General features: G+C 40.4%; 4 protein-coding genes and 1 long non-coding RNA gene across 10 annotated transcripts; 3 read left to right on the top strand and 2 right to left on the bottom strand.

Moving 5' to 3' along the window:
- Nucleotides 1–25,717: 25,717 nt before the first annotated feature.
- LOC133206521 (uncharacterized) lies at nt 25,718–59,055 on the top strand. Its single transcript, XR_009723802.1, has 3 exons — nt 25,718–25,793; nt 58,310–58,405; nt 58,890–59,055. It is a non-coding gene; the product is annotated as an uncharacterized LOC133206521 (long non-coding RNA).
- On the bottom strand, nt 28,569–62,127 carry PROS1 (protein S). The gene is made up of 15 exons (XM_061342579.1): nt 61,858–62,127; nt 56,793–56,950; nt 55,657–55,681; nt 55,249–55,335; nt 51,800–51,922; nt 51,525–51,647; nt 49,068–49,193; nt 44,210–44,331; nt 41,485–41,603; nt 39,217–39,406; nt 38,079–38,246; nt 36,927–37,095; nt 34,623–34,771; nt 33,623–33,836; nt 28,569–31,013 (listed from the first exon to the last, which is right to left on the bottom strand). The coding sequence occupies exons 1-15, from the start codon at nt 61,934–61,936 to the stop codon at nt 30,868–30,870; spliced, it is 1,998 nt and encodes a 665-aa protein (XP_061198563.1). The 5' UTR covers nt 61,937–62,127; the 3' UTR covers nt 28,569–30,867.
- Nucleotides 62,128–62,594: 467 nt separating this feature from the next.
- ARL13B (ADP ribosylation factor like GTPase 13B) lies at nt 62,595–104,726 on the top strand. Of its 6 annotated transcripts, XM_061342569.1 has the most exons (12): nt 62,595–62,744; nt 67,939–68,102; nt 69,701–69,767; nt 71,342–71,591; nt 93,502–93,607; nt 96,148–96,350; nt 97,116–97,212; nt 98,445–98,676; nt 99,153–99,269; nt 99,730–99,798; nt 101,460–101,503; nt 103,645–104,726. In XM_061342569.1, exons 2-11 carry the CDS (start codon nt 68,034–68,036, stop codon nt 101,465–101,467), a joined length of 1,218 nt encoding a protein of 405 aa, XP_061198553.1. In that variant the 5' UTR covers nt 62,595–62,744; nt 67,939–68,033; the 3' UTR covers nt 101,468–101,503; nt 103,645–104,726. The 6 variants fall into 6 exon arrangements, with proteins under 6 accessions (XP_061198553.1, XP_061198555.1, XP_061198551.1 ...); XM_061342571.1 differs by lacking the exon at nt 99,730–99,798; XM_061342567.1 differs by lacking the exon at nt 101,460–101,503.
- STX19 (syntaxin 19) lies at nt 79,277–80,231 on the bottom strand. Its single transcript, XM_061342560.1, has one exon. The coding sequence runs from the start codon at nt 80,182–80,184 to the stop codon at nt 79,306–79,308; it is 879 nt and encodes a 292-aa protein (XP_061198544.1). The 5' UTR covers nt 80,185–80,231; the 3' UTR covers nt 79,277–79,305.
- Nucleotides 104,727–110,277: 5,551 nt separating the features above from the next.
- On the top strand, nt 110,278–128,362 carry NSUN3 (NOP2/Sun RNA methyltransferase 3). Its single transcript, XM_061342562.1, has 6 exons — nt 110,278–110,421; nt 111,596–111,705; nt 113,376–113,719; nt 115,267–115,421; nt 115,951–116,072; nt 128,095–128,362. The coding sequence occupies exons 1-6, from the start codon at nt 110,323–110,325 to the stop codon at nt 128,354–128,356; spliced, it is 1,092 nt and encodes a 363-aa protein (XP_061198546.1). The 5' UTR covers nt 110,278–110,322; the 3' UTR covers nt 128,357–128,362.
- Nucleotides 128,363–144,179: the final 15,817 nt, after the last annotated feature.

Here is a 144,179-nt window from a genome sequence, read left to right as displayed (position 1 = left end):
GTGTTGAAAAACAAAACAAAAATCTCCTTAAATCATTCTCCTGTTATCACAGAATCATAGAATCAAAAATTTGTTTTAATACAAACACATGTTTGATACATGTGTGTGTCTGATACCTGATTAACGCAAGTCCTCCATCGTTCCTATAGCTTGTTCAGGAGTCAGAGGATTAAAAAATTACACTGAACAAGGTTCTTAAATTAGCTGAATGACTGCAATCACGGGCAGAATTTGGTCTGGTAACTTGACTATTTTACTGTTACCTGCTTCATGTGCCTCTAATACATTGGTAATACTAGAGGTAGCAGCTTCAGTCCCTTTGAGCATCTTAGGAGTGAGACCAGAACCTCACCAGGAGAATGGGAGCTACAGTATTTCAAAGTTATTTTCATGTAGACTTTCTAACTGTGATGTTTTTCTCCTCTCCTCAGTTTATTCTTTTCCTGTGTGTTAAAAATCACTTTCCCTCCTCTGGAGAGATTTTCCCTATCCCATGCCCTCTCTCCTCCCAGCTTCGCTGACCCTCTTTTTGCCTTTCTTTTCACACAGTACACATTTTGGGTTGTTTTCAAACAAATGTGAACTTTTACTTTGTTCTGATTTTATTTGTGGCCTGAAAAACAAAGCACATTAACTTGAAACAGACACTGAATTGCCTATGGGGGAACTTGCAAAGTACTGATGCTTGGAAAGTTCCCAAAAGAAAACAAAGCCCAGCAGTCTTGCCTTGTTTGTAGAGCTGATGGAGATCATTGACTCCTAAACCTTTGCCATCTCATTCTAACCAGTCTCCTAAAACAACAAATACATGGGCTATGTCAAACAGTTATGGTCTTCTGAATCATGAGCCAGACATAAGAGTGACATTTAGACTGTTCCTGTACATAAACATTAGTAGCTCAGTTTTGGGGCAGCTCTGTCACGCATAGCAATGTCATGCTGATTTACTTCCACTGAGAATCCAGCCTGATATCCCGTAGCGAACAATTGAAATGATGGATCTAGAAAACAAAGCTCACTCCGTGTGGCATGAGGTACCTCCTTAGGGGTTTTGTTTATTTCTTCCTGATGATATGCTAGGTGTTCTACAAGCAAGGAACTCATTTTCATATATGCCAGAAGTCTAATTTAGAAAGGAAAGCTAACAGGGCATGTTACAGGCAATGGACCCAAGACCAGGCTAAGGAGAAGAGTAGGACTTCATAGCTGTGATATGCCCAGGTCTCAGTGGCTCAGTACATGTGTGATTTGAATCAATTTCTGGAGCAAATGCAGGCCAGTGATGGCACTTCAGCATTGATTCAGCTGAGAGAATGAAATAAAATCTGCAAGGTTAAGTATTTTTCTGTGTTTTTTGTAAGAAGAAGGGCATTATCACAAGCAGATCCTATAGTCCAAGTGGTTTTAATGATAGCCTAGAACAAGGCAGTTGCTCATTCAAAAATGAAAGTTTTATAGTAAATTTCATTTCTTTGCTAAGGAAGTTGAACATTTTTACCCATATCACAGGAAAATGTCACTCTTTATTGATGCCATGTTGTATACACGCTTTCAAAGTTTAAACAGGGAAAACTTTGCAGCCCTAAGGGGAGTCCCAGCTAGAACTTGCACACAGAGACAGAAGAGGAAGAGGGCACCTCTAGATATAACATTGTCCAAAGGCACAGAGGTGGTGGTTGGTTTTTTTCCCTGCTGAAATGGGAACATAAATAGGGCTACTATTACAAATGCTATTTGTTTCTACTTCTGTTTCAGAAACAGCAGTAGTGTTTCCAACGATGATGCAGGTAAAACATGGAGATGCATCCCATGCCTTCATAGTGCCTCCCATAGGAAAAAAAAAAAGGTGGCAATGCGGATTCTTTCCACTCTCAGCAGGATTTGCCACAGGCTAAATATGTGGTTTTGTTTGCCAGGCTTGGTTGTCTTACCTTGATCCCCCAGAATGGTTCATGCTTATCACAGAGCACTGTGCAGCACAGTGCAACCAGTGTCCACTGTTCTAAGAGTGCCAAGCCTTCCGGTGACAAGGGTATCTTCTGCAATGATTAGCTTGCATTTGAAGGGCTGCATGCTAACGTACGGTGCATATAAATTTGACTTGGAGCCTGTCATTCACACAGATTAATGGGTATCTTGATGACAGGACACTTCTTTTGTTGATTTCTCCTTCATGCTTACCTAAGATATGCTTGTTCTCTTTGTTTGGCCTTTCTTACCCTTCCTTCCTCCCCTCTCTCTTTTACTTTTCTATGCTTTTGACATAATAAGTTCACCTATGTAGACGCAAATACTCATCTAAAGCAAATAGCATGTAATAGGCATACTGAAGGAAATGGTTTATTATCTCCCACTTGTTATATACAATAGATTACTTCAGTAAGAGATGGAAGACTGAAGACCTCATTTCTCTCTTGCAGCAGCATGGCTCTCTGGAGTGACTACTCCAAAGCAGGCAATGGAGTTACACTCTTGTAAACACTGATGGGTAAGCAGAGATGCCAGCCCTGTGAATTCCCTCTCACAGTACCCTTTCTTCCACTGCATTATGCAAATGTATTACGTGCGTTTACTGCTCTCAGCATTTCTTTTTCAGGCCCCATCTATATAGAATTACTGAAGTCATCTAGGTAATAACTTGAAAGAAAATAGACTCATTCAGTGCAAGATGTTGAAATTGCAATCAGCCCTTGAAAGAGGGAGTGTGGTATCAGGGACAAGGAACAGATGGTGGTGGTGCCTAATCTTTCAGCCTATTATTTTACCACATGGGGGTCTATGCCACAGAATTTCATGCTGAAAATAAAAAAGAAATTAATCATTGTGTGACAATACATTACTTAAATAGCTCTGTTGCAGTGACATTTTCCTCCATCTAGAAACCATATGCAAGAGTATAGGCTCCAAAACAAGATTCAGCTGCATGTGGGCTGGCATTGTGATGACAGACATCACATGACTTCAGAGGAAAAAGGGCTACCCCATTTAGTTTACATGGAGAAAATGAATTTTCTGGCTGTGGGAAGGAGTCTGTGAAAGGAAACCCACATACAAATACCCAATGGACTATAATAGGAAATGATACTTTCTTGTGGAATTGAATAGAGAATTACATCACATGCATAGGACTCTATAGGATGATTAAAAAGAGAAATTATTCCATTCTGTGTTATGCCAACAGTCTTTTAGCTAGCCTTTCTCTACTGGAGGCAGGAGTGCTTTAATAGCTGCAGGCCTTTATAAGTAATCTGTATTCAAGTATAGTAAACATCTATAAATTTATGTATTAAATTCCTATCAAACTTCATAATTTTTTCTACAGGATAAATGCCCTAAGAGCAGCTGTAGCTATCCTATTTCTCCTCTAAATGTTTCCTTAAAATGCAGTCAAGGTAAGGTCATTTCTCTATTGATAAACCAGAACTAAAGGTACTAAACTAAGGTACTAAACTTCTAGTTAACTTCCTTGCTAGCTATCTTCTCTAGAGTTAAATGTGGTAAGAAGAAGGAAGAGGTCCAAAGCACTCCTGGCTCTATTTGGCTACCAGAGTGTGTTTCAGAACTCACTCAGGCTTTACATGGTTGTATTAGGCATGATGAAATTGATTTTAAATATAAATATTGGACAATGCAGGCTCATGTATGGTCATGATGAGAGAGAAGAACAGGATATATGGCTCCTCTTGAGCTTGCTCCAAGCCCCACAGCCATACCATACCCATCCATCAGCATGCAGAGAAAATCTCTGAGCAGAGATCAGGAATTGGTGTATCCATCCTCTAAATGATCTGACCATTTAGTTGACTCAAGTAGAGAAAACCATTCTCAGAACAGAAGATGACTAAGTGGGCCAGTTACGTTACTAATTTATAGCAGCTTGATGTGAACTGTGGCCAGGAAGACTTCAAATTATTCCTTGCTCCAGACATGCTTGCTCCCTTAACCAGCTGCTCACCCCTTACCTAGGAAAACATCGATAAATCCCTGCAGTGCTTCATCATTGATGTTGCTGTCCCAATGTGCCATGAACAGAAGGACACACATGATTAAGGAAAAGGTACTCCTACTCTCTAGACCCTACTGCTATGATTGCTGAGAAGCATAATCTCTTTAATGTTTTATTCTTATTGTAGCTGCATGGATTTTGCATATGAAAAGGAAGTAGATTTTGTACTGTATTCTTAAAGCACAACTCAGGTCCGTAACAAGAGCCAAAACCCCTGTTACTATACGGTGTAGGATCTTGAGCTCTCGTTTTGCACATTTTGGACTCAGCCTGACCATGGCTAACACTCTGAAAATGCCACAGTCTGTGAGATTCTGCCAAGGCCAGGCTCACAACTGCACTATAAATACAACTGTCATTAATGGTTTGGAGGCGCATGCCTACGCAATGGAGTTGGAGCAATGAGAAAGCTAGAGGTCAGAAGTTAGCCATGAAATTTCGAGAGGCTAAAGAAAAGCAGAGGTGAAGTTTGCGTCTCTGAGAAATTGTTTCCCTTTGTATCCTTGATTCCGTCTCTGCAGAAAGAGCCTTTTCCTGTGCGTGCATAGTAGGAAAGAAATATGCACAATTTGCCAATGTATTTCACGCCTGAAGTGCTGACAGAATTAATGTAGGGATCTATCACAATTTATGGTGCTACAACTGGCCTCAGTGAATGAGTCCCCCTAGAACTTCTCCTGTGCCTCTGCCTTCCCTTTCTCTGAAGCCAGACAGAGGACACTTTTTAACCTCAAGTCTTCTGAGTAGAAAGAAATTTGGGACAAAGCCCAAAGAATAAAAACCATCACATAAATAATAATCAATGCTTAAAAAATTGTTCAAATTAGCCTAATGTTGTGGTTAAACCAGACATGACTATATCCTCTTTTCATTTCGCTTTCTCTTAACACTGCTCCCTGTGTAACCCAGTGTGCTTGATCAGATTTTATGTTATTAATGGAGGTATAGACCAGGCACTGTCTTTCAGATCAAGGAGTTCAAGTGTGTTGAAGCACAAAATGGTTCCCATTAAAATATCTGGGGACAGAAACTGTAAGATGATTCTGAAGAGTTTTTAGTGTTGCTTTTTTGTCTTGCATTCCCCAGATTAATGCACTCTTCTTTTGGTGTTTCATAGAATAGAATACTTAGGGTGGGAAAGCACATTAAGATCATTCAGTTTCAACCCCCCTGCCATGGGGAGGGACACCTCACACTAAACCATATCACCCAAGGCTTTGTCCAACCTGGCCTTGAACACTGCCAGGGATGGAGCATTCACATCTTCTCTGGCAACCCATCCAAGTGCCTCACCACTTATAGCCAATCTAAACTTTCCCTGTTTAAGTTTTAACCCATTACCCCTTGTCCTATCACTACAGTCCCTAATGAAAAGTCCCTCCCCAGCATCCTTATAGGGCCCCTTCAGATACTGGAAGGCTGCTATGAGGTCTCCATGCAGCCTGCTCTTGAATTTCTCTTATCTCTATTCTGCTCATCAACATCAGTAACCATTTTACTCTGAATTCAGGTAGACATGTAAGCATTTATTATAATAATAATTAAAAACCCCCAAACAACAACTTGACAAACAAACACTTTTAATTAAGGGAGACAATTTTAGCTAGAAGACATCATCTGTTTAGTACTCATCAACTTTTTAGACACAGTGACATTGAATACTCAAAAGCATGATATCGCACAGAAAGTCTGATCTGCTGATCATACTGGTAATCTCTTTCCTTGCCCAATGGGACACTCAAACAGCATTGTGAATCTTTTCCTCATATTTTTTGAAGGGTTTGATCATGCAAGCAGAACCCCAGAAAGTGTCTGCAGTGGTTGTCCCGGCTTCAGCAGTAGCAGTCATTTTTTCTCCTTCTTAATAGCTGGTGCAGTGCTGTGTTTCTGACTTTCAGCCACGAAACAGTGCTGATAATACCAATGGTTTTAGTTGCTGCTCAGTAATGTTTACTCTGACCAAGGACTTTGTGAGTCTCATGCTCTGCCAGGGGGAAGAGGAAGCCGGGAGGAAGCAGAGACAGGACACCTGACCCAAACTGACCAAAGAGGTATTCCATACCACAGCACGTCATGCCCAGAATGTAGAACTGGGGGAGTTACATGGAAGGGCGAGATCACTGCGCAGTCAGGCTGGGTATCGGTTGGCGGGTGGTGAGCAGTCATATTCTCTTCCCTTGTTATTTCCCTTATCATTATTATCATTGGTAGCAGCAGCAGTGGTTTGTGTTATACCTTAGTGACTGTTCTTATCTCAACCCATGGGAGTTACATTCTTTTGATTCTCCTCCCCATCCCTCTAGGAGCTGGTGGGCAGGAAAGGGAGTGAGTGAGCGAGGGCTGCGTGAGTCTGAGTTTAAACCACTGAATGTGATGCACTGAACCTTCCTGCTGGTTCCTAGAAAGCAGTTAGGAAGGAAAAAGAAATGTGTGAGCGGTTTGCTCACATTTCAGTATAAGCCTGCCGATTGTGTTTGTGGAGTGTACTGAATAGGCGGAAGCTGAAATTACAATCTTATCATCAAAATAGACTGATTATGGTTTATATGCAGCTAATTGCTTACTACTTAACCCACTTTTAGCTGCATCCCCATATGCAGCCTATTTCAGTCTTTAAATCCTTTCAAGTCAGTTGAGGAATATTAATTTGTTCCTCAACCCAGAAGGGTGCCCAATTGTTGGGTCAGCTGTCAAGAAAGGGAAAATAGTCATTTGCACCAGGCTGCTTGTTTTCTTCCATTTGATCAGATCACAAATGATTAATCAAAACTAAAGACTTCTTACAAGCAGGCCGTTCTCTGTATTTGGGAGTCCACATTATTTAATTCAACTCATGCCTTTTGTGAAGTTTTATTTGCCATTATTATGTATCATTTATCCAGTAGCAGCTCCAGAATGAATTAACTGAAACTCTGCCTTAACTTGTATGATCAGACTTTGAAATTCAAACAGGAACATTCAGGCCCTGAATTATTTAGGTAAGGGAAGTTTATTAGACACATTTATAGAGCCTTGATTCTCCTGTGCCCTACGATTGCAGAGGTCTTTTACCAGCATGACCAGGAAGTTAACTTGCATCCATTTCAAAAAGAATCCAGACTCTTGCAGCTTGAATATGAGATTAGATTATAGCTTCCGTTGCTGTATAAGAATATCCTGTGACTTTCACCTTAATAATACAGTGTGTTTGAAAGCCATCATGGACCGATGGACAGCTGCTAGAAATCAGTGAATCACTCTCAAAGCCAAATGAGTTTCACTTTACTGTGAGGGTGCTGAGGCACTGTCACAGGGTGCCCAGAGTACCTTTGGCTGCCCCATCCCTGTCAGTGCACAAGGCCAGGTTGGACTGGGCTTTGAGCAACCTGGTCTAGTGGAAGGTATCCCCGCCCATGGCAGGGGGGTTGGAACTGGATGAACTTTAAGGTCCTTCCCAACCTAAGCCACTCTATGATTCTGTGATTCACTTGTTAGCAGAGTTTGCTGAGGACTTGGCCTCTTCTGATTCTTGCAAAGCAAGACGTTCGGTGTGTTCTGTGATTCTGGAGCATGTCCTGATGATGGTTTCAAACAGGTGTCCCTGACTTGCTCGGTCCATTTGAAACTCTCAACTGCTCAATCAAGAATGAATAAAGAAAACTAATGTGTACTTCCTTATTCAGCACTGCCAACCTAGAGTGTCTGAAGTTTGTCTGGGTGGATGGTAGTGACATTTAGGTAAGAGGCCCATTACAGGTGACCTGGTTGCTCTCTGAAGGACCTTTGTGCTTGTGAAATCAAACAGGCTGTCCTTCTCCTTGAGGGGAATGACACTTCCATGTTTCCTATCAGTAAGGTACTTCTGTCTTGATAAGTGCCTTTGATTACAACTCTCTGAAAATTTGCTTAGTTAAAGGTTCAAATATCTCTTAGGAATTTGATCTGGGCAGCCAATACGTAGCTTGGCTCTACATAGATGCAAGCCATGGGGCAAAGGCTCAAGAAGTCTTTGCCTGCCTTCAACCTCCTCAACGTTTTTGCATGTGCACAATCAGCATTTGTTCTTAATGAGGTTATAGCTGCCCTGGAGCGAGGAAGCATGCTGGGTGGAAAGCCCAGCATCGGCACTCACACTGAGCGCTGGGGCTGGCTTTATACACCGTGACCCTTCGAAGAGTAGGCGCATTGCATTTCGAAAGTGCACGGTCCCTCAGAGATTCTGACCCATGCGGTGCGAAAATGAAAGATGGATTTTCTAAGCAGAGGCTTGCTCTCAAAGGAGCACGAAGGTCAGTTTCACAGTACTGTACGCAGCTACTGCAGTAAATCAGAATGGTTTCCAAGGGCCTCCGGCTGCGTTACAGCTCTTCTGGTGCTACTCCTGGAATATTACTGGAGGGAAAGGCAGTCTCTTACACAAGGGCTATGATCCTATAAATGTTGCTGCTCAGAATCCACCTCCATGGGAGCACTTTTGGGATAGAGAACTTTGGTTTCTACATCAGTAACCAAAATCTTTAGCTCTCTCTGGGTTGGCTTGACTGACTGCTGCAGATAAGAACAATGAGGGAAAGATCTCATTGGCTTAAAGGCAGGGTTTTTGTTGCTCCCTGTCTGAAATAATAAATGAACAGTTGCGCGATAATTTACAGCTCTAATTCAATGTGATGTTGCTTTTCATTTACCCCACTGAGTCCTGTTAATAGCACCTCAGACCTAAAACTTTAGTGCTTTGGCAGTCAAAAGTGCAAAAAAAGCAACATAAGGAAGAAAAAAGGGCAATTAATCTTTCAAGAGGAATCACAGTAGCAATAGCTTCTATCTATGTGCCTCTTGTGTTAATGTACAATCTGATTTTCTAATTTTAAATTCATTTTGAATCCTGCCTCTTTCAGCTCTGTGAAATTTGTGGTCGTGACCTCTACTTCTTGCGTAATTACTGCTAATGAAGAGCTTAAAATGCCTCATTGAGTTGGAAAGCTATTTAAATACTTGTTATCCAGCCCAAAGTCTGAATTCCCTATTGTCTTTGGATTGAAGGACATGTTATGAGTGCTAACAGACTGGCTGCACTTGAGAATTGGTCCAGCTATCAACTACAGGTGGAAGCTGAACTTCATCCTAAAAACAACCCATGCTCCCTTCATTTGCTGAAGTAATATGCTAGCAAAGGCAAGATTTTGCAGAATGTGGGGAGGGGGAAATGGCATTGATCCTCTAACCTCTCTTTCCCTTTTTCGCCACCAGTGTTGCCTGATTTCTGCTTTACGTGACTCAGTTTCATATCCAAGGAATGAGAAATAAACAAGATACACAGGCAAGTTTTTGGTGAAGCTGTCTTGGTTTCCTGATTTTGTGCAAGGTTGAATGAGTGGGATTGTGGCCCAAAACGTTTTCTTTAGCTGTCCATGACCAAAACTGGAGCAAACTGGGCTTCTGTGGAGAGTTAAGTCTTGAGTCTTAGATCTATATATCTGACTTGCAAGATTTGAAAGCTTTACCTGGATTTGGTTTTGTTAAAAGGGTGTTCAGACATAATCTCTTGGTTCCAAACTTGACTGAAGGAGTGTTTGAGTGGCTCAGGTGCTTAAGAGTGGCCTTTGAGCACCTGAACTGCTACCCTACAGCTGTCATGTGTGCCCTTTGGTGTGCTGCTCCGCCTCTCTGCACCTAGTTTCCCATTTATTCCAAAGGCATGCTTCCCTGCTTCTGGGAGAACTGTGAGTATAACTACATAAGAGATTTCTGTGTTGTCTGAGCCTTTCTGAATGGGGGTATTATAGAGAGGTGAGAGCTGTTTGGTGAACAAGGCTGCAGTGACATGTCAGAAAAGCCCATTTTCTCAAGCTTAGTCCAATTGGGAAGCTTTTGAAGTCTATGATATAGTTAGGTTTTCAGCATGGCTTCAGCATGCTAGTCTTTGTTCTGATCTTTTCCCAGATGAGAAGCTGGGGATAATGCTGTACCAGTGAGCCCTACTCATCCCATGTTTAGTTAGAAACTGAGGTAGAGGACAAGCGATCAGCTGAAGCTATGAGAACTGATTCCTGCAGCTTCTCCAAGAGGTGGACAGGTAGAGATTGTATCCATCTTCCCCCACAGATAATAAGAATGAAAAATCAGGAGTGGCTGGAGGAGCAAAGCCTCCTGGTTTTGAAGGAAAAGGTACCTCAGGGAGGAGGAGCTAAGGAACTTCTAGAATCATAGAATAGTTAGTGTTAGAAAGGACCTTAAGATCATCCAGTTCCAACCCCCCTGCCATGGGCAGGGACACCTCACATTAAACCATATCACCCAAGGCTTTGTCCAACTTGGCCTTGAACACTGCCAGGGATGGAGCATTCACAACCTCCCTGGGCAACCCATTCCAGTGCCTCACCACCCTAACAGGAAAGAATTTCTTCCTTATATCCAAACTAAACTTCCCCTGTTTAAGTTTTAATCCTTTACCCCTTGTCCTGTCACTACATTCCCTAATGAAGAGTCCCTCCCCAGCATCCCTATAGCCCCCCTTCAGATACTGGAAGGCTGCTATTCTTCCCTTCTCCAGGCTGAACAGCCCCAACTTTCTCAGCCTGTCTTCCTACGATGAACTTGTTTTCATTTAAGTGCATGTTCAGACAAGATCAAAGATAATTGACTGGGACAGAGGAGAGACTGACAGGCTGGTTGTCTCTAGTGATTCAATGAAAAAATGATAAGCTTTAAGAGAAAGATGGAGCACATCTTTAGGACTTTGCTCTGAGCCCAAGGATACTCCACTTTGGTGAGGAAACAGAAAGAAATGTGCCTATTACATTGATCCACAGCCTTATACCTCACATGTACCTGTCTTTTATTGAAGACCCCTTCACAGAAGCAGTTTGTGTCCCTCAACTCTCATTCTGGCCTGGACAGTTGTTTGTAAATTGACAGGCTTGAGCTTTGGCATAGGGGGTGTGTAAGCCCCAGCTTGTGGAGGAGGGGAGAGGGTCATCACAAGGGCTTTGGGGCTTCACGCAGTGACTGCGCTCCCATTTCCGTAGAAAGAGACCCCGCGCTTTCAGGGAGCTGGGCAGGCCTTGGGAGGACTATGGACATGAAGGGAAGAGTGCATTGATCACCATCACCCTGGCAAGAGCCAGGATGAGGGGAAATACATGTGTTGGGGTAGGTGAGGGGGATGGCAAGATGCAGGAGCACCAGGTATGAATATGATCTCGAGTAATGCTTACTGTGCAACAAACCCCCTGGCTCCAACTCAGTTTTGTCTGGCTGTAAAGAATCAGCCCCTACTAACTCAGGCTGGCCACCCACCTCTTGCTCTCATCTGATTGAGTCCTCCAGCTCCATGAATTTCATAATATGAGCCACAGTCTGGTTTTCACTTGAGAATCTCAGAATTTAGTGGAAAAGAAACACATTTTTGGCCCTTACATAGATGTATCTGAAGTACATGAACTTTCCATACTGTGAAAGGCGGTGGGTAACTTAAAAGAGCCAGGTGGTTATTATTTTTAAGTCTACTTTTTAGCAATCTCAGGAATTTTGAGGCTTAGTTGGGTTTTTTTAACATTTTGAGGTGATGGTGACACATCTTTCAAACTCTTGTTGCATCACTGTGGAAAAAGCAAAACATGAAGAGGCCAGATCCTGCCCTTTGCATAGAATCATAGAACAGTTAGGGTTGGAAAGGACCTTAAGATCATCAAGTTCCAACCCCCCTGCCATGGGCAGGGACACCTCACACTAAACCATGGCACCCAAGACTTCATCCAACCTGGCCTTGAACACCGCCAGGGGTGGAGCATTCACAACTTCCCTGGGCAACTCATTCCAGTGCCTCACCACCCTTACAAGAAAGGATTTCCTCCTTATACCCAACCTAAACTTCCCCTGTTTAAGTTTTAACCTGTTACCCCTTGTCCTGTCACTACAGCACAGGTTAGGTGTATTTGCAGCCACATCATGGAAGTGAAAGGGATTACTTCTGGTAAACAGGAGGGATACTTCTGGCCTCTGGATCTGGCAGATCACTTCTAATCTCACGTTTTCTTTATGTCAGCTCATGTAGCCACAACTACCAGGCACTGGTGGCTGTTATCCCAGTCCTGTATATGACATCTGCGCAGAAGCCTGAAATCCCAAATATGTTGGTGTGAATCTGTGCGAGTCCTCTGGTTGTGGGAAACCCAGTTTTTGTTTTATTTGGGGGATTTATTTCCCTCTTTTTTTTCAGATCAGGTGCACAGCACAGGCCTGGTTCCCACAACGGAGAGGAAGCAGTTTCTTGGTGTTCCCTCTCCTGGGCAGTAATTACAATTTGTCAGGAATGCAGTTGATTTTGTAACTCAACATTTCCCCATAGCACAGTTGTGCGACACCTATGCAAATATTTGTTCCTGTTAAATGCTTGTAAAACAGTAAAAAACAGTGGAGATTGGAATAGGCCGAAAGTGCTCACAAAACCAAAACCGTTTCTTTCCCATCCTTGAACCTGGTCCATTAAAGTCATCAGTAAGAATTCCTTTGACTTCTATAGAAATCATTCCAGATCCTAAATATTTGTTGTTCCTGGAAGATGCTACATCAACAGCTCTAATCTTTATGTGTTGGCACAGTAGAGGTAAACCAAGGCTGTCATCATTGCATCATTGCCCAAGTATAAATCTTCAGGGATAGCAGCTGGGCATCAGCACAGACCTAGGTTCCTGTGCTCCCACAGACACTGGAATGAAAGGAATAATAAAGGAATGAAAGTATTTTTTTCCTGATTAAGTTTGTACTGAAGCTTCTTTTCATGGTGCCATGCTACCACAATTTACATCATCCTTTGTACTCTGTCAAACAGCCACAAAGGAGAGATTAACATGACGGATACAGCAGTGGTGGTGACTACTTTCGGGGCCTCTTTTAAGTCTTTAAGAGTGAGCATTTGGAGCAGAACAAAACGTGAAATCTGGTAGCTGCAACCCAGGATTTCTTGTGTACAGGAAATATGCATTGTTCTGCATATTTCTCATGCAAAACAGTGGCAACAGAGTTAGAAAATGGGAATTAGAGTGAGCAGCTGTGAGGCTTTTTTCCTCATTTTCTTTTAAGTTTCATTTGGAAGGAAAAAAGGCCAGGATAAGAAATCATTCAGGAAATATTTTTATTGAATATTCATAGCCTGGTGGTGAAAAATGACGTGGTTATTAAAATATCCACTGCTGTCATATGGAAATGAGGCCATCAGACGTCTATCCCCATCAGGAAGCAGTGCAATTGAAATGTCTGTCAAATTACACATTGATGGCTCTTACTTAAGCTGCCACCTCTCCCAAAATCCCTGCAGTATTACACCTGTCTGTCTGCCTGCCTCGTGGTCCCCCAAGAAAACAGGCACAAGTGTAGACTTGAAAAGAAAATGGTCATGAAGATTGGGGGATTTTCGTCCATGTTTTGGATGGACTGCGTGAACTACTTGAGAAGTTGTGTTTTGGTGAGTGACACTTCAGTATAATACATTTAAGGGTAAAAAAAATACATATAGTCTTTTGTTTAGAGCCATCTACTGATTTACATGAAGCTTTATTTATCTGAAGAGTGTCTCCTGTATGTTTTCCCTATGTGGAATGGGAAGTCACATTAGCTTTCCAGATTAAGTGATAGAAGTGTTTTATCTCTGTGCCCCACACAGTCCATAGTCTTCTAAGTCCCCATAGCAGTCTAACTCGCAGAGTCTTCACACTTTACACCAGGGCACAGAGAAAACATAGTCTTAGTGTATTTTGTACCTTTTTTTCTTTTTTGTTTCCTTCTTAAGGAACTAATGCTTTTAGTGGATATAGCACCTTTTCGGGTCAAGCAAGATCCCTACTGATACATGCTTTTTACTTGGTTCAGGGTCAAAACCAAATGGAAAACCCACCCAGTAGAGTAGCAAACATCTTGTTTTGATGTTTAGGAATATGATGAAGAGATTTTGAAGGAACTGAGAGTCAGAAAGCCAAACCTGGGAAGAGCACTCCAGGAAAGCTTTGTCACATGGGAGCTACCAGCAGCACTCTGATGAAGCCCACCTTCTTCAGGTGGTATGAACCAATGATCCAAGTAAAAGCTTCCCAATATGTTGTTCGTCATCTCACTTGGTGTGTGGATTACCATAGGACTGGCACTACCAAGATGCTGTTGCAGTTACATGACCTTGCCTGCATGCTTGAGCCACACCTGAATTGTTGGGGAACCACAAGAGACATGAATTTGTGACTCTTCATCTAGTTAATTTCTGTACCAAAAATTGCTCATTGGGTTCCAAGCAAAATAAAATTGAGATTAACGTTAGCTTTGTAATTTTACAATGCAGCTGGAACTTTATGATTTTGCATCAAAAGAGTCCTAAAGGTAATGATGTTTGAAATTGTTCCTCTGGATCACTTCAGGTCCATAGGAGCCAGCTGAAGCTATGATCCTCTATATGTATGTGCACGCATGGAGCTAACAGCAATGAGATGAAATTAGATATACAAAGCTAGGTTTTGGCTACCTTTCACTGGCAAGAGGATAAAAATAACAGCATTCTTAAGAGTTCACAACTCAAAAGCAGTCACTAAAGGCTAGGAAATCAAACCCAAATCAGAAGTTTTAAATTAAGTAAAAAGAGATGCTATCTATTTGGAATCCAGCGTTAAGCTCTTAAGCAGCACATTTCCAATCTTTTTCAACAGCTTTGAGGTCATAAATCTCTTTTATCGTGTTTTTTTATTGTGTTTTAATAACAACTGTGTTTCTGCAAAAGGTATTTCTTCTAGGTTATCTGATGAACCAGGTCCTTGGTGGCAAAACCTTTGCCTTTTTTTCCACACTGTACTTCTGCATGGTCAACCAGCTTGTTTCTATATAAAAAGGTGACTGGAATTTGCAGGTATGTTAGTTATTAGTGATTTCACACTTGCTGTGAAGCCAGACCTTTGACAATTATAAACAGATGCCTCTGCAACACGTTTAGTTCTGCTCAAAGTGGAAAAGTTGTTTTATCCTCTATTAGAATAATAAAAACTATAGCTTTACTGTAACTAGCAAAACTTGCACAGTTTTTACAGGAAACAAATCTTTGTGATAAAACTATTCATATTTCCATTCAACAGCAGTATTTTCTACTCAGTTATTTAACTACACTTTATCCAGTGTGAATGTTGAGCAAAAGCGAAACTGGACTGAGGATGTTAAATCTATGATTACCCATCAAGCATGACATTCACCTGGAGGTACCGGGCCAATCATTGAGTCTGCAGAGAAAGATTGTACCATCTGAGACATACTGTTTGTCCATCCTTTGAGGGGGAATAGTCATATATTCCATATGATAATCCCTGATCTATCAAATCCTAACTTCTGAAAACTGTTGCTCTGTAGCACTCTAGAGGATAGACACATAGGAGCATCCAAATTGGAACAGTGACCCAGGCATGGCTTGTCCTGTGATGCCTCTGTTGACTGCAGTCTTCGTTAAAGCTTGGCTGTGTGCAGAACAACTAAACCAGAAAAGTCTTTAAAAGCTAAAATTACTACTACCATCTAATGTTTAAATGCTGTTATAGTGGCTCCTAGTGCTTTGCAATAATGTGTGTGCCTCTCTACATTTTCAATAATAAACAGATTGCATAAATGATTGACATAGATACTCCCATAACCTGATGAGTTCATTATAGGATTATATCTTTAACTCACATGCTAAACTAATCATAGGAAGAATGTTCATGCTGCAGCTGGTTGAAAAGAACAATAGTAACCTGAAAAGCTTTTTGTTTTGTATGTTTTTTAATCCGCTGATGCTTTACTGTATATGAACTCATCGCTAGAGGACATCAAAGATCTTTAAAAATCAAGTTACACAGGTAACAGGACCAGGATGTGCACAGAAATCTGAGTTTTGATTTTTAATTAGCAAGTGCTTTGTGTAGTGCAGTGAAACAAATCAGGTTTGCCAGTGTTTCTCCATTTAATGTACTTTATGAGAAAAGCCCAGGTTCTGAAGCATTTAAACCAATCTAATTGCCTTTGATATTTCTGCTGCATTTTATATTTCTTTCTTTTTTCCTCCAGGACCTATTCTCTGTTTGGTCCCTGGTTCTTCCTCTATCTCTGTTCTCTTTCTTATTGTTTTCAGCTTCCTTTTCTTTCCATCAATGAAGCTTCAGTGGACGACATCCTTTGAATCAAAGATTTAACACCACTGCACAATGAAGAACCAGATGTCATAAGGTATGTGGCACAAGACAGTTGTATGACGATAATGTAGGTACCCATGTTACCCTTAAACCACCTTGCTTGGTTAACACAGGTCTAGGCACCATATGGATCAGCATGGGCTGAATAGGTGTGCATCGAATCCTGCAAAACCTTCTTCGATGGGAATTCACACTGTGCAGTAGTTTTGAGGATCCCTGTTTAGGTCAGGATCCCCGGACTTGGAAGATCACTGCTAGGATAAAAAGCAAAGTCTGGTGCACGATTATTTGTAAGCCTTTAGGTGTGAGCTGTCTTTCTGCCATGTCTGCATCCCAAAGCAGCTTTCCTTCTCCTCCAGTCAGCTGAGGCCATCTGTGCTAGAAGCGCTTTGGTTACAATCTGGATTCACACTTCACGTAAGTGTGGAGATTAATTAAGTGAGGAACGGATACCCAAGACATTTATAATTAATGCCTTAAGTAAGTTACAAACCGGGACTCCGAAGATGAAAGCTCACTGCTTGACTGATTTACTAAATCACACGTTCCCTCTCGACCACTGTTTTAAGGGCACAGTCGTTGCGAGCTCCATGCACATGCTTTGAGAATTACTCACTTCAGAGCCTCTTGCATTATCAACATCACAGTACTTTTGCCAAGCACTGCAGTACACGCTCATGTTCAGTTCTTTGAACTCGCATCACTTCGTAAGATCTGATTAAACCTTTTTCAGACCTGCAAGGAGATGCTTTGCATATTGAAGAACTTAATCTCATACCTAAAATCTTTCTGCCTCCTGGGGTTCCCCACATGAAAGGTATTCCCCATCAGCTTTTCAGATGCTTCTATTTTCATCCTGGAAAACTATGATGACTTTAGGGGGGGATCTAACAGTGAGCAAGTTACTTTGAACCTCAGTTTGCTGCTACAGGGTGGGCATGCTTTAAAGTTTCAGATTTTATTTAAAATAGGAGGAAAAAAAAAAGATTTTGGCAGCTTTTGAGAACTTTGGTACTTTCTTCGGGCATTTGCAGAGAGAGTGTTTGGAGCCTGGTCCAATACTCCTGAAATCTAAGAGAACTGGGGACAAGAAGGGTAGCCAGCATGGCTAAAAGCAAAGTTAAGGAGGTGATTAGAAGCAAAAAATACAACCTTCAGTAAGTGGAAGTCCAAATAAAGAACATAGAAAAGATAATAAACCTTCTGGCAAGCTAAATGGAAGCTGTAATAAAGCGGGCCAAAAAGGATTCTGTGGAGCAAGGGTGCAAAATCTAACAATAAAAGCTTTTCTTTTAAGTACATCATAAGCAGGAAGTTTGCCAGCAAGTTGATGGGGCCAATACATTACTGAGATGTAAAAAGAACACTATAGAAGGACAAGGCTATAGCATAAAAGCATCAAAGTATTACATTTGTGAATGCTCATTATGGAGGGGCTCAAGGAACTTTCCCTTTTGGGGGGCAGTTGTGGGGGACTCTCTCAAGGGACTGCTGATGCTGAAGTGGTTTGATAGTAAAGGGGATGAGAATAACAACACAACAACAGGGACAACGTGCAGCTCGATTGCTGTAAGTGTGCAATCGTGCAAAAGCTCTAAAGAAATTCAAAGAGCAGGCAGCTCTTCCTGCATCTTAGCACTGAAGTCAGCCTTAGAGGTCTATGACAGTCTGTATCTAATATTGCTATTCTAAAAGGCTTCAGGACAACCAGGATAATTGTTTCAAAATCAGGTTTTTTCCCATTGACTTTTGACAGTAGACTACCTTCTGTTCTTGCTTGAAGCCTTAACAGGTCCTTCAGTCCAAATCAGATTCATGTACTGCACTGTTGTCACAGGGAGTGGAGAGGAAGAAGTAACACTACCTAAAAGTCAAACAGGGACTGTGAGGCATTTGGTGGTTCATACGTCTGGAGAAAAGCTGGTGTTTCCACTTCCCTGTCGCATTAGTGTGGCTGGTTTGAAAGGCTGGCCTCAGCCCTGTTCCCTATCCCTAGTACTCAGGGGAAAAATAAGGATTAAGGTTATTGTAAGTGATATTTTTGGTAAAGACATAGAAGGGCCACCTGGTCCCTGCCTGCTCACCAGCATTAAGTCAGAACAGCCACTTTATATCCCATTTCCCGGCGTCCCTTTGGAGCTCTGGAAAGCAATGAAAAAGCCCAGATCTGTGCACTTCATCTCCTCTTTTCCTCAATGTTCCTTTTTCCGTTCCTTGGTGCACAATCTGCCATCTTCATGTAGGGGACTGGCGCACATTTGAGGATAAAAACCCATTCTGCACATCTCATATGTTCTAAGAAGATTCTACATAGAGAGTTACTTCATCTGGCCTGTTTTGCCCTCTATTTTTACAGTCACTGGAGTAAGCAGACTACACATAAACATTCCCACAACCTGTGGATAAGTCAGACCTATGTTGGTACGGCTGTGTTCAATAACAGCACAGTCAAAACTCTGACTACTGTGCAGCAAAACTCTCACCGTCTGTGTGGCATAGGGCTACGGCTTCAGAGAGGGTTTTGCATGTGAAGATGCTGCCCCAAATGCCTGCTGATACAAAGCAGATGTGCTCATTTCATCCCAGTGCATTCTGACTACAGAGAATGTTGTTGAGGATAACATGTGGACTTGCTGCTTTCATTCCGAGTTAGGGTTTACTTTTGCTTTTCACACCAGGGTCTTGGCGTAGCTTACAGAAAGGGGTTAGTTGTTTCTAGCTAGAAACCTTTGGTAGACCTATCTGATCATATAGGAGACTCTTAGCAGAAATGGTGGGTGGGAATAGAGCTGTCCATAGGAGGATCTTAAGCACTGATGTCTGATCTCTTAATACATCTCTTTGCCTCTCTCTTTTTCTGTTTTTGCTTTTGTCTTGAATAGTGTATGGAGCCATGTAATTGCATCATGTCTCATTGTACATTAGCCATGTAATTGTGTCAATAGCATCCATAATAGTGTATGGATACTCATGTAAATGAGCACCTCCAAGTGGTCATTGCCTTTGTTATATCTTGAGCAACTGCTTTCAGCCCCCTTTACAGTCAGATAAAAAAAACCTTAGTTTGGCTGCTGTGAGTGCTAGGGTTGCCTTCAGGAATGACCAAATCATTTAGAGACACTTTAAAATATGATTGGATAGGATCCACCACTTACCTGAGATCACCATCCATGTACATTGCTGATTCTTTTTATGTCTCATTTTGGGTTAGCTAAAAGAGAACAGTAAGTAGTTTCTGCCCAGTATACTTACAGTTACAGAAGGGTTTGGTTTAGAAGGGACCTTTAAGATTGTTTAGTTCCAACCCCTCTGCCACGGGAAGGGACACCTTCTACTAGAGCAGGTTGCTCCAAGCCCTGTCCAACCTGGCCTTAAACATTGCCAGGGATGGGGCAACTTGATTTATGAAGATCATAATGAATCCTTTGCTTTTACCCTTATTTGCAAGTTATAGGGGGGGTTTCCCCTTATTTTATGACTTGTAATTATTAAACCCCTGAGGTAGAACCTTCCTCATTCCCTTTAATTCAAAGACAACACAACCAGTGGAAGGGCGGATGACTTTCCCCGGATCACTCCAGATGTGCTGCAACCACTCCACACAACCTTCAAACGCCGTTCCAGATGTTCACCCAAACTACATGCCTACGCTTTACAAGGGTGGGAGAAGGATTCCCGTTGGCCACAAACCAACCAACCAAACCCCATCGGTTCGCTGTGTGCCTACAGGGCTGCCCGAGTCTGACAGTGCCTGTGATGTGCTCTGGAAGACGAAACGCAGCCCGTTTATCCCGGCAGCGTTTCCGTACGGAGCAGCGGCCGCCGTTATCGGAAAGGGAACAAGAGAAGGAGGCGGCGGCGGGGGACCGGGCTCTCCCGATGCCGCAGCGCCACCCCGCGGCTCCCGGTGCCTACTGCAGGCGCTGCCCGAGCCGCAACGCGGGCTGTGCGTGTCGAGCGGAGGATCTCCATGAGCCTTGGTGCTCCTGAGCCGAGGGAACGGGGCAAATCGAAACCTTCAAACGGCGTAATGAGCCTTTGCAGCGTGGTCGGGACGGGTTCAATGAGACCCGACCTCGTTACGCCAAAGCTCTGCCCCATTTCACTCCTCCTGATCCCACCAGCGTCCTGACCTCTTTCAGCTGGGGTTGACTGGGAATTCCCAGGTAGAGGACCTGAACACCTCATCTAGTGATATATTAGGCTGCCCTTGGAGCTCCTTAACACGCAGGTGCCCTCGGGCCGTCCACGACCTGAGGAAGAGGGACTAGTGCCCAGGAAACCCAAAGCCCAGCTCTCCACCTATAGAACCATCTTTAAACACAGCACTATGTTTCCCCCAGAGCTGAATTCCATGATATTCCCATTTCTCTGTGTTTCCTTGGCTTTCCCCGTTTCATTTTGCAGGAAAATCAGGGTGGGTTTTCACAGGTAGCAATGCATGCATGTGCTTTTTCTCTATAGCAGACTGTGCATAGCCTGTAGAAAAGTGACTTTATTTCTGGAAAGCTGATTTATGGAGCAGCAAACGGATAGACCAGCTGATCCCCAGGGAAAAAGTGCAAGTTGCCACCAAGAAGCATGTGAAGAGACTACCAAAATCGATGTTGGTGTTGCCTGGCTGATAACTGTATTAGCAAATATCTTATACTAGCCTAGCCTGTGTGTCTTCCTTGGTAACCATGCTGTTTTTAACAGCTTACATGCACATAATCGATACAAGCATTTCTTTGAGGTCTGGTGTATCACATTATAGCAGAGCATTGAGTGAGAAACTGGCAATAGGTCAACCAAACTAAAGCAGTTTGACATGACTTTTGTCAGATAAGGTAGGAATTGTCCAGGGGGACTTGAAGGGGGGGGGGGGGGGATTTGTCCTTAAAATAGCTGATGGTCCACATGTACACGCTCCACTGGCAGCACATCAGCAGTTAGCCATGTGAGAAACATCCATTCCTAATTGGGTTTAGCATCTTAATTAAACATATTCGACCAACGAGGCCAAGGCAGAGGGGCTGAGTGGCCACATTGCTGCAGCTGATCTATGCAGACAGAAGTGCTACATGGCAGATGTATCTTAATATATCTTAATATATTAATAGATCTTAATATATCTTAATATAGATTCATAGAATCACAGAATAGTTAGGGTTGGAAAGGACCTTAAGATCATCCAGTTCCAACCCCCCTGCCATGGGCAGGGACACCTCACACTAAACCATGGCACCCAAGGCTCTGTCCGACCTGGTCTTGGACACTGCCAGGGATGGAGCATTCACAACCTCCCTGGGCAACCCATTCCAGTGCCTCACCACCCTTACAGGAAAGAATTTCCTCCTTATATCCAATCTAAACTTCCCCTGTTTAAGTTTGAACCCATTACCCCTTGTCCTGTCACTACAGTCCCTAACATATATCTTAATATATCTTACTGTATCTTAATAGGGCCCCCACCTTTTGTCGTGCTGTAAGCAGCAGCTCCCCCACCCCACAGCGCAGAGAGCTTTGTAGAAGAAACCTTATTTGTGCTGTCTCAAACAGGCATGTGTTTGCGTTCCCTTTCAGATGAACTTCAATTCTGACCCTGCTGAGGGTGTATTGCTTGCTTTGGAAATACTTGCAATAGCCCCTAGAATGTTTATTTTCCACCCCAATATGCTGCTACATTCTTGCAAGCTCTCTCCGGTTGTAATGCAATGTTTGGCCAGGAAACAAGAGAATACAAATGAAAACCAGTGCCCTGGTCTTAGGGAAGCGTAGCGAACCTGTGACAGAAAGTGTTTTATTGGAAAGAAGACAAAGGTTTCCAGAGGAATAACAAACAAAGAGCTGCTCAGCATCCCGGTAAGAGCATCGGCTTCGGATGTGTGTTTCCTGGAAGAATCAGAGCATTTCACTTAATTCTCTTTCTCTGCCCTCAGCAGGTAGGAGAAGCCGAGGGCAGGGCTGGTGGTAATGTTCCAAAGCAGATAATGAGATGTTTTACAAGTGCAATAACAATACGATTTGTGTGACCAGCAAACTGTAACAAAAAGAGATGGAAACATCTACAGATTGTTTCCAGCAATGCATCCAAACCACAGGCTTTTCCCAGGTATTTGCTGGGGAACAGCACTTAAACCAACAACAGGCTCCAAAGGGTCAGCAGCAGGAGAGCACTTCTCCCCTGCAGTGCTGTGTGGGAGTCTGTCTGACGCCAGTGTTGACACTGGGGTCCCTTTTTGCTAGGGGAATAGAGCAGGGTCAAGACAAGACCTCTGTTTTCTGATGCAAGGGCTCAACCCATCAAGTGAAGGAACAGAAGTTCCCCAAAACAGCACTGGAGAACCTGAAAGCAGACCCTGGTGTCCATGAAGTCCCAGCACCATCAGCTCCTTGCACACAGACCAGATGGAAGTGCCACTATCAAGGTGAGTCCGGAGCCAGACCTGAATTCAACAACAGCTGGCCAAATCACCTCAGAGGGCCAGGCAGGAGCCTTGCTGCACTGTCACTGTCCTGTGTGTGCTCAAAGTTCAAGTTCTCCATGGTAGCTAATGCCTCTTCCTTCAAAACTGCATCACACAGGGATATAACATCTGGGAGCAACCCCAGAACCAGGACATCCCCTTCTGATGGACCACTGATCTGGGGGAACAGCAGGTGATCGTGCTCTCCCATAAGTGCAAGCACAGCTCACAGAGCTATATAACCTAAGTGTTAGGACTAACATGTTGTTGGATGGCACCAAGTGCTTTGAATCCCACTTTATGACCAACAACAGAGGCAGGGAAATGTCAAGAATCAGAAAAGGAGGCTCAGGTAGGCATCAAGCAGCATGAGGAGACTTGAAGAGCTGGGAGATGAGAATAATTGAATGAAAGGGCTAGAAATGAGGTTTTACAAATGCACAGGTATAGCTAGGATCGTATAGGACCAACCCAGTCATAAGAAAGCGATGCAGATTCTTTTCTGGTTAATGGAAACAGCAATGGAATTGGTAACTGAAAACCACAGAGCAGGTGGAAGCTGAGCCTGGAAGAGCCCATGGTGCCCTGTACACTGCAAGTGAGGCTGCCATAGCCATTATCTTATTGCTAAGCTAAGCAGGCCAGCCACGTGCATTGGCTGGAATCTCAAAATGCTTCATTTGTACTCAGATGAACTGTGTGAATCCTCAGTGAGGAGCAGCACATCCATGGATCTGCCTCTACTGGTGTGGATGATGGATGATGGATGGGAAACCTAATACATGGGAGGAGGGGACTGACAGAGAATAGGGAATTTGCTTTCAGGACAGTGGAAAAGACTTTTCTTGCTATAAAGGGAAAATAAAAGGGTCGGGAGTAGGATTAGCTTTTGCCCCATAAAGCAAGGTAACAAAACTGGCATTATGCTCTAGTGGAAAGCCAACCTTGTGACTAGCAGCACAAAGCCAAAGTCATTGAGCAGACAAAGCCTTGTAGCTAATATACAAAGATGCAGAATTGCTGTAAGACTATTTGCCAATCAACACATTATGCTACACACTTACATATAGTACAATGTACAACAGACATGGGAAGTCATCAGGTGCCTGGATTGTCTGCAAAGTTGCTTTCTCTCTCTTGGAGTACATCATACCTAGCAGAGACAGGTTAAAATTGATTTCCCAACGCAGTACTGTCACAAGAGGTTTTATTTTTGTTTGAAGTCAATCTTTAAACCTATTGCTTTTCTCCTCTGACTGCAAACATAAACCTCTCCGCTGGTACCCTGGTAGATCTTTATCCTGGTAAAACATAGCACATAGTTTAAGTCTTGGCTTTGAGATACTGTGTGTAGATCAGGTTCTTCTGGCTGTGTCACAAGATAGATTTAAAGAGGCATGAGAGGCAGTGGTGTGGTTGACTTCCAACAGCAGGTGGATGCCTAATGTCCCTTTGCAGCTTTAGAGGTCATTCCTTCATGTATTGTTTTGCCACCTGCCCATATAAACACTATCCACAATTTAGGAGTTAAACCCAACATTAGCAGCAGAAAAATCCATGCACATAATGAATGAAAAACATTTGGTTCTGGGCAAAGGCACAAAGTGCTTTGGGGTCTGTTGAATATTCATTGCGCATATTCCTGAGGAACTGATGTCCATATTTAAAGTTTCACTGGTTGGGGTTTTTGGGGGGAGTGGAGGGTGTTTTTCAGATCAAGCCCTACAATGGGGTATAAGGTGAGACTGATCAAACTGGTTTCATCCTTGGTTAGCATCAGTTTCTTCAGGCTTCTGGCAGTAGCTAGACGTTTGAACTGTGTTTGTCCTTACTTTGTTGTAGATGGGCTGAACTATATTTTCAGCTCTTGAGATCATTGGTCATAGCTCTGCTTCACCAGCTTCAGCTGAGGACATCAGGACACCCAAAAGAGAGCAAGGAACTGCTGAATGGATCAACTGCTGGTATCATTAGTGGTAGGGAACCTGGGTTTCCTGGTATCTTCACCATTGGTAAAAGTCCAAAGGCAGCACCAAAGAAAGATTGCTACAGAGCATGAACATTAAAGTTACCTGCTTTACACCAACAATATGATAATTAAAATCATAATAATATAATAGTATTATATTATAATATATACATATTATAAAAAATGAATAACTTAAATCAATGATTGGGTTTTTCAGGGACATGTAAATAGCTTACCAACCCATCTTGCCCCAAATGATTGGGATCAAATCCTGTCTTTTGGTTTGATAAAAATTCAGCCTGTGTTTCTAATTTTCATTGGGTTGTTTCTTTAAAGTCTTCCCCATGTAAATAAAGTTTGGCGAATGCTAATGCAAGGCTCATTTTGCTTTAAAAAGACCTATAGAAAGTGTGCTTATCTTAAAATGTTTATTCCTATCTGTTGTATATTTAAAGAGACAATCCTTTTTCATATGGAGCATGCTTGGAAATACTGTTCATTTATCTTTGTCTAAGAAGCTAAGTGGCTACAAAAGCAGCCTTCACTTGTGAAGACAGGACAGCAGTCCCTCTCTTGACTGTTTGACCCAGACTAATCTCATTTCCCATATGGAGTGGAGCACCCCAGGGACTGGGGTTTTTGGCCCACGCCAGTGGATGGGAAGACAGCTTGGGGCCGATCCTGATGTCATCCTGGTTCACATCTGTGGAAAACAGCAAATGCAGAGTAATGACCTCACTGTGAGGAGCTTGTGAAGTTGCCAATGAACTACTTAGGGATGCTCTGAAACACTTGTGAGAGCATGTGTAAACCTTCACTGCGACACAAACTTCATCTGCGCAGCTTGCTTAATGCCTCTTGCCCAGTGTAGTAACATAAAGTCATGAATTACAAGGTGATGGGGTTTGCCTGTTTCAGGCAAACAGGTTTGTCAAACCTACACAACCTTCTGCTCCGGAAGAAACCCTTAAAGCAAAAGGCTGGCTTCCACCCAGATTTAAAAGAGGAGATTGCTTTTCAATGGGCTGCATTAGCAGGAGTCTGTGGCCAGCTGGTGGGAATCATCAATCCACTCTGTGATAGGCTATATAAGAGTAAGGTTGCTCTAGTAATAGCTTTTTTCTTTTTTGTTTTAACAGAGTTTGGGTTGATAGGAATCATTCCAGAACTTGAAGAAGGGAAAAGTCTCTCCTGGAAAGGTAAGGTACTGTTGAATGGTAATCACAAGTATTGGTTGTTTTATACATGAACAGTTCTTTCTCAGGGTTTGTTTTAAGCAAAGACATTTTTTTTTCTGTATCTTCTGTGTGACCCAAAGCTTGCAATAATTCACGTATAACTTAGCATGTGTCTTACAGTGGTCATTTTATGTCCTAATTAAGGTCTTACCTTTAATATTTATGCTATCATAGAGCCATTAGTAAGCTCTAGAACCATTAATCTCCAGTCTCATGGCCCTCACCACTTCTTCAGTTTACTTATACTGGGTGTCAGTATTGCTGTTAGCATGTGCTTCCCACACTAGTCCATGGTGGGCCTTACAGAGAGGAAGTTTGACCCAATTGGAGAAGAGTGAGGTTGATTCTGGTCCTGTCTCCAGAAAAGCAAGTTATATGGCTTTTTGTAACTGTGGAGTTGTGTATTGTTGTGTTGGGTCTTGTTTACCTGTTAACTGGGGATGGGAGTGAAGGGAAACACTGTTTATTCGTGAGCATGAAGAACCAAAGCACTACTTTGGAACTGTTAAAGCTTGTGGAAGCGAAGCAAGACTCTTCAGTGCTTCAAGGACCTGTTTTGCTTACAAAGACACATGAGCAAGAGATTTGGTCTATAGCAGGTCTAGCATCACAGACTAGAGCCTTGTACTTCAGTTACTCCTTTAATGACAGCCTGAAGTCCTTGTTTAAGCTCCAGTTTATGTCTGCAAAGCTGGCCTTGGGTGTGCATGGGGAAACACAGCCCTGGTTTTGAGCAAGCAGTTGCCATATTGGATGATGTAAGAGTGCCAAGTGAGGTTAAAAAGTGAGGTGCATTTTTAAAGAGAGTTGTCTATGTGTCTGCAGGGGCATGGAGAGTAAGAGAGGGGAAAGGAGGGGAAAACTGGACCAAATTCACTTGTGGGTTTTGGTGTGTGTTGTTTTGTGGGTAGGGGTTCTGGTTGGTGTAATTTCTAATGGGATGGGGGTTTTGTGTGTGGGTCCTTCCACACATGCTCAGCTAGACTGGATAGAAGCCAGTGCACCAAGGTGGACTGGCCTTATGCCTTTTTGGTACTCCAAACTCAAAGAGACTGAAACAAAGCATCATGGTGCTTCAAAACCCTTCTGGCACACATCGCTGCATAGGATGCATTTATGTGAATGTATGATAATGCTCATTATGCCAACAATACTTCTTAAAGTGTTTTTGAATGCCTGATTTTTCCCAAAATGATATATAAGTGCTTATGTGAGGGATGTGGTGGTTGTGGCTTTTGCTTTACATGTTGTAGTTCCCATGGTCCTTATCTTCAGCAACAATGGGGGTGGATTCTGTGGCTCTGCAAACATAGGATGTGTGATACTAGTTTCTTATCACTTGTGGTTTTAACATGTTCCTAATTTGCTGAAATCCTGCAAATTCCTTAAAAAAACAACCCAAAAAAAGATGAACTTTTTTTTTTTTTTTAAAGCCACATAATTGTGGATTACAAACAGCTGAGTTGATTTGCAATCACCCTATAAGCAACATCCTAGATCCCTTACTTGGAACCAAGGTGTGATTTAGCTGCTTATTCATGTCTTCTTATTGAAATGTAATTACCCTTAAAGCAGGATACACCTAGTGTAACAATGAGGGTATGGCTGTTTTGTGGATGGGAAGCATTTTGTCAAAGAAACAGTAAACCCTGTTATTGTGAAGGTCTCAACTGTGGATGGAGTTTTTGGTAGAAGCTCCTTTTGATTTCCAATGATAACACAACAGTATTTCTTGTGTGTCTTGTCGGCACTTTTGCATCAATGTGTCAGGCAATGAGCTGTCTAAAACAACAGGAACTAAGGTGACTTAGCTCTGAAGTGCTGCTGCAGGACTGTGGTCAGGTAAAGTAGGTGGGACAAAATCAGAGTCTGGGTATCTCAGTTCTTTGCTTATTCATAAAGCAGTGCCTTGCTTACCCCTTTGGTGTTAGCTATTTTCCTTGTATCTAATCTTTTTGGAATGTAACTGCTCTTTTTGGCAAATGAAACATGAAATTGTTCCCAAATCAGGTTGTTATTTTGATGTAACAAGGTTGCTGAGGCAACAAAACATTAAGCAGGTGCATATGACTAATGACATCAAAGGACCAGCATCAGTATATTGTTCAGTGATAAGCAGGACTAGAATGACTTGCAATGAGTTTGGCATCTCTTTCTTTGAAGACAACAGCTCTATAGCTAATCTGGAGTGAAGGTGTTTGAACTCAATGTACCAGGAGACATGCAGGCATTAAAGTATGTAAAGTCAAGGCAGATCAGGCACTTAAGCAGGAAGCTGCTCTAGCATAAATAGTAACCAATTCCATTGCTAGATTTCATTTTCAAGGAAATCAGGACATGCTGATTTGTAGCACATAGTGCACAGGAGATGGAAAAGTACAGAGCAGGCCCAGCTGTTCTGTATGAACACTGAACAGCCCTTGCTAAAATTATTATGTCTAAAAATACAAAGAAATACATCCAATGAAGGAGAAAAGATGAGAATCGGTAGCTTTCACTGATCGTCTTTCTTCCCCATGTAGTTTTAAGCAAAGCTTAATTTCCTTAGGCAATATTAACAATTACTAAATGTACAAATTTATCTAGAGAATATGGATCCCTATTTGGATAGCATATTAATTTGAGCCAATTCATTTCTTTGCTGGATTATCACAATCTCTTGAGTAAGCCATTTTCCACTAGGACAAGTCTTGCACAGTAAAAATGAACAGAGATATGCAAATACAACCTAAAATAAAAAGAAACTTGCAAATGTGGCTTTATTTAATTCTTACAAGAGGGAGGCACTTTTACATAAAAAATGCAGAGGTTTCATTATAACTACAAAACCCTAAAATATTATTCTGTGACAACGGAAAGAAATGGTGTATGTGTGAGAAAATGCAGTGATTATTTTGGTCTTGATTTCGTCTCTATACCATTTCTTACACTTAAAATCCAAAACATAAAAACCAAACAAACAACAAGAGACAACCCCACCAAAACCTCCTTTTTCTTCTATTATCACAGGCCAACATAAGCACCGAGTACTGCTGACACTTTATTTTGTGTCCCTCATCTCTCATCATTTGTATTTGTTGTACAAGGCAGAGACTGACCCAAGGGCTTTCAAGAATTCAGTGGGTGCTGTTGAGATACTATAAACAATCACGTGTATTTGCCCTGATTCAACTCTGCCCTGTGTGCAAAACCTGCTTATTTCAGTCAAGTTATTCATCTGCTTGGGCCCAAATGAAGAATGTGTGTGTTGGGATGGGAGGAGAGCAGGGAGGGATGCTTTCCTGCAATTATTTCCCCTCCATGGACTCAGGAAAAATCAAATCTCTTTTTACATGCCATACTGGAAAGCTGAACTAACAGGTCACTGGTTATTAGGCCCTAGGTGTCAAATATATGGCATTGCTGGTGATAAGCAGCTATATATGAAGCAGTGCTGGGCAGACTCAGAGACTCTGCTGAGGCTGGTTGGCTTGCAAGTGAGAGCAAATCCTGTATTACACCATGCAAGTGGGAAGTAAAGTTAACAATAACCTTAGATGAAGCAATAATGTTGAAAGATGGGCTCAGATTCTACAATACCAGTGTGCTAAGGTTATAACTTGACAATGAAAGAAACGTCGCTAATGTCACTGGGAATATCTCTGGAGAAAGGCAATCCTCAAAATGAATGCTGCCACAATCCATCCTTCTGCACATACATTTCCACTTCAGTGTCTTGAGTGGAGAAAGCAAACCTCAGGTCAAGAATCTTAGCAGATAAAATGTCTCTCCAGTTGATGGATGAGAATATGTATTCATCGCTTACAGCAATCCTCTTGCTATTTATTTGGTTTGGGGTTAAAAAAAAACACTAGGTGAGATCAAGGTGGTTTCTGGTTGTGTGAAAATGAGGTTGGAAGTGGAAGGAATGCTCAAAGGATGCTAAAGTTATATTAAAATTGCTTGAAATAAGTACACCTGAGAAAAAACAGTATTTTTCTAATTACCTTTGCCATTAAAGTGGCTGAGCAGAACATGGCTTTACATTCTCATGTTACTAGCAAAATTTAGGCTTTCAAGTATGTCAGAAACACAACTGCAACAGGGCTTACAAATAAATTTCTTCTGGGGCTCTGTGAATGCAAAATTGACCTAGATAAAGGGAAAATGATGGACCATTAGAGGGTGCTCGGATTGAGCAGTGCTAGATTTGTCACAAATAGGAGAAATGCCTGCCACAATTTCTCAGCTTTACTTAGCAAATCCCAGTTTGACATCCTGTGATGAAGACCAGAGCACATTGTTTCCAGCCATCTCCTGTTTTCCAGAATTGCCTGGGGTGTGTTTTAACTGACTTTGCAAGTAAATTACCTGACCTAATCCAGAAGTCTTTTAAAAGTCCAAAGCTGGGTCCCTATGATAGAGGAATTAAAGCTGGTACGGTAAAACAAGAGCTACCTGCAAAAACTGAACTACTTATAAAAACATTTCATTTTTGAAGTTGCTTTACTAATACTGATACAACTTGTAAACATGTTCACAGAGAGCTTGGGTTCTGGATTCTGTTGGGGCTTTTTCCTTTTCCCCAAGCACAGATTAGAAGATCTGTAGAGGTTTTCCTTTGTGTGGAATGCCTGGAGAAGTTTAATGACACTGGTTTGGTTCAGATTCAAATACAGGACCAAAACTTGCAACTTGTGGCTTGGTGCTAATATAGGAAAACTAAGTAAAATTGGTTCTAAACAGAACTTCCTGAACTCTCTCTCCAAACTAAGTATCAAGAGCATAGAATGAAGATGGAAGATAAATCTAGCTTTAAGATTTATCACTCATATGAATAAAAGAACATCTTATAGAATTTTATCTTGATTGTCTCTTTACAGCTGAAAAGAGAGGATTTCCCTCACCACCCCCTTTCTATATAAAGAGAGGGAAAACATGCTGTTGATTATTTTCCTGGCACATGTTGAATAACATAATACAGGCTTCATTATGGCATGAGACTAATTACACAAATTCTATCTGAGAGAAAAAAGTTAAATTAAGAATGGAACGGTTACTGCATAATCAGTGGGCACGAGTGAGATCTAATGTCATTGTGTTTAGAAATGGCTTCATCCAGATCCAGCTGTCTGTTGTTGACCTCCACCTCCATGCAGCCGTTATAAAAAGCGGTTACTAACGTAGCACCCAGAGGAACATCTGCACAGAAACACATTCAATTTATTAGGCCAAGGCATGCAAATTCTTATGTATTTTTCAGATTAGCAAAACCATGGGGAATACTGTATCCCTGTCCATTAGTCAGCCACAGGAGACGAGCAATTTGGCAGGAAACACTTGGGTTCTCCTTTTTTTTGAGGTTGAGATAAAGTCAGCAAAGCTGAAAAAGGTCAGTAAAATTTGAAAGGTGCCTTTGAAGTCTATTTCCACCCTGAAACTGAACTGCATGAATGTTTTTGGTGGTAGCGTTTCCTCTATTAACAAGCGATCCAACAGTTTGTTTCTTGGAGTCCACTGCTCTTGTCCTGCCTTACACACAGATGTTTATGGATCTAGAGGTCACAGAAAGAACCATCTTGCTGTTGCCAGAAAGCTACTCTGGATTCAAACCTGCAAGTTCTCAGAGAGGGGACTCCTGGGAACTCTACACATTTTACTGCTTCCTTACTGCTTCTTCAAAGTGGATTCTCTGTAAAAGACTCGCTTTATCTGTTGCTCATTTAGGTATTGTTTGGATCTGCTTCAGGAAACAATATGTTAAGCATAGAAATCCAGCAGGCATTGTTCTCAGGTCTTAGGGTACAACTGGATTCTTACAAGCTAAACTTAAGGTGACCCAAGTACATTCAGCAGCTAGGATGAGGATGCCTAAAAGCTGATCTCCAGAGCATCATCTTTGGTTTCATATGTTAACCACCCTATCCCTTCTAGAAGATAGCCTTGATTGTCTGGGGAACAAGAAATGTTGCTTCCTTGTCATTCTTCTTTTGCTGTAAGATAAAGTACTGCACAGTCCTGTAGAACAGTGCTCTATTGCTGTGTTCACTCCAGTGATAACTCTGCTGCCATAGAACCGTGCAAGACTCATTTAGCTTGCACTGGTTGTGCCGAATTAATTAATAAAAAGGTATGCTCCCAATGCTGGTACTAGTTTGGAGAAATGGGTATAAAAAAATGGGGATTTCTGGTCTTACAAAATGCGTATTTTTGTTAGGTGCCTTTTGATCATACAGTTAAAAGCACTGTAGCCCAATGTGGGGATCCTTGCCTACTTTTTTATACTTCAGTAATCCCAGAGGCTTTTCAGGGGTAAGTTGGAGTGAGTAAATAAACTGGTGTAGCCAAACTGGCCGTAACTGGGAACCTGAAGTAGCTTTCCTATATTACTTTTAATTTCTTTGGTAGCAGAGGCTGTTGTGGGAGAGGCTTCATTGGATAATGGGGATGGTGGTGTAGCTTTTTTTGAGACCTTTAAGTGGAAAGTCTTTATGCATACAGAGGTTTTCTGTTAATTTGCATGTTGAAGATACATTTACTTTAGAGGAGCAGCAAGTAACTAACTTCCTTTCCCAGCTGCTTCCCATCTATTTGCGATGACTGACTGAAGCTCTCAAATGCCAGTTTCTCTGTGGCTGGCAATGTACTAGCATCATTTAAATACCACAAAGATGAAGATGTCTAAAAAAGTACTGGAATACGTGTTAAGTTACTATGGCTCAGTTAAGCTACTGGCTCTCTTCTACTACGTAAATACTGACTTCATCTCTCTTTTAAAACTGAACAGGTATTACAAAACCATTATGGCTATTGCAGTATCTGACAGTACTGCACCTCTAGACAAGCAAGTCTAGAGGGTAGAACCATAATTCCACCTTCTTCTGCACATGCTACCTTGGCAGAAATGCCTTAAGTGATCATCTCCAACGGTATTTAGCTCCTCCCCTCTTTCTATGCACCCTTGCCTCCTGCAAAAGAAACATATTGCAGATAAAGACCAGCTGTATCTGAGGCAGTGCTATGACACTGCAGCATACATGTAAAATGGAAGTCGATTCAAGACTATGTAGGTCAAACTCTTAGAATTTCCTTAGGAATTGTGACTTATCCTCCCTAAAATAAATGGAGGAAACAGAAAAGCTCTGCAGTACTAATGCTGTAACCTTGGTGTCTTTATCAGTGTTCAAGACTGAGGATCTTGGGCTGTGAAAATTCCTCATCTCTGGCAATGCTCTTCTTGAGGATTCAACCTGAAGTCAAACTGGTTTATAGATAAACACATGTACACTCTCTGTACAGATTAATGCTTGCACATGTCTGAAGACTGCATACACTTGCAGCTTGCTTTAAACAAAATATTTGCTGTTTCAACACATTTTCTGTCTCATCAAGAGTGCTGGTCATCTATTGCCCTGAGTTTCATTGCTGAAACAGTATTCCTGACTCCTGCACTTCTGACAACTTACAAATGCCCAGCATTCTTACATTGTCCATGTAGCTCCTAAATAGTACCAGCTGCTGGCATTTCATAAATATGCAATGCTCGATGCTCTCCAGCTCAAAAATCAAGACATTTCCTACATCCAGATCTCTAGAGAGAGAGACTCATACCTTTTCATGGGCCTAGAAATGCTACTGTTGAAAAGCAGGCTCCCTCAAAAGCAGAATAGATTGAATGAAACAAGCACTTGGGGGGGAGGGAGGGGGGAAAGCCTGTTTCTTTCAGTACAGTTATAGGCTTTCTCTAGCTTGGGTCAAGCTGAATATAACCAGGCTTGTACAAATAACCAATTAAAAGAAATAGAATTTACCTGGCAGGCCGCCCAAGTAGGTAACAACATTTGACATCATTGCTTGGTGCAGGATAGACAGTTCCTCTGGATTGCTTCTGTCTATGTGAGAATCAACAGACAGTTCAAGTTGCTGTTTGGTCACTAGAAGGCCAACTAGCACTTTCCTGGGCGTACATAACTTCTTTGATTCCAGATGTGCAACAGTGATGTTTCCAATGGTCACAATGATTTTCTAATTGGAAGAATGATAGTTTAGAAAAGGTGTCACACATAACTTTAACAAACAACTATACTTGGTTCTGATACGTTTTATATTTGGAAGTAGAAGAAAATGTTGGAGCCACATTTTAAAACCTGTTAACCTTAAGTTGGAAAAGTTACTGACCTGGATGTAAAGTTGCTACCTTTACTAATGAATGCCATTCATTTATATTCTTACATTTATAAGTGAGGATGTTCACTGTAAAAACATCTTTGGCATGGTTATGAGGTGAAGTCCTGTTCCTCTGGCAGTTTAGAAGGTAAACCAAGTGCTCACTACAGGTTCTTATTTCAGGCAAAAGCATGGATTAGCCATGGTGTATAAACTGTCTATTTTGGGATGCCTGATGTGAACAGGCTAAACAGATGTAAATGGAAATGTAATGAAAATATAAGGATGAAAAGAACAGTTTATAAATCAAAATTAACATGATGCCATTACTACAGTATCATCATTTGGCTTCTGTCATATTTTCCTGTCTGTTTTGTGCATTTGAAGGAAAGGTTGAAGATGTGATGTAGTGGCTAGTACCTGATATAAGAGTGCTTAATGCTTAGTCACTGATCTAGCAGTTATTAATAGTACTATATTTTCTGCACAACACTATACAATCTAAGTGCTCTTCAAAATATCTGTGTATTAATGTGAGTAGCTCTTTTTAGTTTGATTTTACATAAACGGAGTAGTAAGTTCTATGAGACAAAAACAAAAGATGTGACTTAGGCAGATCGGCTGCCACAATAACTGTAAGTTCACCTGTGAGTCAGAGGAGTTAGAGTCCACTATGGACAAAGCAAGAGGTACTGTTGCACCAGAAACCAAGGCAAACATAACGCCAGTATCTGTGGATGGCCGAATAGTCATAGTCACATTTATTAGCCAGTCTTCAGCATTGTCAAGATCATCTGTTTTAGAAAGAATAATTGAAACAAGTAAATCCTTCTGCTAATGAAAAATTAATGTAGGGTCAGAAATTAGTATTTAATCTGCTCCCACTGCAGAAAAATTTGTACTTATCTCCAGAAACAAAAAAAGCAAACCCAAACTTGGAACTCTTAGAAAGAAGTGTAAGTCTTTAAAAAAACCCAAAACCCAAAACAACAACAAACTCCAAATAAACCCCACACCACAAAAAAAAAAAACCCAACCTTCTCCATTCTAGCATGGAAGAGTTGCCACATTCACTAAATGTCAGTTCAAAAAGAAACACAAAAACGTACTTTACTCATGAATTGCTGCCACTGAGTAGAAGATGGCAGTTTTCGTACACTTTAACATTCCAAAGCAGCTCCACTAATAAATGTGAATATTTTCTGGTGTCCTCAATGTAAAAAGGACATGGAGCTGTTGGAACAAGTCCAGAGGAGGCCAAGAGGATGATCAGGGAACTGGAAACCCCTCCCATATGAAGACAGGCTGAGAAAGTTGGGGCTGTTCAGCCTGGAGAAGAGAAGGCTGCATGGAGACCTCGTAGCAGCCTCCCAGTACCTGAAGGGGGTCTATAGGGATGCTGGGGAGGGACTCTTCATTAGGGACTGTAGTGACAGGACAAGGGGTAATGGATTAAAACTTAAACAGGGGAAGTTTAAATTGGATATAAGGAGGAAATTCTTTCCTGTTAGGGTGGTGAGGCACTGGAATGGGTTGCCCAGGGAAGTTGTGAATGCTCCATCTCCAGCAGTGTTCAAGGCCAGGTTGGACAGAGCCTTGGGTGACATGGCTTAGATGAGGTGTCCCTGCCCATGGCAGGTGGGTTGGAACTGGATGATCCTAAGGTCCTTTCCAACACTAACTGTTCTATGATTCTGTGATTCTATGCAGGTGCATAAAGTAAAGATGCAGATGGTGCAAGTATTATTTCATACGGTACATTCATAGGGAAATTAATAGAAAAAATACTTTTTAAAGAGGTATTTGTCATCTTCTGTACCTTTTCTTCCAGTGTCTCTCCTCTCCCTGCCCCTCCCTGTCAAATCTAGTAGCTTCTTGATTTCTAGTAGGAAGCTTTGCAACCATACATTAAAGAAAATTCTTCTTTAAAGAAAATTCTTCCTCTTCTTGAGGAAGCAGAAGTCCTAAAAATATGAGGTAAGGGTACATTCCTACACAAAGCCAAATGAGTAGGGAGACAGCGGGCTGTAACAGCTCATGGAAGGGCAGCAGTTAAATGTGGAAAGCCTCTTGAGAGGGGAAGAGGGGGTGAAATCTTGGCACCAGCCCCAAACACGAAGGTCAGGAGGATTCATGGCAGAATGGCATTAGTGAATGAAAGGGAGGATAGCTGAGGAAACTTGAGTGGCATGGGAAACTGATATAAGTCATTTTTGAAGCATAGAGTATAAGAAGCTGGAGAAATCTTTTGAAGTGGGCTACAGAATTTAAAGAAACAAAATAGAAAAGCAAGAAGAGAATAGGAAGAATAACAGAATATAAAATAGAATGGGACAGACTAGCAAGTCCTGGGATGAAAGCATTGGGGATCAGCTGAAGGATAGCATAGCGTTTCAGATGGGGAAGAGTATCATGACAACAGGATTTGGGATGATGCTCAAGAGATTATTTTCATTTTGGAGATTCTGGTTTGGAAATTTCGAAGTCAGGGCAGGTCAGACGGGAAAGTTCTGCATTCAGGAAGGAGCAAGAGATGCACCTAAAACCTCTAGACAGGATATTCATTTAGAATCTGATCTTTTTGCTTCATACCCCATCTTCTTTCTCAGTCAGTAATATGATAGCTTTCCCCATTGATGAAGAGGAGACAGAATTAGATCATTGGAGAGTCAATGTGCTCAACACTGCCTGTTCTTTGCAAGTAAAGAATCACTTTCTAACCTGAAGTATTTCAGAAATTAAGTGGATTACATCAATGGGATCAGATTTCTCATTCAGGCAAATTTCCAACAGGATTTACAGGAATCATGGCTGGATGCAGTGGTGTACAGCTTGGTTTGGGTGGGTCTCTTTCTTTCTATCTTTTTTTTACCCTCCTTTTGTTTAACAATTCATCAGTTCCATCATCAGTCCAGCAAAAAATATAGGAACAGACAGCAGAATACTTACTATAGTTTATCTGAAACTTGGCCATTCCAGTGCCAGGGTAGAAGGATCCTCTCCCCACTGCTACTAAACAGTGTTTGCTTTGTTTTTCTTGAATAACTTCTTTTACACCCGAGTGTCCCTGATTCATCAGGTTCCAGGCACGAATGCAGCCATCTAGCCGAGGGTTAATCTGTAGAAGAATTACAACAACGAGGTGTTTGCATTCAAAGTTGTTTTACAAATGCTAATAATATGGCATTACTTTACATGTCAGCTTATTTCTGGGCAGCCAAAACCAGCCTTATTGATGTGATAGGTTACAGCAATGACGGTGGGAGAAAACAAACAGCACACATTTAGTACCTCAGCCTTCAAAAGGTATTTCTGATTTAAAAACATTTTCTATTTTGATGCCAGCCATCTGTACAAAACGATTGTTTCAATTTTTAAAGGCCACGCTGTCCTTTTGTTCAGGTCACAACAGCTTTTCTGTTGCTGGAAGACAACGATCACTAGCGCTGTTCCTTGTTTGAGGTTTCGTTTGCTCCTTGTACCAAAGTACAAAGGCATTTCTGAAACTACCTTCTATTGGGATGTTGTTGAATTGCTTCCTATTTCTTCTCTCTGATTCACTTTTGACAAAAATGGGTTTGGTGGGTTGGGGAAAGCTGCAGTCTCTACCGTTACTTCTTGCACCTCTGTTTAGACTGACAATTACTTTGGCAATGACTTGGCTGTACCCATCCCCAGCATAAGACAGCTGTTAAGGATGGAAGACTGAGAGAATCATGGGCCTTGTCTAGCCTGTACTATTATAAAACCTAGTAGAAATGAATGCTCATTGTGCTGCCTGCACAGTAAATTCCATACCTATTCAGAGCCTAGCCAATGCCAGCACCAGAAACATGAATCACTGTGAAATACTCCTGCAGCAGACATGATTTAGGGAATCTTAAAGCTATATTAGGGAATGGACTACAGAATCCTGAGAGATTAAGGCTGTGGGGACCATGGCAGGTTGGAATCAGGTGCTCTTTAAGGTCCCTTCCAACCCAAACCATTCTATGGTTAGAATGCAACTCTTCCTCCTTGTGTGACTAGTAAGTAAAGAAAATAAACCCAAATAAATAACAGACCAGTATTAATCACCATTACTCTTGGCATTTTAGTTACCTGTTTAACAAGAGTGTTGTCCGCTTTGCGAGGTAATCCTGCAATGTACACCTTAGTTTCCAGGAAGCCCTGTGACTGTTTAAAAAGAGTTCCTGGACTGTTAATACTCATCACGGCTTCTTTAGCTATTTTTACACTGATGCTGTGTTCCAGTTCTTCAACTGATATCTAAAATGAAATATAAATAATTACATATACACACACAAACATGCAGACCATTTAAAATACTAATTACATACACCCATAGGAAGCATTACTAATGCTTCTCTAAGTGGCTGACTTGTAAATTAGTTTTCATGCAGTCAATATTTGCAGCAAATTCAAATCTGAATCAGAACGCTGTCCATCTGCATGGACATCCACAGGAGGATGATCACCCATTCCACCCCCATCCTGCCCTTGGGAAAACCCATGCAGCTGACTACACAGCTTTATGTGCTATAGTGTTTGCCAGAAGCTGATTTCTACAGTTGCTCTATATCAAGTCCACATTTGGCACACAGTTCACTATGTCACTACAACCCGCTACAGAGGATTGAATCTTCAGATGAAACACAGACAAAATAGGCTCAGTGCTTGCTCCCACTATTATTAAGCATCAAAGTAGATTTTTAGTCTCAAGGAAGTTGCACTGAACTGGAAAAGGAGGTCTGAGCAGGATCCTAGCTTCTCTCACCCCCCTTTAAAAATAAACCCCAACTGATGTTAATTTAGTATGATTTATAGAGAGTGTAAGTGACCAAGGCCTTTCACCTTAGGTATGCAAGCTTGAAGAATAAGATGGATTTCTGGTCTAGCCAACGTAAAACTTGCATTATACTTTATCTAATAATATCTATCTAATCTAATAATGACACTTGCTCTAATAACTGTACTTGACCATGCAATCACACTTTTTAATACTCTGCTGCTTTCTTTTTCATGATTACAAAGAATAATTCCTATGTTGCCAGCTAGTGGTAATTTCCTGTTTCTTTATTGTGAATAGATGTCACGATCTTGGTTGATTTTTAAATTTGAGATTTGAGGGCATCACTTTAAGCCTTTTTATTAGCTGCTCCCTGATTTACTTATCAAGACAGTGCTCCCATAATGGGTTAAAGGCAGGAAGGAAAGGGGAGAAGGAAACTCAGCTTACTATATGCCATAGCCCATCATTAATGGCTTTGCCGCCACTGGTGACTTTTGTTACAAATTCATTCTTGAACTGAACTTCAATCTTTCCATCACGAAGAGCAAGCAAGATCCATGCTGTGTTGTCAAGGGATTCTGCGTACAGGATAACTCCCTCTGCATCGTATGTCCGGAAATCAAATTCTGCTGTAAATCTGAGTTATGAACAAGGAATCTTAGTAAGAAGACAGGAAACATGAAATACTGTATAGCCTAAGATACCTCATTAATAGGGTAAGAAAAAAAATCACAGATATTAAGCTTTTGGTAACTCTGTATTACAGCACCTGTGATATTTGCACACAATTAGTAAAAAAACCAGAATCTAATGTAAGCCTTGGTCATACAAATCCACTGCAGAGTTTTGAGATGAACACCCTGAGCTGGGATTTGAAAGAGCCTTGGTTCAGTTCCCAAATCTGCTATGAGCTTTCCATATAGAGGATATCACACTCCCTTGAGTAAGAAGAGAGATGCAATATTGCTATTGCAATTTGTGGAGCTGTGCTGTGGAAAAAAATACACGATCTATGATGTGCTTCAGTAAACGGGATCGCCAAGTCTCATCCTACAACAATTATAACCTAGCAGGTTGTTTTGGTTACTGCTGCCTTTTATATGTCATTCTCTAACTCCAGGATTTGCTGTTTGGATCTTGGCAGTTGGCTGAACTTGTGTATGTAGCAAAAATGATGGTTTACATTATAGAACCTGCAGAGGGGAAGAGAGCGTAAGTAGAGTAAAAACCAGTCCTTGTCTCCTGCAACATTTGGACTAGATAAAATGGAGAAAGGATGAAAGGAGAAAATAAAACATTTGGAAATTAGGATGTGATGAGATGACAAGTAAGGGAGCTGTAATTAAGAACTCGGGTCACTTTCACTTTCAGTCTTGTTCTTTGCCCACTAGATGTCATTGCCTCTCATGCAGACCCACAGAAAAACCATTCTGTATTTACAGAGATGCTATTAAGGTAGTGTCAAACGTATATCATCTCAGAAAGGTCTTCTAGGAGAGCATTAATGCCTGGTCAACTTGGAATGGTGGCAGGGGAAAAAGTTCTCAATATTTATGTCCTTCTGTAAGGTTCTGAGGCTCTGGGGATCACCAGCTCAACAGCTGCTGCTGCTGATGCTGTTACCCTCAAATTGTTTGGTCAGTAAATCACAGAACACTACAATTTCAGCTGCTGCAGTGAAGAGGCCCACAAGTAATAACAGGGTCACTACCATTAGCAATCGTTCTGGCAGCAGTGAAGGAAAACATATAGACAGCTCTCAACAAGGTACAGTGTTCTACCGGTGTCCTTGGAACACTCTGTGAAAGGAAGCACTGGGGAGGAGGAGGCAGGAGCACTGGCCTGGTTTTGTTTCTCAGCTGTATGTGTGTAGCATGTCACAGTTTCTACCCAGAACAGAGGTAAAGTAGCAGCAACATCCAGATGAAAGCCTTTCCCATATGTAACTGGAAGGTATAGAGTTATTATTGTCCTGTAATATCTGAATTTCATGTTAAGAGTTCTGAATGCCTTCCTGTATCTGTATCACTGGCTCTCACCTTCCCCAACCCCTGCTCTTTCCTTCAGAGGAACAGTAAGCTTCTGTGATGGGGAAGCACCAATCTTTTTGCTCTCTTGTCCACAAACTAACGAAAACTTATTGCCTCCAATCTTCTTCCTTTTTTTCTCATTGAAGTCTGGATCTCTGAACTTCCTCCCAGTCCATACACTGCTCCCTACAACAGCACTTGTAACCAGGACTATAATGGCTGAAAGATTCCAACTCTATTATCCATAGAGGCAATCACATCTGAATGCCAATGGTACATGTTTTACCCTATCTTTTTCCTGGCTGGGACATAGCTGCTACCACCCCCTACCTGCTTCAGAGGTCTCTGGAGGAAACTTGATGACCTATTAGTTTTTTCATGTAAGAGCTGCTGCCTGTACTGATGAGGTGGCTCAAGGACATGGTACAACCAGTAAGAGATGCTGCAAAAATGACTCCAGACACATGACTCATCTGTCCACTTTCAAATGACTCCATCTTCCTCTAAGTGCTAGTACACACAGGAACCCAAGTTAATTCATTCTCCTTATAAAAGGTATCTTAACCTGTGGGAAGATGGTGATAGCATTTACTCATGCAATGCACTCTTTCCAAACCCTGAGAAAATGAATGGAAACAAATGTCCATAATTTCAGGGTGTACTTCCATCAACAGCAAATGCTTACCTTGTGACATTTGGCAATTTAAACTTTAAGTACAGAACGGGAATTCCTATAAACTGCTCTGCCAGGTAAAGCAGTTCATAATTCTTTTCAAGGTTCAGTGGGATACACGCAGTAACAGACTGAAAATGGTAGAGAATAAAAAAATGCTGTTAATGCACTGTGATAGGTCATGAAGCAACTCCTGTTCCTATCGCTGGCTGCAAGCCGGTCCCTTTATTGAAGCAATGGCTTACCTCTGTTTTCTCTTCCTTTTGTTTTTTAAACTTGAATACTTATTTACAAATGAAGGGGTATGGTTTTGGTTTTGCTTGAAATGTCCCATTATTTATCCTGTTAGAGGATAATCCAGGTTGAAACAGAGTTCTGGTGGATTGCAACTAATAATTTAATTAGCATTTGAATCAAGAATCCAAATCCTGCAGTAAGTACTTTCCTTTCATCAAGGACCTGTGACGCCCACCTACTAGGGTCCTGTCAGGCTCCATTACTAAAGTTGTCTGGAACCTAAACCTGATCAGGTGTCAGAAGGGAATGGGGCAAGAACTGTGTCTTGAAAGGATTTAATTAACAAAATCAAAATCACCTTTTGTTTTCACTATGGGTATTGATGTACAACTATTCATAGCTGAATAATCTCGAGCATTACTAGAACAATTTACCTGCAATAAAAAGCAACAATCTACAAGTGGATTAAGTAACAGGTCAACAGAAGGTGCTTCTATCTGGCTGTCCCTTAAATGTACTTGTCCTGTTCAAGCTCTGGAAAGGAATGTGACAAATTCAACACTACAATTCCTGTTGGAGTAGCACTGTTAGTGGGGATACGAAGCTCTTAAGACCTACGTTCTCAGAAAAACTGTAAATGAAATTCTAAGTATTTTTGGCAACTGAAAAGCCTATAACAGTATGTAAAATGTATTAGACTAATAGAATCATAGAATAGTTAGAGTTGGAAAGGACCTTAAGATCATCTAGTCCCAGCCCCCCTGCCATGGGCAGGGATACCTCACATTAAACCATCTCTGTCCAACCTGGCCTTGAACATTGCAAGGGCTTAATCCTCATGCCCTAGCCAAAGTTAGTGTGAGAAAGCACAGGCTGCCAACTGCAGTTGCACTAAGAGGGGAAAAAAATGGTGCTTATTCTTTTAGGTCCTCACCTACCTGAAGCTTTAAGCAAAGATATTTATATCCAGGAATAATATCTATTTTATATGTGGTGCAGTTTTAAACTTGTCAAACTTGCAGTAAAGAAATGTCAGGTATCCGTTATAGGACATCGTTGTCTTGTCTTCTGAAACTGTGATGTTATAATTAAAGAAATATCTACAGTTTTGTTTTAAAACACTCAAATTTCCTTTAGGTACAGGGACCTGGGCTTTGCATGTGGAGAGAGGTGAGACATTATTCCAGAATGTGTTTTACAGCACCTATGTCATTGACTAGTAGGAACCTTAAAGTCTCTTTGATCTAAAGTTATTCCTCAAAACACCCCTTGAATATCATCTATATAATGGCAGTATAGTTATCCCATAAAAGGGAACGATCAAGACTAGGTGTGAAGGGCTTTTCTGTTCTCAAAACAGGCTGTACTTTGGTAAAAGTTAATGCAGGTCCCAAACTATAACTTCTCTACTCGTGATGCAGCAGTTTCACTAAATGTGGAATGTTCATCTTGAGTTTTCTGGCTTCTTCATTTTATGCCTGCTACTGCCACTTGTCTTCCAACTGCATGTATTTTCTGCTGATTAAACTTTGGTTTCATTATTCTTAAAAGGCCTGCAACTAACTGCCAGGTAGAAAGTTAATCTCTTTTGAACACAATGTTAAAAATGACGTGAAGCTATAAGATGCTCTTCCTATTTCATGAATACACAAAATGAACCATAAGAACTGCAAGTGCTGTTCAGATATTAAGTTTCAGAAAGCACAAACAAGATCTAATACATACATGCTAGGACTTGTGTCAGACCTTGTTCCTACAGTTCAAGGCCAATTTTGTTATACGATGTTAGAGGTGGTTCTTTATTGGCAGTTATCTGAGCTCCCTTAGCGTAACAAGTCTCAGCCTGCCTGCACCTTTCAATGTACACAGTGAATCACTCACAAGAAAATCCCTGAACTAGGATTCTTGGGAGTTACAAACTTTCTGCTACTAAGAAGTATAAATTCTCAGACTGAGCAAGAACAGCTGGTCTTGGCTCAAAGATGTTCTTCCATTGGCAACTATTCCTAAATGCTTTTTCTTAAGCTGTGGCAGATGAGAACTGTGGAAAACAATCCAGGTTTTTTGACCCAAACAGGCAAAGCATAGAGGAATTTTGAAAGAGTGAGCGAAAACTTCTGAGCAGTCCAAAGAAAACCTGGGAACATGTGGACAAATGGAGTATTCTGGCTCTGAGTAATGTGAACAGGAATTATGTGTTTGATAGGAGAAAGCTGGGGCTTCGTTTTGGAAGCAGCAGGGAATAAGGATGACTGACTAAGGAAAGCTTCTTTTGACAGGATTCCTGTAAATGAGCATACCTGAACCGAGCATCTATCCAAATCCCTACCAGGTCTATTTTGTGAGCCAAACCACAGCCTGGAGTTCCCAGCACTTTCTCGGCAATTTTGAATCAGTTCTCAAATAGCTGCCTATTTTTCTTAATGTAACTTAGAGCTGTCATGAAGAAATATCTAACTTTGTGATTTTCCACATGAAATTTTATATAGCGCAATTTTACCTCGCAATTCTTCAGGTCCTTAGAGAGCTTGTACCCTTTTTTGCCATCACAATAGCAGCTATAACTTCCTGGGGAGTTTACACAGAGTTGAGCACAGACATTTTCAGCACATTCATCAATATCTAGGAGAAATGAAACCACACAGAAAGATTTATTCAGATTATCCATGGCCCAGACTGAAAACTAACACAATAAATGAATGGAATAATGGACATGGTGGGTTCTCTGGCATAACATGAATCCAGTAGGTGACTGCTGCAAAGCTAAACTGATGCTAATTGATGTCTCATATGTAAAACTTACAAACTAGAATTACCTGTTGGGTATATAAGACCTAGTAACCTGATAGAGGCCTTGTGTGCAGAGCTGGGGAGAAATGGGTCTCATTTGTGAGGCAGTGAGAAGCTGAGCTTATAAGGTGGCTGAATTAGTTAAAGAGACCCCCTAAATCACTACCATTTATTGCAGAAACAACACTTGGGCCAGACCTCTTCCTTTCCCTACCAGATGTCACAAGAACATAGATTATTAAGAGTATACATGGCAAGTATCTGGACAAAGGACATGCAAAAAATACAGGGTAAAAATACCTTTTAAAATAGCATACAATACTCTCATAAATACTTAATTTTTAGACAGCATCTATTTGTGGCGACCAATCTGATCTGAGCTGCAAATAAGCTAACCTAACTGAAGGAACTTCATTTTCCATTTAGTAGGCCATATACAATAAATAATTTATAAATGAAAGGCTGTGTAAAAGGCCAATGTAGTTGTTCCATTTCTAATAGAGAAACAAAATGTTTCCTGGGTAGAGACTCTAATGAGAGTAATTTGGGGCCTGTCATAGCTGGAGCCCAGCTGGCAACTAAGTACCATGCAGCTGCTTGCTCACACACACCCCCTCAGCGGGATGGGGAGGAGAATCAGAAAAAAGGTAAAACCCTGTGGATTGAGATAAGAAGAATTTAATTATTGAAATAAAAGTAAAATATAATAATAATACAATATTAATAAAAGGAAATGGAGAGAGGAAGTAATAACACACACAAAGTGATCCCAAAACCAAGTGATGCACAATACAATTACTCACCAACCACTAACAGATATCCAGCCCATCCACAGGCAGCACCTGGCCCCTGATGGCTAGCTCCCCCAGTTTCTATACTGAGCATGATATCCTATGGTATGGTATATCCCTTTGGCTGGTTTGGTTCAGGTGTCCTAACTGCTCCCCCACCCACTTCTTGTGCTCATCCTCACTGGCAGAGCATGAGACTGGAAAGTCCTCCATCAGGGTAAGTGCTACCGAGCAACAACTAAACCATCAGTGTGTTATCAGCGTTGTTCTCAGACTAAAGCTGAGACACAGCACTGCACCAGCTACTGGGAGGAAAATTAACTCCATCCCAGCTGAAACCAGGAGAGGGCCTCAGATTAAAGAAACTGTGCTACCTGTTTTGAAACAAAAAGCCAGTAAAATCATTCAGATCATTCGGTGATCTGAAAAGGCCAATAAATCCCCCTAGGTATAAGCACACAGAGAGAAGGAAAAAAAAAAAAGACCAAAACCCCAACCCACAAAACCCTCTACTGAAAAGATGTAAAACAAAATCATAATTTAACACCTTCCAATAAGCATTAGAGATACTCCAACAAACACCTCTCTTCCTATGCCCTTCCCAAAGGGGCATGACCATGAGTAGGTAATTTAGGAGGCATTGTTCTGTGTGTACAGATCCTATAACCTTTCCAGTACTTGAACACCTAGCAGTACAGAAGTAAAACTACAAACACTGGTTAAGCAGTAGCACTAGAGTAAATCTGGGTGCTGAATTCTCTGAAGGCAGCAGTTAATTCTGCTCACCCAGTGCCTGCAGACGAACAGAGACTTACGAGGTTATTATGAAAGCTTATCATACAGTGTGAGAGATGCATTTCTATCATTAAATCAATTACTTGGAGGCTTGCACCCATCTTGCAGGGGTGTAAATTTCCCTTATTAAAATGAACCTGCTGCTCAGGGGTAAGGGTCCCCCTCCAGACTGTACTATAGCGGCAGAGGGACAGCCAAACTTCTTGCATAGGTATGCAGTCTCCTTCTTCAACAGATGTTCTGGAATCCTAGAACATTCCAAATGGCAGGATCTCCCTGTGAAGAGGTAATTGTCCCCCTACAGAAATGCTGACATGCACTGGAAAGGGCCAGGGGTTTCTGAGGTTTTACTCAGTTATGCTGTAACTATCCTGGGTTTTGGTTGGTTGGTTGGTTTTGTTTCTTTTTTTCTTCCAAGTTGTAGTCAGCACCTTTGCATGTTTGAGCTTTCAAAGGCTTCCCACAGATCTGTCCACATGTCAGTCCCACCTCATAGAAGGGTCAGCAGAAGCTATTCGTGGAAACCCATGAATCCACACAGCATCCTGGGTTTATCCAGCTGCTTTCAGTGGAAGGCTAAAATAGCTTGCATTGGGTAAGTTGCTAATATATGATAGAATCAGCCACAAAGGAGCTGCATACCATGTCCTAGAAGGGAGCTATATAATGCTAGTGAAATACACTGATTTCCCCAGAGCGTGGATGTGGGAAGGCAGGGTTTTGTCTGTGTTAAACAATTAATGCAGGAAGGGGAAACCCTGATTCTTTGTCTCAAATTTTCAGCCTGTGTGCTAGGGAGAGACTAATGCATAAAATACAGACATACTGTGTGCTGTTTGATTAACTGGTTCAGTCAGCTCTTTAAGAGAAGTTCCCTCTTCAGAGAACAGAAGAAAATGGGCAAAGATAGACCAAAATTGAGGCTGATATTTTCTATTGATAGGGTTTCCCAAAAGGAGGGGATGAAGAACTGTAGCTACATCCTCTGAAGAATGGATGAGGAAAAAATCCCAAACCCTCTTCTGTTCCACTCATATCTGTCATCATACAGTCATGCATAAATGCATGTAAATTTGATTTTTCTAATAAGCATAATGGAATTTGGCTACCTACATGCAACATGACAATGCAAATCTATTGTCATTTAGTATTTCTCTGAGGCCACATTCCTGTCAGTTTGCACAATCGTGTCCTTAGGCTGGATTTGGTGGCTCAATGTGATTACAACAAGGGCTGAAAATTTAGCAGCATAATCCCTCTTCTAGGAGGTCAGACTTTGCTCATTTTAATGTCCTCATCTTGCAACCTTCCAGAAACTATGTTTCGAAAGAAAAACAATGCTTGAATTCAATTTGACGCAACCCATGTGTCTGCAGAAAGTACTAAAAGGAGCAAGAATTAGATTAATTATCGTGAAGTTTTTCTCACTTCAGTGCATGCAGGAGCACAAAACTGTCAGTAATGTTTTAATCCTGTAGTAACTGGACAAAGAGCTGATGCCTGAATATGTCACCATTACCACTGTGCAAAGCTCTATCACAAGAAAGCTGCATGAAAAGCCATGCAGCGGAAGATTCATGGGCAGCAAGAAGCTACTTCTGCATCCTTCTGAGCAATAACATAAAGGCAGCATTTAAAGTAAGACGGATATGTATTTTGCTTAAACTGGCAATGCAGAAAATTCCTCTTTCTAGTAAAACTCTCAGAGCTTAGATATCTCTTCTACAACTGAAATTTAACTTCTGATGTGTGTACTAAACAAACTTTAACAAGTAGAGAGAAATAAAGTATGTTCTCCTGTGCAAATACTACCATACATGAAAGAGTTATTTTATGATAGCCTCTGTATGAATGGTTTCTTCCTGCTTTCCTGCTAGCTGTCAATACTTTCCAACTTTACTATAATTGTTATAGGACTTTGGTTTGAAATTCTTTCTTCCAGATTTTCATTTCAGAAAAGAATACTCCTGAGGAAAGATTCTTTCACTGCAGCTCTGGTTTTTCATGCGGATATTTAAGAACAATTTTATTGTATGTTTTTTTAAGTATTTAAGAACAATTTCTAAATATTTAAGAACAATTTTATTTTAAATGTGGGGTCTTTATAAAAACTATTTTATCCAACTGCCATGCTAGCAATTCCAGCCTAGGATGGAGATCAGCTCACTCTAATGCTGTTATTTTATATCATAACTAGATACCCCAAGGAAGGAATAGATGGATTTTATTTTAAATGGAATTCAGTGACCCCTGTGTTAAGCTCTTTCCACTATCTGACATCTAAGGACATAGAAAGGACAGAGATGAGGACATGCTCCTGGCCATGAGGGCTAAATAAGCACCTACACAGCCTATCAGATGGATAAAGACAAGCTTTTTAGGTTTTTGAGACCACTAACATGGTTTTAATTTCTGGCAGTTAACTCTTTATAAATCTTCCTAACTGTCTTGACAGTTTGGAATTGCCAAATAAGGACTTTTAGTTGTGTTTGCTATAGCTCGTCTTGAGTTAGAGATACATATTTAACTGACTGATCTCAAATATTCCATCCTTATAACCGTAAAGATGCTTAAAAAGTAGGTACAAGTCACTAGATCCTCAAGATGCCCAGATCCTCAACACACTGCTTCAAGTTATCTGAAAGAAACATGCCAGCCGGTTTAAGAGCTCGGATAGGATGGCCTCTCTAGACTGAGGCAGGAGTGTTCCGATCAACTGAGAAAGTTATGTGGTATACAGCAGGACATGGTAGTAAACCATAAAACCTTTCAACATTTGGTATGAAGTCATTCCACTACATTACACTACATATAACATAGACTGACTGAACCTCTGAAAGAACAAATAATCATGTCATATTACAGTAAACAATATGAAGGTACATCACTAGTTGAGATGCTGGAGTTTGGTTTTTAAAGGGGATGTATGAGGGATGGGGAGAAAAGAAAGAGAAAAGGGGTGATAGAGGGAGAAAGACCTACCTTCACAGTTCTTGGATGTTGCATTGTAAGTGTAGCCTTCTGGACATTCACATTCATATTTGCCCAGGGTGTTTTTACAGGCGGCGGTCCCACAGATGTTTGGATGTAACAAACATTCATTTATATCTAGAAATACAAATAACTTATAAGTATATTGGTGTCCTCAACATAAAAAGACATGGAACTGTTGGAACAAGTCCAGAGGAAAGCCGGGAGGATGATCACGGGACTGGAGCACCTCTCATGAAGACAGGCTGAGAAAGTTGGGGCTGTTCAGCCTGGAGAAGAGAAGGCTGCGTGGAGACCTCATAGCAGCTTCCAGTATCTGAAGGGGGGCTTATAAGGATGCTGGGGAGGGACTCTTCATTAGGGACTGTAGTGATAGGACAAGGGGTAACGGGTTCAAACTTAAACAGGGGAAGTTTAGATTGGCTATAAGGAAGAAGTTCTTAACTGTAACGGTGGTGAGGCACTGGAATGGGTTGCCCAGGGAAGCTGTGAACGCTCCATCCCTGAAGGAGCCAGGTTGGACAGAGCCTTGGGTGAGATGGTTTAGTGTGAGGAGTCCCTGCCCATGGCAGGAGAGTTGGAACTTGATGATCTTAAGGTCCTTTCCAACCGTAACTATTCTATGAAAACAAGTCACTCTCTAGCATATAATTTTTTTCTAACCCTATCCAAAACTGCAACTCATTGAGGTGAGCAAACTGGCTCTTTCTTGCTATAGGTCTACCAAGCTTTCATAGCAGACTGTAGTTGCAGCCGCAAAGATCTACAGAGGTCCCTAAAAGGCACTTCCGCATGCCCAGGAAAACAAATTCCCTGCCTGCCTTTCACATTCTTTTGTCTGTTCTGTAACAGGAAAAGGGATGCATGTCCAGGAAGGCAGAGAGAAACAGCCTGCAGTTTTCCTATAAACTAAACCAGACTGAATAATAAAACCTTACCTTATAAAAAGACATCTAGAAAGCCAAGGGATAATCCTATCAGATTTTCTTATGTGCTACAATCAATTCATGTCACAATTGCCTGTTAACTGGCTATGCTGACAAGTATTCAAGTCCCTCACTGTCTGTACACCCCTCAGACCATTTTAGTGTCTATCTTATGTGGCGTTACCCATTTTTCAATGTCAATGTCACAACTGGATGCAGAATATAGTATCAATCTTGCCAGAAGTCCTGCAGACAGAAAAACAGCAGATCCCTGTTAGTACTTCAATTCCCACTTGTTTGTGCAGGGATCATTCTAGTTATCTCTGTGGCCTGTGGGACTTGCGGAAATGGTTCTGCACAGGAAGAACAGATTCTGCCACCGGCTTGCTAGGACTCCCAAAGTTGTCCTGAATTTGATCTACTTTTCTATAGTTACTCTGTGTAGTCCAAATTCCTAGGTGTAGAATTTTGTAGTTGGATGTAATGGAACACATAAATCTGGTTTATCAAATGACCAAACTAGTACTCCATGTGCTAAGATGCGTTAGTGTATTTTTGTCTTTGAATAAGTTTTTTACCAACCTTTCCAGTACCTTTCTAAGAATTACAGAGATTCTTAAAAATTCTTCTCTGCTTGTGCTTTTTGATGAAACAGCAATCTTCCTTTCTGGAATTTCTTTAGGAATTATTCATTCACAAAAATACATAGGCTAAAGGAAGGGACAGCAGGAAAGGACCCTCAAGTCTGGCTTCTTGAATTGATAGTATCCAAAACTGTTGTTATAGTCAGGGAATAAAATTTGACATGAAAATGGAATGAGGTTGTACTCTTTTTCTAACTATGAAGTAAGAAGTACTAGTTATGTCAGTACATAGTCTTTGTCTGGAAAGGAACAAAGCATGTATGTCACAACCAATAGTGACTGACACAAGCATGAACAGAAGAAATATTCTGAGTGATAAAAAACAAATCTTTCTCTCCATTAAAAGCACTTTCAGATTCATTAATAGCTTCTTCTCCAATGAACTTCAAACTCCCAAAACAGTAGCATCACTAATTAGGAGTGGTTCAGCCTAACCCAGTGTTTACCAGACAGGATTTCCATGGAAACAGTATTAGCTGGTCACACCACTCTAGATTCTTGTTTCAGCATGCTTAACAGGTATGTGAAACTAATTAGTGACCAAAGCAAGCTTTACAGAGTTCTAGTAATGAAGCAGAGTCTAACCTATAGCCTTTCTCTTTTTTCTGTTTGTTTTGTTTTCCCTTTATAAACTGGTTTCAACCCACCTCAATTCCTTGATCTGGTTCACTATATGGTTGCCCAAATGCCTGCACTGGTGTAAGGCTGCAGGTGGAATGAGGAGCCAAGTTGAAGCAGAACTGCATCTTTCAGAGGTAATGCAAGCTTCTGTTGACTTAGACAGTTCATGAAACTAGTGGACTAAATTCCTTCCTCTCTCTTGTCAACAGACAACGTACTGTCATGTCATGATGGTCTCCTTAAGCCTTATTTCTTACCTCCACAATCCCGTTTATTTGAATGCATGAAGTAGCCATCTTCACATAAACAACGGTAGCTTCCAGGTAAATTAGAACAACGTTGGCTACAACCTCCATTTAAGTCATCACATTCATTTATATCTAGAAGGAAAACAAAATAAGAATGTTTGAGAGGAAGGCATTATTTGACCAACTGTGTGTGGGTATACTTAAAGATCTGATACTATTAAATAATAGTAGAACTATAATTGTGGTTTTGAGAACTAAAATCATCATTAGATTAGAGACTTTACCTTCTTCACACTTCTCTCCTTGCCATCCTGGTTTACAGACACACGTATACTGGGCTTGTCCATCTATGCAATCCTTATATCCATCTTTATGGCATGGCAGAGGGCTGCACTGGTTTGAAATGTCTGTGGGATAGAAAATATTGGAAATACTTGTTATTTGGGATTATTTTTTCCTCAAGGATCAGTTTAGCCTGTCTTCTTGCCCCACAGGTACACTTAATGAAACAGGAAAGCGGTTGACATATAGTATCAAGTACCCATACAACCATCTCGCTACTAGTTCTATTAGCAACAATTTGTAATGACTGAGAAAAAGAAAAAGCCACCAGTACTTTGTCAGACAGAAAACAACTAGAAAATGACTTGCTAAACTATGTTAACCCCTGCAAGATGTGACCAAACACAGACTTCATACTATTTTCATTGCATTTTAAGGAAGTATTTCACTAGAAAGACCAGATTTTCAAGAATATCAAGAATTCAAGATTACAGAGATCAGTTTCTCTGTTCAAGGAGGGTCACATGTTCAGAGAAACTAATGCCTCAGCTTGCCTTTGCTTCCCAGGTCCTGTGGATGGACTGGATACATCAGTGTCTAATACTGTCACCTTTTACAAGTATTAACTTCAATGTCAAACAGATTTCATCTAAAACAGCAAGTGAAGTCTATATATGCTAGCAAGATCTCAGAAAGCAAGGCTCAAAAGACAGAGACTGGGACAGAGAGCACTGAATTCACTGCCTTTTTTTCTCTACTCAAAATACATACAGTTCTTTTCATTTTCCCCACCACTTTCATAGTTTTACATCAGCATAGCACATAAGGCATCGTTCTGTTTGTGTCTCCTGAATATGCCGGTAGCTTAATAAAATATGTATATTTGTCAAATAAATCTACTTCTAATCAAATTCTGCTTCAAGTAAATCCAAAAGCCCAAAGGCCAGCTATGCTCCAAAACTGTAGAGCACCTCTAGAATAGGTGCTGCGCGTCATGTAATATTCATAGTGTACACCAAAAGACTCCAATTGCAGATGAAGACTGACAGAAGAAATTGTGCAGAAGAAATAAAAAGTATGGTGTTTATGTGTGGATCCAATTTCCAAAGGCAAGTTCTAGAACTCCCTATGGTTTTTAATCCTTTTTGATTATTTACTGCTTTCGTAGGTTCAGGTACAAGTGTGTGACCTAAGCTTGGTACAAGCAAAGCATTTCATAAGTGATAGATGTGGAAGGCATCCTCAGGAACAAGCCTGACTGTAAACATTTCTGAGCAAAAAGCAGTGATGGCTTGTGAGAGTCTGATCTGACAGAAGATTGATTGGGTTGGCAGCATGAAACATGAGTGGATAGAATGAGGTGAATTAAAGATCTAAAGGGAAAGAAAATTAGTAAATCAATGAATGGAAAAAGGAGAACTGGTGAAATACACTAGAGGAAGAAGACAAGACAGAATGGATAGGACTAGATGGACAAAGAGGTTACGTCCGCAGATGAATGATTAAGATGCCACCGCAAGAACAGTAATGTAGCATCCATTTGTTCTGAAAGCATGCCTTGGTGCTCCTCTTTTCCCCTTTCGGGTTACCTTCTGACCTCCTAGACAGCAACGTGACAACTAAATGTCAGAAGATATACTCAGCCTGCAACAGAAGGGGTGAGGGGCAAGAGATGTATTGTGGCTCCTCTGCCACTCAGGAGGATTCAGTATCCAAAAGATGTGTCATAGTGAGACAAGTAGATGTAAATGCAGAGATTTTTAAGTATTTATTTTTAAAGGCAATCAAGTATGCAGATTTGCAGGGTATAGTTGTTTAGGGTCTTAAAAATGCAACTTAAGATACATGCTTGGATTAGAAAAGTATGAAAAAGGATCTCCTATTCCTGTGAAAATTTTCCTTTTCCTTCCTAGATGGTATTTAAAAGGTGAATATATTCACAGGTTTTTGTACTTGTTTATCCAAAAATGTATGCCTTTAAAATGTGTGTTTATTTGTGCAGGTAATATGGACAAATATGAAAACAACTGCATTTCTGTCAATTCTGTTTGCATTGTTATTTTTATTCTCTGATTTGTTTCAGCTTGAGATTTTAATTCTGCTAATTCTTATGATGATTTCCTTCCCGTTAGGAAAATCGAATTTTTGATTTTGACAGTATCAAACCAATTTGGATCAGCAAGTTCAGAAAGACAAAACTTGTTTTAGAGAAGTTGATAGCAGTATGACAAAGCCTTTGTCTTAATGAAAACGCATTTGAAACAATGTCATATAGTTTTAATGGGAATTTTCAATTCCACATTCTCAGCAGTAGCTTCCTTCTATGAACGTGCGTAAGCTTCATTGAACGTTTAAGCCTTAGAAACACTTGTAAATGTTATGCATACACACTTCTTCTTTATCCTGGTGACTGACTAATTGTAACAGTTTACTTAACTTGATTTGTATCATGTAAACCCAAATGGAGATATACAGTGACTATCCAGTAAGCTAGCTGTTTACAGAAACACTGCACATTGACACAACCCTGCTAAATCCTTTCCTCCCAGGACCTCTAATGAGAGTGAGAAAGAGTGATACGAATGCAAGTGCGTTTTAGTTTCTGACAGCAGTAGTGTTGGTCAAGTGATATGGAAAATACTTTCATCCATGACCATGAGCAGTGCCATTATTAAGGAATTTTTTTCCCGTCATTGTTTTCAATGATAAAAACACTGTCAGATGATTAAGTATCCCTATTCAAACTAACCATAAGCTACTTTGGTGTAACTAGGCTGTAAAGGTTTAAGAAGTTTAGAGAGATGTTTCAACTGTGACAAATAGGGAATAAGTAAGGTACAGATTACTTCCTGTGAATTTAAGAGGGAAAAATCCCCACAATCCCCACCAGACTCATAACTGCATAGGTGTAAAAAATCAACTGTTTGAGCAACATTACGAGTTTCCTAGTATTTTAATTTTTCAGCTGGCAATGTTACCTGCTCCATGCAGGGATACAGGCAGGGATACTATGGGTCAAGGAGAGCTAGAAAATAAAATCAACCACATGGCCTCTTCCCTTAACTGACAGAACAGGACTTGCCAGATACAAAGAGTCAGGCATAACTATTAAAGATGTGGTAGAGAGGACGTAGTAGGGAACACTGGTGGGTTGGCACATATCAAATCTATGATTCCAGAAGAATTCTACCTTCTATTTTTGCAGTTACTCATGTTTCTTTTCCAATATTCCTTATAAAATTAAAACCAGTAATTTGCACTGCTTGCTCTGAAAATGCTCCATCTCACCCATTTATTTTTTTGTCAGTTTATGGTTTATGTTACGGAGCTTGCATGAGTTAAATGGAGATTTGTTTCTTTTTTCTGCCTATGTGAACTGCTTTCAAGCCGTGTGCATGTGTGTTCTTAGATGTGACTGCATTAGGTAAAGTATTAGGTAAGCAGCACTTACCAACGACACAAGCCCTCAGGTCAGCTGGAGAATCTGGAGTAACTGCAATAACCCTGAAAATCCCTGCTCGATGGGAGGCAAGGCAACCTGCAAATGCAAACCCACACAATCTGCTTATGATACAAACACTCATGTAGACTGAAGTTACAACAGCTTATGCATGGCATCTTCAAAGAGTCTGTTCTCACAGCTTGAATTAGAAAAACTTGTCTGGGCATATTAGACAGCTGACCACAGACTTCTGAGTGACTCTGCTAGGACCTAAGCACACAGAACTGCCTAGGAGCTACTATGCATTATAATCAGCAAGGAAATCATTCAAGCACTATGACCAGAATAACTAAAGTAGCATTATCCAAATACGAAGACCAGTGAATGATTATACTTGCTCAGGGCTCTCGTACTTACTTAAATATTTGGGATAAAAATATTCCTGCAAAAAGAAAAATAAAGAGTAAGAAAAATTGAAGGCAGATAAAATTACAGCAAAATATATCACTGAATGAATACTAAAATGTATTGGTATTATTACTGCAAAAGAAGTAAAAAAGACAAAGTCATTTTGAGTCATAGGCCAAGTTTTCTATATCACCATTGTTTAGGCTAAGACAGTGGATTATTCAATAAATGCAAGACTCTGTAGAGAGATTAAGATACTGCACTGAGTTGGACACTTCTAAAGTGAAAGTAATGAAAATTAATTGGGTGTCAAAATGACTCTGAAAGTTATCTCTTTAAATGGGAAGATCTTGACCGATGTTGTTATTGGACGCATAGCAGCATCCTTTAATTCCCTTTTCACCCAAGAATAAAAACCCCTGGAATAGATTGAACATCTTACATGCAATTCATTCCAAATGAAGTGAAAAGTGTTACTAAACCAGAAATTGTTAGAAGCAACTGATAATTGATTACTGAAACTATTTAAACTTAACAATCAATATATCTAAATGCATGCAATGGTATGAAAGAATACAGAACTGACATGGTTTGCAAAACAAGAATTCATTTTAACCACATATATTGTGTAATAAACCTTTTGCAGTACGAAGTTGAATGAAATATTGATATATTTTAACATATATGAATATTACTATCTATTCAATAAATACGAATATTATATTGAATGAAATCATAAATACCAAAGAATATGAAGTGAGAATGAACTGAGGAACGGACTTCTCCCCACTAGGAAGAAAGCTTGCAGTAATATGTTCAATCCCTTCATGAAAAGGGCTGCACTGCCATGCATCCTTAGTGTAAACTTTTAATTGAAGGCAACAGAGTTTCCCTAGATGGCATGCTTGCAGACAACTGTGGTCTAAAACTGGTCATCTGTACTGGAAATTAAATACCTGGTTAGCCATTCTCTTTGCTTTATGGCCTTTATTACTAATTCTGCTGGTTCCATACACAATGGAATTTCAAACTAGTTCTTGGTCTGAGTGGTGCAATCCTTTTAGCTTTGCAGTGTGAATTCTATGTGCTTCCATCTTTCCTCTGCAAGGAATGACTATCTACGTTGTGGGTATTCAGGTACTTACAGTTTCAGGATTGTTTTCAAAGATTTCCCTGGCTTCTTCCTTATTGCATAATTCTTCAATGCACTCTCTTTCTAGATTTCCTTTCTTACTTTCTTCCATAAAAGAATTTGCTCGACGTTTCCTCACCAGGAACTGAGAGGCATACTGCTGTGATAAAACTTAGCAGAAACAAAAAGAGCTCTGTTACTGTTTGTTTGTTAGTTAAACAGCTGAAAATCGGTGAGCACTGAACAAATATGAGAATCTAGCACAAAAATCTGAATTAAATCCTTAATCAGGATTCTATATATTCTCTCTCTATATATTATATAATATATATTATAGATATTCTAGCTGTTCTCTATCATTTTGGAAAATGTGGGCAAGAAAACCTAGGATTCTGTTTTCTTTATGTGGGGTAGCTGGTTCTAACCAAAAGAAAGGTTTGTAAAATGCTGTGCCTAAAGTGTAATTGAAATACCATATTCAGGACAAGATTTTTTTAGTAGGGTTTTTTTTTAAGCTATGGGTATTACAAAGTGAGATATGTGACCAACAAGGGGAAAAAAAGATGTGAAGCCTTTTATATTACCTGTTTCGTTGATCTAGGAATAAATGCTCTGATCCTATTTAACTTAAGTGAGACCAAAAATGTCCCTTATAATTGCAAAACAGGTGAGAAGATATCTTGAGAAATACCAAGACAACCTACAAATACCTTCACATTTTACCAAGATAAAATACAATCTTAGCTAACTTTTATATTTCAGACCCATCACAAGTCATTACTTACTTTTACTGTATCTTATTATTGTTATTTTATTGACTTTTACACAAATGGTAAAACAAGTGAGTTGAGAAATTATACTACAAATGAAATTTGTCTGCTTCAATGTTCTTTGTAGAGCACACAGCTCTACAGGGAAAACAACTAAATCAGACTGCCTGTTAGCTTAATTTTTGGGCATACCTTGTGATTAGGAGAAAAATGGATGAGCACAATTGGAAGAAGACCAGCTGACAGGGTTAAAGAGCATGGCTGGCATATGTTAACTAGAGAGCACTACATTTCTATTCCTGCTCTTCATCAGCCTTTGCACAACTAAACCTCTCAGACTAGCACACTGTGTGAGGGTCAGGACATCTGCAGTTCAAGCCAGGTATGGTATGCATACATACTCATCACTAAGATACAAAGATCAACTCAAGCAGACATAGTCAATTCAGTACTGTTTATAAGCATGTAATACCTCAAACCCACAGCACTTTTATGAGATGTGCCACCAGCCAAGTGTCAGAGAACAGCTTCCCACTGTCTGTACACTAACAGGAAAGAAAGAACTTCAAAGGCTTATTAGAAAGAACAGCTAATGAGAACCAGAACCTGCAGCAAGATAGCTTTCAGGTGACAGATGCAATGAAAATCATACCATCCTAAACACATTTCTCAAAGGTCTCTATCAAGTGACAGGGAACACAACTGAAGCACTCTGGTGTGTAACATTGGATAATGACCTGAAGAAACCTTTCTGCTACAGCATCCTAAATGTATTTAATGTGGGATAAGCTTGTGACTCCACACTGATCTATCTGCTTTCGCTCCGGGAAGAATAATCTTCCTGGTAAGGCAACAGGTAAGATGTCCTGAGTATAAGGTGGATGCACTACAGCATACCTCCAAACTTTTGAAGCACACCTATGTCTCAACAAGCAACCAGCAACTTGCTTAGAAACGCAAGAAGTCAGCTTGTGCCCTTCCCCAGTAATACACAGTAAGTATATGAGCAGGAAGCAGTTAGGTAGTTGAAGATTCATTTTTTCTTATATATATATATGTTGATCTACATGGTGATCTTACTGGAGAATGTGAACAATTCTTTAAGGTTACAACTGATCCTCAAGGGAACTGCTCAGAGAAAGAAAAGTCTTGTCTTACTTTCTGGGCTCCCACTTCCAGAAGTTATTGGCACAAAAGAAATGATTCAAGCCTGCTTTCCTCTTCTACTCTTTGCCACTTCCACAAACCTTAACATACACCCCTAAGTACATCTCAAGTGCTGTTAATGTCTTTCAGGCGCTGGATTTGGATTCTTGGGTTGTTAAGTATCCTTCATACAGCAGTTAGGAGGAGCAACGAATTGGAAACTGCTGAAACTGTGGATCTCCTAGCCCTTTTTTCTCAATCCATCAGCCCATCACTAACATATCATAGAACAGCCCAGGCTGGAAGGAACTTCGAAAGATCATGATTCAGCCTTTCATGGGAAATGGAGCCTAGATGAGATTATCTGACACCAAGTCACATCTTAACAACCTCCAGTGACGAGGATTCTACTATGTCCCTGGGGAAGTTATTCCAGTGAGTGATTTGTCTCATTGTAAGAAAATACTTTCTTATACCAAGATGAAACCTCTCCCAGTACATCTTGTGCACATTGCCCCTTGCCTTTTCATGTGGCTCCTTGCAAAGACAGAGCCTCTGCCCTCTTTGAAGCAGACCTTTAATACTGGAATATGGCGATGAGGTCCCCTCAGTCTTGTCTTCTCCAGGGAGAACAGGACCAACCCCTTCAGTCCCTCCTCACAGGGCAGGTTCTCCAGCCCTTGGATCATCTTGGTGGCTCTCCTTTTCACTCTCTCCAGTCTGTCTTTGTCTTTCTTGAATTGCAGAGACCAGAAATGGACACAGTACTCCAGGTGTGGCCTGACAAGCGCTGAGTGACTGGGATGAACATGTCTCCATCTCTGCTGGTATTGGAGACTGGCAAAAAGCATGGCAAGATGATGGGACACGAAAGACCTCATGAAAGATCTTCTGAGCCCCATCCACACTGGAAAGCATACTCAGAAGAAGATTCTGATAATGAATTTATCACCAATTATTGCTAGAAATATCATTTTAATTAACTTGGGTAAGTGGCTGCATTTGTCATTACATAAAAGCAGACTAATAACAAGGATCTATCTGTTCCGAGGCAAAAGGAGTGACAACAAAATGATACAATCGTGCATTGCAACTGCTGATTTTGTTTACGCTGCAAATTTCTACCAGTGTGAGCAAGCTGACATAGCTTTAGGGCAGAGGCTCTGTGGGGTAGATGAGGCCTAATCCACAACTGACTGTAAACAATCTTGTTTTGACCTTTAGTGACAAGAGTTTTGTAGGGAGTAAATCACAAGAAAATTCTAAGTACATGCAGTGTTCCTGAGGACATTACACTGGATATAACACTGAGGACATTACACTAGATGTAACACTGCTGACTTCATGTCTTCAGTGCAGTGTGGTAATGGAAACGGGTCTTTCTCCTTCCATCCCAGCAGTTCAGCCTTCTCTTAAACTCACTTCCTATGACATCTGAGTTTGAATAAAATATATAACTCTATATGAATTCCATATTTTTGCTACAAATATTTCAGTTCTTATGTACAGAATTAGCAGTGTATTTATTTAACTGTTCTTTCCTTACGAAGATTATGATAAGACCTTTGTTTTAAAAAGTAATCCTGACTGCTGTTGCTGCCAGTTTGATTACCGGAAACTCCAGCCCACTCCTGACCCTGCCAAACCAATAGTTAACCCTTAATGAGCTGTGTGCTTCATTTGGTACTCACTCAAGTGTTATGGACTTCAATAACCTTACGATTTCAATAGCTGTAGTAGAGACGCTGTATAGTGATTACTTATCAAGTACCTGTTTAGAAGTTATGCTACTAAAAAAGAAAGAAAACTGGGGGAAAGGGTGAGATTCCATGGTTCCTTACAGCTGTTTTGTAGTGCAGAAGCAACTACAAACCTACCATAACTGGGCTATTTAAACATAACTTAAGAGTGCTTACCTCGTATCCCAGTTACGGAAAGCAGTCCTAGCCTACTAGTGCTCTCTCCCAGAAGCTCCTTATAAACTGAATAGGGAGTACATGCCCTACCACTGTAGAAAGTGGCATCGTCTTGTTTATACAGCTGCTATACTGCAATCAGCTCCATAACTCCAGCAACTACAGTCTCCCCAAATGCTCATCAGTGACATAAGCTTTATGCAGCCAACAAAACAAAGCAAACCAACTGCTGATGTGTGCTTGTTCCCTCTCCAACTCATCCAAAAGATGTCCTTCGCTGGATGCTGGACCAAACGCAGCTGAACTATCAGAGAAGCAACTTTCCCTTATGATTGAATGGTAAATGCTGCATTAATAAGATCTTTATGGTTTTTGTTTGTTTCTTTGGGCTTTTTTCCCCGTGGTACAGAAATCCCTGGCAATGTTCAGAGACAATGATTGGAAACTGGACTACATGGGCCATAGAAATTCTGTGTGAGTAGGACAACTTCTAATTTCTCTCTGTTCATATTAAACTGACAAGGTATGCTGTAAGCAAGATAAACGGCACAGAAAATGTGATAAAACAGGAGAAAACATTACGAAACATTTATCAGATGATTTATTTTTAGGACTTGCTCAAAAACGAATTAGAAAATGAACTTTCATCTTCCCATGCTGCTCCCTTCACACTCACAATCCCTAGCATTCAAACACACATCTGAACAGTAAACATGAGGTTTTGCTTCTGCCTGTTTAATCATTAGTAAACCATGTCAGAAGCAGCCTTACTTTGAGCTGCAGCTCTTCTTTCATTACTAAGCTCAAACATCTACGTGCAAGTAGTTCTTACCTAGCCTGGTAGGTCTGAACTTACCAACAGGCTGGGCTGCTTGCCTAGACTCCACAATAATGTCACTCTCCTGAGACCGTGATCTACTGAGTTTTTATCTCCTAGGCGACTCAAGCTCTATCTGAAGGCACACTTTCCCCTTAGCTGCAGACCTGCACTTCGGCCACAAACAGCTTCAGACCAGCCCCAAGTTACAGCTCGGCTGCCCTATCAGTCAGTAACCGCTGCGTTTCAGTGAGCAACCAAACCCGACGGGATCACGGCGCTCTAGTGGCACCTACCCGGGGAACGAGGGCCGCCCCACGACCGCCTGCGGCACCCCGTCCCAGGGCCACAGGGACCGGCGCCAGCCCCCGCCTCGGCCCCGTCGCTCCCGGCCCTGCTCGCCTTCCCCCCCCGCCATGCCTCACTCACAGGTCGCGGCCTCCGCGAGGGCGATAGCCACCGCCAGGCCCGCCAGCAGCGGGAGGCACCGCCTGCCCCGCGGGCTCATCGCTACCGGGGGGCGGCCGGGACCGGGCACGGCGCCGGGACTGCGCGGCGGCTCCTCTACGCGACGAGCAGAGGAAGCTCTGGGGGCGGGAGGGAGGGGCAGCGGGGCGGGTGGGAGGCTGGGCCGTGTCCGGGCGGCGTTGCCCTGCGGGAGCGTCAACAAGGCGCCGGGGGCAGCGCCGCGGGGGCGCGGGCGGTTCGCTCCTTATCCGCATCCGGGCGGCGCCGAGGGCCGGCTCTAGGCGGGGAGCGGCGGCAGAGGGGGACGCCGGGGGTCCGCGGGCATCCTCCGCGGCAGCGGCTCCCGGATCTTCGCACCCGTGGGTACCAAGGGGAGGACTCTGCCCTCGCCCCCTTATAGCTGATTGGCTGATGGTCCGCCGGCACCGAGGCAGCCGCCCGATTCGATTGGCTAACGGCGGGCCGGCCCTTTCTCGCCTCTCCGCCCGAGCACTGGCGTTGCGTGCCTTCGCGCTCCGCTGTTCCGATAAGTTTGTCCTTCCCCGGCTCCCGTTGCGGTAACCAGGGGTTACCGGCCTGGTTACGCGACCCCACCGCCTCGGAGATCTCGGTTTCGACCAATGAACGCCTTCGCGTGAGCAGGGCTTGTTGGGGGGAAACCGGGCACGTGACCCGGGAGCGGCCGCGTCGGTCCCGGTGCGGCGGAGCCGAGCGGAGGGGTGCGGCCTCCGCCCCGCGTTCCGCTGCCGCCGTCGCCCGGGGCAACGCCAGTCCCGCGGTGGCGGCCGAGCTGCGCGGAGCAGGTAACGGTCGGACTGCGCGGCCTCATCGCCTCGGCGGAGCGACCGGTAATGACCACAGCAGGGGGGGCGCGGAGGCTGAGAGCCTCCGCGGTTGCCGGGGTGAGATGGATGGTTGCGCGGCTCGCCCCCGGCCTGTCCCCGCCGCGGCCTGCTTTACCAGACGGGCCGTGTGTGGCCGGCGGGCGGGGGTGCTGCGGGAGCCAGGCGAGGCGAAGTTGGCAGCTCGGGGTCGGTGGGGTTGCGGCTTCGGGTGGCTGCGCCTCCGGGAGGGCCTGGGGCATCTCCCGGCGGGTGAGGTGGCCGCGGTGGAGGGGTCGCCCTGCTCAGCTGGCGAGTTTCTTAAAGCTCCGCTCCAGCCTCGTTGTATAAAACACATCGGTGCGTGTCCGCAGTGGCAGCCTCGGGCTGTGGGTCGTTGGCAGGCTGCCTGGTAGGACTTTAAGCAACGGGGAGTAGTTTTTCTCTGAAGTCCCTAATTTTATAGAAGAAAAAGCGTACTCCCATAGTGGAAGAGCGAAGCACAAGAAACATGCCCAAAACAAAGACTGGATTTTAGGGCTGCTGCTTTTTTTTTGGAAACAGAGGACGAGGTGTGGGAACTCACTTGAACTGCTAGTCTTGTAGTAACTTTTCTTTATACTAGGGCTACAAATTCTTTTATATGTAAAATTTTCTTGATACAAGATCCTACACTTGGGTTGGACCAATCCCAGGCACAGCTACAGGTTGGGCAGAGAAGAGATTCAGAGCAGCCCTGCAGAGAAGGACTTCGGGGTGTTGGTAAATGGGAAACTGAACATGAGCCAGCTTCAGTGTGCGCTTGCAGCCCAGAAAGCCAACTGTATCCTGGGCTGCATCAAAAGGAGTGTGACCAGCAGGTCGAAGGTGATCTTGCCCATCTACTCTGCTCTTGTGAGACCTCACTTGGAGTACTGTGTGCAGTTCTGGTGTCCTCAACATAAAAAGGACATGGAACTGTTGGAACAAGTCCACAGGAGTGCCATGAGGATGACCATGGGCTGGAGCACCTCCCGTATGAAGACAGGCTGAGGAAGTTGGGGCTGTTCAGCCTGGAGAAGAGAAGGCTGCATGAAGACCTCATAGCAGCCTTCCTGTATCTGAAGGGGGCATACAGGGATGCTGGGGAGGGACTCTTCATTAGGGACTGTAGTGACAGGACAAGGGGTAATGGGTTAAAACTTAAACAGGGGAAGTTTAGATTGGATATAAGGAGGAAATTCTTTCCTGTTAGGGTGGTGAGGCACTGGAATGGGTTGCCCAGGGAGGTTGTGAATGCTCCATCCCTGACAGCGTTCAAGGCCAGGTTGGGCAGAGCCTTGGATGGCATGGTTTAGTGTGAGGTGTCCCTGCCCATGGCAGGGGGGTTGGAACTTGATGATCTTAAGGTCCTTTCCAACCCTACCTATTCTATGATTATATGATTCTATGAGGAGGGTTAGCCTTAAATGTTTTTTTTTAATTATGCTTTTAAAAAAATGAAAGCATGATATGACTGAAAAAAATCTCTACTGTAAAAGACTCTTCCAAAGGCAGAACATCTAATGTGAACTCTGGGAGTGAAATGTGTAAACAGTGCTTGTTTTCCACTTTGATATGGAAGTAGATAAACTTATTCATCAGATGTCTTTGGATGTTGGACTTGCTGGTACCCAGTACTTTGGATCACATAACATATGGGCTGCTAATTATATGTAAGATGCTGATCTTAATCTAGAGTATTAAGTGATAATGCCGTTATCTGTCCTGTTTTTCTCAGTCTCTGTAGTATGGTTCTTCTGTTCTCTTACCTAAAAATGGGATCTTCGACATTCTTAGTCCTTGACACTTGTGCTGACCTTCTACCCAAATGGTATACTGGCTTAACTACAGTTTTATATCTTTCTGAGCTTGTGGGCATGTTGTTTTGCTTCGCCTCAGCAAGCATAAAGAAATTAAGCTGACTGATACAATATCTGGAGCGACTTCTGAATGTCATTAATGCAACGTATGAAATACATGTATTGTGTTCCATACATGTTTCAAAGGTCAAGTCTCTCCAAAATGGCATAATCCACTGTGATTTGCCTCCCTACTGTAATTTTCTCAGCTGTATTGAATGCCTTTTTCTCCTACAGTGGCATGTTTTGGAAGTTTTGTCACCTCCTGCCCACCCCCCTTTAGGGTTTCGTTTTTAAACAAGATTCCTCTGCTTTGACATAGCCATCCTCTGCTCTTTAGTCTTTAACAAAGTTTTCTTCATGTCATGAATCCCATTTGATCAGTATGGGCCGTATATGTGCTTTAGAGCAATTGTGTCCCGATTTGCAAACACAGCAAATCTGTATAATGTTGTTCTGTGATGATGCTCAGGCACTGAAAGTGTTATGTTTTTGTCAGGGCATTGTTCATTGAGCTGTTACATTTTGCTTTTCAGCACAGCTAGCTTGCGTAGCTGTTCTCAAAGTTAAGCTTTGTTGGTGCTGCTTGTGGGCTGAGGCACCATACACTGCATGTGGGTTTGGGGGTTTTTCTTTGGTTTGTTGGGGTTTTTTGTTTGATTCTTCAGAGACTGATTTTAATACTTGTAATAGTGGTAGTCATCTTGCTGTCCTTTTTAGGAACTCTGTACCTCTTACATTAAGTTGTCCTGTGGATAGCTCTTCTCAGGTGCTCTTGTAGAACAATATAAATATTTAAAGAGTATCTGTTGTCCCTGCTCAGGAAGAAAGGAAGAAATCTGACCTGTTTCTGACATGGAATAACAAACCCACACAAAGGCATCCTTGAATACCGCAGCTTTATGAGATCGGGAAGAGTTCTTTAGTTTCTACCTTCATAAATTGCCTAGACCATCATAGTTTGTTAGGGACAAATATGTTTATTAGGGATAGCTCCTCATTTTTTTTCCACTTTTATTGGTCTAGACTGGGGAGATGACAACTTGTAGGAAGTTGTTATAATCTTAGATTGGAGTTAGTTGTAATTGAAAATTAAAGGAATTTCTTTAAGAACAAGAAAGAATGTTGAGAAACAAACTTTAGGAAACTTGCTCTGGTAATTTGAAGTGTCAGTACTCTCAGTTAATCTGTTCATGAAAACAAGTTAGCAGTAGGGAACATCTGTCTACATCTCTAATGTGAATCTAGTTGTTTTAAGTTAAGCTGCTGATCAAAACGGGATCTAAGATTATATGAGCCTATGAGCTGAGGTGATAGAGCACATTCCTTCTTCAAGGGTTCTCTTCTCTTTGGAGATCAATATGTCATTATCCACCATCCCTTGTCCCATGCCACATATATGGATATTATTTCTCTATTCCATAACCCCCCCCACTTCCCCAAATAGAGACAGTTGATGACTTGGGCTCCATCTCTGGAGGTGGGCACGAAGGGAAGGGAAGGTGGCATGTTGGACTGTTAGTTGCCAAGACCCACTTGAATTGAGTCATCACCACACTCATGTGGTTCCTTACAAGGCTCATCCTCCTTTGGTTCAAGTGATTCCTGCTATACTGTTCCTGTAGCATACAACTCAAATCATGAGTTATTTCTCTCAAGTTTAAATCTCCTGGAGTTACACACTGGGTTTCCCCATCCTTCCACATTACCCACCAGGTGCACTTGAGCAGACATAATCCCACAAACAGCTTGACCTTATCCCAAGGGAGGAGCAACCTTAACAACCTTTTCCAACTGCTGACAAGCACTGGATTCTAATATGCAGTAAAGTAAGCAAGCCTAGTGACCATCACAGGTGCCTGCCAATTAACAACTGTAATGTGCTCAGATCAAAGCTGTCACTATCTTTAGGCCCACATTAGCACCAAGAAGAGTCTAGTGGGTTGACCCTACCCAACAGCATGCACCCAGTGACTTGCTCCTTCCAGTCTCCCACAGGATGGGGAGAAGATAGCAGGAAGATGAGAAGACTCATGAATAGAGATAATGGGGAAGGCAGAAGCTGCATGCTTAAGCAGAACGCTGGGCAGATGTTCAGCCACCTTCAAGAAAGCAGGGCCTCAGCACACTTAATGGTTCCGTGGGAAGACAAACACAATAACCAAGAACATTCCCTCTTCCTCCTCTTTTCCCTGAGCTAATTTTTGTTGTGCACTACACCACATGGCATGGAATGTCCCTCTGTCAATTGGGGATGGCTGTCCTGGCTGCATCCCCTCCCAACCTGTTGCCCGTACCAGCCTTCTGGATGCAGGGACGGAGGAGTAGGGCAGAGTGGGAAAGAGAGAAAGCCTTGGTGCTGTGCAGATACTGTCCAGTAATAGCCAAAATAGTCTTGTGTTATCAGTGTTGGTTTAGCCAAAAATACAGAGAACAGCACCGTACCTGCTGCTGTGAAGAAAATAACAGCCAGACTTGGTACATCGTCCACCAGGGAGGTTATGGGTTTGAACTCCTGGAGTAAAATTGCCCAAAGCTTGCTAGTGGAAGTCTTTACTTGGACAACTGCAGTTGTTCGCAGTAGCATTATTGTAGCTGAATAATTAAGGGAGTTTTAAAGCTTTTGCATTGTTGTGCACTTGACTGCATGGTTTGTGTAAGTTTTACCGTTTCATAGCTTAAGTGTGCATACAAAGAAATAAATATGCATGTGATCACAGTTTTTCTCTGCTGTTTGTTCCACGGAGCAACAGCAGAAAGATTAATATTCTCTGTTTCTTTATCCTGCTTGAAATGTGGGAAGTGGGATTGTAAAATTATGGAAGTGCTTGGTACTTAGATTTAATTTATTGACAATTACTATATATTAAGGTGCCAGCTCCTCAAAGTACTCACTAGAGAACCCAGTTTCCTTGTTGCGGGATCTCTTCATGTAAAAGAAATTAGCAATTAAATGACTATATTGAACAGGTAGGATGTTCTTTGTTTGCTCTTAATGTCTTATCCCGTGATGTTCTTACAAGTCTTACTCATGCTTGAAATTGGTCCTTACATTTTTGTCAACCAGCAGAGCTGTGGGATGTGTTAGTGAGGCAAGCACTGGAATATCAGTGTCTTATTGCTCTAACTTGCAGGCTTTCCTTCTGTGCAATAGTCTTGCATTATTTTTTGTATGAGCACTGTGTTACTGCCTAGATATGTAACATGGGGGCAGATGAAGCATGAGACTATCATAGGGCTGACTGAATATGACTCACTGTGAATAGACAGGCTGCTGCTAAGGAAATCGCTTGCCTTGATTAAACATAAGGGCTAACTATGAATTTCTTTCTTTTTGCTAGCAGTGACAAGACAACGCCTGGACCTCTGCAGCCTCTCTTGGGTTACTCTGGCCTGTCCACATCGTTTCCGTAGCTTTTGTGTCTATTGATGGCTAATGAAGAGGGATGTTCAGTCTAATGGCCAATTGCTGCAGCTGGTTAAAACGGTGGCAGGAACCTGTCAGGTAAACATGTGAAAGTATTTTACATTTCTGTAATGACCTTCCCAAACTATATTTCACCTATGTTTTACTTTGTCTGCTATATAATATTGTTTTGGACTTTTTAATTCTGTGACAAAATCCATGGAATTCTACTGTTCTGATTTGTTTCTGTAGCTTTTACTTTGACATCCTGCATCCTTTTCCCTCCAGGTAGCAGACATGCATAGGTAGTACATAGTTTGTTTCAAACTGCGTGCAAACTATGGGGAAGGGAAATAAAAGCTGCACCACACTCATTTAGACTTCACAGTCATGTAGAAGGATTTGCTCCCTTCTTCAGTGCTACATTATTTAGGTTTTAAAGAAGGTGATGCTGTTCAAAGAACTATATTGGATTGAATAACTTTCTGACATCACCAATGTGTTATAGACAATTGTGAGTTTATAAATGTCCATGAGTATTTGAATTTAGCTTACCATTAAAGTTTAATTTTCTAAGATCTTACTGTTAATTTTTAGGTTCTTTCCTCAGAGGTTTTTGGCTCTTCTGAAAGAACCATCATAAATTATACTTCATATATGATGCTGTTACAGTTTGGAGTCCAGAAATAACAATGGTTTTAGTATTCTTTCACTTAAAAGGGCATAAAAAGAAGTGAATTCTTTTGACTACTCTTTAAGTCTTTGTGAGTAAGAGGAACAATTGAGGTATACATGTAGATATGTTTTTCCTCTTGCTTTGTTTAAAATCCTGTCATGGTATCAATTCTAACCTGTATACCAGTTTGCTTATATAAAGTACTTACTTAACACCACTGGTTTACACATTTGCGCTTTAGATTGCTCCTGCTTGAAACAAAAACACAATGAGTACCAGTGCCACTTACTTAAAACATCTGATGTTGTCTACACAAGTGTTGTGTACTGTATAGTGTTGTTCAGGTGCACTGGTTGAGGCAGAAATAAATTCCTAATACAGGCACAACTTTGAGGCAGAGAGATGGCAAAAATACAGGGGAATGGAAATGGAATTACAAAAAGAATAAAATTTACAGTGCTGTGAAATTAAATTTCAAAAGGCAGATAAAAGTTGAAAGCAAAATCGTTATCTTACTTGAAATTCACAGTACAGTATTAGACGTACCATTTCATGCCTTTGTCTGCTGTACTTATCAGATGGTTGGACAGGGGAGATTTAGATAGCAGGAATAAATTCTATACTGTGAGGGTGGGAAGGCACTGGCACAGGTTGCCCTAAGAAGCTGTGGCTGCCCCATCTGTGTTCAAGGCCAGGTTGGATACGGCTTGGAGCACCCTAGTTCAGAGAGAGGTGTCCCTGCCCATGGCAGGGGATTGGAACTCGGATGAACTTTAAGGTCCCTTCCAACCCAAACCAGTCTGTGATTCTGTAATGTATTGAACACCAGATACACAACTGTAGCCACGCCTGCCACGTTGTATTTTGCTGCCTGTTCTTTCTACTACTTTATGCTAAGTTTTCTACGTGTGTATTAAAAAATCTTAATATAAGTGATGTCTATGTAGAGGGAAGAAAAGGTCTGAAATATCTTTTTTGTTCTTCTCTTGTTTTTTCTTGTTTTTTCTCCTTATGGAGGAAGGTGACACTAATAATGGTGGGTCTTGATAACGCTGGTAAAACTGCTACAGTCCGAGGAATTCAAGGAGGTAAGCAATTAATTTGTTGATCATCTACATGGAGCATTGAGAGTATAATTACTAATTTTCCACCATTTAAATCTTTAAATAGTGCTTTATCTCTTAATTCATCTTTTCCTCCCATATTGTTGAAAGAAAATGTGGCGATCATACTGCCAGAAGTGGTACATGTGCGGTTGCCAAAGTGAGCATGTCACAGGCCCTATTGTGTGAAGACCTGCAGACGATAAAAGAATGAAGGGGTCTTACCTTTGAAACATAAAGATCCTGAATTTTGGTACCTGATAAATCATCCTAGGGTGACTTAAAAAGTAGGTACTCCTAGTCATGTGCTTTATAATCAGGAGAACTAGCAGAGCAAGCGCCACATCTGCTCACTGGCCACTGGACATGTTGAGCTAAGGTAGACCAGGCAGTGGTCTGTTACATCTTTTTCAAGGGTAGTAGTATGGTGTCCCTTTTAACATTGCTTGCAGAGATCAGAACCTTCAGTTAGGCTTCAGGGTTGATAACACCAGTATTTTTGGCTGTGTACCAGCCATACAGACTATAGGAGGAGGCTGCAGTTATGTCTGCTGGGTTTTAGAACTGAAATACGTTTCAGTTCTTGTGTGTCTTAAACCTAGGCAAATCAGCATGGTTACCAAAGTTGTATTTGCCAGAATGGATCTGCAGTTTATATGGCAGACCCTGGTTTTACCTTGAAGATTGTTCATCACTGGAGACTTCACCGTACAATGGGAGCTGATGTTTCAGCAGTATCCATTTATATTCAGCACCATCAATAACTTTCAGCCTTAACCAGCCCTCATGTTCATTGTGCTCTTTGGTAAGAGCACATACTTATGGCTCACAATGCAAATCATTCTTCAGAATTAAGTCTGCTGAGTTTTGAAGCTCTAGTTTTTCACAACTGGGGGTCCCAAGAGTCTTGGCTTACACTGTTCTGGTCAAGGGGTCTGTCCTAAATGCCCATTACAGCTGTGTGTAAAGGTTCTTTCAGAAGAGAAACATGGTAGCAGAAGGCTAATGGTGATTTAGCTTTTGCACTGCTCTTCAGAGCTCAGTGCTTTTGACCATGCCCTCATTGCTTCCTCTCAACAAGCTGAATTTTACATCTGTTTCTCTCACCTTGTGCTACCAAACACATAAAACAGAGAGATCCAAGTAACTCATCCCTACAGTAGAGAGCTTAGTGATGTGAGGCAAATACAGGGTTTCTTTGCCCTCTGAAAAGGGTGACAGCAAGCAAAAGTATTAAATATAAATCTATAGATTTTTAACATATGGCATGACAATCTAAAAGAAGATGGAATTTTTTGTCCCCCTCCCTCTTCCCAGTGCCCCTACCTAAATTAATGTGAAGTAACTGGTTGATAGACAAGTGTGCTAATTTGAAGTTACCTAAGGAGAGGGAAAATACTAAGGTAAAAATGATGTGGTTAGCAATATGGTGTCACTTAACAGGGATGGTTTGCTCCATGTCTTTAAAATATTAATCTTGCTACACAAATCATGATGTAAAAACCCCTTTAAATAACTAAGGACAGTTTTTACTGAAGCTTTTCTTTGAACTCTGGCAGAGTCTCCTGAAGACGTGGCTCCAACTGTTGGGTTTTCCAAGATTGACCTTAAACAGGGACGCTTTGAAGTCACCATCTTCGATTTAGGAGGTGGAAAACGGATTCGAAATATCTGGAGAAATTACTATGCTGAGTCCTACGGTGTAATATTTGTTGTGGATTCCAGTGACGTTGCAAGGATGGAAGAAACGAAGCAAGCCATGATAGAAGTTTTAAACAGCCCGAAGATATCAGGAAAACCTGTGTTAGTGTAAGTAACGTTAAGAAATGCTCTCCTAATAATCTGAAATGCTGTAAATTTTGACCTTTGAATCATCTTCTAAAGAAGTATTTATGTATAGGATAAACATAGATGTAAAGAATGCTAATGCTACTGTAACTTCAGTGCTAAGCAATATTGCAGTTAGACGGTATTTCTGAGGTATTTATGTACAGCAGTCTTAGCATCATACTAGTGAACAAAGCCTTTTCCCATTTTCCCTCTCTCTTTCCCAACTTGCATGTGGTGATACACTGAATCCATTCACTGCATCTGACATTAGATCCTATTTAGTCTTTCTCAGGGGTATTTCTCAATCATTAGTTGTGTGGGGTTTTTAAACTCTTCAAGATTCTGATATTACTTGAAATGGGATGATAGGTTAAAGGGTTTTGCAAGTTTGGCATGGCAACATGGTGTAAAAGTATCGTTCCTGTTCTACATCAATTACTTGAATTGTATGTGGTAGATTATATTCTGTCATACCACTAATCCCTCAGCAATAAATGTCTTGTTTGTTTAACACATGGTGGTGCTGCTGATACATGATCAGCAAAATCTCATTAAAGAAGGCTTACTGTAATAGTATTTGGCATGTGCTTTTGTTTCAGTGCGTGCGTTTAGAAACAAGAAAGTTGAAGTGTATAAGGTCTGGAGCCATTCTCTCACAGAATAGGTAGATTCATGAATTTCTCTGCTTAAAAATCTAGATTTCATGAAAGACTGGAAATAACATATTTTATTGAATTCAGCCACGCACCACAGGTCTTTGAGGAAAAGTACCCTTTTGAAGACACAAAATAAACCATGAAAGTTTAAAATGGTTTATCAGGACAGTATCTTTGTCTGGTGGGTGTAAGACCTGCAGAATACAGTAATTGCACAACGTTCCTGTGCTGTCATAAAGAATCTGTAAAGTGGAGAGGCCTCTTAAGTAGCATTGTAGGGTGATTTGGCTAATTGTTTTGATCGAGTGGTGGTAGTTCAGCAGGCTAATAGCGTTTACTTCCATTGCTATCTGAATGTTATTAGTACAGGAAGGCAATAAAACCAGCTTAATACAGGTAGTTTAACTCAAATCTGTCCTGAAAATGCAACTATGACAGCTGACAACTGAGCAGTGTTTCTAAATAAACACATCTTTAGGTTTTTCTAGTTGTTGGTTTGGTTTTGTTTTCTCATACAATTCTCTATGCCTTAATCCTGTAGATAAAGTTTATCTGGGTGGCTGGCTGTACCTGCAGAGAGCCCACTCAGGATCAAATCCCAGGGGTTTTGATTCATTGCAGTAGGTGATTAGAAGGCAGAGTGTCTAATGGTAACTAAACAAGTTTGTTGGTTCTGCTGTGTAACTGATTGAGCCTCAGGCCTTGGAACAGAATTTGCTTTTGCAGTGTTCCAGTTCTGTGGAAGGATCCTGTAGTGATAGGACAAGGGGTAACAGGTTCAAACTTGACCAGGGGAAGTTTAGGTTGGATATAAGGAATAAGTTCTTTACTGTAAGGGTGGTGAGGCACTGGAATGGGCTGCCCAGGGAAGTTGTGAATGCTCCATCTCCAGCAGTGTTCAAGGCCAGGTTGGACAGAGCCTTGGGTGGCATGGTTTAGTGTGAGGTGTCCCTGCCCATGGCAGGGGCGTTGGAACTGGATGATCTTAAGGTCCTTTCCAACCCTAACTATTCTATGATTCTGTGATTCTATGGTCCAGTGTTTTTTTGTTTTATGCTTCCTATATCAGTCTGCATCTTGAGTTATGACTTCTTTCCTGTATTGTCGTTGTTTCTGTTTGGTCTCTTTGTTCATGGCATTGCTATACTACTCTTGGCATGTTCAAATCACTAAAACCTAGAATTTGTTCCAATATTTGAAGCACATCTTACATTGTGAAGTCTGTGAGGTGTGAAGCAGGAAGGCTTGGTCAGCAAGCACCTAGTGTTTATGGTATGGAAATGGAGTGCTTAGCAAATGAGATTAAACTGGTCCCAGGCCCCTTCCCTTGCCTGAAGATGACTTTGGTTGGAGGTGCAAATCCCCATCACCCCTACTTGCCAAATAAAAGTTCTGTGGCATAAACTTTTTTCCCTTAAGTCCCTAAAAATGCAAACGCATCAAGAGCAGAGTAAGTGAGAGTAGGTTTTCAAATTTGGGGTGAAAATCAGCCTTTTTAATATTTCCTTTTAAGGATGTTCAGCGTTTGTTTTGTTGGGTACCTTGCAACCACGTAGCTGTAAGTTCTCTAATGTCTTGCTTAGTTTCTAATTGGTGCCTTTTAGTCTCTGCATGTATGTGTGAAGTCCAGTATTTGCCGAAAGCAAAACAGTGACCTCTGAGTATTAAATCCAGGGAAGTTGAAGCTGACTGTAAGTAATTCCCTTATCTCCCATGTTCTTGCAGTGCAGAGCACAATCTTTCTTTTAATGGAATACTGTTACAATTCCATGCCAGAGGAGAGAAACTTCTCTGTGATTTCCATGTTTCACAAGCCTGTCACTTGTCTGGACTGCTGCTTTCCTCCAGCACTTGAAATAAGCAAGGAGAAGCAGAAAAACAGGTGTAATTTCTTCTCTGATCTCTGTAGGTGTACAGATTTCTCCACGATGTTATTTGTATGCTTAAATACAAAGTGGTTATTCGTTAATGTTTTATTAATTACCAATAATCATCTTAAAAGCTAATAAAAGAACCAAAACTCTGGAGGAACAGAAGGAAATAGCTGTGACTTCAGAGTGTGTGTGCGCTGAAGAGTGATGAAAGAGTTATTGGTGACTTGAGCAGAATGAAGCAATTACAAGTTTTACACTGGATATTCATGCTTCTTTTTAAGCATGCATTGAACCTGTATACCAAAATTTCAACTGCCAGGTCTGAATTTCAGTCTAATGCTCTTTACCCTAATTTGTGCTATATTCAGTGTCTTGTACAGGGGTGTATATATGAGTATGCTGTAAGATTGGATGCAAGTCTATTCTGGGCTTTGAGGGCAGCAGCAGAAGTTGCTGTATGTGCGGTATTGGGTGTATTATTATGTGTACATACCATCTGCTTGTCCTTTTCTTTGTTTAGGTGTACTTCTGCTAGATAGTAATCAAAGAGACAGAATTCCTGTATTCTTTCACATTTATGTGCTTTTATCTATCAGGAAAAAACTAATTTTCCAGTTGGACTGGGGAAACTAAAATCTTCATGACTGTTAATTAAGATGGATGTTTGAAATAAGCCATTGCTCATAAGGCAATTAGATTTGTGTATTTAAAGGATCATTCCAGTTATCAGGTTATCAATAGCATATTTGTGGCTGTGCTCTATAATCTTTTCCTTCTTAGTTAATAAAACTTGGAAAAGAGTGATGTTGGAGTGGCAGCTATGGTAAGGAGGTAGGGATTTGCCTCTGGACAAGAATTCTGATCTGTCAGCATTCTCTTCCTAATCTGCCTTTATACCATGGATTACCTCAGCATATATGAAAGGAAAACTCGAAAAAGAAATTGCATTCCCTGTTAAGTAAATTAGGTAAATGCTTACTGGAATGTTCACCCTGTTTTACTTGTAGAGTTCCTGGTGTTCAGAACATTAGGCTTTGGATTAAGAGTGCAGTTATTGAATGCTTTTAGAAAATTGGTTGTTCAATAGTAATTCCAAAAGGAAGTAAAGTACAATTTATATAAGTGTACTAATGAATAAACACATTCCATAATATACTCACCTTTTCTTCCATACTCTGACATCTGTCACTAGTTCCTGAAGTCTTACCATCTTTCTCCTTCTCTTCCCTTCACCCATTCAGCATCTCTGGCTGAATAAGCACATGCTATGTCTGGTTATAGTGCAACAAGCCCTCAGCTGTCTGTTGCCTTTGAGAACAGGTGAAGTGAATGAATTAAAACTAGTTTTAGTCTCTGTCTTCTAACAGTATGAATTTGATATAGGTCAGCAGCTATTGTAGGGTCTAACTGTCCTTGCAAAAATGGTCTGAAAAAGTAGTGGGGGAAAAAACCTTTTTCTACTCTGGTAGGCAGATTTTGATATGATATAATAGATAATATCATAGAATCATAGAACGGTTAGGGTTGGAAAGGATCTCAAGATCATTCTAACCCCCTCTGCCTTGAGCAGGGACACCTCACAGTAAACCATGTCGCCCAAGGCTTCGTCCTGCCTGGCCTTGAACATTGCCAGGGATGGAGCATTTGCCACTTGTTTGGGCAACCTGTTCCAGTGCCTTAGCAGCCTCACAGTAAAGAACTTCCTTATATTCCCCTGTTTAAGTTTCAACCCATTACCCCATGTCCTGAGTACCTCTCCAGCATCCTTGTAGTCCCCCTTCAGATATTGGAAGGCTGCTATGAGGAACAGTACTTGTTACCAGTCCCAGGCTGGACACTGAGCCGTTGACTGCAACTCGCTCCATGTGGACATCCAGCCAGTTCTTTGTCCACCAGGTGGTCTGTCCATCAAATTTATGTCTCGCCAGTTTAGAAAGAAGGATGTCATGCTGGAAATCATGCTGAATCATGGAGTTTCTTCATCTAAACATACCTTCTCCTCAAAGATTTAAAAAAGAAAATTACATATTCCTAATTTAGGTAACCGTGTGCTTCTTCCTGTGAAAAGATAATGTTGGTTATAACTGTGAGGTCTGTTTCACTACAGTAAAAACATCTCTGATGGTAACATCTAAATAACCTTGAGGAAAAAAGTTAAAAATCTGTTTGGTGGGCGGTATTTTTTGTTTGTTTGCGGTTTTTTTAATGTTATTTTTTCCCAGTATTTCAGTTATTTGTTTGACTAGAAATAGAATGTTTCCCCAGCATGTTTTTCCTATTTTGCTGTACATCTGCCAAAACAAGCAACGGTCCTTTCTGGAAAGTACTGGGAATTAATGTCACTCTACGTCACTGCATGTTTGTAATCAACTTTATACTGTGAGTAGTGCTAGGAAGATACTGCCATGAATTACCATGGGTAGATGGGACTCATTTCAAAATGAAGAACAGGGTCTGTTACTGAAGAGTATGAGATGCGCTCTTCATTACAGAGCAAAGTTGAGTTGGAGTCACTGGCCCTCTTTCTTTTGCTATCTTTTCTTCCATGCCAATTGATAGTATTACAGTAATGCCATAAGAAAAGTAAAAATGAGGATGACCCTTGCTCCTTGTCCCCCCTGACAGAGAGGAGTGGATAGCAAGCCTGAGCGATATTCAGGGAGAAGTGGAAGCTCAATAGCCTGGAGAGAGAATAGACTGAATTGTGCAATGTGGCATAAGATTGGTATGAGACACTGTATTATAGTAATATGGGAATATAGGTGTTCTGGTGTCTTTCTATGTGATACTTGCTTCAAATTTAGTTGGTTCTGTGACATCTTAGTATCTACCACCATCCATGGAGGTATCAAAGTATCATTTTAAGACAGTTCTCATGTGCTGATGATATTGGCTGACTCTTGGTACAAATTACTTGAAACTGTTAAACTTTATATTTGGCAATAGTTTTTACTGTTCTGTATTGCTCCTGAATTTATGTTTGCTTTGCTCATGTAGGCCTTGTTTAACAGTAAGTGCTTAAGTAGGTTATCAATGTTATGTATGGGGAAATTGAGTTGTAGAAAGCAAGGGTTCGTGCAGTTCTTACGTTCATGGGTCAACTCTTCTGACAACAGACAAGTTCAAACTTTGTTTTGTTTTTCTATTGCCTTTTTACTTTCACATGAAATACATGTGAGAGGAAATAAAAGTCCATGTGCTATAGCTGGTATTTTTATGCCAGATTGCTGGGTGGGTATCTTTTTTAGTAGAATGTTTATTTCTGGCTGTTGGTTTGGTGATGAGGGGTTATAGATATTAGTATTTCACATTTCTGATTACAGCTCTAGCAGCTCTGTGTTAATGTGTTTGCTTTTCTGCCTATCTATGGAACAAAAAATTACCCCCAACTGCTGGAGAGTCATTTTAATGATTTGTACAAAATTTCTGCTGCTAACATTTTGAATGCTCAATATCCAGTTCTCGTGGTAGTGTAAGTTGTAGCTAATACTATTTACTTTCAGTTAATGGCATCTCATATTAAGAAAAATCTTTCCACAAGTCTTTCTGGTTTTCTTTCTGTTCAGTTCTTCTGCAGTGTGTTGTGTATGTTTCTTTTCTGCCATTTCTAACCAATATACAGCTTAAAACTACATGGATTATTTACTTGTGTATGTGCAGGCAGCTGTCTTCCTGAGTCTTAGTGAAACTGAAGTTTGCTTCCAGGATTTAACGTACAGCTCTTGTTTAACATGACCAAGTTTACTTCAAAGAAGCGTATCTGTTGTGTGAAGAGGAAGGATTTCTCTCTCAGATAAGGATGCTTATGTGAACATTTCTGCATGGGGGATACTGTGCAAGCGGGTGACGTTGGTTGTATTTAAGTTTTCTCTTCTGTAACACTGACTGCAGTAATCCTTCACAGACATACGGTAATGCCCTTCTGATGAAGGGGCCAGGAGAGAAGGAAAGGGTTATGAACATTTGTTTTTTTTCTAGAAGAAAAAACAGGAAAAGAAGTGCTGGTGTTTCTGTGTACTGCACATTTGTAAGTATTATATACACTTATATACACATCAGTACGTATACACATCTGAAAGGGCATATCAGCAACAGCAACTTTTTTGTCTGTATTGCTTATTGGCTAGTTTCTGCCCTTGGACCATGAAAGTAGCTTCCCTTACAGTTAAGGGAAATTATTTAACGGAATAGCATCAGTGGTGCCATCATCTAATTTTGTCATTACTGTGTAAAGAATCCTTTTCACTTTCAGATTCAGACCTCTGGTTGTGCTTTGATAACATACAATAATTTCAGTTGAGATTTTAGGCTGCAATGGAAAGGATCCAACTATTTATAAATATTGCAATGTGAAATAATTCAGTAGTGCCTTTTGATAATAGATGACTTTTAATATATATATTTTTTACTAGATGCAGTTAAAGACATCTAGCATCACTTAGCGTTTGGCAGAATTCTATGCTATTTGCTCTGACTTCTCTGACTGTACCCAGTAGTGGTACTGATTGTGTCTTTGCGCAGCATAAAGGAGCTCAGAAATACATTCCTGGTTTGGTGTTTGGGTTTAGCGTGCTATGCTGTAGTGTTCTTTTCTTTTTGGAAACAATTTTTTTTTGTCTCAGTTCCATTATTATTTTCTGTTGAATTGTGTTAGAACCTTCAGCTCCAAAAAGGATGGATTACAGGGCAGAAACCTGCATGTGTAGAGTTTCAGATTTATGGAAGAAAAGCCCCTTAGATTTGAACCAAGTAAATAGGACTCCTAAAATCCCTCCAGGTAATTAAAAATGGTAATTATTATTTTGTAAAAGGTAACTAACCCATTATTATTATGAACCCTGGTTTTGAGATTAACAGTGTCTTCAATGCTTTCCAAAAGCACAGGTAGCTTGTTGCCACATTGTTTAATTTGAGTGGAAGAACAAAAAGTGGCTCTTGTGTCCTTTCATCTTTCACCCTAGTTCATACGTTTCTGTGAAAAAAAAATAGCATTCTTCCCATTCTTTTAAGTCTATTTGGAAAAACAGATGCAGTTTTTCCTGAGAACTCTACGGAAAGGGAAATGGGAAGAAAAATTAAGCAGTCGAGGGATCCTGAGGCTGCTTTACAAGATCAGTTTACTAAACAGAAGCCATTCATATTTCAAACAGTTTATTTCTTTCATCATTTGCAGCATGGACAACACCAGCAGCACAACACTTTGCAAGGGTTTCTTTTCCTATATTTGACTGCAAGCCCAAATTTTTCTTTAGATACTTGAGTGTATTCTTGAGTATTGTTCATACTGAGTTCGATGTTGTTGATCATGGCCCCTTGCTCCTCCACCAGAACTGATATCTGGATAAAAAGTTCCTTTAAGTCTTTGACCTGGTTCTCCAGATTGACTAGTTCTTTGTGTCTCTGTTCAATCTCCGAAAGCTGAGCTTTGGTAATTTTGACTTCAGTGAGTAGGTTTTCATTGAATATTTCCCATTTGCCTTGTTGGAGCATGTCACTGACTTCTTCCTCAGGTACTTCTTTACCAGCTACTTCAAGCTGACGGAGAATAAATCGTCTGCATTTCTCTTGCTTAGCAGTTATAGCATCATTGTATGCGAGCATAGCATTGAGGTAACGCTGGGATAAGAAAGAATGCTGGGAAGCTAGAATTCTCACTGTGGCACGTGATGGCCCATGCTCACTTTCAGCTTTTTTCACTGTTTTTGACAGTTCATCCAAGCTCTTTCGTATGTGCTCTGCTTGAATTTTTATTTCTCTTGCTATGTTAGATTCCTTTTTAAGAACACTGAATCTTCTCATTGAAGATACCAGGCTTTTTTGCTGTTGACTGAATTTATGGACTTCGTCTGCCAAATTATTGATGTCATTCTGAAGCTTCTGGATTTCATGCAAGTGCCTTTCAGTTATGGGCTCTTGTTCATAAATAATGGCCTGCTGTTCAAACTCCTCCTGCTCTTCTTCTTGTACAGTTGCACCATTGTTTTCTCCAGCTATCTGTAGTTCCTTAGCTCTCAATTTGAGCTCTTGGAGGCGGTCTCTCATGGTTTTTGTGTTCAGAGGGTTATTTTGCCCTCTTGCAATGCAGAGAGTTCACTATCTTATTTTCTTTTTTCCTTGTTTCGCTGTAATAAAAAGTGTAACAGCAATCAATGTTAGCAGTTATATGTATACATGTCAAGTAGTTTTGGAAAGTAAAGCTACTTCCCTCTGCACTAAAGTAAAAGTAGAAATGAATTGGAAGTGGTAGGTATTCTGAACAAATATACAAGATAGTTGATGTCAATATGCTCCACCATTTAATCCAGATTCAGTAGGACTTAATAACCTAAAGTTTTTCTTTTCAGGTGGGTATGGTTTAAGTCTTTCCTCAGCTTCTTCATTGTAGTGTTTTGTCCACACACAGTGATTTCTAACCCAGTCCCTTTTTCATGGTAGATTTGTGGTGTAGGGTCAGAACAATGAGGAATATGGCACATGGACATGACTTTTGCTTTGAAAGGAGGACAGAAGTAACTCAAATTCTCATTTTATTGTAATTCCTTATTTCATGAAAACTAATCAACTGTTAAATCTTTAAGGAAATAGGAGTGAATCTGCTGCTCCATTTTTGGGTTCTCAGTAGGAAGCGTACACTTCAGCTTTTGAGGTTATAAGATAAACTATGTAATGAATCAGAGATCTGGTATGAGTAAACTACTTTAGCCTTTTAGTTTAGCCACACTGAAAAACCTTTCTCTATTTTTCCTTCGCTTGCCTGGGGAGTTAAACTGATGGTAACTGAAGCAATTAATTCTACAGCGAGACAGAATAACAGAACTCTGATATCATTTAAGGCCTCTAATAATTTAGGATGAAAATACTTTTTTATTTATGGAATGTACTTTGTGCACTTTAGTGGGATACAATTCATTGCTGTTTATTTAATAAACAGTAGATTTAGTACTGTTTTCTATGCTGGCTGCTGTGCAAGCATTACTGGAGGTATAATTAAGAGAAAGATTCTATTGTGCATGGTTTAGAAAATATCTGAGTTCAACTATCTTTAATTATAGGGAAGAAAGTATTTTCCTCAGACTCTCCAGGAATGTCTTCCTTGGACTATCGTCAAGCATGGAAAGTTTCAGTACAAAAATAAAACATCTGGGACTAGAAGATGATGGGGTCTTCTGGTTAAAGGAAATATGTCTTTCAAAAGCCTGTTTCCTCATAAACATTGCACAGTACAGTAGTATCCTTTGGCTGTTTTCAGAGGTTTCAGGCAGTCTACTGAAATAGTAGTGGTTTATAGGTGCATTTCTTCTTAAATCTTAATTCTAAAGATTTATTACTTTTTTTTTTTAAGTGAGCAAATGCAGTATTCCTCTGTAGTATCCAAAAGGATGCATTTGTAATAACCACAAAGGATCAATCCAGTCACCTGTCAATATGCAAACAATATTGGTACATTTTAACAGCTTCAAATGATCCTGCTGTGGTATCTCTGCTCCCTTATGCACATTTAAAGCCCCTAAATAGACTTTTGCATAATGTAAGGCACAGAGTTGAACAGTGTGAATGTGTCTTCCATAGACTTAGGTCTGGCTTGTCTGCAGGAGGGTTAGTTGAAAAACAAAACTTGAAGTGCTGCAGGGATAACTCAAGAGAGAGAATGTGGATTTCCCTTACTGCTTTCTTATTATTTCATTAATGCCTTAATACCTGAATGTAGTGTTTGTTGATTCACGTAAGGGGAATTGGTAAAGCCTGGAGGTCATTAGAAGTTACAGTAATGTACTGAGACTTGTGATCGGGAAAGTTTGCAAGTAGTTTATGGGAAAACCTTCCTGGGAGAGGGGAGAAATGCAACATGTGTTAGTTTTGTTACAGTAATTCCTCTTCATTGCCTAACTTGTGTATGTCCTCTCAGCACAAGTCAGGCAATTTCTTCAAGATAACATTCTTTAGCAGTGTTTCAGAGCTGCTTGGCACCACTGAAACTGCTATAGGGAAAGTTCAGGCTGGGGCATGTGAAAGGAACCAGGAGTGCTATAAACAAGGCTTCAGAGAAGTGACCTGAAAATCTGTTTTTAGTATAGCCTAATGCATCTGTTGACCCATGGTACTTTAGCATAGCTTGACAAGCCTGTGATTAACAGCAAGCTCTAAGGGCATCATTAATGCTTATGATATGAGGTGGCAAGACTTTCTTGTATCTAAGAGGATGCAAGTAATTACTGAAAAGCTCTAAAACATGCATGCAGTCATCCAGTTACTCCTTCAGAACACAGTACAATTTCTCAAAAGTGCAGTTTCCAATTTTCCATATGATTAATCTCCTATGGTTTAAAAGTAAGTCAATTTGTGTATCCATTAATGATTGACATTGACTTTTCAATGCTTTAGGTGCAATGGTCTTGAAATAGCTGTAAGTCTTGGGGTGGAAGCAATGGAATTGCAGATCTGCAAATACTCTCAAACTCGCAAAGAACTAAGAACAAAACATTTAAAATTGCTCTTAATGGATTTTTTTCCCCCCTTGTTTAAACATCAGTTTCACAAAAGAGTGGAATGTAAGCACTTGAACCCTAGTTTCATACCTCACACCCTATCGGGCTTGCCTTCAAAACCTGCCTGAATGTGCTTGCCAATAAAAGTGGTTGATGATGCTGATAACAGACATGCATGCTGGTTTCAAATAAATAAGGATGTCTTCATGATGAAGATAACCTTGAGAACTGTTGGCTTCAATTCCTGGCTGTTCCACAACAAGCTCTGTTCACATACTGAGTCCTTGTTGTTGTTCTATGGGTTTGTGTGTATATATAGGGGCACATCCTGTTGTTCTTTTGAGATGAAAGGTCTCTTTCCTTGAAGTTTTTGTCAATAGAGGGAGAATATGCCTATTCTTTTAGAGTTGAGTAAAGCAAATACGTGGACCAAAAGCACTCCAATGATGTGTCCTCTACATTCAATAAAACATTTTCAAACATGATCCCTCTGAAGCAATGAAGTAGCACAGGCTAGCACATCTTTTTCTTCATCAAAGGTTGGAAAATTTGGGTTAAAACAGCTAAAAGAGTGACTGCAGTACAGGCAAAGCAAATCAGTAGATGAGAAAGTATTAGCTTGTTAAACTGTAGCTTCAAATTATTGACTGCATGTAGAAATGGCCCTAAATGCTCTTACATGTATAAATCTGAAGAGCACTGGTGAGGTTTGCCCATGTTTCTAAACCATTCTTCAGTCATAAATACTGCTGTGTCATCTTTTACCTACTGATACTAAAACCATATGTTTGGAGATGGAATCATAAGCTGATACCCAGTCTTTAGTAAAGACAATCTGTAGAAATGGAGTTGCTCTAATAATATAGCTGCAATAAGTTAGACTGATGTGGCACTGTGTCTTCTCTGTCTGCGCTTAGAAGCAATGTTAAGATTGAAAGCGTATCCAAAGAACAGATGGGGCTACAGGGTAGATTTGGGGAGGAGGTGGCAGGGGTAAGGAAGGGAAAAGAGGAAGAATCAGGCCTAATTTTTCTCAGTACCTAAGTTGTACTGAGAGTTCAAGGATTATAGATGGGCTTTCGTACATGTATTTGGGGAGAAAAGGTAGGAGCATGCAAGCAGTATTTCAGTTTGGCCACACTCATAAAGTATGTCCTAAATTCAAAGATACTGAATTTGATGGAAATTAATATTTGTGTTTTATCATCATCTTAATTTTTTTAAGGGGGGGTCAGGGGTGGGGAAGGACAAAAAAACCCACCCTAATCCAGCAAGTTTCAGGGTTCTTTTGCTTAGTTGCAAAGCAGCCATATAGAATAGCTTCCACCTATCTAATGTATTAGTTGACTCAGTAAACAGGGAGCCTACATCCAAAAATGAGATTTCAGCAGCATTAAGTGCATAAATGGGTATATGAAGTAGGTAATTGATCACATGGAACTCTTGTTCATCATATGGAACTCTTGTTACTGGTTGTAATAAGATTTAATGGCTTATTTTTTTGGCTTTGATGGTTTTATTTCCTTCCCACCCTCTGACTTACCAAAAACTTCTGTTTATTTTGATTTCTGTAGTTTCATTTGTTATTTCTTGGTTATTCAGTGCCTTCATTAAAATGCCTGACACAAAAGGCTCTGTCAGTATTTGACCTTTGATGCAATTAGCATGCCTCCTGCTGTTTATTTCAACATACTGCCATCCATCAGGAGAAGAGGACTTGCAGGGAATTAAGGGACAGAATTCTTTCTTTAAGAGCTCTTTGAGATACATGCTCTGTGTTCTGCATCATACTCCTTCCTTTACCTTTGCTGAAATAGCTTGGGCTTTTTCTTTTACAATTCCAACAAAAATAAGGGTCAGTTTGTTTTCCTGTTCCTTAGGTATGAGCCGGTTAAGGGCATTGGGTAGAGGACACTGGGAGGCAACATGTCGCAAAGGAATTTCAGGTTACAAGTTATTGTTGGTATTATTTATTTGTTATTATTATTACTGCTATCCATTTCCAGGCTGAAGTGAAATTACATTATAGCTCTGTTGTATGGTGCCAACAAACCTGTGTAACTGTTATTTTGGAGCACAATGGTTCTGAGTAATGTTTGAAGCCATACTATGGTGTGGAAGGTGATTACTGCTTTAAGCGCCTTAAGTGTATCAACAAAACATTAGTGATATTTAAATTGCCTACAGTTAAATGCCTACGTTGCCTACATTTAAATGCCTACAGTTTAAGTTACTTAGTCTGTGGGAAAAACTAGTGCCTTGAGTTGCAATTCCAGCTGCTCCAAAGTGCTCTCTTGTGTGTTCTTACAAAAAAAGGAGGAACTTTTTGATGTATTTTTGGAGTTTTGCCCTATTGCCCACAAATATATCTGCAGTAACTAAAGGAAGCAATCTTGCTATAGGAGGTGATGTTTATTCTCTCCTTTGTTTAAAAAGTTTCCTCTAACTTGAATACCTTGGAAACAAACATGCTTAAACCAAGGATTATCACAGCAAGGTGGCTGATGAAAATATCCCCTGCGAGCATTTCTGCCTTGAGATGATAAGTCCTTGGGAAAACATATTTTAAAGTAGTTCTAAGTTCAAGTTTCTGTCTGTGGGAAGTGTGGGAGTGGTTCAACAGGAAAATACCAAAGTCAGAGAGCTGGTCCTGGTTATGAGCCTAAGAGAAAGATGTCATTGTATGTGGAAGGTAGCTAAATTGTATCAGAGTATATACAATATGATAGTGCAAAATCAGTAACATTTTCAGTATAGGGGACTTAAGTGCTAATGGGTATATCATTCCTAATACTAGAAAATACTAACACACAAAGGTAATTTGTATTTGTCAGCGTTTTTCTCTGGGAAACAAATAACCTGTAGCACATTGCTTCTGGCATTTCCTACTCTATAACACTGTAGAAATGCAATCTGATTGCTTGTCCCCTTGAGACAGTGTTACCCACCATAACTTCCATAAGGCTGCCCAGTATGTAGTAGCATGGAAATGCTGCTTTTGAAGCAAGGTAGCTTGGGAGTTGTCTAAGTACTGTGAAATAGATAATGGCTGGTAGAAAAATGTTGATACAGAGTAAAAACATGGGATACCAATGGAATAAACCAAGTCTGAGTATCCAGAGTTCAAGAGATGGGTAAGAATGAGTCCAGAGTTGCTGGAAAAGTATAACCGAATTGTGCTGTTGGAGTAAGCCCTCCAAGGGAGATGTTGAGGGGGAAAAGAGACCTTAGTGATTAAAAATAATTCAGATTTATTCAGATGGATGTTTGGACAGAAGCTGTAACACAGTCATGTTGTAGGAGGTGTAGCTGTCTTGCGTCAGTTGTGTGATGTTGAATGATATGAGAGAGAATGCTGAGAGAGAAGACAAAGGAGTAATACAGGGTATGAAGTTTAGCATTTTGAGTGGGAGAATACAGCAGGTTGCAAATCATCTGTATTAAAGCTTTTATACTTTAAATATCTCTACAACTGTCAGTATTTCTCTTAAGTTCCAATTAGAAAAACGGGTAGGAGGTTGCTCTTTTATTCTTTACAATAAAGGTGGTAAAACACTGGCACAAGAGAGGTGGTAGATGTGCCATCCCTGGAGACATTCAAGGCCAGGCTGGATGTGGTTCTGGGCAACCTGATCTAGTTCACGATGTCCCTGCTCGTTGCAGGGGGTTGGACTAGATGACCTTTGAAGGTCCCTTCCAGAATAAACTGTTCTATAATTCTATTTGGTTCAAAGAACACGGTGAATGAGTGGCAAGTCTCAGATTGTTCCTTAAAGTTTTGGAGCCTTTGTTGTGTAAGCATGACTGCAGATGTGGAAGACTTGAGGAAAAGCATCTACCACCTGTTCCATGTCTACAGACAGCAGTTCTCACATTCCCTGCTGATACTTTGGTAATGGAGGTAATGAGTTCATGCTTTCACACTGACAGAAGTCCACAGTTACGATGACGCATACTGCACTTACAAGTCTCGGCTGACAAATCGGTGATCTCACTCTGCAAACCAATTAGTCTGTAGATTATTCTCTGTAATTGGTAAGGGAATGGAGTATTCCTTGATTAAAAGCAAAACTGAAGAAATGTGATGTTTTGATGCTGGGTTTTTTACCTCTTAAACCAGAGATTTACTGCCAGTACCGCTCCTTAAGAGCCCTCAGAAATGAGCAGTAGAGAGAAGTAAATGTGTACGTTGTAGATACCTATTTGTGTATTTCCAGCAAGAATAATACTAGAAATCAGCACCTTCACTTAATTAGCTGGTTCAAATATGGTAGCTGCCTGTAGGTCATAGAAAGGCAGAAAGAAAATTGTAATCTCCTTTGCCAAAACATGTAATTAAGGTTTAGATATGGATATATTTTTAAATGAAAATAAATTAAGAGCAAGAGAAAGGGCTGCAACAGGATAATGGACATGGGGAATGCTTTCCATTTATTAGGATATATAGTCTGAACTCCTAATTCACAACTTTTAATTGCTATAAATCAGTTTCAGGTTTTTTGCCTTCCTGACAGTAGAATTGCAGGCTTCAATCTGTACTGTACAACATCCTACTTAACATTCCCATTTCATGTCTGTCAGACCATATAGCTACATATCACAGCCTTGGAAACTCACCTGTAGGAAGCATAAGGATTTCCAGGCAGCTTTTTAAAGGATATATCTTACAGGCAACTTTGAGTTACTTTAATGTTTGCCTGGGTATTGATAGATCAGGGTGAAATGAAGTATAAGAAAATAAGTCATATTTACAATACTTTAAATCTCCAAAAATACTGTCATTGCTTTTTGAATTGCACATCCGGAAGCTGAACTTAATCTTGTTGATACGAGCTCAGGCATCTATCTCTTTGGATGCAGCCTATTTGATCAGTGGGTATGATTAAACTAATAGTAGAACAGAGTGTATCAAAGAAATACGGTTTGGGTAGCTACGAATATGATTCAGAGCTGGGGTGAGAATGAGGCCACTTTACCAAAATGAAACAAATTATAATTGTTAACATCCCTGTGACCACTTCAAAAGGTAATGTGAGAATAAAGGTCCTCTGGAGTTGCCTAGAGATATTACAAACAGGATGAGTTTAGAATCTTATTTCTACCTATTCTGTTATTTAAATGGGACCTGGAGGAACTGTTCAAGGAAAAGGTTGACTTAGAGAAATGTCTCTCCTATCTCCCAGCAACTGCATGAAAGGAAACTCTTAATTGACATTTGCAGGCAGATGATCTCGTAGCACTTTATTCACCAGTTTTTCATTATAGCTTACCCTAATATTCAAAGGCTTGTTTTGCATAAGAATTGAAGGCATGGAAAGTGAATTAAAGAAATGAAATAAGCCAGCTTATTTAAGAAAAGAGGCTAGTGGCAATCAGTAAAACGTAACTGATGGGTTTATCGCTGTTGTCAACAATCTAGAAGGCACAGGGGCTTAGGCTGCTGAAGAAGGCATGTAGTTTAGGGGGCTCAGAGCTTAATCTTAGAATGCCTTATGGTCTCCATAGGAGGCCCAAAGCTCTTGGCTAAGTCTTCTATCTGTTTGTTTGTTAAAAATGTCAAGAATTTCATTTTCTGTGACTTCCTTGAAAAGCAAAAGAACTGCCAGTAACTGAGGAGGAAAGAACAAACGAAACAGTCTGACAAACCACCATCTTCCTGTCTTTTTGTGGATCAGGAGTTCGACTTTCAGGGATGTTAACATAAGCAAAACAGAGGCTAGCAAACCTTTTCTTGCTGTATCTGCTGAGACCTTGCTTCCCTAGGACATAACATCCTACTAATTGCTGTCCACAGGATTGCCCAAGAAAAAAAAAGTAATAGATGAGAGGTGAAATTTGTGAGGGGAAAAAGAGCTAACCCAGCATTTTAAAATAGAAGACCAACAGTAGACTGAAGAACATGGCATTGGTCTTTTGATTGTCTTGACTGCTGTTAAATTCGAAGGTGCCCTCTGTTTTCCCAGCAATGCTAATTCAGTCCCTCAAAGCTGTGGCTTCTTGGAGTAGCCTTAAAGACGAATACACTTGATCTTAGATAAATAACTCCCGTTAAACACTCCTTTTCCTAAAGTTGCTTTTAATCATGTTGATAGTTCTGATACTGTAATTTTAACTTCAGGGGTGCTTTGCTTTTCATTTGTTCTGATGGCCACCATACAGGTTTGACCCCAAACTATGGGTTTGTGATAACCAGCTCTTACTAAACAACCCCAAAAGCAGCATCTCTGAGACACTGATAACCCTCTCTCCCCACCACTGTGTATGTACCCTGGGCACTATTTAGAGTTCAGTGTTACGTTACTGTATGAGAATCCCACGCACATGGACAGAAATGTGTAAGTTGGAAAGTAACAGTGTTTAAAAAACCCCTCCTAATCTGCAACGCAGGAAAACAAACACACACATGTGCACATACCCTCACACAAAATACCTTCTTCCCAAATAAAGCCTGCCTGTAACATTCCTGTGATTTTTGAGGGAAGCTGAGATACAAATGTGTCCGTTTTACATTGGATTTTTTTTGTCACTAAATCTTGTGGTTTTTAAAGTAGGCTTTAATGCTGATTTATTGGGGGTTATTTTCCCTAATATTTCCTCTTTGCTCAGTAATTTATGTTTTAGAAACAGACCAAGGAACATGCATAGTTTGCGTTCAGACTTTGTTTTTCTCTGGCATGTCTTCTGGCTTCACAGAGAGATATTGTTGCTGAACTGTAGATGTCAGTTGTGCCAATGCACACATACACTCCCTTTCCACAGTGTTTCCTATGACTCTTAACAAAAGCTCTCCAGTTGCTTAAAAAAATCCCCCTTGATATAAAAGCAGTTGGTGCCTACCTTTGCTTTCTTTCTGCTGTAAAGTAAGTTTGTTACACTAAAAAGGTTCCAGATATACTTTGTGTGAGATTGAAATAAACCCAAGCATGATTTTGTATGTGAAAGCTTCTTACTCAGCAAACTTAATGTGATAAACCAACAGACACTCTCCTGTGCTTTCAAGTGTGCTTTGATATATACTGCCTACAGTTTTTTCAACATGAAAAATTGCTATGTATGAAGTTCTACTGACTTGGAAAATTAAAATCAAGGTCTTTCCTTTAGGATAACTCGCACATATTCCCTAAAGGAAAAAGTTTGATGCATAAAACTTGCCTCAAAACCTGGCATTCCTGTGCATGAGCAGCAGAGCTCTGAGACTATATTGACTCCAAGAGATACTCGTTTCTTTGCAGGGTAGACATCCATTATTTGTTTGTCTTGACACTTAGGCACATTTCCGTTCTAAACCACACACTACACAGTCTGTTTCTGATATTTGCAACTTTATAAACATTAAGTAAAAGTCCTTACCTTTTAATCCTGTGCTGGTGGCTTTCTGGTTTATCCTTTCCAGAGGAACTCCTGAGATTAAACTTCAGTATGATCTGAAAAACATTGTTTTGAATGTTTGCCTAAGCAATGCGTCTAAGAGTGGCATTCCATTAAATCTTTTCTGCATGCCTTCCGCTGCTAGCTCTTTATATAGTTGTCCAAGGGTTCATCTTCAGCAGCAGTGGTGCGAGAGAAACTGACTTCTGCGACTGCACTAGACAGGCAAATTGATTGCTTTCTACTTGGGGAATCTGGTTCTGCCTGTTTGAAACCCAGCCTTGCTGAGAGGCGGATCACTCCTGGAGCTGCCCAGTAGCAGGAAGTGTCTAGGAGCAGCTCCCTAGATAGAGGCCTTATAAGCTGGAAGTGGAGCGCTGCCTGCTTGGGAAGGACAAGTGTAAGGGCAGGGATTGCTTTCTTCCACACTAAAGATGATTGGGAAAGGAAGCAAGGGTGGGTCATGGATGTATTAATGCATTTACCTGAAAAGGTTAAAAAAAAATAGTAGCAAAACAATGCCTTTTATCATAGTACCTTATTTAAACTCAATTTATACATTAGACGTGAAGGCTGAAGCAGGCAGTGGTGTACAGCAGGAAAAGTATAACCTGTGCAGAATGTAAGGTGGAGACAGCTATTTGGATATGATGCTTTTCCAGATGCCGCACCTCAGCTGTTACATGTTTTAATTCAGTCAGTGTTATAACAGGATTGCTGTGTAGAAAATGGAAGCTAATTGACCAAAAAAGCAAACCTTACACCTCTCAAGGTATTAGATATTAAAAATCAGCAGCTACTGCATGTCACAGGACATCGGTGTCACACTCTTGGTGAGCTATGCAGTTTACCAAGTTTTCATTCTGCTTCAGCTGTGCTTTGTACAATATGCAGTGCAATAACAGAGTAAGTAGTGCACTTATTGAATCTTCAGCTGAGAAGGGAATAAGCCATGGCAACAAACTGTGTTTGGAAGTATTTTCTTCAGCTAGATCTAGGTGGATTGGCAGCACTGATGAAGAATCATTTTTGAAACTAAGGGGCAGTGCCATAGCATTTTCAGACAGTAACAAAGGTGGTTATGTGGGAAACAAAGAGTGGAAATAATTGTTTCCAATCTTTTAATTACTTTCCATAGCTTTTTTGAATTTCATTTCAGTTTTTCCCTGCTTTAGCTTGGGCCCTGTTTCATAGCTAAGTGCTGAGAGGATATTACTTGTTCTAGCCGGTTGGTGAGAAGGGGTAGTGCCAGAGTATCATAAGCGTATTGAAAGTGTCATAGGGTCTATATATGCATTGAACAACAGTTAGGGAATCTTTGCACTGAATCATATAAAGTATTGTAGAAGCCCTCTTTTTTGTTGAGAAGTGGGAATGAAGTGTCAAAGGAGGGGTGGAGAGGAGAGCCTTTTGAGTTAATCATGATGACTTGAGATTTCAGAATAAAGGCTGTGATGTCTGGTTTTAGAACCATCTGCTATGATGTTCATAGAAGCCAAATATTTGTGATTTTATGCAGAAAGTTCTCATGTAATGGAAGGGTTGCTGTTGGACTTCCCTTATTAGAGAGAGGCGAGTGTGATTTTCAGATTCCCTAATGCTATGCAATACTCCTTTTTACAGACAGCCTTTGCACTTAGCTTGGGTTGTTACTGTTGTAGAAGATGCAAAGTAAGAGTGCATTGTATGCTTGTATTCCAAAATGGTGTATGCTGGTTAGAAGCAAACAGTAACAGTTTTCATCATGAAAAATAGTAACTTCAAACAGGAGTATGTTGCTCGTAAAATATTGTTTAATATATTTTCATAGTCTCTAGAGTTTTACCATGCTCACTTTTAATTAAAAGCAGGTAAGAGGAGAGGAAAGACTATATGTCCTATTGTCCCAAAGAGGTTTTAAGGAGGAAGGGAGCAACTGTTTTTGGACTTGACGTCTCAGACCCTCAAGAAACAGGAAATACTTCCTATATATGGGGTTCTTTGAGAGTCATTCTTGTTTGTCTGTTTAAAATATATATTTTGGGTTTCTATCTAAATTTCTCCATTTGTTATTAAAATTTGCTTGTAAGTGAACTCTGAAAATCATCGACCAATGTGACTGCAAGTTTACTTGGTTAAGTTTCTTCTTAGGGAATACACCTGCTTGGCTAACACATTCCTAACTACTTAGGTAAACCCACCTTGTTAATCCCTCCTACCTTCTTCAGTGTTGACCAGTTTAAATTCATTTTAATCAAGAAATGGAGGTCTTGAAGACAACCAAGTCGTGTGAGTCTCATGAGAACAATTACTTGGATGGCTGAGAAAAACCCCCATAAGGGAAAAGGTTTTGCTTCTCTGTGAGGGGTGGTTCCATACAGGTGTTAGAAGTTACTCTTGCTTTTTTGTACACGTAGTTTGTCATATATGTTTTAGGGCTTTAGATCAGAAGCTTTCCCAGTTTTATTTAATAGAGAGAGGAGTTTTCAGTGGAGCATTAAGTTAGCCTTGATAAAAGGAAGTAACTTTCATTTCTGTGGTTAGAACATGGTATCACCAAGAGTTTGTGGAAGTGAAGAGCTTAAGCATTCGGGATGTTCATAAATCTGGACAGCCCTTTTATCCTTGTACTAGTTATTGATGAGAGTGTGGAAAAGACCATAACAGCCTCTGCTTCAGGGTGTATGTCCATATTAAAGTGTGAAATAATGACTAACATTCTTTGAGTGGTAAAAAAGATCTGGTTTGTGCCTTTACAAAAAATACACTGTTTTGGCTGTGGTGTTGGATGCAGTTACAGAGTATATGGGAAAAATAGTCTGATCAACAGTCCCCCCAGAACTTAAGATGTTTATCTCCTCGAGTATTCTTTGCCACCTTATCTATAAGAAATAAGACAATGATGGCACTTCTTCTTACAGGATGCTTATTTTGTAAGCTATGTGTTTCGTTCACCTTTTTTTTTTCTTGCCTCCCTCTATTTAATAATAAATAATAAAGCATGTTTTCAAGAGCCATTCATGCAAGTTCCTCCCTCTGCGCTTTACTTGTGAAGAGCAGGTTCAAATCACTGCACATTACATATCAAATTGTTTGGCATCAGAGAGAAATTCTGGATAGGCAGACCCAAGGTGATCATGAGGCAGTACTGGGGGGGGAAAGGTGCATGGTTTGGGAAGTTGCAAAGTTGGGTACTTTGATCTACAGACTAGAGCAGATTGTCCTGTTTAGCTTATGTAGAACAGTGCAGTCTTTTACATCAATCTTCTTAGGTGTAAAATATAATTGCTTTGTCTATTAATAATTAAGTATCTTTTAGTTAATGTTAGTATCAGCTGAAAATAGTGCATGGACTAACTTGTTTATTAAGTAGAAAGAAAAATTAAGAATTAAAGCTGAAACAAGGCATTTTCTCATTACTTTCTCCTTCTTCCCCTTCTTGCTTTTGTCAAAAACTTAGCTATTGGAGATCTGGGAATCTTTTTCATGTCAGGGTGCAATGTGTTTCTTTTGATCTTTTCCTTAGGTTGGCAAATAAGCAGGACAGAGAAGGAGCTCTGTCAGAAGCAGATGTAATCGAGTCCTTATCTCTGGAAAAGCTTGTCAATGAGCACAAGTGTCTATGTCAAATTGTAAGTATATTTTAAGATTATTTATTTTCTAATATATATGTACATCTTGCAATAAGGTAGGAGAATATGCCACAGAGCATAAAACTTAAACTAAAACCCTGCAATCCCAGCAAAGATAGAGTACATGTATCTGCTCTGCAGGCAATTCTCTGCTCACCTTGTTGCTCTGCTTCTGGATCTGTTGATCTTTAGAACAGGGATCCTAAAAATGTACCTGCTGGTCCGTTTTGAACCCATGTAAGAATAATTAGTTACTGATGTGGTTTCAAACTTCTTTAATTGGACAAAAAAGTTTCATATTCCACCTTTTTAAAAAGAAGCAGGGAATAGAGTTTGCCTATGTTGACATCCAGGAAGGATCACTGTTCAGATATGATATGTGTCTCATTTTCATAGCTAAAACCATCATTTAGTCTGAGTCACCATCCGGCAAACACTACAAGCTTAATCTGATTCCGAGGGCATCTAATTCTCAGCACAATAGTCACCAAAGACTAGTGGTAGAGCTAGTTGCTCTGTATTTGTCCTAAAATACCTGTGTTTCAGATGTAGTGTTCACATTCATGTTGGGAAAAAAAACCCAAAATAATAACAAAGGGATGGGAGGATCTGTATGAAAGCTACTTAATATTGGTCAATATCTCAAATACTCTGTGTGAATTCTTAGTCCCTGAGGTTTTCTTTAAGCCTTTGTTTTAATGACCCAGTCTGTTAGTAATTGCTTGTTGGCTTTCCTTTAATGGTCTTCCTCTAATGGCAGTAAGAAACATTGTAAGAGATAAGGAGAGTTTTGCTGTTATTACTCAAAATGAGAAGGCAATTTTGCAAAGTATCCCTGGTATTGGGGTTTTAACACTTTAAAAATACTTTTAATTCCTTAAGGAGAGTTGCAAAACTCATAGGGTAATGCATATTGCTATTATTTTCTCTAGAAAGCTGAGTTACAGCAGGGCACAGCTATGTTCATTATGCCATAACGCCCTGCGTGCTTTTCCTCAGTCAGTGGCCTTTGTGTTATGCTTATGCAGCAGACATAAAACCAAAACTTGTGAGTTTGCCTTTATTTTTCCAAGGGACTTCTGTGACACTAATATTTTCTTGCAAAGCATTATCCATATAAAAGACCTGAAAGATTCTTGTGTGCTTCCTGGTACTTGGATTTTCTTAATTTACAACATGTTCCAGTGAAATGCTGTTCTTGTTCTCCATTTATATCTGGGGTGTAATCAACAAAGAAACTAGGTCACATGCTCTAAGTCATTTTAGCTGAAAGCAGCTGAGAGTCTTACATACTCAAACGGGCAGTGTCTTTACTAGGCTGATTAAAGGTAAATGTAGCCCCAGGTTATTTTGCTGTGATGACTGATGGGGTGAATTTAAACAGAGAGTTGTGAAAGAAGATTGAACTAAAATTAGGTAAGGACCAAAAATCCTTTATGCTTTTTCTTATTCTTTAATCAGTTTTCATTCAGATCTTTCAATTTCCCCCACAAAATATTAAACCATTAATATCATGACAATAGTTTTACTCCCATCGCGATGCGTAATATTTTGCTTCACCCCTGTCCACAATACTTGTTCTGATCTAAAAACACTGAATTGGTGTCACAGCTTTTCTGAACCATTCACACTGGGTTTTATTTATCCCCTAGATGCCTATGAACAAGTCGAACATTTCTTTCATGAACCGAAGCTGAGCTGATTCTCTTGCATCTCATTTTTTTCCATTTTACTAGATAAATATAACATGGAGTATTTATACATGAGCAACAGAACAGAACATACGTATTTGGGGTTGATAAATTATGTTTCTAGATAGATGCATAGGTGTAGATGTGTAGGAAACCAGGTGTGAAAATATGTATATAGCATGTGTATATGTAACAGCTATGTCTATATGTAACAAGTATATATAGAGAGAATCATAGAATAGTTAGGGTTGGAAAGGACCTTAAGATCATCCAGTTCCAACCCCCCTGCCATGAGCAGGGGCACCTCACACTAAACCATATCACCCAAGGTTCTGCCCAACCTGGCCTTGAACACCACCAGGGATGGAGCATTCACAACCTCCCTGGGCAACCTATTCCAGTGCCTCACCACCCTCACAGGAAAGAATTTCCTCCTTATATCAAATCTAAACTTCCCCTGTTTAAGTTTTAACCCATTACCCCTTGTCCTGTCGCTACAGTCCCTAATGAAGAGCCCATCCCCAGCATCCCTATAGCCCCCCTTCAGATACTGGAAGGCTGCTATGAGGTCCAGAGATAGACATGCAAACATTTTTGTGTGCAGTATTCTAGTATTTTTGAAATGGGACTGGAAAGGATGGAAATTGATGGAACTAATGTGATTTGTGTCTTGGCAAAAAAAAGCACCTAAACTTAGAATCCCTAAGCACAGATTCATTTCCCAGGCTTCTCAGTGTTTTGCAAGCTTCACAGTGAACAATAATTGTTCATCTGATTTCCTGGTTTATAATCAAGGAGTATGATCAGAACTGCGTATGATTTTCTTCTCCTTTCCTTATATTTTTACAGGAACCTTGCTCAGCCATCATGGGCTGTGGGAAAAAAATCGATAAATCAATCAAAAAGGGTTTATATTGGCTTCTACATATCATAGCAAAAGATTTTGATGCCTTAAATGAACGCATCCAAAGAGACACTACGGAACAAAAAGCATATGAAGAACAAAAGAAACTAGAAAGAGCTGAGCGGGTGAGAAGGATACGGGAAGAAAGGTATTCTCTCTGCAATTTCTCCTTCCTCCCTTTCTCTAAGATACTGGATTCATTCCTGTGCATAAAGCTTATGGGAACCAAGCTATCAAGGGTTTAAAGCTTACTGAGCATACTGAGTCTTTCTAGCAAATATGATTCCCTAGCTGTTACTACATAAACTGAACAGTCTGGTACAAGTTCTCCTTTCTGCCTATCATAATCTAGAACTATGAGAAATTATGGAGGTGTTTTGAAAACAGAATAATAGGGTTTAGTCTGGTTTCCCACCACATAGATTTGAACATGAAATCCAAACCAAAAATACCCCAAACAACTGAAAACCTTGAAACAATTGTTATAAAACATTACTAGTGTGAAAATCTCAGCATACTGTTGAACAATCAAAACCTTCCAGTTACAGATGTACTCTGTCATGTATCTTGTCCTCAGAAACTGCTGCTACTTCCTGAAGTGCTGATTGAACATTCTGGCACACTGCAGAGTATGTTTCTACCTCTGCTGTAACACATACTCATGCTTTATTGATGTTAGCCCCTGGTTAGCCTGCCATTGTGATTTCTGTAGGATGCTCTTCACAATGCAGAAGCATGTTGTAAAAACCAGCTGGCACAAATTGGAGGGTGAATTAGGTGACCTAAAAAGTATGTAAAACACCCTGGCTTCTTCATAATTCTTTGTTCATCTCCCCTTTTCCTCCCCACGCCTGCCCCAAAAAAACCAAAACACAAAAACGACAACAACATAAACCCCAAAACAATGATAAAGGGAAAGGGAAGAAGGAAGAAGCGTACCTGATGAGGAAGACCCCGAGCCTGGGAACTCTCAAAACCCCTTCCAGCCTATATCTGCTGTGATCTCTGAGGTATGAGAATATGTGGAAATCTGGATCGGTTTAGACCTACCACTAACAAATGTCTGAGAGGTAATAACAAAAACAGTTCACTTAAAAGAATTGTTCTCAGTTTGTATGCACAGCGTTCGTTTCTTTATTTTCTCAGTCTCGTCAGTCTTGTTTTATGTGCGTTGAATCAGTGCTTTCATGTTAAGAAAATCCCCTGCTACTGATTTGGTGACAAAAAGTTTTGTAGGCGCAGTAAAATAAAGGTATTTTAAACAGCTGACTGAACACGGTTCCTAATTAGTAGATACTCAGGGGTGGAAAATACTCAAGGTCTATTAGTTTCTTGGAAAGCGTTTTACTGATGTAGTGAGTTATATAAAATCTCCCTGACTACTTCTACTATTTAGATTTCTGAGCATAACCTGGTTTCTGTTGAAAACAGACAATTGAGATGTTTTCTTAGCTCTGACACATGAAAAGTATATTAATACACAAAGTGTCTTTAATAGGTGTTTCTGGGGTCAGGAAGTTCTTCTTTACTACACTGTATTTGATTCCGTTGACTTGAGATAACGTAATCTCAAGAAACACATAAACTCTCAGGAATTTTTCCAGTCAGTAGTTCAAACATTTGCTTCTCTCGAGGACAAAAGCGACCATATCCATGTATCTTGTAAAGTCAGCTACATGCACAGTAATGCAATTCATAGTAACGTACAGCGTAAGAAAAGAAGGGTATATCTGCAAGGATTGTAGAGACATCGATTCAGTTGGAACTTGATGTTCTTAAGGTCCTTTCCAACCCTAACTATTCTATGATTCTATGATATTGAAGCTGTGAAACAGCTTATAATTGAGTATGTGTGACACAACTGGTGTTTGTCCAAACCATAATGGCAGTTTCTGCATACTTAAGCTCTGTGCATGTGTATTTTGTTCTAACTAAAACTGCAATCCAACATGTCACTAAAAGAGGAAGAAATTATGAGGCTTCTAACCTTCTGCTCGGGAATGTTGATGTTTTTTGCATTGAGAGTTTATTTTGTCTTGTCATATGACCAAAAAGAAAGCAGGAAAACAGTCTACAAACCTAAAAATAATTTCTTTTCCTGCTAATATTTTGTCTTTTTTAGATGTGGGACAGAACAGAAAAATATTTTAGGACTATTTTGATTTTTAAAATAGTCTTCCTGTCTTATTAATCAGGTTACAGCATTGCAAGTTGTTAAAAAGATTCTTATGCTTTTTGTTAGAATGAAAAGCAAATTGAAAAGGAAAAGAAGCGGCAAAGGTTGGAGACTGAAAAGGCTACAACTGCCCTGAAATCTGAAACAGAACAGGACCAAATGGATGGCCATCACTTATCAAGTAGCAGTAGCCAAAACACAAATGATAGTAGATTGGAAACGTGCAATTCTACAACTGCACAGCTTTTGCAGCATGAAGAAGAGAATGAGCAGCAAGCCTCAGAATGCCTTGACTCAGGTGAACTGCTGCTTTTTAATGTGTCATTTAATGTTATTTTTCACATAGTTCCTCCATCTGTCTATATTATTTTTCATGATGCCATACATCAGTTTAATCTATTGAAAACATAAAAATACACTATTAGGTTATTGTACTGGAAAATCTGCTTTGAAAAAGCACGTGGTTGTTCATGTGACTGATACTGTGGCTGAAACTAGGTTCGTTTTCATCATAATCAACTATGTGGTCCACTTCCCATCGGTACCAAGATGATTCAAATTTCCTTCTGAAAGCAGAGAGTCTGCATATATTTTATGCTTACAATTTATTTTTTATAACAAGATGTTGTATAAATTGTACATTTCATATTTTGTGTATAAGTGTGGACTGAAAATGCTGATGTATCTCATTGCAACAACTGGATTAGAAGGTGATCTAGGATAGCCTATGAATATAATTTGTGGTATGTAATGCTTTGTTTCTGTTTGGTACAGATAACAGCAAGAAAAAAAGTAAAAAACCAAAATTAAAAAGGGGCCACAGAGTAGAACCTGTTAATACAGAGGACGCTGTTCCCAAAAATCCTACACCACCACCAGCTCTTCCACCAGGTAAGTATACTAACAAACAGTAATCAATGTCGTCAGTTTGTGGTTATTAATCCTTTGAAATACACACATGTGCATGATGAAACTGGAATGGTCTTCAGAGATATGCTACAGTACCTTAGTCTCTAGGAAATTTTGGATGCAGTTTTCCACTTCATGGTATAGACTTTCAGCAATATTAGTTTGATCTACTCCATGCAGGAAGATGTTATTTTCACCATAAAAAAAAAAGTCAGAGACTTGACTACTCCCTGATGAAAAAGTGATAAAAAATATCAGTATTTTAAGGGTAAATCGGCTTATTTTTAAAGTATTTCATCATTATTCACTATATATACAATATATTACATACTTCTGGCATTTCTAAATGCTTTCATTTCTCCCAGAGAGAACTAGCTTCCATGCATTTTGTCAGAATCAAGTGCAGTCGTGCCATGTTTTGACTGTCTTTGTTTTCCTTTAGTTGGCTGGGGAACTCCCAAACTTAGTAGACTTCGAAAACTTGAGCCTCTTGGTGAAACACATCATGCTGGTAATTGAAAATGTTTTGGGTTTTGTACCTTTTTGAAGCATTTTCCATTATTTATTCATTTCTACATTAATTTCATTCTTCATCTCTTTTAATTTTTATATTTATTTCTTCGTGCCAATTTCCACTGACCAAAAGCTAACCTTTTTGCTTAGTAGAAAGCATCTTTTTGATTTTTCAAGTCTTACTTATTTTTTTTACTAAAAAGGGTTAGTTAGTTCTCTCAAAAAGATTCACATACAGAGTTTAAAGCGGCACAGATAGCAGAACCTATTAATGACCTGGAGTGATTTGCACAACAGCATTTACCTAATGTTATAATGTGCCATATAGCAAAAAGCAACAGGGCCAGTTACTTTGAGTCCAACCACGCATTACATTCAAAATTGCCCTTATGTAGGCAGTTCATCGTTATCTGATGCAGTGAGGATAGGAGCTGGGTTACGTGGATACTGGAAAAAGTGTGTGGCACTGCAGAAAGACCTAAGCAGAACTGCAGAGTGCATTTGGCACCCATAGTGGCTCATCTACATCCAGGCTGAACCTGCACTAAGCTACCTGTTTGTTTCCATGCTGATCCATCTTATGATCTGATCTGGAAGTGCTAATCACTTCACAGTGCTGAACCCAAAAGTGCTCCATGTATTTCTGTAGTTCTTTGAAGCATAGCCCCACATCCAGATGAATTTGCTGTGTGTAAATTCACTCCTTGTGTTGCCTCTTGAGATAGTCCAAAATTTCTTCTACCCAACACTATGGTTTCCATATGATTTTAAAAAGCATAGTCTGTAAGAATTTTGTCATTGATTTGGGGACGTTTTCCTGAGAGAAGGAAGGATAAAGACATGTGGGCATCTCTGAATTAAATGCATTATGATAGCTAGGCCAAAAGAGGGACTGCAATCCCAGCTATGAGGAAAAGCCAGGCATAAATTTGATGGCTTTAACTTAATGAGACTTCCAGCTGAAAACTAGGTTATTGGTCTGCCAGGGCGGGTGTTAGGGATAAAGCTTGGAATCTGCTGCCTTACCTGAAGAGGCAGTGTCCTTGAAAGCTCACAAGCTGGTAGGAGAAATAAGTTTAATAACTGGAAATGTTAAGGTGTAACAGGCAGAGTCATGATTTCTGTCTTCAATAATAACTATTTTCTGGTTTTGGAAGACCATGTAACATAGTTTTTTGTATGGTCATTGTTTTTTGTATGCTCATATTCCATCTTTTTCTCATTTTTGGATGATGTCTTCATTTTTCTTCCATTTTTATTCTTCAAATTTTGAAAAGCCAAGTGAATATGGAGACATCTGGAGGAATATGAGAGGAGGGTAACCAAACTAAAGCAATGAGAACACTTACACAAGTTGAACAAATAGAACATTAATTGAGGAACTCCCAGAGAAAGGATCTCGGTGTGGCTGTAGTGATCCTTGAGCTTAACTCTGGCTTGAATTGATTGCGCTACTATCACGTAGTACAGCACCATGTGGACATCCCTGCTGAAGTTCTGAAGAACATGGAGTTTCTCTGCCAAAGAATCAAAAGAGGCCTAAGGGGGAGTTAAGATCTTTAAACCCTAGATACTTACTTTTGCAGGAACATAATGAACGTGCATAAAATGTAATTTATAGTCTTAATCATAAAACCATCTTGCTCTTCTTTTTTAAAGGCATATAGAGAGAAGGCGGCAAGAAAGAAAAGCCAGACAAAGAGGTAGGGAGGGGAAGAAAGGGAAGAGGTGGTTTTGATCTGTGCTTAAGGGAGGTGTTACCTTTTGTAGCAACAGCATGGGTGGGACGAAGAGGGGAAATAAACCCCCAATGCTTAAGCTAGGTTCCCTACTCACAGATGTGTAAGTTAGCAACCTAAGATCTGTGTTAATGTAGTCCATTTGTAAAATAAGGATAATAATTGGAAGTTTGGAATCTAATGATGGAAAATACGTTGGTAGGGAAATAATCTCTTGAGCAGAGATATAACCATTGAGAGCAGCTGAAATTTGGAGTGGGTTTTTTTTTTGGTTCTCTGAAGTGCACTTTTTCCTACAGCAATACTGCATTCCGTTGAAGAATTGCTTTGACAGTTATTGGCCAAGTGGTTAAAAAGCCTTTGTATATGGGGCAAATGAGCACCTACCTTCATGTAGACCAGACTGAAAAACTCAGTTCTAGTAGGATGCCCAATAGATAGTTTTGTCAGGACTCCAAATAAAATTGTAAGAAGTGTCCATAAGAGCAAGGAAAGAAAAGAAGTATTTAACAGTCTGCTTTTAAAAGGTTAAGGAGCCTTGGTTATGCATAGAGGTTATTTTCAGGTGTACTCTTAAAGTCTATGTCCAAGAGTGTATCAATGAAACAGTTGATAGCTCCTCAATGTAAGTCAACCCCTGAAGCTTCAAAACAGATAGGACTTTTTGTACTGTTGATTTCTGCTAGTCCATAGTAAAACACAGGGTTTCTCAGTATTCGCATGAATTCTAGCATGGGTCTTTTTCAGTCAGGATAGCACTTACTCCTTTAGTTTTGTCTTAAAAATGATTTTTTGGAAGTGTCACAAATATGTCGTAAACCTTGCTGCTGAAATGTGTAAATTAGTGCAGTGTGTGAGGTTGAAACAACCTCCAAAGGGCTGGGTTTTAGTGCTAGGTGTTTTCAGAGGCATAAATCTGTCTTAGTGATTTAATGTGCAAACTGAGAAAGTCAAGTGTTGGTCAGCAGGCTGTTTAGTATATATATTAACTCGTTTTTGAGTCATTCTTAGCAGAGAACATTATGTTGGATGTTTAGGCAGAGTTAGCAGGCAGTGGAGTCAATTATAGAAATCTTTAATTATACACTTATTTTCACTAAAGACTGCAATTTTTCCAGTCATGCTAATGGTTTTAGCACAACACTGGGTAATGAGTGTCTATTTATTGTCACTGGAGGATATATTTGCAAGAATGATAAACCTCACTCATTATAAGAGGTAAAATTGCCTGCCAGTCTTAAAGCCAGGCTTCAAGAAACTGACTAATAAAACATCCATTGGGCAAGTTTTCATTTACACTATAATCATTTGGTTTGGGATTTTGTGTTGGCAGGCCATCAAGGCTTTGTTAGGGAAGAGGTTGTCTGTATAAGCAAAATTGAGATTTGAATGCTTCAAAAAGCTGCTTTTGTTTTTTCTTGATTTGTACCTGTTTCCTCTTACCATCTTTCATGATACTATTTTGCTTGTGAAATGCTTGCATGTACCAGTCTGCGTGCTGATCAGTCACAGATGTATGAGCATACTCCTTATTCTCTTCAGGTGCATTTAATAACTTTGTCTTGAACGATTTCGCTACTTTAAACTCCTTTATTGAGAAAAGGAAACATTGCACTTTTATCTAAAAGTTCTTAATATAGATCTTTCAGAAAGTTATTATGGCTTTCCCAGACAGATGCCATGCATGAATGGTCCCTAAACTCTGGGTGCTGCATAGCGTTACTGTCACTTAAAACTTCATTGCAATGCAGACTTGACTACAGCAACATTCAAAATTTGATACCTCATTTCTCCATTTGTTACTTAGACACCTTGGATGTCATTTCCTATTTTTAGGAATGTTTACAGATCACCTTTGGGCTTGATCTTGCAAATGCTGATGCATGTATTCAAAATGTAATCAAACCCTGTTTTGGCCAGTACACCTCCAGACATTAACCAGCACGATGTCTGAAAGTCGCTGGTAGGAATTAGCTCTAAAATTGCAGGCCACCTTGTTTTCATTAAGAAAGTAAGAATTTACCTTATTTAAACACCCTTTAAGCAAGAGAGAGAATATATGACAGATTAATGTGGGGTTTTTTTCTCTGCTATTTCTTATACAGATTTCTATGGGAAGCCTTTGCCCCCGCTGACTCTACGCCAAAGACCCAACAGTGATACCCACGATGTCATTGCTTAACTGGATCATACATAGCATTTACAAAACATCATCCAAATATTATTTCAGAATTTTATTTTTTTTTCTCTTGAAGGAAAATTTAAGAAATCACACACTTATCAGCTTGCTACAGAATAACTTGGTGACAATTAAACATGGAGTTCGTTCTGTCATACTTAGTGCATCGGACTGTCATTTATTTTTCTCATCACCAGCTCTTCTTCAGAATTTAGCAGGAAATCAAGAAAGGTCAAGGTTTCCATGGTTGCTCCTATGAACATGGTATTGAATATTTATTGGGTTTACTTGTGAAAATACATAGCTGTAAACCTGAAGAAAAACATCAAGATCACCTAATACTGGATCGTACGTTCTCACCAAGGTCTTGTCTCGAGGTGCTGCACAGTTGTTGGTATTTTTACAGCTAATAAGTTATTCTAAACCATTTTTTAAGATTCATGTATGTTAGGATGAATATAGGAAAGTTATGCAAAAAATATTGAGTATATTTTTCTAACTTTTTATAAAATTATTTGGAAGTTCGAGAGGACACATATACCTGCTATCAATAAAACAATACCTAGAAAGCATTAGAAAGGTGATAGTCAAATGCATACAAATAGAGTATGCTTGACTCTTACATTTCTCTTAAGTAGCAATACTTTTTATTAAGCATTACATTACCAGATGCATATTTCATATTTCTGGCAATCTGAGGGAGGGGGGGAAGGTAGAGAGTTTAGGATAAATACTTTTTATACAAACTTAATGCTATTTGGATTGTCTGAACGTTTTCTTATGTGTTGTTTTCTTTGTTTTGTTAACCAAGTTTGCCATAGGTAATAAACTCACTTGAAAAAGTAGAGCTGAATATTGTATTGTCAACTAAAACACACAAAAATTGCACATAGTGAAGTTTTGCACTAACTCAGTCACCAGTTTTGATGGAAAACTGAATCGACCCCTATGCAGATAAGCTCCGGTTGTTTTTAATCTTAATAACACTAAAATAACGTCTTGAAAACTGGAGAAAGCCAGATTTTTAAGGACTTCTATAATACTTCCATGCAATATGTCAATATTACACGAAATAAATCACAAGCAATGCATATGCAGCAAGGGTTACAGTTGGACATATTCCTATTTAAATGTTTTTCCTCTTACACTGGAGACAACCATTGGTATATTGTGTAAGGCCACTTACTTTTTTTTACAGCAAGGATAAAACCCCCATTCAGGGGTTTTTTTGAAGAGGCAGCACTTGATTTTCTGTTATGCTCTCAGTCTTTCATAACATGCTATTAGCAAATGATTTCAGTAGATGTTAACACAATGTATATATTCAGCACTTAGACATTAGAAATCTTTGCCACGAACCCTTTACGGCAATGAGCTGCACAAATAAACATCTACCAATGAATCAAAATGCAATTATTAAGATTTTTAAAGAGGATGATGGAGTGGGGGAAAAGAAAATCAGTCTTAAGAATATGAGTTTGGAATAGGTGGAGAGGAATATTCCAAGTCTGCCAGTTTAGTGTAAGGATGAAGCTATTTGTATGTGACTGTCAGCATGCGAATAATTTTGTTGTATTCTAATAGTGTCACATGGATCGATTGGATTATTCTCAGGATTTAGTTATTTTCACTTCAGACAAACACAATATTAAGTGGAGGGGGGGGATATCATGAAAGTTTATGTGTGCAATCTCACTCTTACTCTTTAGCTATGTTTCCACTTCACTGTTTTGGCATAACGGCTTTATTTTGTCAGGCTTGTATATGTATATTTAACAGCTTCAGTTTCCAGAAATGTATTACCCTTTTCTTTTAACACATACCACAAATAAATTCATGGAAGTCTTTATTAAAAACCTAAAGCTAAATACTGCTGTGGCAACAAAATCTGAGGCAACAAAATGTAAGATGTTGGTACTTATATGTGAAAGGTGTGTTATGTGCGGTGTGTGTGCAGACACATGTATCGGGTTTGTTTCTGCCTTTAAAATAAATGGTACCAATATGTGACCAAAGTACTCAAAGATTTCCCTACAGTTTTATTAATATGCTCTGTAATTATTTACCAGAGTGGGTTTTTTTCAGTAATTTATAGTGCCTTGACTTTTTATTTGCTCAAGACATTTATATACAGAATAAAACTAATGCACAGTGTCAACATGTTTCCCACATGATCATAAATTCACAGTTTTTTGGAAGCAAGTCTGGTCATAAATGTTTAAGAGCTGCAAGTCTCATTTACATTGCTAAAATGTACCAAATGGAGACCTTACAGAGAGAATCTTTACATGTTTTTACAACTGTGATGTGGTCAGATTTGTGTTATTATGCATTAGGTTTAGATTCACATCTGTGACGTGGTTTCTCCATGTAAATCATGCACAGTGAGGGGCACTCGCTGAGGTGAGACAAAAGCACTATGATTTTAGAGGAAGCTGTTTGATAATCTTGTGATTCTATTTCAATTCCACAGTCCTGATGGAGAATTAGAAAACCCTAAAACAAGTACGTGCGGTAGCTGATGCCAGCTTTCTAATGCCCCTCTTGTGAGCCTTGGTTACAAGGAGCAAGATGGAAGCAGCAGAGGACACCCACAGTGAGGCCTGTGTAATAGGCAACCCTCAAGCATATCCATCACCCTGTTGGCTGTCAGTGTAGCCATGGAAGCCCTGTGCAAGAGGCTTTGAGCCCTTGGTATCGCTTACCTTCTGGGCTGTGAACTCCATATGAGCTTTATAAAGGTGGTGGTGATTATCCTTTCCTTGAAACTCTTAAGTACCATAACTCTATCTTCTAGGGGCCTATGTGACACCTGAAAATGGATTTCTCGAGTTTGCTCTTTAGATTACTTTTGAAATAAAGTTGCCAGAAGTGGTCTCATGACAATTTTCTTCTCCAGTAGCAACCAGTCTATATCCTGAGAACAGTTGTTTCTGGAAGTAATGATGTCATATTAGAAAAGATTGATGGGCAATAACAAAGCAAGGAGCATAGGTGCTTTTTTTCCTCCCTTTAGATAACATTCAAGCAGTATTTATCCACTAAGGTGTTCTAATACTTTATTTGAAAGCCTAGTGCTATAAGTTCAGGATAACTGAAATGCCCATGCTGTCCATTAGCTTCCTGGCTTCTGGAATTCATTCAACTTACATGCTATATATATATATATATTTACATCAATAGATGCATCTGTAAATGGAGTGAGGAACCATATTCTTAAAGTAAGTGTCTTCTGAGACAAGTTTATCTTTGGATAGAAGAATCTTTCTCTTGTCTGGTTGGTTTTGTGCAGGTTTTATTTTGCTGGTTGGGGTTTTTTCCCTCCATTTTATCCCCCTGCTGTTCACATAAGCTGTATTTTCTTACTTAGGATTGCTTTGGCAACTGTTTTATGGTAATAAAATCTGTGCTTTCTAGAGGATTTTAGGGAAGTTGACCATGGAATGGTTAGCAATTTTTGTATACTCCCCAGTGAATAAGGACTTAAGATCATTCCAAATTCTCTTCCTGTTGGACTAGCAGAAAGATTGAGAGAGGACAATCTTGAGTGAGGATGAGTAATGAGATGTGAAGTCTTTGCATCAAACAAAGTATGTGTGAAGACCAACAAAGCCAAGTGGAGTTTAATGTGGGGCACAAACCCACAAGCCTGAGATTAAGACTCTCATTATACTGTTGTGATTTTAGCTGAGATAGAGTTAATCTCAGCTGCTACAATACTGTGTTTTTGATTTATTATGAACATAATGCTGATAACCTCCAATGTTCTCACTGCCAAGTAGTGCTTACCTGAAGTCAAGGACTTTTCAATGCTCTGCCAGTGAGGAGGAGCACAAGATGGGGAGGGCTTCAGGCTTACCTGAGCTGTGCTACTGAAATAACGATGCACTGATAAGCTACTAGATAATAGACTGAAAGCCTGAAGAAGGAGATTTGAGATTTTGAAGTATATACATACATATACACATTTTCTTCAGAAGGCAGTAGATTTTGCAGACCTCAAAGAGAAGCTTAGTCACTCTTCCCAGCATGTTTGCATTTGCCACGGCAAAAGTGTCCTAAAACTTATGGCCCTTAAAAAGTTTCCCAAAGAGTACTTAATCCCAGTAGCATTAATTTACATGATCTCCTAATCTACATATTGTGTAGCCTACAAGTCATACCATCCATGACTTTGATCTCCCTAAAACCTCGCAAGCTTTTGCTAAGTCTGTCCTAATAGAACAAACAAGGAGAACATTGTTTGCCTGGGTATTTCTAAATTACTATATAATAATAGTGCAGACTCAATAGTTGCTTGTTCCAGAAACTGTGGAAACCTGAAACTGAACAGTGGAAGTCACAGTAGTGGCCTGTCTTTCCTGCTCTCTAGGCTTGGAGGATGTTGATGCACTTGGTGTTACTTCTGAATATTGACTTGTTATTCCAAGACATTTCAGCCATCGCACACTCTCTGAAAGTGTCAGGGGACAACAGGGCATGCACCGTGTCCTCTTCCTTTGCTTTCCTGAAAGGAAGGACATACTTAGGAAACAGAAGCTTGAAATAAGGTAACATGAGTTTAAAGGAAATGTGTTAGCTTGAACAAACTGTGCACTGAGGTCATGGAGGAGTTCTGGAGATAGCAACGAATTTCACAGCTCACGGTTTGTGATCTAACAGGGCAGCCAGGGATGTACATGGTCACTTGGCATGGCAAGGGTAGCTGCTTAGGTGACAGAAATCACATTGGTTTGGGTTGGTTTTTATTAAGAGGAACAGCAGCCTGCCTTTCAAAATGTACTGGTTAATCCCCAGCGAGCCAATCCATCTCTTCAGTAGCACACGAGACAGGTTCACAGTTGCATTTTTACTGTGCTGTTGCAGTTCACCTGTTTGTGATGGGGATGTTGGTAGTGAACAAGCCACGCAAGTGAAGTCCTATCTTCTGATGCATTGCAAATCTTACTGGTTTCAGATGCATTAAACAACACCGATGGCACCATCTACAAGTGGAATATAACCCTAGACTCAGGGCAAGGTGGCTCATTCAGTGTACTTTTGTTTCATTGGGTGACAGCCTGGACATTGAGTTTGTCTTAAATATGGCTTACGTTGTATATAGTGTGAGAGCCAGGAAACTGAGCTTATCTCAGGCACCATTTACATTCTACCATGGGAGGCCTTGCAAGAATTAGCACAAATGAAACAAGCATTAAGGATGTTAGCTCCAAATACTGTGTAGACAGGATTGTTGTGACCCCTTTGTTCGAAGATGATAAGCCTCCTTTCAGGTTGTGACATATTGGTATAGGAAAATTCAAGTATTGTATGTATTTTCTTGTATGTGACTGGTCTCGGCAGAATTACAGCCACAGAGAACTGTACTTTTAATACCAGCTTTGTTCTGTGTCTGTTGGTACAACTCATTTAATAAAATGCCTTTCTGCTATCCTTTCACATTTGATATGTAAGAGGCCTCCATTGTATTCCTGGCTTTTTGTCAGGATCCTGATTGAAACATTTTAAGTAAGCTTTCAAGTTTGATGGTCATTTGCACTAGGTTTGTATAAATGTCCTTAAGTCTTCATTAGTCAGTGCCTGAAACTCAAATATTTATCTGTACGGTTGCACTCCTGCCTTTACCTTTGCACCCCTTTCCAGCCTGGATTTCAGAGGCCAGTTTTACCAGGTGGAAGCTGCGTGGGCAGCCTTTAATCAAAACCACTGTTAAACAAGGGGTTGCTCTTGCTGAACGGGTTGACAAGTCCCAATGGGCACAGCAGCCTTCCAATATCTGAAGGAGGCCTATAAGGATGCTGGGGAGGGATTCTTCATCAGGGACTGTAGTGATAGGACAAGGGGTAATGGGTTAAAACTTAATTAAACAGGGGAAGTTTAGATTGGATATAAGGAGGAAATTCTTTCCTGTTAGGGTGGTGAGGCACTGGAATGGGTTGCCCAGGGAAGTTGTGAATGCTCCATCCCTGGTAGCATTCAAGGCCAGGTTGGACAGAGCCTTGGGTGAGATGGTTTAGTGTGAGGTGTCCCTGCCCATGGCAGGGAGTTGCAACTAGATGATCTTAAGGTCCTTTCCAACCCTAACTATTCTATGATTCTATGTGATCAGATGAACTGCCCCAGCACATCAGCAGCCTCAGATTTTAGGGCTGCTAAACCAGTTACAGTTGGTGAACTGGGCTCTGGTGGTTCTCCTGGTTACTGTTCCCAGAGAATGGGTCCTCTGAAAACACGTGTAAGACATTTGTGTGAATGATTCTCCGGTCTCTACCCATTTTTCTTTGCAATAGCAGCAGGTTAAGCTACTGCTGATGCTCAAGGGTGGTTCTGTGTAAACCTGGGCTCGCCATCAGTGGTGAAAAGCCGTTCGCAGCGTGGATGGCAGCAGCACCTCCAGCTGCTCTGGGAGGAGCGTGTTTCATAAGCTGATTAATCACGGCTGCGGTTGCTGTTCTATTCCCGCAGCAATAAACCAAACTCAACAGCCTCAGACCAAGCCCTGCGCCTCCAGCCAGGGTCGGGACGAGCGGAGCTGCCCTCTCTCCGCCGCCAGGCGGCGCCACGGCCCCACCACCGCCTCTCCTTCCATGCCCCGGCTCCGGCCATGAGGCTGCCGCGGGCCGCGGGCCGGCTGCTGTCACTCTCCCAGCGGGCCGGGGGTGCTCTTCCGCCGAGGCGAGCGCCTGTGCGGGCCGCGGGGCAGGTGAGGCGCGGGCCGGGAGCCGGAAGAAGGGCGGGAGGGTCGCTTGGGGCGCTCGGCCCCTTCCTGCGCGTCCCGGGGCGGGTGCGTTTCGGCGGGCTCGGGCCCGTACGCCAGCCCGGGGGAGTGCCGGGTGAGGCAGCGGCCTCCCATTCCCTCCTCTCCCTGGGCGGAGCCGAGCTTCCGTCTGTGGGCTGAGGGAGAAGCTTATTAGGGTGCACTGGTGGAGTTGGTGGCCCGGGTGCGCTCGCAGCCGGAGGAGGGGATGGCCAGAGCCGCGTCTCTCTGGGCAGCGACCTGGCCTCTCCGGTGCCCCCCTCCCGGTGGTTACCTCTGTGGGTTTCGAGGCCTCCGTCCTGCGTTCGGCGCCGCGCCCGGTACAAGGGCCTGCGGGAGGTGCTCGGTGTTGGAGAGGGGATCATCAGCCCCACACGTGCACTGTGGTGGATGTTGAGAAGGGAAGAGACAGCAGAAGCAGCTCGGGGCTCGGCAGCTCCTCCAGGAGCACCCGCTGTGCGGTGGTCGTGCTCTGAGGAGAGCGGCGCTGAGCGGGACGGGGAGCGGGGGGGGGGGGGGGGAACTTTGGGGTCTTCCTTCTGAACAGCACAAGTTTGCTTGGAAACCGAAACTGCTTTTCCTCCCCCCGCAAATTAAGTTTTCATAGGTCAAATATATATGTATGTATAGTCCATTTCCCCTCCCTCTTACTCCTGGCATGTATTAGTTATTGCAGTGCTTTGCACTCGGCTAACTCCACCTGACTTCCACAATGATTCACATTAACGTCTTTCTTTTAGTTAAGCACATGGGTGCATCTTGGCAGAGGTGGTTATAGTGCGTAGGCATGATTATGCCTTGTTTCTTTTGCTCCTGGTGTGTCAGAGTCCCAGGAACCACTGTATTGTTACCATATTGGATACGGAGAAGGAGTAGTATCGACAAGCTTTGAATGACCCCGTTGGACATAGGAAAGAGAGAACAATAACTTGTTTAACCTCTGAAACTTCTGTTATGTTTTGATTGTATGTGTGATGCAGCCTTGGTATTTGAGCATCCTAATACCATGGATGCTAAATGCATTTAAACGGCTAAAATGTTCTTCAGGCAATTCTGGTGCGAACTAGGGAGGGTTTCATTTGGTTTTATTGCCTTTATTTTTTCCCTCCCTTCTCTGAAGGTGGAAAGTAAAACAAACGGGAAACCTCAGAAGCAGATTTGTCAAGTTGTCCTGGATCATTTTGATGAGCAGTATACGGCAGAACTGGGAGATGCCTGGGCCAGTATCAGGTCTGTTGTTTTGGGGAGAAAGGGGAGGGAGGGGAGAGGTTCTGTTACTTTTTCATGTGCTTCTTAAAGTAGCTTTGAACAGAGCCATGGGCTGTAGCAGCTGCTTCAGTTTATTTTCAGTTTAGAGCTAGCATCAGAGTGTGAAATAGCACAAGATTAAAACTTGGAATTTTTAAGTTTTTTTTCCTGGACATGGTTCTTATGATGTGATGATATTTCTGTTCTCCTCTATGCATATATACTAAAAGGAGACTGATGTCTTATGTATGTGTTGGCTGCTTGTAATAACAGGGTCTAAAAAGCATCCCTTATATACTTATACATATATATAATATAAGTATATATACTTATATATATACTTGACTGCTTGTAACAACAGGGTCCAAAAAGCATCCCTTTATATACCCTAGCAGCTGCTGTTAGGTTTGGTTTTGAGGGTTTTTTTTCTGCAGCTTTATAATATCTGGAGAGACTGGGACAAAGATGGTAGGAGATAATTCCTATAAATACAAATCCCCTGATTTATTTCCTTAGAAGAAACTGAACATTAACAACTTGTACAGAAAAGGCCATCACCTGATTTGGGCCTTGATCACACAGAATCTGCTAAAGAATGGGCTGTGGTATTGAGAGATGTGTGCCCTTCCCTGCTCACTGGTGGCTGTTGCCAATGGGAACAACAGCAGAAGAACCCTTCTGGAGAAGTTATTGCTTAGCTTACATACTTTTCAATGGGAGCTTGTACAGAAGCTGCTGTTGTGATCAGAGCCACAGTTACTGTGAGTGGAAAAGCATTTTACATGTTCAGAGTCGTAAAATCGATGTGGTTCCTCTGAGTGCCCTCTCTGGTTTAGCCTCTTTGGATTAAAAAGTAGTTTAAAATAAGTGTCTCCATTGGTTTGGTTTGGTTTGGTTTTTAAATAGATGTACAAGATTCGTTTAAGTGAATTAACTTAAAAACTTTTTAAGGTTGGGTCAATGTGTATTTCTGTTTTAGGCAGTGAATAGTCCTGAGGAGTGTTTTTTGAGGCTAAATGGGGAAATAAAAATTACTGAGAGGAATTCAAATAGAAATTGAAGGAAATTCATGTAAGAAAGGTCTGAGAAACAGAACTGAAATACAAACAATATATTCCTACCATATGAGCACTGCTTTTGGGCTCTCTTCCAGGAATATCTGTTTGTTTAAGTTTTTCTGGCCAGATGTTTGCAGAATAGAAAAGGAAATGTAGAAAAGAACGCTTGTAAAACCTGCATTTTATGGTGTTGGCTGGAATAACCATTGCAGAGCCAATGTGATTCTTTTTGTTGTGAAATTTACAACTAGTATTACAGTTGTTCTTTGAACTTAGGGAAGTGCTTTATAGTCAGAAAGAGCATTATGCTTCTACAATAATTTGTTAATTAGGGAAAAATAGAGAACATATTATTTCCGGACAAGTTAGTGCTTTAAGTGCAGTCATTAAGGGAAACGCTGGCTTGATTTCCTATTAGAACTATTTTCCTGCGTATGTTTCTTAATCATATCTAATCAAAATGTTTCCTTTTTGATTATACCAGAATGATCCAATGGTGAGGTTGTTACCTTTGGTAAGAAAAGGGTTCCTACACTATGGAAAGCTCATTTTATTTGTCTAGTTATTAAATAGCTTTTTCTCTCTCCAATTTAGAGATGTGCTCACGTACCCATTATGCTGGCAGTACGCGGTTCTGCTTAACAAGTTCAGCCAGTCCCCGGAACTGGAGAGCACCTTGGCTGTGAAGGGATATCATCCTGCCTTTCATGGAAGTTTACCCTATCTTCCATCCTCATTCAAGTGTTACATTAGGAGAACTCCTGGGAGATTCCCTGCGCAGAAACACCAGGCTGGGAAGCTGAAAGAGTATTATCTGCTGAATGCTGCTTCTCTGTTGCCAGTGTTGGCCTTAGAAGTGAAGGATGGGGAAGATGTTTTGGATCTCTGTGCTGCACCAGGGGGTAAATCAGTAGCTATACTGCAGTGTGCCTGTCCAGGTAATGTATCAAGGTGCTGTTAGAAACCAGTCCCTGGCTCTGTGCCTGGACTACTTCAGTTGTGCCTGTTTTCTGTACAAGATTTGCACTGGTGCCAAAATCCCAAATAAGAGTATATTCCAAGTAGTTCCATGCTCTTTAGTAAGGTTTTTATGAAGTCTGTTTACCTAAAAGAGGGTGAAAAATACAGTAATTATTTAAATATAGGTTGCTGCAAACAAACACAAAAGTGGAGTAGCTCTATGTTTTTCTTCCTCCACTGGTTTCCTTATTGTTACTTGTCAAGAAGTTACTTAAAATCAAGCAGACTTGTTGGCACAGGGAGGCAAGTAATCTGCAATCTACCTCTCTGGCCAGTGCTATGCAAATAGTATTAGTAAACCTGTAAGTGTACTGATGTAAAATGAAGCATAACAAATTCAACGTGCTACTGCAAAAGCTGATGATGAGGAATTGTTCTGTGTCGGTATTTAGTAAGGTCTGTGTCTCAATCCACCTAGGTGTTACAGAAGAGCACTAAGATAATCACAGTGTTTGGAAGGCAACAGCAAGGAGCAGCTCATTTCTTCAGGCCAGGGAGTAAAAGCAAGCTGTCGTTGGTGTTTCCAAGCTTATACATTAGCTTGGATAGTAATTGTCTCAGAATGTTCACAGCACCTTATGTTCTTACTGATGAGGCCATCACTATAACTGCCTGCACTTGTTGATTACAGCTGGTTCTCCCTCCCTCTTCTAGAGGCATGAGGTGATGCTATTATGATAAATTAACTATGGATTGCCCTTTCAAAAGGTTTGGGGGGAAAAAAACCAAACCTGCTTTCATCCCATGACTGCTTCTGAAGATACAGATTGTTGCTGAGAACATAAGGTGTAGGAAAGCTTCAATGAATGCTAAGATGTACCTTACTCTGTGTGGCAAACATGGTGTGGGACAATGTGTGGGGACATGACATAGAAATATTATTAAATTAGAAAACAGGACTAAGAGTTAAAAATACCATGCTGTATTTCTGTTGTGGGTACAAGCAAGAGCAGGGTTTCTTCTGAAGAGGTAACTACTCTGGTTACATTGTTAAAGTAAGTGCAACCTGAAGGCTTTTGCTAAAAAGCTTCTAGCTTAGGGTACACAAAACTGATGTTTTATTTATTTAAAAGACAATAAGGGGCATGTACTCCTTTTAGACAATCACTCAAGGAGCATAGAAGGGTACTCGCTTAGCACTGGTCTTTGGGTATGGATCATATTTAAAGTTAGTTTTACTAGGGAAGTTTACTGCTACAGCAAGTATTTGCTAGCAAATATTTATGGATGGCTTTGTTAGGAGCATGTGGAAATTTACTTGGGCTTATAACATTTCAGCAGTGTTCTAAATGTGCAATAGTATAAACAGAAGGTGTAAACTCTATGGCAGTCATGGCAAAACAGCAGAACTTCTGAAATTGGTATAACTCCTTACATTTGGGGAAAAAAAACCCCAACAAAACCAAACAACCAAATATAAAGACTTATTTTAGGGTGTTTACTTTTTTTCTTCTTCTTTTCTAAGGTCAGTTTCACTGTAATGAATATGATGATTTGAGGATAAGATGGTTGAAACAGACAATAGAATCCTTCATCCCAGAACCTTTGGTTAACTTGATAATGGTCTCTAAACTGGATGGTAGACAGGTTGGAGATCTTAAGCCTGAATTATATGATAAGGTAACAATATTATTTATTTGCAAATTATGTTTCTGCATTCTGCTTCTTTTTTTTCTTCCTATGCAGCTCTCTCTTTAATTCTTTTTTCTGCCCTACTCCCCAAATATCTGACCTATGAAAGGGAACCAATGTCACATACAGGAGGATGTGCAGAGCCTCAGGAATTACTTTATGAAGTATGTTGTGCATTTAATCACCTGTTAGATGCTGTTACCCATTTGGCCGTGGTATTGAATTCTGAAGACCTTGTAGCTATGTTCTTCCAATGATGTGTAACTATGAAGAGGGGAGCAAGCGAGAGCTATTCAGATAGAGGGTACTTCTTGAGCAGTAATTTTTATTTCCCCTGAATAACCTCATAAAAACATTTCAAAATAGTAATTAGATTATTTCTGCCTCTAAAACCCAAGAAAATTAAAAGGGTATTCTAAGTGAAAAAGTGTGTTGAGTAGATGTTTTTGGCATACAGTGTTAAGAAAGTGAGTATCTTTATTGCGAATTGTCTTATTTGCTCTTATTTGTTGTATAGGTACTAGTTGATGCTCCTTGTTCAAATGACAGAAGTTGGCTATTCTCTTCTGATATTCAGCAAGCGACCCTTAGGCTAATACAAAGGAAAGAGTTATCATCTCTGCAATTCCAGCTGCTAAGGTGAGAAGTGCAAAGGAAACCTGTTAAGGAGCTTTTCTTAATTAATAAAAATGGCACGGGAGCAAGATTTGTCATGTTTAATAATCAAAATCAGGTTTCACTATGTGAAAAGAATGTGAAGAGTACGTTGCTGCAACGCTGGTTAGAATAAGCAGTTGATCTAGGTTAATGTGAATATGGGAATTTGTATGGGGTAGTATAAGCAGTGAAGCTTAGGTCCTAAGGCTTCTAAACATCTAAACTAAACCATTTTTCTCCAGTCCTCAACTCACATATATATCCATTTTCAGATGACTAGTAACAGTTTGGTACCACATCAGAATATTTGTGGTGGACACAGCTAAAATGGTTGCAGATACATTCCTCAGCTGAAGCAAAAACATGCATGTAATTTTTAATAGCATTTGTTTTAACATTTTAACATTTATCTGTGAAAGTAGTCTATAAACCTGGCAAGCTGGGTATACTTCCCCATGCTCCCTTTGCTGTTGTTCGTGTTGTATTACAGAATTGTCCCTTATGGTTCTTTATCACCCCTTTTTGATAACTGAGCTGTAATTCAGGTCTTAACAAATGACCAACCATCATTAGGCGATGCTGGTCATTAGCTAATGTTGCTTCAGAATATGCTTTCTGGGCTATCTGTAAGAAGAGATTGAGTCCACTGTTGCACATCCTTACATGTTCCTTGAATTTAATACCCGTTTGACTGTTTGTAGCACAGAAAGACTACTGGTCATCATTGGTAAGGTAAAAAAGTGAAAGAATGGGAGGTTTGTTGGGGAAAAGACTGTTGGTTTATTTTCCAAGCACATCTACCCAGGAATCCAAATCAAGGTTGTCATGTATTACACTTTTTAATGATACCAGCCATAGGCTGGCATTTGTGAAGCATTTCAATGAGTTTTTCTCATTGGGAAAAAAAAAGTGGCTTCCCAATAATACCTTCTAGACTTGAATGTTTCTTCAAAAGTAACAGCCATGCCTGAAGTCCATCTGTCAAGGCAAATTGAGGGAAAAATAACATATTATAAGAAAGAGAAAGAAAGTTTTTATGGAAAGTTCCCATTGCAGCAGTTCAGGATAGTTTTGCATGACTTCCCGTTGAAAAAGGCCTAGCGGAAGCCTATGATTTATAACAGGAATATGAGTATCTTATTGCAGTAATGCATCATGTCACCCATTTCCCTTGAAGAAATCAATCACATTTAAAACACTGACCTGTTTCAGTTTTCCCTTTTCAGTATTTGACATATAAAATCCAATTTGTGAACCCCTACCAAAAGAAAGCATATATCATGCAGAGAAATTTGGAGAATTTGCATAAATCACTCCAGATTGTAATCCTGAAGTAGAGAACTCATGACAGCAGGAACCTTGTCTTTTAAAAAAGGAGACATTTCTGTCAACCCAAATAAGATTTAATTGAATTATTCCTAAATCAAGAAGAGAACTTGCCTTCTGTTGCCAGTATAATTTACTGTAGCAACAGGAATTAGATTGGTAAGGACAATATACTTGATACGTAAACTGGAGTAAAAGGATGTTAATTTCAGTTTCATTGCTCAACATAGGTCTGAGTAGTTCTGTCAATTGACCAATCTATTGTTATGTGCACTGGAATTTTTTTCTTGTTTTGGGGTTTTTTTGAGCATATGTAATAAATGACGAAGTTCAAGAGTTGGAGATTACAACCGTTATTGGGTAAAATATTTGACATGTGCTCAGTTAATGTTATGGCTATCGACTGCATTTTTATTGTTCCTTTTATCTGATCTTTTATGATGAATGAGTTTTCAATGCTAAAGGCATCTCAGATCCTATGTGAAAAGGAAAAAGGAAATGGTAAAATGAGACCAGGGAAGATGTAGCTGTATTGCATCTTGTGTGAATCAGCTCATGCAGAGCTACCTCTGGTTTATCTGTTCAGATTACCTGGTACTTTCTGTTTGTGGGTGTTTCTCACCTTGGTTCCTGTATCTGTAAAACAAAAAACAAGTATAAAGCTGGATCACAGCAATTTAGTTAAGGGTAGTGTAAGAAATACCATATAATTTGAAGATGAAGCTTAAAGTGTAAGGACCAAGCATTATTTCAGTTTAGCAGTAGTATTAAGTATAACACACACGTGAGAAGAATGAAATGCAAAGGGGAGTTGCATTTTCATTTCTATCAAGTGACACTCGGCCCAAAACTTGAGATTCCTTCTTTCTTAATTGAGAGGAAGTGAAGGAAGGAAAAGTGTTTTTTGCAATACAGTGTAATTTGTTAAGTACACAGAGGCTTCAGAGAATGAAGAGCTGGGACAAGTGTTGAAACTGATGCAGTGATCTTTCTACTTCAGTCTGAACAAAATCTGAAATGTAAATAAGTGGCAGAAATGCTGAACATCAGATTTCATAAGCAGTGAGGGCACCATTGATTTGAAGGAAATTGAGACTGTAATGATTGTTAATACCAAAACCAAAGCATCCCTGCTGAGTGCTATAATCCAAGAACGCATTGCAAATCTTGTTATTATTTGGATTGTTCATGCAGAAAAGAAATTGCAAAGTAAGGAAGGAATGTTCATTTCCTGATACTGAATGCTAGCACAAAATACAGCGGTTCCTGTAAGTGAATTTACCAGTGTTATCAGTTCTTAGCTAGAAATTAAATTTTAGGTTAAGCTGGAGTGCGTAACAACTTAGTGGTGAAACTATTGCAGATGTTGTGATTATTCCTAGACCACTTACTGCAGCTGTAAACTGTGGTAGGGTTTAGCTGAAACTGAATCCAACAGGACACGGTTTAGAAAGTGCAGCAAAGGCTTTTAGACTACTGCAACTCTTCTCTCCACATGTCTTGGTAGTTAAATAGTTCTAATTGGTGTTTAATAGAGTTCTGGTCCACAGGAGCTCAGACTAAAAGATACATATTGACTGAGTTTCCTTTTTCTCTGTAGTAGTTGGCTTAAAGGGAGATTGTTTTGAATACATAAGACATGCACACACGAAATCAAGAGTTTTGGGAGAATTCAGGTTGCATGAGAGGTTCCTCATTCTGTATAACAGACATACCTCCTCTTACAAACCTTATGCAGCTGGCATGCAATAGCCAGATAAAATGAATGCTTCCCTCTGTACAAGGAACATTTTTGCTTTGGATATCAGTCATAACAGGGTATTTGAAATTGGTGATCTTCTTTGAAGTAAAGATTTCTGGAAGTTTTGAGGTTATTGGTTTTGCTTTCTCATTGAATAGTTTAGGCGGTAGGAGGGTTGTGCACATGCTTATACTTGGAAGGAAAAAGAAAAAGAATAAAAACCTCAAATATTCTGAACCTAATTTTTTGAATTAAAGGGTATTTAAACCATTAGTTAATGCTGTGTGTAAGTAACCAGGTGTTGTGCAAGCGGCTTCATAAAACTGTTGATCTGTCTTTGCCTATAGGGATGCTGAGGAGGGACTCTTCATTAGGGACTGTAGTGATAGGACAAGGGGTAACGGGTTAAAACTTAAACAGGGGAAGTTTAGATTGGATATAAGGAGGAAATTCTGTTAGGGTGGTGAGGCACTGGAATGGGTTGCCCAGGGAGGTTGTGAATGCTCCATCCCTGGCAGTGTTCAAGGCCAGGTTGGATGAGGCCTTGGGTGACATGGTTTAGTGTGAGGTGTCCCTGCCCATGTCAGGGGGTTGGAACTTTATGATCTTAAGGTCCTTTCCAACCCTAACTATTCTATGGTTCTATAACAGAGGCTGCTGATCATGCAGCTGCTTTGCATGGTGGTTTACCAGTCTGCACACATGGGTGTAAAATGAAGTTGACTGTTTCTCTTAAGTCATCAGGTAGAACTGGCAACCCTATGTCCTTATAGGCTAATCTACATGCCAGAGGACAAGCTTTACTTTCTCCAGTCCAAACCTTTGAAAGCGTGCCTTGCCTTCCTTAGAATAAATGTTAAAGGTTGTGATGAAAATGTAGGCCACAGATATAAAGCCTCACATTACAAGCTTCTCTTTTTTTCTCTGGTATGTGAAACTTAGTGGTGTGGTTTCATAGAATACATACAGTTGTAGTTTTATTTGTTGAAAAGGTCTTTTTCACATAGTGTGTAGTAAATAGTGCGGTTTACTAAAAAAATCCTGATGCTTCTCCTCCTGCATTCAGTGTCATCTGAAATGTAGTTTTCTGCATGTACCTACAATAGGAATTGCGTGCTCTTAATTGTGGGGGTTTGTGTTGTTGTAAAGATGAAATCTGTTTTTGTAAATATACCATCATAGAAGATGGTACCACTGTACTATTTCTGCTTTGTTTAAGACAAAAGCCTTTATAGCACATGAGCATGCAATGATGAATTACAAAGGAAGATCCTTGCAGTTAGCTTGTTCTGTTCAGTCAAAGCAATCCAGTTTTGTTTGTGATTTGCTGCTGGCAAAACAGATTCTCAGCCTTTTAATGTTCATTGTAAAGGTAAGGAGAGCCAATGTCTTGAAACCTTACAAAAAGTTACTATCATAGAAGTTGCTTGAGTTTTAGTGTTGGGCATTAAGAGGATGGCAGGGCTGAATGTCATGGGGCAAGGAGAGGCACAGAAGGGTTCCTCCAGAAAGCCAGCAGCTGTCTTGTGGCACAGATTTCTGTTTCAGGATGTCCTGGGCTCCTGCATAGCAGCTCCCTGGGTGAAATTCAGGGGTGGGTTGGAGTGACCTCAGGGAATTCTGAATCATGGTACCAGATGGAGAGGTGAGCTGAGGAAAGAAATGAAGTGGATGCTGTTTTCTGTGGACAAGGGAAAGAAAGTACATAGGAAAGTGGACAAAACTATGGTGAGGATTGCTTCATCACGCTGCTTCAGCTCTTTCCCTGGAATTTTTCTCTTTGCTCTTCTGTAGCTGCCTATTTAATCTGCCTGTTATCCATAATCATCTAGTCAATTATCTTATCTAGGAATGTTTTATAATTGCAACTGCTGGACTAACAAATCTGTAGGTTGTGTGGATGATTCCTTCTTTAACCACTTTCTACCTTAGGAATGAGATGTTAAACAGTTTCAGATTTTAAGTACTGCCTGCTTCCTTAAGTTCTTGGTAGTGCCCTGGGAGGAATTTATGGATCAAGCCCCTTTTGATATGTTGCAAAACAAAGTTTACTGAATCAATAAATAACTTGAATTAATTGAGTTAATAAATGCACGAATAACCAAATAAGATACCCAGAAGCTAGCCAGTTGTTTTGAGATATGGATGTACGTTCAAACACAAATTTTACTTTAATTCCACTTTCAGTCCTTTTGATGTATATGTGTGTTTTGTAAGCTGTAAGGAAAACACTAAAGCTGTATGGCAAAGTCTGTAGTAGGCTTCAAAGGTCTCTTGTTCTCCCTTCTGTAGCTGAAAAGGTCCTGCTTGGGTTTGTTTTTCTTCTTGTAAACAGTAAGTTTAAGTTGGGAAGAGGGATGGAGCTCTGAGAGTGTATCAGGTAAGAAAGTAATCCTGGGGTGACTAAAGTGATGGAAGGATTGAAGGTTTGTCACAGTGGACTACCTCTGGCTGCTGGAGGTTAGCCATCTAGGAACAACCTTACTGTTGGTGATACTGAGCATGCAGAAACCCAGCACGTGAGCGTGCAAGGCAGCTGCAGTGTTGGGAGTGGGAGCAAAAGTCTTGAGCATTGCACTTGTGGCTCTTGAATCTGAGAACAGGACGTAAACCGGTCTGTTCATTACTGAGGAATGCAGTTCTGGTAATGCAAAGGATATCTCCTAGCCCAGTCTCAACAGGATGACTATTTCAGAAGTCACCGTGCCTTAGAGGAGAAGGCTCAATAATGTTAAACTGAAGGTTTGGTCATTGCTTTAGGAGAATTGAAAATTATTTGCTAAACCCATATTACGTAGAATTTTGGGCACAGATTTTGGCTAGAGCTGAACAGGTTGGGGTTGGGGTTTGTGGTGTTTGGTTATTGGGGGTTTTTTGGTGGCTATGTCTACTTTTATTTGTAGTTCAGTCTAATGCCAAAAATAAGCAGTTCACAAGTTTTTCCTGTTGTTACCATGCTATTCTGAACTGTAATGTCTTTCCACAGTAGCAAAGCGTACTTGGAGAGGAACAGAGGGAGTACATGCTTGGGATACAGAGAGAATATTTGAACTAGTGTCTCTGTCTCCTGTGCACTTCTGCCACTGCCTGTCACAAAGTATTATAATAATGGTATTTTGACAGAGGAGGAATTTCCTTATCATTTTGAGTTGGTTTGGAGAAATAAAAGGAAAACCTTTAACATGCAGGCCATATTACCACGATTTAGATGGACTCTTGTGAGAGGAAGAAGCAAATGTGTGATATGTGTAGTCAATAAAAAGAATAGGATTGAGGGTAAAAGCAAATACATCTTGACAGGCTTTGTCTCTTGAATAGCTGATTAAAGGGTTGGCTGTTTTTATTCTGATCAGACATTATGTTGCATATTGAGCAGAAATACATCCCAGTTGCCAAAAGATGGCACTGTTGAAGTGTTATGTTATTTTTAAATTGCCCTAAAATATATATAATCTTTTTACTTTAATAGTGATAATGGTTGAATGATTAACATAATTAATGCTGACCCTTCCAATGCCATGCAACATAAACCCAAGCATAGGAGGAATAGGCTGGACATGCAGGTGCTAGCTATAGTATGAAATATATATTTATTGCCTGCCTGTTTTTAAAAGGATGTTTGAGACACCAGGACTTTTAGAATGAAGAAAATGTCAGCCTTTCATATTAAATTTTCTCTTAAGTTTGAATATCCTTGTTTTGGGTTCTGGCTAAGTAAGTTTAGTTGATGTAAGAGTTTCTTGGGTTTTAAGTTATGTGGCTCTGGAATGGTCTTTTTCCTCATTGATATTAAATAATAATACTGTTGTGTTTTCCCCTAGTTTATTGTTATCTCCTCCATTGTTATATTTAAAGTAAATCTTGAGAATGAAACTAAATAATACTGGTTTTAAAAGACCAATGTTCTTCAAAAACCTTATCCAGTACTCCTGTAAGAAGAGGGGTTAGGGCAGACCCTGCAAAAATATAAAGTATTGCTAATTGTTTTTTAAAACCTCATTTAGAATGAGGAGGGGAGCAATCTGCATGTGTTAAATTGTTTTAGAGTACTTCCTGAATGGGGTGGACATCAACCAGCCTCTTGTTTGGATTGCAGAGGTGCCTTGTGCTAAGGGGCTGGAAGGATTTAAGTGTGGATATGGTGGCTGTAAAGCAATATCAGTAGTTCAAAGCAAGTGTGGAGAAGCATCAGGCAAATTTCTGCAGAATGATGTGCCAATGATCCTCAGTCTGTCCTGCAGTTATGTAATTGCTTCTTTTGAGTACTGTTTTATATCATCTCCTGGAAGATCCAACATTGGACATCTTGTATGCAGGCCTTACCTGGTACATATGGCATGTTAATGGATTGTTGTGTATTTCACTTAGTCTTTTCTGCTGCTCCTTGACTGTCTTATGGCCCTAAAACAATAACCTCACACTTCTGCAGCAGTGTAGTATGACAGCATGTAGCATAAAATCTTCAGTTACACATATCAGCTGCCAGCAGTGGTGCTGCTTCTTTAGGGCCTTGATTGCAGGTACTAAGGGGTTATCATGTTACTAAAGCAAAAACGGTTCTAGGGAAAGATGAACAAGTTACGAGGCTCGAGGAAAGGTTTTCCTGTGCTTTTGTCTTCTTACATTTCTCTATATGGATCTTGAAGCTTTGCAGTATTAGTGCCTGCACCATGTAAAATTCATTATGGTAAATGTATCTAACTGAATTTAAAATTATGGAATCAAGTATAACTAGGTTATATTGAGACTGAAAGTTCTAGTTCCTTAATAAATATTGTACCACTGAAAGAAAAATAACTGCAGATTAATTATATTGAAGTGATGTATTTTATTTTTAACCAGTGTATCATAATAAGAGGAAGGTGAAGAAACATTTTAGGGTCTTTTGCCCTAGCATCCTTTTAGTCATTCTAGATTTGGAGCCCATTTTTGGAAGTTACAGAGTACCTTATAATAGGCACCAAATTCCTTCAGCTAAGAGTCGAGCTTTAAGTAAGAATTTGGGTGATAATCAAGATGCCCTAATGCAAAAGGAATCTTGCATTCTGGACCATGGAGTCATTATAGCAGTAGTGGGTTCTGCTCGATGTCTGCAACTTACACTTTAGCTCCAGCCTATCCCTTGGATAAGCTTGCTTTCATCCATCGCTTATGAAGGAAGGCCAGTTTGTCAAATTTATTTGAACAGATTCTCTTGTGAATGAATCCTCTGTCATGCTGATGACGAGAGGATCAAACTCCCTGAATCTGCTTAGCCCAGCACAGTATCACCCTTATGACTTTGAGCCCAGCACTTCTTCACTTTGAATTTTGCAGCTCAGTGCAGGTTTATCAGAAGCCAAGCACAGCTTAATCAGGGATGGCAATTGGTTGACTTTGAACACAGCCACTGAAACAACTGTTGCTGAACTTGACAAGATGGATAGATACATTGATTAACCTTGCAGTGTAAAGTAATCCTCCTTAGATAGTTTAATTCACCACTTGGGTTCAGAATAAAGATAATTGCACTGAACAGCCCGACCTTTCTGGGTCATGGGCCAGTGAAGATTCCCAGGCTAAGGAAGCTTAGAGTAGGGGGTTTTGATGTGAGGTTTCTGGGATTTCACATAGAAACCCGTGCTGCCCTTTCCTCTGAATCACTGCCTCAGTGACTCAGCTGTCAGAGCATGGTGCCTTTGAAAGCCTTGTGTTGAATGGTTGTTACTTTATATATGGTAAGAATAGGACTCGTAGTGAGTGTCCAGGCTTTTAACCCTGTGAGCTATAGCGATACCTACTTCTTTGGTATATACCTTTTACCTTTCCCACTTTTACATGGTAAAAATATTTTCTTTCTTGTTTCATGTAGTATCCTTCTTATAGGTAAGAAAGCAGTTGCTGTTATCTGCATCTGTGGGTAAAGTTACCAGGTATGCTAAAAGTACTTCTTGACAGTATTGCAAAAGCATTTTCATGTTTTCAAGCCAACTAGCTGCTCTCTCGTGGCTCAGCATTCCTGTATGCATGGAAAACATGTAGCTGCAGGGGGTATTCTATGAAAATCAGTAAAGAAGGTGGTTTCTAATAATACAGTGCAAATCAGCTCAACTTTGAGAACACATTTAGACTTCAGGTATGGTCTCTTTGAGTTCTAATGTGGAAGCCAAAAAGCAAGCGACATGGGGGGAAAAAAAATGCTTTTATGTTTCCCAGAGCTGATATGAGGTCAAGGAGATGAGGAATCAGTGCACAGTTCTGCTGTTGGCTTGTTAAATGGGCAGCTGCAGCCACAGCAGGACAGCTGCAGGCAAGGAGGGCAGCTAGAGAGACAGAGACAGTTTCGGTCCTCAGGTCCAGTTCTATTGCTTTTGTAGCCTGCTAAGAAGTATATGTGTGTTGGGATACAGAGGGGAAGAAGGGTGAATATCTGGAGCTGAGCAGTTCAAATGAATGCTGGCAACTGCAGAATTTTAGGAAATAAGATCTGGAAGTGATTTTGGAGCGACACATGCTCTGGTTTACTGTCTCAAGGTGGCATTGTAATGTCCTGTATCAGCCTGTGTCTGAAACGTTCTTAAACATCTTCTCAGACTCTCAAAAGCTACTCAGAGGCCTGAGATAAGCTTGCAGTTTTGTGATAGCTTTAGCTAATTTTGGAAGAATCCTAGAATGAGTCCATAAGGCCCAGTTAAACTGAAGGTATTCAGACTACCGCAGTACCGTGTAACCTGTTCTTCACCTGTAACAGGCTGAACTTGATCTGCTCACTCACTTTAGCTAAATATGCTAGCCATCTGCTCGCAATCCAGCTTTTTACTGAAGACTGAAGACAGATTTTACTGAAGACTGGTACAACAAAGGCATTAAACACTGATTTTTCTTTGAACATCGTAAGTTGAAAGAGTTCCGTTCTTTCATGCTAACTAAAATTGGAGTAGTATAGACTGCAGTAAAATATGTACCTGGCTTGCTGATTAACATAACCCAGACTCAGAAGAAATGTGCAAGATAACGTGTACATTCCACAGAGAAACAAATTTGGTAGAATACATGGGAGTTTTCACCTGGGAAAGTGAAGAGAGTTGTATTATATCTGTCTGAAACAGTCATTTGACCTGGTATTTCCTTCTTATTTTGGACAAGACTTTCAGAGTAGCTTTGATCTGTGATCTGCTTTGATCCTGCTTCTGATGAGGCTTTTCTTTATTGATCCTTTTCCTGAAAAGGCCCAATCCTGTTGAAAGGACGCATCTCTTTCCCCTTGTATTTTCTCCTTTCCTTTCTCAATTGTTTTTTGTTGGGATATCACACTTGGCAAGTTCTCAGCTTGAGGAGCTACTGGTTTATTTTTCCCTTAAATTTTATTTCCTTTTTTTTTCGAGAGGGGAAAACCATGATGCAGTATTATCAGTAATACTTAGCAATCCAAGATGATTCAATGTCTGGCCATAGAGCATGACTATGTGTGTCATTGTGCTCCACGAGTCGGTGCTTCCAGTATCATACACTTACTGAATTCCCAGTGACACACTTGCAGTCCCCTGAGTGCACACCTTGGTGTCTCTGCTATTTACAAGCTGAGTAACAGCATTCACTTGATCAGATTCTCTTGGTTTTTAAACAAAAGAAGTTTTGGGTTGGGAACAGTTGTATTTTAATATGATACTAGAAAACAGTAGTATCTGTTTTCCAGAAGCAGGGAGGTGATCTGTTTAGTTTACAGTTCATTCTTTGAGTCACTGTGTCCCGAAGGCTCCAAAGTGTCTGATTAAAAGAGATTATCTTAAGAGAGCATTTCTATAGCAAATGAACTTCTAGTGGAGCTTCCCCTTTCAGTTATGTGATGGTACCAGAGTTGAAGAATGTTCTTCTGCGGTAGAAGATCTTGGGATTTTTCTCCTTACTCTTTTAGAATTTGCAGTAGTTGAATATGGACTGCACATCTCATTTCTGTACTCTCATAGCTTGTATTTTATCTGTCTGAAAATGGACCTTGCAGATCTGCTTTAATGGAAAGTAAGCAGTCTGCTTAAACTCATTTTCAGTGAGGAAGTGGAAAAAAACCCTCTGTTCTGCCTGTCCATCCACCAGTCATGAAGCTTTCAGGATACTTAAAATCTTAAGCCACTGTGTTGCTTTTGTTTAGTCAAACTTTGTCAACAGGTTAGTAGGTGAAAGCCAAATAAGAAGACAGTGTGATCTGGTAAGTCATATTTCCATAGGAAATTGGGTTGAAAAGCAGTGGCTCAGTGAAACCCTGGAGTCTTCTTACCTGCTATATAAGTTGCAGCATTTGCAGAAATGGTTGTAAAGGTACAGCCCAGTACTGCTTCAACTGTGCATTCTGAGATTTGTTCACACAAGCAGCTAGCTATCTGATTAGCACTTCTGATGTGGTGGAACCCATTTTGTATGCACCAGTTGCAGCATTTTCACAGTTGCGCTGTGCATATAAATGTTTGAAGTATATTCTGCAACTCTGAATGGGTGCTGCTTTCTACTTGTCACTGTTGTATATAAAATACCTTCAGTTAACTGAGAATACATTAGTAAAGGGGAAAGCAAAAATGCATTGCAGGTGGTTTCCTGAGCTGTCAATTATATACTGTAAAAACATTTTCATAGAATCAAAGAATAGTTAGGGTTGGAAAGGACTTTAAGATTATCTAGTTTCAACCCCCTGCCATGGGCAGGGACACCTCACACTAGACTGTGTCACCCAAGGCTCTGCCCAGCCTGGCCTTGAACGCTGCCAGGGATGGAGCATGTATCACTTTGGGCAACGTGATGTTTGTCAGTCACTTATACCTATTTATAACTCTAGATTTATAAATCTTTAGATGTTCCCCCCCTTCCCAGTGTTGCCCTAGGACCATAACAAGTTCCATTCTTGCTGTACATCACCAGTATGTCACTTCTTACGTTGATACGGTTTTTTTTCCCCATTCTTTGCAGGTCTGCTGTTAAAGCATTGCGTCCTGGTGGATCGTTGGTCTATTCTACGTGCACGCTCTCAAAGGCAGAAAACAGCGATGTAATAAACCTCATTCTGAACTCCTGCAGTAATGTTATGCCTGTAGATATAAGTGAAATGGCCAAAGCTGTTTCTCACGAATTCAGTTTTCTCAGTGGTACGCAACAGCATGAACTTCTGGTTCTCCCAGAGAAAGGGAGAGCATGGGGTCCAATGTACATAGCTAAATTAAAGAAAGTGTAGTCCATCTGATGCCTGTTAGTTTTTTATAAGGGATATGTGATAAATGAACATTGATTTTTAATGTAATATGTGTATATGAACATACCCAAGGCAACTGAATTTAGAGCATTGCCCTTTTGTATCAGCTGATGCCTAATAAAAGGATAGCTAGACACTTTGTTTAGCTACAAATGCTGAATGTGTCTTCCAATGTGGACCTGTGTGCCTTTGTGAAGTCCTTATGAAGTCAACAGAGCTTTGTATTATTTTCAAGGCGATGCTTTTAAATAGATTTGTATTCAAGAACAGGAGCCTGATGTGGTGGGGTTTTTCACTGGGTGATGTTTTCTGCATTTGGGTATTTTTTAATTACTTGATTTTAATACATCATGTTTTGAAATAAATGGTTTCAATGGCCTGAAGTCACAGATATCCTGCATTCTCTCTCAAGCCCATCTAGAAACCTGTTTCTCTGTAAGAACTGATTTGTATGCAGAGTCTGTCATCTTAAGCGCTGACTATTCCAAGCACAGGTTTCATATTTGCTAAGTTGTTTACTGGTTAAAAACTGTCTTTTGCTTACAGTTGCAAAGGTCAGCAGCTGTATCGACAGCAGCTTTTTCTGTATTTCTTTTGTGTTTTTGAGCTTACAAAAGATCATAAATTGAAGAGTAAATTATGTTGACATGTCCTTAAAACAGTGGGTTTAGGTGTGTTTAGTGTTGGTGCTCATTTCATAGAATTTCGTGGCATAATGCAGTATATCCAGCTGTCTCTAGAGCACGTATTTGAAACAGAAGCAGAATGATTAATAACCACAATAATAGCACAGTATGCAGAGAGTTTTGTTACACAGTTACAGTCACAACAAGCAGAACAGGCAGTTTGGGGAAGTGGCTTATCCACTGAGTTAGGACACGACAAATTCACTAGCATTTATCTGTGGTGTGTAAGGAAAAAGAGTCCCAGTGCAAACGTGTTCTGATGTTTATGGGTTCCCTCAATTCTGCTACATAATGATGTAATAAATATCTAGACATATATTCATGTGTATCCACATGCCTGTGGTTTAGGTGTAAGAACTTTTGATCCAGCAGTGCTTGAGTTATGCCTGTGAGTGGATCGTGTAATGGTATACGTGTTATGTCAGATGCTTGTCTTGAAGTAGAATGGAGCCCTTTCATCCTTTTGGAAGCAAAGAGAAGTCTTTCCCTGGTTGAAGCTTATACCAATTGTTTTTAAGGAACAGTGTTTTAAAGAGTAGTTTGGGGTTGTTTTCTGGAAGATGAGTTGGTTGTGTGGAAATGCGTGAGGCTATGCACGTTTATACATTTCATGATTTGTGTGTACATCTCTGTATATGTAATTATGTATTTTTGCAGTCACAAACAAGACTTATTAATGCATATTTGATATTTTTTTTTCTGTATACAAAAGAACATCAACTTGTAAGTACTGGGAGAACTACCAAACTGGTGATTCTGCACCTCATTAACAAAGGCAGGAATGGAGCTGACTGCATGAGGTCTTCTGTAAGTACCTCCACGTAACCAGCCTGGAAATGCAGTAGTTCTACGTTAGTTTCTCCAATGATTCTTTTGCTGTGAGCTCATAAATACTTGTTACAGCTGTGACTGAGCTGCCTTTTATCTCTGAAAAATTCAGTTGACTTTTCACTGTCTTTATTCTCTGCTCACTTTGTTACATTGCCGAGCCTCAACTTTGCATTCACAGCAGTACTTTGTCAGTACACCCATGGTCGTGGAGCACTCAGCATTTGTCCCTGCTCTGAGCATTTTGGCTGCTGCAAAGGTCTTGTCCATTGTGACTAGAGCAATGAGAGGGTACTGTTTAGAGGCATAGCACCTGACCTGAGGAAGACTTTAGTTGCCTAAAAGCAGATGATGATCCTGAGCAGTAGCTTTGGTTCTTCAGGTTTCTGTGACTAAGAAGAGGATGGGTTGGGGGGTTGGCCCTCATAATGGTGTCTTGCTGGTCCACATTTTACTGAAGGAAATGAATGGATAAGGTGTTCTGCCCCTTGGGTGCATGAGCTTCCCTGGTTATTCGTTCCCCTACTTTGTGATGAAAATCTTTGAGGTGTCTCTGTAGTAGTAAATTATTAGCGGTGCTGAAAACTTAAGAGGTTATAAAGCATATGCAACTTGAGGCACAGAAGTTACTAATGTATGCAGGTGATACTGTGTTCCTATGAAAAGACCTAACAAACAGCATCTGTCCCAGAAACGGTGAATGTAATATCCAGGTTTGGAGTCATCTCAGGCTACTGGATGAAATAACAATACCTTTGGCAAAATGCTCTCCATCAGTTTTATTTGCCCTGTGGAAATTGAAATGGAAAGCCAAGAATGTAACTTACTCAGGGATGGAATTAAAATATGTAGTTAAACTGAATGGCTGAGAAGAACATGGTCTAGGTAATCACAGAAAGAACAACAGGGTCTTTGAAAATGGAACTTTGCTCAATTTCAGCGTATGGGCGAGTCCCTGTGAACTGTACTGAATGAGACCTAAATTAGGCAGCAAGGCCTCCTGGTGTATGTAAAAGCTGCACTGTGTTCTGCATAACCCTTTGCTAATCTCCTGGAGTTTCTTTTTTAACTTGTCTGAAAATGCACCCAAAAGGGAGGTAAAAATGAGGCTAATTAAGAAGTGATTTCTTTTGCCTTGCAGCAGATGAATGCTAGTCCAGAGTGCTGTGGAGTTCTTTTGTTCTGCTCTAATCGGTTCTGGCTGATGCTGGTGGTATGGTAAGCACATGTCAGCGAAGAGGGGTGAGAAGGGAAAAGCAGAAAGGATGGGTGGCATATCTGTAGAAGTAAGGAGCCAAGTTTGCTCATGTTGGGAAGCAACATCTACTCAAGGGTACTTCTTGAAAGGGTTTGTGTCTGTTCAGGTACCTCTTACATGCTTCTGATGTCCTAAGATGACTTCTGCTCACCTTAAGGATAAGGCTGTGACGTTTTCCCTTTTTACACCTCTTTTCCAGGGAATTGTAGTTGAATTCCTTACTATGTCCCGTCTCCTCTTCAACATGCAGCACTGATGGAAATGGGATAGCAAACAAGTTAGTCTGGCTTAGAGGAAATTGCTGCCCCAGGGTAAGCAAGATGAGGGGGAAAAAAGACTATTTTTGTTGGATTGTGGAGTCACCAGAGGAATCTTCATGATCTCTAATGAAGGCAATTAGGAGAGTTTGTGCAACTAGTCTCCAGCATATGTATCGCACTTATCAGTGCCAGTGTACTTCAGAGGCAGCAGAGAGAATTGGAGCTGAAATACTATCCTGCTTTCCTGCCATTCCCTTTTCAAACATACCAAAAGCCATTTCCCTGTTAGTTTTTTGGGGGGTGGCATAGTAAGAAACAGAGGCCTTCTCTAAAGGCAACGTCGGTATGTGCCAGATTTTATCATTTATTCAGTAACATCTGAGACAATTCTGTTACAGCTTGCCAAAAGCATTCTCCACTGTGGAATAAAGTGGAAAAACAGATTACACACAAATGGCTGTGGACTGTTACAGTCAAGTAAGGGACTAATGAACTCTTGGCTTTCTTACTAAGATGTGCAAAGAGAACTTGAAGCACACGCAGAAAGATCAAAGCTACACCAGTGGAAGAAAAATGTATATTACTGGGGAAGAGATATTGTGGATTTTAGCACGGAAGAGCAGCAATGCTGCATCCTGCACAGGGAAAGGTCTGTGAGTATCTGGGTGGAAACGAGAGTTCTTTGAGCAAAGAGTCAGTTACCTGTGCTGGGATGAGAGGTGCCCCTTAATTCATCTGGATATCTTAGGAGAAAAATGTCTTCTGAGAACATCAATCATGAAACTGCAGGGTGCTTGCTTTAAATTTGCAGGGTATATAAATTAGCTGTGAGCATTTAAGTAGAGCATGGCTACCTATTTCTTGCAAAATGAATGGCAGTGTTCCTATCAGAAACATTGGTTTTCTGAGAGGCAAGATTGACAGTCTGATCTGGCTTAAGTAGTCTGTTCTATAGTAGAATATGGGTTACTGGTAAGCTGTTTGAACTCAATGCAATATTGGCTACAAATAAGACTCTTCCAGGATGAACTTGAGCAGCATCCTTTGGTCGTCTCTTACCTTCCAGATAAAAGTGAAACTTAAAGTTCTCAGTTACGAATTTGTCAAACTTGGATCAGAGAGCACAGGGCACACACAGTCACTAGTCTTAGCTCTTAGGTGGTGCTGCTGTGTCCACACCATATGTTTCTTGACTCAAGATAGGTTTTTATAAGATAGATCATAGCAATTATGGGACATTTGTCAGAAAATGCTTTCATTGACTGATCTTTCTGGCTGCCTCTTAAGATTTGAGGTCGAGGTCCAATAGTCTTAGAAGGATTTATTTTCTTAGTAGTTGTACGTAGCTTTCATAAGGGGCAAGCATCATAGAGCTCGCATGGCTCCATTTAAAAGATGCGTTTTGGGTGGTACCAAAATAACATGCTTCAGTCAGGAAGTCACAACTACTGTTGCGAGGAAGGGATGGAACATAAACCAGGGTTTCATATTGGTCTTTGTATTTCACTGAAGAATTTCCACTCCCTACAGCTGTGTTTAAGGTTGGCAATCCATGTAAACGTTTTCTTGCTGTTTCACTATGTGATGTTCCTACAGACATTGCAGTACCATAGTGACTTACCAGTGTGTCATGGCAATGTAACCCTTTGTGGTCTCAGAGGAAGAGGAAATGGATCTGCTATTCTAAATCCACAGGTAATAATAAGTTCCATAGTAAGAAGGTCTCCAAAAGTTGTTGCAGAAATAAATCTTGTTACAGGAGATAGAAGTACTAGAAGGCAGCACAAATTGAAATGAGTCTAGTGCTTCAGCTGATTAGCAATGTTGTCACCTTGTCCTTTCCAAAGTGATGCTTCCCTAATGTATGGCTTTCATCTTTAGGGGACCATAACTGTTTGGCCTGACCTTACTCTGGCAAGGCTAATCAAATAAAGCAGTCAAAATAAGAAGAGGCATGCAGCATCTTGAGTAGCTCTCACAGGGAGTCAAAAGAGATTTGGGTTAACTGTTGCTGTCTCTTGGTCACCCATAGTACTCTGGTGTGATACTTGTATACCTGTGCTAGGGATGGGCCCTGACACAACTCCTCATACTTCCTTTATCTCCATTAACTTTCTTTGCCAGTGGGAAGATCTCTAGAAATGCATGCCCTGCTCCAGTGAGAATCTGTGAATAAATGGCTTTCAAACCATCTTTTGATGTACTTCAGTATGGCACAGACTAACAAGGCAAAGGTTCCATCTCCGAGTAGGTGCTCTTTCAGCATCTTCACCTGCAAAATGTCCCTTGAATTGAAGGCATGTAAAAATGTAGCATGTGTTTTTTTATGACCTTTTTTTAACATACTTGGTGCTTATTAAACATCCTGCTCTCAAAGAGGAAGGAGGTTGGTGCTCTCCACTCTAAGAAAAGGTAAAAAGCCCAGAAGCGTGCTAAGGCAGTAGGCATAAGGAATGACATGAAAGTAATAATGTAGTGATAGCTTCATTTTATAATGATTTTAGCCTTATTGAGGACTGTTAGACAAGCATGTGTCTATTACTGGGAATTAAATGGTGGTTTCTACAGTAAATATTTCATTGGATTTTGCCCAGAAACAACTGTGGCCCTGAACTCCTCATTCAGTCTGGCTGACAAAATAAGGACTGCCTGTATCAAAGGATGTGGTGTTGTGTGTCAGCCTGGTGAACATACTCTTGGAAAGGGTCTCCCATATTGTGAGTTCCCTGCTTTGGTGAGTTTCCATTATGCCTGCCATAAACTGCAAGCTTCACCTCAAAGTTTTCAGGTTATTTGTCTCCACTGGAATGCAGTTCTGGGATTACGTTACTTAAAATTCCAAGAACTAACTGATCAGTTCACCTCCCTGCCTGCTTCTGGTGTGAGACAAATGAGCAGGTACTATTGCCTGCATTTGGATGTGGTGGGCTCTGAAAAGCAGGGGAATAGGTAACTGATAGAGTTCTCAAAAAGTATATATCTAGCTGTCCCAAAATGAAGTAAGAGGAAGTTTATGGGCTTTTGGTAGAGTTTGTTGATTTATTTTGTAGGAAAAATCCAGCTTGGCTGAGTGTATGATTAAGTAGCTGATGGAATAACTCTTTACAGGGAGGAGAAGATGCCAGAACATTTGAGTGGTGTAGAAGTTGACTGCACAGAGGATTAGAAAAGGTACAGGGAGGAATAATTTTGTGTTGGCAGGAAGTAGACTTAATAATACTTTTTTATCTGTAATTCTTGTGATTCTATGGCTAACCAGGGAAATGTTTAATGTTCCTGGTACAGAAACTGAAGGTAGAAAAAGGAAGATTGACATACCCAGTACTGTTATAATTCATTTCAATACTTCACACAGGGCTTTTATATTGTCACGCCCATAAAGCGCCAGTGTGTGCGCTTATAGCCAATTCATCTTTATATACTGCTGCTGATCCCATTGAAGTGAATGGCAAAACTCCCATCAATTTTAATGGCAGTGGGATATGGCCCATTCTGTAGATATACAATGTGTATTTCCTGCACACACTATTTTTCCTGTGTAACGTGCCTTTCATCTGAGCTTCAGAGAACGTTTTATAAAGCCGCTAAGTCACAACCACTGATGTAGTCTCCAGCTGATGAGATAACATGGTCTGTCTTCAAAACGAGATTTAAAGGTTGACATTTATTTATCTCCTTATTTAATTATTTTAGGCACTGTCTGCCTGTAGAAGGTCTCCATGAGTAAAGTACTGCCTTGAGAAAATTTGCCCAAATAAATTGCAGGAGGTAACTGTGTCAGAAATAGATATTACACTTGCAAGGTTAACATTATGCTTCAGAACGTGAAAAATAGTAGGCATCAAAGAAAATTGAAGGCAGCGTGGATCAGTGGGTTAGTACATTACACCACTGTCTGCAGCACCAGAGACTAAGAAAGGTCCCTTTCAGAAAGCATCTGTTTGGATAGCAACTCACTCAGTTAGCAAGGTACAAACAAAAGAAACCCCGTTTCATTATTGATTCTTCGGATATTTTAGCTTATTGAGAGATGTTTTGAACAGTGGTAAGGTGTCTGTTTCCCCCAGAACCCATCATCCTTGACCCTGTTTAAAGAAAATGTGCAATGTATGAGTCACATTTTAGTAGCTGTAAACATTGTTGGTTATGCATTGGAAGATCTGAATTCATAGCAGCATTTAGCATGTGCATACTGGAAATGGAATTGCTTGACAGGCTCATGTCTTAACTCAAGAAGTTTCCTTTCTTCACAGTGGTGTATGCTGGAGAGCAGTCACATTCCCAGCTTAATGAGAGAACAGGGTTTGTAAAGGACTCAAACAGGAAGCTGGCAGTTTAACTAAAACTCTTAGAAAGTAGTTATGTACCAGTAGAGGCTAAACAATTCAGCAGGCTGCACTGCAGGTGGCAGATCATCAAGCCTTACTGTACAATGCAGTCATCCACTTAGTGCTTGAGGCAGTCATAGGTCCTGGACTTGGATTATGCAAAGACTTACGAGCTCCTTCCTTGACTGGATGTACGCAAGAGTATATCCAGCTTGTTAAAGTACATTTGCCTTTGGTCAGTGCCATGACATTGAAAGGATCTCTTTAGGAATGTGTTGCTTCAAATAGCTGTGCTGTGTTGAGGTTGTACAGGAATTGAACAAACACCACCATTCAGGGCATCGGCATCACCTAAATGTACAAGCAGGCCACTTGCATCCAGTCCCTTAGAGCTGCTCTTGGAAACCAGTGGTTATCATACAAATTAAAAGGGTTTGGTTGGGTGGTTTTCACTGTCTTGTATTTTCAGATGTTTGTTTGAGGTTTTTTTAAATATGTATTTTAAAGTTGTTGTATATATGTAAGTTGAGTTTTTATAAATTATAGATACAAAGGTGACTTGAACTCAGGCTGGGTTGTATCCCTGTGTGGTTCTCAAGAGAATACACAACTTGGGTTCAAGTGCTGAAAGCACAGAATAAGTGCTGAAAGCAGTTTCACGTAGAGCTGTGTCTCAGTGTCTTGAGACATTGTAAAGCACCTATAAAGCCATAAAGCCACAGCTATGGCTTTGTGGAGAGGATGGCATTGTGGCTATAGTGCTAGCCCGAAGTTCAGGAGGTTAGAGTTCAGTTCCTGCTTTTTCTGTTGATTTCCTTTGGGCAATTTGCTTCTGGTGTGATTTTTAGAAACCTTTAGTGTAAGCCTAACTCCACTGTCAAAATAAAAAGCTCCTCTTGACTTACCTGAGAACAGAGTTAACGCTTTTTGAAGGACATGTGCTGTTTTGTCCTCAGCATCTCCAGGTCTCTTTTTTTCTGCCTGCCTACTGAGAATTATGTGTTTTAGTCACAGAAATGATGTGAGGATGAAGTCACAAATATATGTAAGCCTCAGAGAGCAACAAAAGCCAAGCTTGGCCCAGTAGCATTTGCTTACTTTGTAAAGGTCTGACTGAGACTCCACCAATTTCCAGAAGCTGACTAACGGGGGAATTCACACTTTAAGTTCTGAAGCTACTTTTTAATGAGAAGGATTTGTTATTTTTGCTTAGATTGTGCAATGCGTTACTAGCAGAGGGTGGGGATGAGGGAAGCTTTTTGCCACTAATTTTCTTCCCATGTCCTCTGTTTAAACACAGAGTATTGCAATCTGCAGCCGCTGTCAGTAGCCGGCAAATTATTTGTGCCCTCCCTAGCAGATGTCACAGTGCAGTTGGCAGTATTCTGTGAACTCCAGAGATGTCAAAGATTAAAGTAAGTGAAAGCTGTTAAACAAAACCGATATAAAGTGTTCATTCTTAGACAGAAAGACATCAAAGTCTGAGCTCTGACAAAAGCCTGTCTCCCTTACGTTTTCCTTTCGCAGAATACAAAGTGCTCTAACTTCTAAACTCGGCTTGGCTTTAGTCTGAGATAGGCTGCTGCTGCTTTAAATTCTTGATTCTTGATCCAAGAAACACAAAGGGCATGCTTTATTTTTCTTGAAGTTGCATCATGCAGGGTGTCTCCCAATGCAGAAGAGAGTGTTCTGGAAAAGCCTTTACAGGTTTGGGGTTGCAGAGGCTGTATGTGCAAAAGGGACATTATCAAAGTTCCTTCTCTGAAGGGTAATCTTTTGGTTACAGGGACAAAGATGTTGCATCTTTGGAGTTGATTTGCAGTGGCAGTGGGTTTTCTGAAGGAGGAAACAGATAGTAGAGTTGTCTTGAGGAGGAGCAGGAGAAGAGATGTGTTGAGCTAAAGAGGACAATAACATTATCAGACTTTATGCTAGATGTAATTACTATAGTTAAAGAACTACACAGGAACTACAATTGGAATGAGTATTACATGTATTGTTAAAAGACAAATATGCATAAGGTAAATTTGGAACCCCAAATTTCCCATGCTGGAACCAAAACACTGCAGAGTGTACTAACCATTTGGAAGAATGAGTAAACCTAATATTAAGATGATTATCCTAATGACTGGAATACCATTGTGACAGTTATTTTCAGGTGTTTTCAAGTGACAGATCACTGGCTGCAGCTGAAAAAGGGTCTCAAGAACAAAACAGAACTCTTAACTGCTGGTTTGTTCCCTTTCTGTGCTCTGATTTGCATAAATTTGTAGATAAGGACCTTCTTATACTATGCAAACAGCAAGTTCTTTATGATTAAAACTTGGGAAGCTCCAGGTTCAGGAAGTTGAAATGCAGTGCCTCTGCTTGAACTGGAAGCTCATTTTCACAAGGTGAGAATGAGAGCGTAATATGCAGTGATTCCGAATAGACAGCGTTATTATTGGTGACCAATTCTGGATGAGATGTTTTAACCTCATGCTTTGGGCAGTCTTTTGGAGAACCATAGGGAAGACAATATGGCAGAGCTGCTCTCTGCCAGCTCTACTGAGTGGATCCACATTTTTCTCCGAAGTGATTGACAGTGACTCTTTGCAGAGATTCAGGGTTGGACTGTATTGGCTTTGTTTGATGCCAAAAGGAAGGATGTGTGCTCCTGTGAAAAATGGTCCAAACAGTAAGCTTCCCACTACACACATATGTCCACACGTGCAGAGCCTTTTAGTTTAGGCTCTTCTGCCTGAAAGATACTTACAAATAGCTAGGCTGTGGTTAGGTTGATGGGATCAGAGATAAGGAAGTGAAAGCTGATTAAATCCATTGAGGTGTGTTTTGTTTGTTTTATTGAGCCTGTTGTATTATTGATTTCTTTTATATATTTTGAATAGTAACATTTGGAAGGGGGAAAAACCCACCCTTTGCTAGGGAGAAATGCCTTAAAAATCTTAAGCCTTCCAAAGTTTTGGTTGGTTGAGGTTTTTTTCCTCCTGTTAAAGAAAAGAAGGTGGCAAAATTGCTATTTCTGTAATAGGCTATAAAACAAGGGGAATACAGAAAACTTTCCAGAAAGCACATCCTATATGGAATCCTATGTTAAAAAGAAAACAAGAACTCTCACTCTTTACATGATACTTTTAGTCTGTCTCAAATGGAGTAAGGTTAACGGTGGCTAAGTGACCTATGTATCAAAGTCATATTCACTTCCTTGGAGACTTCAGCTTTCAAAACCACTTCAGCACTTTGAAAACATTAACTTAAAGCTCAAAACAGAGTTTCAGTTAGTTCTATAAGGCAGCTCTTCCTCCTGCTGTCCTGATTACCTTAGATACACAATTACTACTGCTGATGGTGGATGGGAATTGATCTGCCATAGGGGTTTTGAATAAAAACATAGTGTAGTCTTGTTTTGGAAAAGGAAAGGTAAGGCTTTGTTGGAATATCTGCAACTGGTTTACACTATTTAATTGAACAATGCTATGATGAATAAAGCAGGACCAGGCGTGAATGGGTGTGACATTTTGGAGTAGCAACTGTAGTGCAGGAAGAACATAGAAATGCCATCATGCCAGCTCATCCCTAACAGTCTGTATGCCCATGTTTAATTGGAGTTATGTGACAAGGTGTGAAGTGCAGCCTGGTACAATGGTCACTCACTCCTCCAGGGCATTTCCACTGCTCTCCTTGGAGTGAGCACACAGGGCAGCTCAGCCATCCTAAGTCACCTGGTTCCTGCTGCTGCTGTTTGCGGCTCTGCAGCACGCTGCACTTGAGCAGCACCCTCATTATTTGTGAAGAGAACTGGTTTGTTTCTTTCTAACAGAATGTGTAGGGGAGGTAAAAAGAAAATACGTAAGAACTGTAGGAGAGGCAAAAGCAACTCTGGATGGAGGTGAGCAGGATGGTTTGGTGAGAGGGAGGAGTGCTTTAGGTGATTACATTGGCATCCAAGATAAATCCATTCCATCAGAAGCACTAGCAAGTATGATTTAAAGGAAGGTGAAAAACATTAAATGGTTCTCTCTTGCACCTTCTCTTCTAGCAGTCACTTTTTGCTGTACTGGGGGGGCAAGGTATTGGACTAGCTATGTCTCTGGTCTGACAACGTATGGCTGGCTTTAGTTCTCACGGTGGGATGGCTCACTTCACAAGCTACTTCCCCCAGAAAGGTAGCATTTAAAGAAAATTAACGGACTGCTGAAAACCAGCATTGTTATTGAATTTATAGCAATCTCATGATCCCAGGAGGCTTTTGGGTTTCAAATTTCTATGGGTAAGTAGTACACATAAAGATTTTCCTTCAAAATGGAAATGGTGCTTCTGGATCAGCAAAATGTATACCTGGTCTTTGTTCTTCTTGCTGTGATGTACTCCTTTTTAAAATCAGTGTTTCAGGGCATTGATAAACCTGAAAAAGCCAGACCCCAGCACAGCCAGTTTGGCAGTGACGTATCCTGGAGAAAGAAATTAAATTTAACAAGTAATATTAGAATATCACTGTGTTAATGCTTCCTTATGTTTTCTGCCATATGTTTGTTCAGTGAGAGTGAGATCCAATTCTTTCGCCTTCCTGTCTTTAGCTCATATGCTGTAATGACAAGCCTATGATGATTTCTTTGAACTTCTGCTCTTTCACTCAGGTCAGGACGTGCATAACCAATGTTAGCATTTTGTCACTCATGGGCTTCAGGTAGGAGTATTTTACTGTTCTATTATATCTGAATACTATTCAGTTGAGTAACTGATTTTTTCACTTCTACCAGAAGGTCTGATTATGCTTACACAAAAATGCAGTGTCTATAATGAATACCAATCGAGTCAGTTTACTGCAGGGTAGGAAAAAAGGGAAAAGTAAGTGGTTGTTGTCTTTCAAGAATCCATGCAAACTGGAATAAAGATGAAGTTATGCATCAGTGCATTGGTTTAACTTATATTTAATATGAGCTATTGCAGCCTCTTCTGTGGAAGAGCTGTCTTGGCTATTATCACATTCGGATGTAGAGTCAGCTCTGATCTCACTTAGTTTCACTTGTGTATTTACAGGAGTCTGGTGAGCCTTGCATACAGACCTGTCAACTCATTTCCACTCATAGCTATTTCCCAAGACCAATATTATAACACATTTGTCTCACAAAATTACTCCATTAAAGGATGTCAATACATATGTTAGACTTAAAGACTTCTTAACTGCTCTTACCTTTTAGGAGTCCCTGTTGTTCTGAATCTACACATCGAAAACATCTCCTGTCCATGTCACGAGGTCTGTTGCTCTGTATTCTTTCCCTGAAGACCTGTTGTACTTTGCATGACATATTTCCTCTATCAAGGTTGGCAGGTATGCTTGCAGGCTTAGAAAGGTTTTGTTAAGAAATTATCTTGAGACCCTTGTGTCTGATGCAAATAGAAACAAGCGAGCTTCAGTTTTCCTGTTACAAGGGAGATGGCATAAAGGCAACGCTTGAAAAATAGATAAAAATGCATAGCTCATTTACATGTTACAGGAGACAAGCCTTCCTGGGATTGTAGTCACTGGGATTGTTATACGACAGCAAAACTCTGAAGCAAATCCTTAATAGGTGTAAATGCTCTCCGGGGACAGATGCTCTACTGGTGTAAAGTCTCACAGTTTCAGCAGAGCAGTGGTAGCCAATGCGAGCTAGGAGTCAGCACTGTCCTTTGAGAGGGAAAGGATTAGTGGAATTTATAAGCTGCAAGATCCAGGCTTTCACTTTGTCTTAGTTTAGCAGTTGGTTTAGGACTATAATCCCTAGATGGTCTGGGGGTACAAACCTCATCAAGTAAGCAGTGTGCTTGGAACAAAAAATAACCTCTTAAGGGTTAACCTCTTCTCAGGGGTAAGGGAATGGTGCCCTTTGGTTCCTCCCATAAATATAAACTTTCTGAAGACATGAGTATATTTATAGCTACTAGGGATTCGGCTGGCTGTTCAAAAGGTGCTTGGAATGGTAGTAGGCAAAAATTAAGAACCTGGAAAACAGAGCTGAAAGAAGGGAAGAGACACATGAGACCACAATTACCAAGCTACTGACTTGCTTCCCTTTTTAAGCATTGAGTTCTCTCTTATGCTGTAGGCAAGCCCTGTCCTATCCTGCCTGAAATTATCTGGATTTATTCTCAGAGTAGAATAAATTTGTATAGTATCTGTTTGGTGAAAACTACTGTATCTGGCTTATGCAGTGCTTGCAAGCAAAAGCAGAAGTTTTCTATCTAGTCCTGTTTGAATTCCTGGAACTATAAGTGAGACTTACTCAGCTTTTAGTGTCTAGAATGGTAATAAGTTGCATCTCTACACATATATATATATGTATGTATACTGGTATGTATATGCATGGGAAGAGTGTATCAAAATGTAGTGACACAAAAGTAATATTCACTTCAATTTCAGAGAATAAAGCAAATCCATCTCCTGTCAGTCATACTTCTTCCGCGTTGTCTGCCTCAGAGAATGGGATTTGAATTGTTCAAATGGAATTAGAATGCCACGGCCTTGACCTGAATAGAAACAAGAACTAAAAAATAAATATTTATATAGAAATGGCTTGTGTAATCTGTGGGGCTTGTAGGGATGCTAATTTGTAAGCATTGTTAATTCAGTAGCAATCACCTATATTAGTGCAGCTGAATGTCAATATTAACACACAAGTGTTATATGTATTAAAAAGGCTTTGTTTGCTTCCTCCCACACACCTCTCCCACACACCTCCTAATATGCATGATGAGCTTCAGGTATAACACTCTAAAATTTGTATTATATTCAGTCAATCCAGATCTCATTACGTTAGACAAACACTGTACCAGAAGAAAGTGGATCACATAAATGCCACTAATATTATTCATGAATTTTCCTACTGCACTAGGTTGGAAACACGCTACAATATTCTCTTATAAATGACTTTTAAGTTCTTATATTGTATTTCTGTGGGGTTTTTTTTCATTACTATGCAAGAGGTTCTGATTTATTTCTTCAGATAAAATTCAATACTTTACTGTTGCTGTTTGTTCTCTACCATTGATGGTAACGTTCATCACTCTTGGCCTCCTTTCCACTTTCCTGCTGGTCTCTGGATATCACTCTATGTCACACACTGGAACCTCCAATGACTGTAGCTTTTCACAGAATAGAGGTTCCTTCCCTCCCCCCCTCCTTCCAGTGTGCTTTGAATCAGCCAATATTTATGACTATTTAATACTGTTTCAGCTACTGTAGGTAATGATTTTATTATCTGTTGTCCTCTGATATAAGCTGTTTACATACTTGCAGTTGCTCACAGAAGTTGTATTGTAAAACAGCTCAAAATGTGGGCATAGAAATATAGAGATTTAATGCATATATACACAATATAAAAGTATAGTGTATATATTTTATATGTACAGTATGTAAGCAAAATCCATACATAATATTGCATATAGCACATGTATGGTCTAGGGTAACTGCAGTAAGTCTTCTGGAGGAGTCCTAGTAATGGAAACCCACCAGTCTTAAACTGGACCATGTCGTACTGTTTAATAAAAATCTTTTCTGTCACATTAATTTCTACAGAATAATGGAATTTTATCAAACAAATTCTACGTGTTTTTGCAATAATTTCTGTATATTCTGTATATTCTATGGCATTTTATTGTTTGAATGCTTCTTTTTCTTTTTAGGTTATGATTTTGGGTTTGTTTTTTTTTTAGGTTGCACAAAACCTTCCCATACAGAGGTAGAGCATCTTCTACTTGTGGTTTGCTAAAGTCCTAGAGCAACCTGTGGCATAAAATGCAGAAGTAACATGCTCTTGGTAAGAATAGGTCTGTGTTTATTTGAGCATTGTTGATTACCTCAGTGTGTTAACTGAACAAAGCTCTTGTGTTGGTTATGGCGTGTGTGTGTTGAATGCCCTTCCTGGTCTGTCACTAAGAACAACAAAAGGGCTGCGATGTACAGCCTACCAGTGGGTCTGACCTGCAAAAAAGAAAGCATTGCTTGACCATAAAGTTTCAACACCGTTTCTTCATTGCATGTTGGTTTTTCCTTCTGTCTGCTGTGGAAGGAAAAGGTGAGTGATGAGCTCTGGAGGGGACAGCAGAGGAGATGACTCACTACTGTTTGTTGACCAGGTCCATTTATCTTTTATTGTGTGTTTGTTTACTTCAAACAGGGGAAGTGATGTGTGATTCTGATTCATTTGGCCAAACCTAATCTCTGTGACTGGCAGTGTACTCTCAGTACATGCCTCCAGGAATGATTAGGCCAATGTAATTTATAAGCAGTGGTTTTGAATTGGTGTTTACTGTCACATGTGAACATTCAGTGATATAGTATTTTTGGTGGCACAGGTATCCTGTACTTATAATAGGCCTGCTTGTCAGATAATACCAATGTATTGATTGGTACAAAATGGCACTAATGAGAGAAGTCTGAAAGGTCAAGAGGGTCAGAGATGT

Source organism: Neopsephotus bourkii, unplaced genomic scaffold, assembly GCF_033783945.1.
Source record: "Neopsephotus bourkii isolate Nb327-2 ecotype Australia unplaced genomic scaffold, CSIRO-AGI_Nbou_v1 NB_1797, whole genome shotgun sequence".
NCBI lineage: Eukaryota > Metazoa > Chordata > Aves > Psittaciformes > Psittacidae > Neopsephotus > Neopsephotus bourkii.
This window is presented reverse-complemented; position numbering and strand designations above follow the sequence as displayed.

Coding starts and splice junctions, on each gene's coding strand:
- NSUN3 (XM_061342562.1), top strand. CDS start 110,323: ATGAGGCTGCCGCGGGCCGCGGGCCGGCTGCTGTCACTCTCCCAGCGG. Junction 110,422..111,595: donor CTGTGCGGGCCGCGGGGCAG/GTGAGGCGCGGG, acceptor CCTTCTCTGAAG/GTGGAAAGTAAAACAAACGG. Junction 113,720..115,266: donor ACTGCAGTGTGCCTGTCCAG/GTAATGTATCAA, acceptor TTCTTTTCTAAG/GTCAGTTTCACTGTAATGAA.
- STX19 (XM_061342560.1), bottom strand. CDS start 80,184: ATGAGAGACCGCCTCCAAGAGCTCAAATTGAGAGCTAAGGAACTACAG.
- ARL13B (XM_061342567.1), top strand. CDS start 68,034: ATGAAGAGGGATGTTCAGTCTAATGGCCAATTGCTGCAGCTGGTTAAA. Junction 97,213..98,444: donor TATCTGCTGTGATCTCTGAG/GTATGAGAATAT, acceptor GCTTTTTGTTAG/AATGAAAAGCAAATTGAAAA. Junction 98,677..99,152: donor CTCAGAATGCCTTGACTCAG/GTGAACTGCTGC, acceptor TGTTTGGTACAG/ATAACAGCAAGAAAAAAAGT.
- PROS1 (XM_061342579.1), bottom strand. CDS start 61,936: ATGAGCCCGCGGGGCAGGCGGTGCCTCCCGCTGCTGGCGGGCCTGGCG. Junction 55,336..55,656: donor TTTTTATCCCAAATATTTAA/GTAAGTACGAGA, acceptor TTGCATTTGCAG/GTTGCCTTGCCTCCCATCGA. Junction 44,332..49,067: donor AACATCCAAGAACTGTGAAG/GTAGGTCTTTCT, acceptor CATTTCTCCTAG/ATATTGATGAATGTGCTGAA.